General features: G+C 40.4%; 3 protein-coding genes and 1 long non-coding RNA gene across 6 annotated transcripts in view; 1 reads left to right on the top strand and 3 right to left on the bottom strand.

The window, feature by feature from the left end:
* Positions 1-43,100: 43,100 nt before the first annotated feature.
* LOC130606608 (uncharacterized) lies at positions 43,101-63,096 on the bottom strand. Its single transcript, XR_008974027.1, has 4 exons — positions 62,815-63,096; positions 62,156-62,257; positions 55,721-55,837; positions 43,101-43,213 (listed from the first exon to the last, which is right to left on the bottom strand). It is a non-coding gene; the product is annotated as an uncharacterized LOC130606608 (long non-coding RNA).
* Positions 63,097-72,548: 9,452 nt separating this feature from the next.
* On the bottom strand, positions 72,549-73,505 carry MRPL36 (mitochondrial ribosomal protein L36). The gene is made up of 2 exons (XM_057423046.1): positions 73,442-73,505; positions 72,549-73,285 (listed from the first exon to the last, which is right to left on the bottom strand). Exon 2 carries the CDS (start codon positions 73,273-73,275, stop codon positions 72,952-72,954), a length of 324 nt encoding a protein of 107 aa, XP_057279029.1. The 5' UTR covers positions 73,276-73,285; positions 73,442-73,505; the 3' UTR covers positions 72,549-72,951.
* Positions 73,506-73,543: 38 nt separating this feature from the next.
* On the top strand, positions 73,544-79,882 carry NDUFS6 (NADH:ubiquinone oxidoreductase subunit S6). The gene is made up of 4 exons (XM_057423087.1): positions 73,544-73,702; positions 74,659-74,712; positions 77,684-77,806; positions 79,734-79,882. The coding sequence occupies exons 1-4, from the start codon at positions 73,574-73,576 to the stop codon at positions 79,797-79,799; spliced, it is 372 nt and encodes a 123-aa protein (XP_057279070.1). The 5' UTR covers positions 73,544-73,573; the 3' UTR covers positions 79,800-79,882.
* Positions 79,883-136,453: 56,571 nt separating this feature from the next.
* Positions 136,454-144,179, bottom strand: part of IRX4 (iroquois homeobox 4) — a 9,366-nt gene continuing 1,640 nt past the window's right edge. For 2 of the 3 annotated variants that reach the window (XM_057423099.1, XM_057423100.1), the window contains exons 2-6: positions 140,827-140,985; positions 139,753-140,004; positions 139,085-139,191; positions 137,884-138,206; positions 136,454-137,728 (exon numbers count right to left, since the gene is read on the bottom strand). In XM_057423099.1, the coding sequence (XP_057279082.1) occupies positions 136,974-137,728; positions 137,884-138,206; positions 139,085-139,191; positions 139,753-140,004; positions 140,827-140,871 (1,482 nt within the window). In that variant the 5' untranslated portion in view covers positions 140,872-140,985 and the 3' untranslated portion in view covers positions 136,454-136,973. The remainder of the gene's footprint in view (positions 137,729-137,883; positions 138,207-139,084; positions 139,192-139,752; positions 140,005-140,826; positions 140,986-144,179) is intronic. The other variant, XM_057423102.1, reaches the window with a different exon arrangement.

The raw sequence follows: 144,179 nt of genomic DNA, 5'->3' as shown, positions 1-144,179 counted from the left end.
AGTTGCTGAACTTTACATCTGTTTTAAACTGAAAATTTAGGGAGAATAATTAAATTGTCTGTGAGCACTCCTTTTACTTTCTCTTTAAGGTTGTTACCTATCCTGTCTCTGCTAAGAGCATGGGGTACTCATAAGCAAAAGTAACAACCAAAGTACTCAGATGGTAACTCACGCTTCTAATGCTGAAGTGTGCAGCACAGGCAGTACTAGATGTGTGAGGCCCTCCTCATGAAAAACCTCTGGTTTTAGTGGCTTGCCATCTCTCTGGGGTTGTGTTAGCACTATTCCTTTGTGCCCAGAAGGCCTTGGTAACCTTCCTCTGTGAGAACTGCTATGGTCAAGCATCATTTTGTACTCAGCCCAAGCTGTCCTGCTATCCCATGCTCTCCTGGTTTCACCCCCTCTTTGCTGTATAACCCCAAAGCTGAGCATGGCCTCAGCTTCCTGCTTCCATAGTGAGATGAAAGTTTGGAGCTAGCAGTGGATGGGCACAGATGACAACAGAGGTAAAGACCAAGAAAAGGATGCTGGGGTGCTCTGTGTCTTAAAGGGGGACTCATCCTCTGTGAGGCCATTTCTCTGATGTACCCTCCATTGTACTGTGTGTAGGGCTACATAGCACAGCCTGTATTAATAATGCCAATGCACATACTGCATGGTTTGTGGGATAAAAGCTGATAGACACATGGTGCTTGGGGGTGAGAAAATTCAGATTTTACATGGAGATGATCAGGACATCTATGTGCCACTTAAGTTTCCCCAGCAGAGCAATGATGCACTCTTGATACAATGGGGGAACCCCAGTGTCCAAAGTGAAAAGTATGAAATTAAAAATAAACTTGAAAAATAGTCAGTGAAACTTCATCAGTACAGAAAAGATTCAGCTCATCCTGGAGAAAGGCACCCAGGGCTCAGTTCAGGTGTACTGAGCTGGTACAAATGCATTCTGGCTATTTGTCCCATGTGGGTTGTCAGACCTAGGGAAACAGTGGTTCAGACCACAAATACTCAGAGATGTTGGTTTGAGTTAGGCAGTGACCTGTATAAGGATGCGGAATGGTTAATGGGATTATGTGTGCTGTGGTTATACAAAAGGTAGAATAGTTTTACCTTGGACAATGAGATCGGTAGCGCTAAAGGTGCGTTGTGAAGTATACCCTCTATATATAGAGCTTCATTCGAATCATTGTTTGTGTATATGTATATATATACTGTTTGTATAGACAAGTTAGTAAAGCAAAGCTTATAACAAAAGTAGAAAGTGCTGGATTACAAATAAGTTATAGGAAACGTAGAATACAACTGCGATTTATAGTTCAAAAGCTCAAGCCATAAATCAGCTCAATGGCTCTTAAATGAATGCAAAGCATACAAAGTGACATGACTTATAAATCAAGTTTGGACTTCATGCATCAACTAGGCGGGATATAAATCCATTATTTGACAAAGTATGTAAGCAATTCAAGACATAAATAGTATTACAAGTATATTCTGTCAAAGGTCATCTTGGTGGTAGCCAGTGCTCAGTAAGAAGAAGGAGGAAAGAGCAGATGATATTTCTGCATTTACTGCATAGAAGAAGCTGAGAGAAGAGCTTGTTTTACCACCAGGAGAAGGCAGTGCAGCCACCTCTGTGGGGAGCACCAGCCTTGCACAGTAAAGATGAGCACTAAGATCTCTCTGCTGGCCCTTATCCTGCTGGTCTGAGGGACATAAGCCAAGCATGTGCAGTGCTGAGCTGAGCTAATTCCCTTATGTGGTTGAACGTGGCTGGGATTTCAGGTTTGCATTTTTGCAGTGTGCTCTGCTGTTCCATGTAGGTGTGCTGGCTCCCTCCCAGCCAGATGGGTATCTCTGATGCTGCACAGTGTTGTGCTGTGTACACATGCCCTCTGCCAGCTACATATCCATTACAAGTTCTTGTGGAAGTGCCAGGACAACTTAACAGCCTGGGTAAATAAATCATGACTGAATGACAGAGCCCAGCGTGACTGTGAGCTGGGAAGCAGGGCTGGACCTGGGTGGCTGGGCAGGATGCAGTACCTCTGGAACACAGGGCCAATCTCTTGCTCTAACTGAGTACCCTGAGTTTTCTGTTGTCTTAGATTTATTAGGCTGTTTACTGCAGTCACCAATGAAACAATTTTTCACCACCATACTTGGCTGCTCTGGAGTGACTTGCTGCATTACAAAATGACCTAAAATACAAGACTTGTCAAAAAACCTAACACTTCAATACATTTATGGTGTATTTAACAGCACACATAAAAATGCAAAAATTAAAATCCAAAGGATACTCTTGCCTCTTCTTTAACATTTTGTGATTTTTTTTCCCCAGTTTCATGGACTATTATCCTTTCTCTTTAGGGAGATAAATGAGCTTTATCCAAGCCTGTGCATCCCCTCTGCCCCTTATAGCCATTTTACTTTTCAAGGTCTGAATGAGCTAAGTTTAATATTTACAATTTTTTTTTAAGAAGCAGCTGAGAAATCACATGGAGCAATGTGAAACTAGGATTACTCACAGCTCCTAGCTGAAAAAACAGAACTTCTGTAGAGAAGCAGAAGTTTCTTAGGAAGTTGTGGCTATTGGTCATCATGGCAAAACACTTCTTTCAGCAGAGAAGGCCAAGTGACTTCCATGTACACCCATAGTTTTCCCCTGCTGAAACAAAGCACATGTGATAACTTGCTGCAGTGAGTGAGGCAGTGAGTATCCAGACCCAGTTAACAAGGGAGAAGACACAACTACTGAAGACCCCAATACGTTGGTGAGCGTTCCCTGGAGGTAAGTAAGGACAATGGTGGTGAATGTGTCTTAACATCCAGGTTCCCAGAGGAACTGGGATAAGGACCAGGCAGAGGCTGCTGCAACATCCCAGGAGCAGAAATGGAAGCTCCCAGGTAGCAGAGATGTTGCTGAGCAGTTACCCAGGCTCAGCCAGCCACCAGATCAATCAGTAGCCCATGCTGCACATTGCTGCACACACACATCATGGTTTTGATTGGGAAAGGACCCAAAGCAGAGCCAAAATAACTCTGAGGCTCTGGCAGGAACACGCATAGATGTGGGGGCACAAATGTTGTTCCTGCCAGTCTCTGCAGTCAAGGCTCTGGCAGGGGTGGAAGCATCCTGGAGAGAAAGACAGCATTGCATATCTGGCATTGGCAGCAGACTTTCAGGTTTTGTCAGTGGCAGGATGTTGTTCCAAAAGCTGAGGAGCAAAGATAAAAGCGCTCTTCACACACAAACACACACACAAGGGCGGTTTTACATATCAGCTTGCTGCTCTAGGGAGTTAAGGAATAGGTGCAATAAGACTTTTTAGGAATTAAGATTGTAGGTGAGTCAGACAAGTGTATGAAGGCGTATATTCATTTTAATAGAATACTGGAAACAAAAAGGACAGTAGGCCATTGTAAAATACTTGTAAGCTAATGCAAGACGTCTGAAGAATAAATAAAACCAGTGAAGCATTTAATAAATACCCAAAATGATTATCTACTTGGTGTGAGATAGTTGCTGGAGTAATTCACATAGCTACAACTGGGTCCAGCTGACTCCTCAGTAGTGTGGGCCAAATCTTAGTTTGCTATTTGCAAGGACAGTACAAAGTAACTTATTTTTTCCTTATTCATAGGGAGTTAACAACAGTCAATTTGATGAGAGCATCAGACTAGGTTTCCCTGATACCATCTTCCCTGGGTCGGAAGGTCCCTCATAGGCAGCCTAGTTTTTGGGTGTGCTTGGCTTGGGCATGGCCCAGCCTGCCTCCATCTCTGATGTTCCCATTAGCAGTGACAACCAGAGGGCTCTCTGCTGATCAAAGATGAGTTTTGGAGCTGGAGGACCAGGGCTCCTCTTTGGGCATGCAGATGTATAAGACTGGCTGGCGGAGCACTATGGGAGTGGGGAGGAAGGTGAGGAAGGGTCTGGCCTCTGGAAGTAGCTGAATATAAAGCCTGAGTGATGGTACTACTAGGACATAGACAAGAGTCCTTCCCACTGACAACCAAGCAGCTGCTCGGAGAGAAAAGGGTAAACAGTGGCTGTGTTGGATCACCTGACATTTTTGTCCCTCTCTTGCAGTGGTATCAATTAGCCTACTAATACAAAAGGCTTGTCCTGTGAGAACAAATAAGAGAAAGGCTTAGTTAAAACAAACACTTTGAAGCCCTTACTCTGAAAGCCAGGCTGATCAGCTTAAGAAATCTCTGCCTGTTGGCAGAAGGGACAAGCATGTCTACTTTCGTGGAGGAAATCTGCTACAAGCAACAAAACCAGGAATGACAACCACTGGATGAGCAACTGGCGGAATTAAGCAAAGCAAGCAACCTGAAAATAACAGGGTTTTTTAGCAAGCCAAGAGCTGATGAGAGAGGACTAGGAGAGAACTTGGAGCACCCAGCTCTCCTTTGGATACAGGAGTGAGATGTCTCTGTTTGGATATAGGAGTGAGATGCCTCGATTTGGATACAGGAGTGAGATGTCTCTGTTTGGATATAGGAGTGAGATATCTTGGTTTGGATACAGGAGTGAGATGTCTCGGTTTCAGAGCCAGCAAAGGCAAGCAGCAGGGGGCTGTGGTCTGTGAGGTCTGATCCTCAGCAGCAGCAAAGAGCCAGCTGAGGATGTGGTGGTTGAAAATGATTTCATTGAGAGCAGTGAGATTCATAATCCCTTGAAAAGGATGGAGGCAGAACCACAAAACACCAACAGTGGTTTCAGGAAGGCTAGTTTCAGAGATGGCAGCGGCTGTTTGAGAAGCAGTACTGATGGAATCAGTGCAGACTGTTCTGTCGAGGCAAAAGTGGGTGGGCAACGTCAGAAGAGACCAACATGGCTAAATAGCAAGATTTTCATTGTTCTGAAACAAAGCAAACTATCAGGGCCATGAGAGCACTGCCAGCTTTGACTGTCCCTGCTCAGCCCCTGCTGCTCCCTACCCACATCCCAGGAGCCCCTGCAAATGGGGCCAGTCTCCAGCTCCCCACAGCCCTGGCCTGACCTAAGGCAACAATTTACTGAAAAACCATTGGAACCAATACCTGTGAGCACCTCTATGAAAGCAATAAAATGAGCTACAAACAGAAGGGATTTGTCAGAGAGAACTTGTGTCAATTTGTTAGACTTCTGCAGCAATATGACAAATCTCCTTGGTGGAGGAGAAGCGGTCCGTAGTGTTTGTCACTGCCTCATGTGGTACACTGACAGCAGAGAGAAGGAAGGACACTCTGGGCAAATGGCAATAAAATATACAACTTTGTTTGGGAAACTATGCTCAAAGATTGTTTACAACTGATAGTACTCGAAATGGACACCTTGTGTCTACAACTGCTCAATATTTTTACAGATAACCTGGAAGATGTGATAAAGAAGACGTCTGAGGAGGTTGCAGTGGGTATGAAGGGGAGAGGACTACGAGGGAAGGCACAGTTTGAAATTATAAGGATCCTGACAAACTGGAGAAATAAACTGGAAATGACCAGAGGTCTGTAAAATGTCCCCTGTGAGGGAAGCTTGAACAAACAAAGATAGCCTAAAGAAAAGAAGGCAGCATTAAACTTTGCTGGCAGTCTTTAAGTAAGCTAAAGGTCGCTACTGCAAAGATAGATAGCAGATGTGCATGGAGAACTGCACAAAAGCCAGCGGTTCAAATTGCATGTCAGTAGACTTGGCTTAGACACCAGGAAAAGCTTCTGCACTGTAAGGGTGATGAAACCATGGAAGAGATTCTCTCAGTGTGCCAGAAATCCTCCCTCTTGGGAGAATTTCAACACAGGATTTAAATTCAGATTATGCAAGCTTTTATGAGGATGCACAGGCATCTCTAATCTTGGTTTGGGAGTGGGGAACAAACTAGATGGCCATTTGAAGAGCTTTTCAGTCCTGAGTTTTATGATCTTGCCAAGCAACATAAATTACAGTGCAGATGGCTGGTCCTTGGTATCACTGATCACGATGCAAAGCTGTCTGTGATCACCATACATTTGTCACGGCTGATCTTATTTTTTAAGCGTATGACAATGTTAAATGGTGTCAGACTTAGCACTAATCCTTCTATTACTTTACTGGGAAAACAATGTATGCTCTAATATTTCTCCATTAATGACTATTGAGGTTTAATGATAATTAGCTATCATGCAAATTAGTCATTGTTGCTGTGCATTTCAGCTCCATGAGACAGACATGTGAAGAAGATTCTAGTGTGGTTGAAGATTGTATTGCTGCAAGCATAAGCAGCATAAAAGGAGAGTGTGTCTCATGATGAAGTAAAAGCTCTCATTGTAGAACAACATAAAAATCTGGACTATTGTCTTGTGCAAAAAGGAACTGTTGTACCCATATTACACATATGAAGTACATTAGCCTAGAGCAGTAATAACTTCTGAATGTATATTATTAGATTTCACAAAATATTAAGCAATGCAATGGATTAAGCCTCAAAGTGTCCTTCTGAAGTGGGTGATCCTATTCCTAGCTTTTCAAACATGAAAGATTCAGGCAATATGAGACTAGCTGAAAGCTACTGTGTACAGGCCTTGAAACCACAGGTCCCTGACTGAGCTTTGCTCATATAATCTGTGCCCTGTTCCTTTTCTTATATTATGTAATTAGAAAATTAAAACAAAACAAGAAAAAGAGGGGGTGGAGAGCAGACTGGTCTGACTCTTCAGGAGAGGGAATAATCCTCTCACTGAAAAAGTAAATCACCCTAAAAAAACCCACCCAAACCAGTGCTTTGTTCTGTTAAAATTGCTCTAAGTCTTGCACAGTTTCTGGATGGATGAATGGTACTAAGAACCAGTTACCATCTTCGGTCTTCGGTGTATCTAGGAGATGCTTCTACATTGCGGACATCTTCACAGGATGGCCGCAGAGGTCTAAATCACCAGGTGCAGCAAAGTGCAGATCGATCATGGCAACTACTTTCTTCTGCTAGGCAGGAAGCTTTCTGAAGCCCCTCCATTGGGGATTGCTCCTCCGAGGGTGGCTGCAGCTTTGAGGTGCAGGGCACTGTGATCTACCCAGCTGTGCTGCCTTGGCTGTGTCACAGCATGCTCATAACGTGCTGGGTGCTGTTTATGCAGGCTTACAACTGCCTTTGCTCTCCAACTATGTCCATATGTGAATGCTTAAAATGCACATCTCACAGTTTTATATACTTTATAGAACTTCTATTTTTTTTGTTTCCTAAAAGGAAGGTATCAACAAAGATACCAGTAAGAAAGCAGATGGACTGGCCATTGCAGAGCTGCCTTTGTAACTACAGAAATAAGATGAATCAATTGGTTTATTATTCTGTATTTGTAATGCATACCCTGAATCTTGTTGTTTGGGAGCTTTTCTTTTTGTATTCAGGACATTTCATTTTGAACTTAATCCACTTTTTGAGCATGACGTATCTTAGTTACAGGTCAGGACTTGGCTTTTCTAATGCTATCGTGCTAGTCAAGTGAGCATTGTTGTTTAGTATCACCAAACACTTTGAGTTGTCAATGTCCTGAATATGATAACCTGCTTCCTCTTTCCTGCAACTTGTCATCCATTAGCATTCCAGTTGCATTACACACTCTGTTTAGGGAAACAAAGTTAGGGCACCAGGCTCTTCTAACATTATACAAAGCAACTGACTTTTTTTGAGCCCTCAGGGTTCAGCAATAGCAGTTAATGGAGATGAAGACTCAGAAAAAAGCTTTCAGCTGGCAAAATTTAGAAAAAAATAGTCTCTTTAATGATGTTACTTGACCCTTTAATTAATTTAGGGCTTTTTAATTTTACGTATTTAATAGAAATTTTAATTTCTGACGAATTATTTACTCACTGCTTATATCTTATCTCTGTATTTGTTGCAAGTCTACAGCCAGCTCCTGGTTATTTATCGCAATGAAATAGTAACTTTGGTTTTAACTCTCATAAAACCAAAGCAATCAGGATTTGGGTCGTAGAAGGTAATCCCCTGAAAATACAATAACCAGTCATTCAGTGTGGATTTATATTTGTAAAGTTATATTTTGAAATAACAATAAATGATGATAGAAACCAGAATGGAAAGGATCCTTTAAAATAAAAATTCCATCCATGTGCTGAAGTGAGACTCGAGGGATATTAAGTAACAAATTAGACATGAGTTTCCAATATGCTGTTCTTATGAAAAAATGGTCAATGTGGTTTTGGGTTGCATTGACCAGGCACCCTATCATCATATATTAAAGCAGGAAGCTAATAATCTTTCTTTATGTGTTTTTAGGATGCACAACATGCTTTTGCAATGCTGTGTTCAGTTATGAGCATCTTATTACCAGAAAGATATTGACAGATCATAAAAGCAGAAGGGCTCAGGTCATCTTCATTTGTCCCAACAGTGTGACATTCCACCCTTCTCTTTCTCCCAAGAGGAAAAGAAAGCACAACAGAATCTTACTTCAGAAATATTCTGATTTACTTATTAGTAAATCATGGTAATAAATGCATTGTTCTTAATTATGCAAGTTTAAGTGACCTGCCAGTCTTCTGAGGACAATTCTGAATCCTTGCCGTGTACCAAAAAACCAGAAGACTGTCGCTTGAAGGTGCAAATGAGAAGTAAAAGATGATGTTGCTGTATATTTCCTGCACTAGAATGGCAAAAAAATCTAAGTGTGCTCACATAGATTCAGCACATTTACTAAAAGTTGTTGGCATCTAGAAGTCTTTCTAGGATACCAGAAGATCATTGCATGTCCATCAAAAGGAATTATTTCCTTTTCATTCCCATTGCAGGCATCACTATTATTTTAAACATTTAGAAACCTGCAAGTCCTCTTAAGCTGATCACACGTGTCTCCTTTGTAGAATATTATTAAGATTTCTGAATTATTAATGTATTTGTATTATAATCTTTTGTGATTTTACTGATTTTTTAATTTTGTTTCATTAGTCAATGCCCAAAGAAAACGTTTCTCATTTCTTTAATTACAGAGCAGATAGTTCAGTAGGAATTCTATCATTAATTTTCTTGTAAAAGCTTTTGCAATTCTTTGGAGTTTCTTCAGTTTCTCACTGGAGTAAAAGATTTCCAAAAGGGGGACAACTTTTGTAGCTTTATTCTGCATCACACTGAATTTGAGGATATCCTTTCTGAGTCACTGATGTATTAGGCTTCACATATGTTTTCAATTATGCCAGAAGAAGAATGGCTACGTTATATGCTTATTCATGTTTCATGGGAGACTATCACCTGGAAAAGGACGTGATCCTGGCTAAAGTAGGGAGCCCTTTGGCAATATGGCCTCAACCACACCACAAGCTGTTGGAGTGTGGGTGCAGCAGCCACCAGTGCTGCTGGGCCTCTAGCAGTCCCTTACCCTTGTAAATAAATCCGTGGCTCTAGGAATAAATGTACTCAAACCACTTGTAAACGTCCCACGTTGTATATAATATGTAATACATGATGGAAGGCATGATCTATAGGTAGATTATAACATCCATGTGCACATACGCACAGAGCTATATTCATACATGCACATCTATGCACACAGTCATATCTGTACATTCATGTTAATACATGTCGTGGTTTAAACCCAGCCACACAGCTCGCTCACTCACTCCTCCCCTTCCTTCCTCTTTCTTTACTTCCCCCCCGCCCTCTCCACTCCCAGAGGGATGGGGAGGAGAATTGAAAGAATGTAACTAACTCCCATGGGTTGAGATAAGAACAGTCCAGTAACTAAGGTATAACACAAATCACTGCTGCTACCACCAATAATAGTAATGATAAGAGAAAATAACAAGGGAAGAGAATACGATACCACCTGCCAAAATGAGTCTGACCCCCAAAAAGAGAGCCTGTGCCCTTCCGGGTAACTCCCAGTTACCCCCCCAGGCATGACATGCTGTGGTATGGAATACCTCTTTGGCTAGTTTGGGTCAGGTGTCCTGTCTCTGCTTCCTCCCAGCCTCCCCTCCTCCCTGGCAGAGCATGAGGCTCACAAAGTCCTTGGCCAGACCAAACGTTTGAGCAGTAACTAAAAACATTGGTGTTATCAGCACCGTTCCCAGTCCGAAAGTCAAAAACACAGCACTGCACCAGCTACCAAGAAGGAGAAGAAATGACTGCTACGGCTGAACCAAGGACAGTATCCACACCTTATTCCATACCTTTCACGTCATGCTCAGATCCCACATTTTCAATATACCATCGCTCTTACATATATATATATCCACATACACACCCACAGACAGAGAGAAAGAGATCATTTCTTAGTGCATGGACCAATTCCTATAATGCTGTGGAGTCCATTCGGTCCATGATGTCAGGTTCCATCTCTTGTAACAGTCTTTCAGGGCAGGAAAGGCTGTGTGCAGTATTGGATCGTTGCCTGCTGATGCTGGTCGTTCGTTTACTGCAGAACTCATCTGGTTCTATCAAAGTTCATTCTCTGTTGGGACGATGGCTGGGGAGAAGTCAGGGCCAGACGCTGGTGACTTGAAGACATCTAGTCGATGGGCTATAAAAGTATTACACAGCAGGCAACTGCTGAACCCAGGACAATACACAAACATACAATAGCAATGAATTGGTGTATATCAGAAGACCATGTGAAGACTTCAGGAAGGTGCATAGATCACTTCTGCAAAGGCAGAAAAGGCAAGATGAGTCAGAGTGGTGATATGTTCCCTCTGCCTCCATGTCTTTCTGTTTATGTCTCTCTCCTCCCTGCCCCATAGCCCATAAAAGTTCATGCCATAACAAGTGAAGTTCAGCAGTTCATACCACTGTACAAGCACACAGTGTATAAGATAGGAAAATCTTTTGTATGAGACAGGAAAGGTTACTGAGGTAAATTCTGTGGCTCCAGTTGTGTGAGTCAGTAATTATCACAATTTCTTCAGTCCTTCATATATCTGAACTAGATTCCTGAGTTACTAGGGTGATGGTGCCTGGCTTTGGAGCTGCTTGAGGAGATTGCTGCATCAATTTCTTCTCTTTGATGAAAATGTGACGTTCCAAAAGTAAGATCCTGAAATATAGATGCCCATGGCCTTGAAACGTTGTGGAAAAGCAGAAGGTGCACTTTGGTTTCTTTATTCTTGTGGAAACTCAAATTAATCCTTAAGCACCAAACTAAATTGTTTCATTTACAAAGTCTGTAGTTTGGTAATTACAGTATTGTCAGGACTATGGAAAACTGCTCAAAGCATAATGTAGCATTTGCATGCCATTTTTCAGTTGCATTTACTATCCCAGGCAGACTCATTGTACATCATATGACACTATCTACTTGTCCTGGGTTCAGCAGTAGCAGTCATTTTTCTCCTTGGTAGCTGGTGCAGTGCTGTGTTTTGACTTTCGGCCTGGGAACAGAGATGATAACAATGATGTTTTGGTTTGGCCAAGGACTTTGTGAGGCTCATGCTCTGCAGGGAGGAGGGGAAGCTGGGAGGTAGCAGAGACAGGACACCTGACCCAGGCTAGCCAAAGAGGTATTCCATACCACAGCACGTCATGCCCGGGGTGGGGGGTAACTGGGAGTTGGCCGGAAGGACACAGGCTTCCGGGTGGGACTCGTTTCTTGGCCAGTGGTATTGTATTCTCTTCCCTTGTTATTTTCCCTTATCATTGTTGTAGTTGATAGTAGCGGTGGTGATTTGTGTTGTACATTGGTTGCTGGACTGTTCTTGTCTCAACCCGCAGGAGTTGCACTCTTTTGATCCTCCTCCCCATCCCTCTGGGAGCGGGGAAGGGGAGAGCCCCGGGGTGGGGGTGGGGGGGTGCCCTCGATTGCTCTCAGCCCAGCACCACTCAGTGGGAGGGAGTGAACAAGCTGTCTGGCTAGGGTTTAAACCACGACGCTATTCTTCCTTTGAAACAGTGTTTTCTCTGCTCTCTGCTTAAAACTTCACAGTCTTCAGTTTCTGTACATTTTGTTGAAAGCTGGATGGATGTACAGAAAACAAGCCAGAAATGTCTTCTGGCCTCTCAGTTTTGTTCTATATAGACATTTAAAAATGCTACAAAAATGGGAAGTTCCCATTGCTGCTGCTCTACCCCTGCCCCATGCTGCTGCTGCCTAACGCACAACAGTGTCAGCATCCCTCTCCCTGTGTGCCATCGTCGTCCGGGTCGCTTGGTGTCAGGCAAGGATGATGCCAATGCTTTCTTGCAGCATGTGCTGCATGTGACATACAAGCTGCCTTGCCTTACTCTTCCTCAGCCTGTTCATCCCCCATCTCTTAGTACTGTGAAAAATGAGACTTTGTCGTGCAGTGAGAGCGTTTTGGGAGCAGCAATTCTATAGCTGTTTATTGCAAAGTTAACTCTGGGAAACGAGTATGTACCTCGCCTCTGAAATGTGATCCTGTTTTTCAGCAAAACTCTCCAGCTGCGGGTTACCTGCCACTCCTTGGGCAGGATGCACTGCTCCTGGCTAACAAATGGTGGAGCTGTTGCTTTGAGAAATGGGGATGATCACTGCTTCCAGGCTGATGCAGAGAGAGAAGCTGGCAAGGCACGCATCTGTTTTAAACTGTAGGACTGCTGAAGGAACAGTTCTGTCTGTTAGACGGATGCCAGTGGAGAACAGAGATGCATTATAGCTAAAAAAAACCCAAATTATTTTTTAAACATCGAAAAGGGTGGCTACAGTATGCTCCTGATTCTATAATCTTCATTTCCTGAAATTCCTATTAACTAGAGGTAAATGTAGCTCATTTGATTTATTTCGTTAATTTAAGAAAATCTGGTCATATATACCAATTAGTGCTTTAAGTTTTTAAAGACAAAAGAGTCACTTTTGTATTTTAACATTAATTCTTAGAAGGTGAAGAAAAAGTGGTCTGTGCATTTTTTAATGCAGTCAGTTTTTGTAGTATTTTCAACAAATCAGTTCAGATCACTCACTGGAACTTTACTAGCATGTCCTGGCCTATCCATTGCACAATATGCTTGATAATTTGACCTGAGATTTTTTTTCCCCAGAGCAGAAACCCAAAACAAAATAGAGAACCCACACACCTCAAATCCAGCCTGCAAACTTGGAAGGGAAATTGCACCTAGCTATAAGCAACATGAAGCATTTCAGTGCAATTTGGCTTTGAGCAGCTGTGTGGAAGCTGGCCAGCCAAAAAAAAAGCTTTCCTTCTGTGTTTCAGCCTTTGCCATTTTCTATGACTTCAGGTGTGAGTGACTGCTTGTGGTTAAGTAATGTCTGCTGCTGTTATTCCTCAGCAAGAGTAATGGATGGGGTTTTAGCATGGGGCCTTCTCAGACCCTAAAAGATCAACCTCTATAACCCACTGAAAAGCCATTGTATTTGAAGCAGCAAATTGTTAAATGGTCTGCAGGGTCTGCAGCACTGCAGTTTTTGCCAGACAGATAATACTTTGCACACAGTGTGTACCCCTGGAAGTAACTGCCTTAGTGATTCAGCCCGAGTGCCATCCTGAAGCTGACTGGAATAGATTTACTTTGGCACTTAGTTTAGCTTAAGTCTTTGATTGACTTGCTGCAAAACAGTTTCTATCAATCAGTGCACTTTAATTGTTACTTTTGTGACTGTTTCCTGAAGCAAAGGGGAGAAAACATTTTGTAAGTGGTGTGACAGGAATTAACAAATGATCAGATGTTGACAGGAAGCTGTCTGGACATGTGTAGAAAATTACTGCTGAATCCTTTATAAAAATCTGGGTAGATACCAGGATGTTGCTGCCACTCTTAAACTGAATTGATGGCAATGATTTTAGTTCATATCTCATAAAGAAAAGCAGTTTGGAAAGCATTTAGACTTCTCTTTTGCAAAGGAAACCCATGTTTGCAAACCTAATGTTACAGCAGGTAGCACTTGTGAACTGGTCATAGGAACAGCAGAGGCTGTGCTGGAGGGAGGGCTCGCTGTTGAGGGGCCTCTGAATTTCAGATGCTCCAAAGTTTCTAATTTTTCAGAATCTTCTACTGGAGCAGACTGTGCTATGGTTTTAATAACCCCTTTTGATAAGATACTATACTGTAGTGATAAAACACCTCAATTAAATTTCTCATCTTTTATAAAAAAATGACTGAAATGTAATTCAACATTATAACTGGAAGGTGCTTAGTTGGAAGCGGATTTCGAATGTTCATTAGAGTCAGTGGCTTGGAAGGAGGCATTTAGATCCATTCCATCAGTTTCCATCTCTGCTAATGTCAGAGAAAACCAGTCTAAATAGCTGTCTAGAAGGATTTTCCCCCTGTGGTGCTGTGCTTTAAATTAGACGATTATGAAGTTTTCAATCCAACTAAGTATAATTTATATTAAACTGAAGTATGTCTTATTATTTCTGAGGCTGCTCTTGAGCCTTTGGTTTCAGATTGATGACTTATTTTAACAGTATTCTGCATATTAACTCACTTTCTACTGGATGAAAATGATTGAGAGATGGGAAACAACTGGTTAACTTATTCACTTAGATGCTGCAGCACTACAAAGCAGAACAAGTAGATGTGAAAACTGTTCAACTTTTGTCAGATCAGTGTCTCTGCAAATATCTTCACGTATTTCTCATGTGGGAATTCTCAGCAAGATCAATCTGCTGATGGCTGGTGGATAGGACCAAGCCATTTATTAGCTGTTAGGGTCCACAGAAGCTTGAGGCCAACAACTACTTTGAACTGCTCAGTGTCGTGGTTTAAACCCAGTCAGGTAACTTGTCGTCCAGGACTGTAATTTGGGATGTGCATTCTCCAGAACCCCACTGCACCCAAGAAAGCTTGCATTTCTGTACCTTCTAGTTCGTGACCATCGGCCCCATTGTCCCAGCATCGGAGTAACCAGGTGATGATGTGCTCCCCTGGTTGACGGGTAAAATCTTTTTGCATATTCCGCAGCTCGGTTGAGGTTCGAGGTCGAGAAGTTACCTCTTCTTCTTCTTCTTCGTAGTGAAAAGCAGTATGCCTTGTTTACTGATGGCTCTTGCCGCTTCAACCACCAGCTACCAAGGAGGAGAAACAAGTGAAAAGCAGTATGCCTTGTTTACTGATGGCTCTTGCCATCAGTAAACAAGGCATACTGCTTTTCACTCCCCCACCATATAATAAACTGTCAGGAAGTAGAACGCTTCACGAATTTGCGTGTCATCCTTGCGCAGGGGCCATGCTGATGGGTTTACCTCTGCGTTGCCAGTATCTCTTTCTCAGTTGGGGTATAGCTGGCCTCTTCATACGCTGCCAGTGTAGTTTTTAACAGCCCATTGTACCGTTCGATTTTCCCAGAAGAATTAGTAAAACACTAATACAGCCTTATACTTCTGTGGGAAAGCTTGCGTTTCTGTACCTTCTAGTTCGTGACCATCGGCCCCATTGTCCCAGCATCGGAGTAACACTGCTACTGCTGATGATGATGATGCTCTTCTCTTGAAGAGCAGAAATTATTTCCTTTTAATTTTCCATTAAATGTTAATTTGGGTGGTAATTTCCAATCTCAGGGTAATTCTCCCTTCCTGTTATGGTTTTTTTGCAGTCCTCATTCTTGTCTGTTCTGCCATGATAGATGGTTACTGGTACTAAGCTAACTCGTTTGAGGCTGGCTTAGGTTTCTTTCTACCATGGGGCACTCCCTGACTGTCACATTCATGCTGACTGCGATACATATATACTGATAGCTATAGACAAGCTGGCACCACACTACTCTTATGAATGCCAACTATACCCACTGCTACTTAAATCAGACAAAATTTCATTTTAATTTGCCTACAGAAAGATGCATTTGTGCTCTCCTTTCACATTTCCTCTGGGAATGTGCTGTTGGATCTCTTCATCTGCCCTTAAAATTTCTCATTATTTGCTTTTACAGACACTTAACTTTTTTTCCCCTGTAACACTTAGGAGAAGAAAGGTAAAGCTTATGCAAAAGCTCAGTCAAGGATGTTGATTTTGAAATCCTCTACTTCTTGAGGGGATACCCTAGGCAAATTCCAGGAAAGTTAAGCTGTCAAACCTCATTAGCTCTGCCTTTTCAACCTATGATACATCTTGTTCTAGTCTCTTCAACATTTATTAAGTTATTTCACTTCGTAATTTTTTTCCTAAATAAAATATATAAGGCTTGATCTTACACTGGTGCAAAGTAGATAGGATGCTCCAGCTGAAGACAGAGCCCCATAAACTGATGAAGAGAGGATTAGTTTGCAAACCCTTCTACATGCAGTACCAACATTTGTGAGTCATAAGCCAGCTTTGTTCATATATCTAGCCCATTTTATCTTTGTATGTTGAATTACCACAAATTGAGACCTTCAAAACCAGAAAACATCAAAATGTTCAGCAGGGACTGTATAAATGGTGACACTGCACTGCTAGACGTACTGTTATTGCAAGACTGTATGTGATTGTGTAAACAATGGTTGCTACTTTCACATTCTCAGATACTCCATATCTTTGTAACCAACATCCCAGAGCACTATTTTCTCACTATGGTTTCTCGTAAAGTGTCTTGCAAATAAATATTCAGAGATACTGAAAATACAAGGCAAGGAATTTGTCTATGAAAATAAAGAATGTTACAGCACCTCATGAATGTTGCTATTCCAAAGATGAACAAAAACTTTTTGTCTGATGTTTATACAGTCACGCTGTCCCTGAATAATGAAACTCAGAAATCCTTTACTCTTCGCTAAGGGCTATTGCACAATGAGTGAACTTCACAGGATTTGTCTTTACTTAGCTGCTTCTGTTGTAAAGGCTAAAGCACACAGTTCATACATACTGAACCTCTGGTTAATTATTTTTTACATGCATTAGCCCTGGTTAAATTAAGCCACATTAAGTGACAACGATGTTAACTCTGTCCTGATTTAGCAGCAGTTATTATCATTCAGTATGTCTGACTAAGTAGTTTTCCTGGGAGAACTCCTAAGACAACATATGCTTTCAACAGCAATGGGCAGTTAAATACATTGTACTACAATTATATTTTACTGTATGGAGAACTTTTCATCAAAACACTGCATTATGATTGAATACTGAATCATGTTCCTGCCAACAAGTGATGCATCAAATCAGTGTGATTACAGTCAGGACTGAATCAGGAAATGAACTGTCAGAATCAATTGATGGTTATCCTGCTTTTGGAAATTTGTAGTTGCATCAGTCAGAAATGGACTTGAGAGAGTTGGCCAATAAATGCATATGAGCTGCTGAAGATAAAAATCACAGACATGAAACCAAACACAATGTCAGAAGTAGCACATGCTTTACTCTAATATAAACTGGGATTTAACCTGTTTTTAAGATTCATCTAAATCACAGGCACAGAAATTGGAAAAGAAACACAGCAGAAAATTAATAAATTGTGCTTCTGAAATCAGCACAGATGGAGACGATTCAATGCTTATTCCCAGTGCAGTTTCTAGCCATCTCAAGTCCTATTCCTTTTACAGTCTAAGTACTCAGGCACTCGCCAAAGGTCTATGTAATAGCCAAAGAAATAGAATATTGACAGGAAATGTTTTAAACCCTCTACAATTCAAGGTATTATGGAGTTGTTACATGAGGAAGGAAATGAAATTTAGACACCAAGTCTGGGGAGCTCCTCTTTACTCCCTCCTTACAGCAGAGCAGAGGAAATACAAGGATGAGAAAGCCCTTCCACTCTGTCCTTGCCGCAGTAGTGTCTGCTTCCAGTCTTTGTTTCAGCCAAGTTGGTAGCTTTCTGAATTGCAGCAGATCTGAAGCAGGCCCTTCCATTCCCTAGAAAGATTGTGCTGTCCCTGGAACATGCCCTGCTGGCATCCTGCTTCTTTCAGCAGCCCCTAAGCCCCTGCTGCACTGGCCACCTCCAGCTCCTGTGTCATTTCCTCCTTCCTATCTCTCTGCACATCCTACCACATGAAAGCTTCTCCCCCTGGAAAGTGCTGCAGGGCAAGACCAAGTGGGACTCTGCTCTTATAAGTACACAAAATCCAAAACCTGAGAACAAGAAAGTAAAGCAGATACTATCCTTCAGGTTGGATAACTCCTTTCTTTGAGAGCATGACTAGAAGGGGAGGTACAGCTGCATCCACTTTCATCCACAAGCTAAGGAGGCACCGCATTTCTTCCTGCATGAATTTAACTCTCCCTCTCCTCCTATCAGCTCTCTACTCCTAACTGGTTCCTGTTGAAGTGACTTGACTTCAGTAGAGGGACTTGGTAGAGTGCCCATCACTGGAGGTTTTCAAGATGCAATTGGGCAGGGTGCTAGATAATCTCATCTAGGTTCCCCTTCCCGTAAAGGTTGGACCAGATGACCTTTCGAGGTCCTTTACGATATGGATTGGTCTGATTCTATGACTTTGTTCAGGAGCTAACTGAGCCAGAAGGAGAGACACAACTCTGGAGAGGAATGGTTATGGCATTCTTGTAGAAAGAGTCCTGGGTTCTAATTTGTGCCACAATAACTGAATTAAGTTTCTAATTTACATGTGCATTGCATAAATGACATGTATAATATCTGGAGCAGGAACTGGAAATGCTCTCTTCTTCCTCAGAGGTGACCACATGACTAACAAAACTAATGTGAATATCAAAGACTATATATTGGAGGCAATATATCTACTGTAAGGAAAGGAATTCAGCACTCATGTGCCTGAAAAATATTGCCTCTACCACTGCTTGCAGAAACAAGTTACTTCTAAAACTTGGAAAAATCCCATGCAAAAACAAAATATTGGTGAAAAAAAATCCTGTTAGATTGTTTCCCAGCTTTGAGCCATGACTGGGATGTTTGGGTAGGGGGAAGCAGCTGTAATGGATATTTCAAAAGACAAAATGAGCTAACATTGCAATAGGATTCACTGATCATTGCAACAGATCCTAGTCCTAATTGTATTAGAGTATATAGGGCCCTTTCTGAACATTTTCATAGTAGAATAAAATGTTTACATGAGGCTGTAGGATTTTTAGTTAGCCTAATGTTTTCAAAAGCAGCAGCTTATTGCTTTGTTCCTGTATCCTGATTTAGATGACTTGCCAAGTAATCTGATACTCAGACTTATTCTTTAGAAGCTTGTTTGCTGCTACTGTAAAACTTATATGTGCTGGGCCCAGTTCTTCAGCTGTTATTTATGAATACTCGTAGCAATTCTAATGCAATGGCTGGTTTGCATATAACTGGTGAAATGGGACCAATTTATCATGCAGATTATTAGATAAATTATAAGAGGAAAAAATTAAGACCAAAGCAGAAGAAGACAAGCATTTGCAAATCACACCTAGGACAGCAGTTTTGCAGAGCTCTACTCACTGCAAGCAGTCCTGCTGATTCCATTTGAACTCCTAGCAGTGTCTCAATGTAACCATGTGCCTAAGGCATTTCTGGACATGTATTGATCAATAAATTGCCATTCAAAACAACTACTATTACATGACAAACTTCCAGGAAAATCACAACTTAAATACAAGAATACTTATAAGAGGAATGCTTATCTCTTTCAGTGATAAATTGGTCAGAAGTGATTGAAAGATGCAAGTGTTCTTTTTACATTAAAAAATAAAAGTAGAAGTGTCCATTTCAACAGAGGATGAAAATACAGTTGCCTCAGTATTGTTAATGGCAAGCTTTTTACTAAAACCCTTCAAATACACAAAAGCATTACTTGGTTTTGTACAAGGTATATATGTAAGAAACACTCAGAATTTTATTGATATCATATTTGACCACTGAATGCGGGAAGCCTACTATCCTCCTGCAATTCACAACATGAAAGCAAGAAAAAACACTGCTTTCACTAACAAGTGACTGGGGATGTATTGTTTTAAAACATGGTCAGATTAACATTTAGCCAAATATCTGTAACCATTCATGTTTACTCTTAGCTTTAGATAGGTGAAAGGTAATTGGAACTAACTCAGCTCAGAATGAAAAACAGGTGGGTTAAATCACATTACTTGCTCAGGCTGAATAGCAGATCCTGTTATAGCCAGAAATTTCATGAGTGATGTACACAACTAACAAAGCCATGGAATTGTCAAATTGCTTATTGTGTAGCTCAGGGTCCCACCAAAATTTACAGGTGAGACATCCTCTGCTCATATTATGTGCTAGTTTGATTCATATGAATCAAGAAATCTGGGCTCAGGTATATCCCTGTGCAGAGAGGCTTGAACCTGTCTTACACTGATCATGGAAGATGATCTAACTACGAGGTGAAAGAGGCAGAGGAAAGCAAGCAGAAAAAAAAAGATTATGCAGTATTAGCCCTGCCACTTCTTGGTTTGTTGGGAAAGAAGTTACTACGCTATTCCCAATGCTTGGAAGAAAGCCTCAATGCCTAAGGCCAGGAGAAAGGCCATGGTTATGAACACCAAATGCAGACAAGCATCAAGAATCCTGTGAGGAATAGGACTTAAACCCACAGCCTTCCTATTAGCATTTCCTTCCTCAGCTTCTCTAGCTTCTTGTTTGGCATGCTGGTTTCTGCAAATCCCATTCCCAGACACTTTAGTCTTGCTGTGTTTTCTATAAAGAACCTGCTTCTGCTTAATTCACAGCTGTGAGCTTCACTAGGAAAAATTGCCTCAAGCTAAATGCTGCAGCACTCAACATCCGAAGGCCCTCATGAATCAAGCCAGAATGTATCATTTTGAAATAGAAAATCAGAAGATACGTTCCTTCATACATATTGAATATCTGTATGAATTCTGAAATTGAAAATCCACAATGTATTCCTTTCCGAAGAAACAGCTGGTCATGAAATACTTCTTTTCCTGTGCACCTAAGTAAATAGACCAACCCATTCACTAAGCACCGAGTCTGCAGGAGCAGGGGGTGTTTCTTTATTGTTTTTGTGATTTATCATCAAACCCAGAACAACCTACGTACTAATAATCGTAACATTAAGTAACATTTCGTGGGGAAGTAAAGCAGGAAAAGCCTATTCCTTCCCTTCCTTTCCCTTCTTTTTCCCTCTTCTCTTTGCCCTCCCTTCTCTCTTCTTCACCTTTCCCCTCTTTTCACTGAAACTCAGAAAAAGTCCATGAAAATTCACTTCTGAGGTATTGCTTGATGGGTGCTATACATTGAGTATTTCCTGCCTTTTCAATTATTTCGCATCTGAGGTTTGCTTGCAAGAGTTTGTACCCTGCGCTCTACAGTGGCGTCGGTTTCATGGGGGAGGTAAATAGTAGGCAGCTCTGTGTCTGTCACAATGGATCACAGGAGGTGGTGTATAAGAAAGAGGAAAATAGGAGCATGACACCAAATTACTAGACCTGTGAAATATAGCAGTAACATTTCAGAACAATATATTTCTTTTTTGAGGGTCAAAGAACAACCCTCCTGTAGCTCTTTCTCCAGTCATCAGGTGTTGAAGTTTCCAATGAAATACACCACTTAAGGTTTGATGTGTCTGCTTCCAGTTTGTTTCTTGGAAGAAAATTGGTTGTTCAACTCAAACTGTTTTAACAGGAATTGTTTAACCAAGCCGAGTTCCAAGTGATTAACAGCCCTTACAGTGTAGCAACAAAGACTGTATGTTTAGAAAAAGATTATATTTACTCACTTAGAATAAACACTGAAATATTTATAGTAAGACATGAAACCATACCAATAATACCAATAGGTATTTCTTGAAAATCAAAATTTAACCCTTTAGCAAAAGTAATTGCTTTCCCACCATATTTCATCTGATACAAATAATTAATAGAAGTATCAAATATCGTTGTGACACAGTGTGCATTATGTGTGGATTAGTTTTGCAGCTCTCAAAATAAAAGATTGGAAAGTACAAAATATGCTTTAAGTATTAGAAACTATGAGTTTCTCTCAATAGAAAAAGTCAGAATGCTTCTTTTCTCCATTTACATTTCAATTCAGTAAGACCAAACATGCCATGAAACCCCATGGTCTATTGAATTATTTATGGAACTAAGGTTACTCTTCCCACCTTTGTCATAAATAGTATTTATAACTAGAATTTCCCAGTCATTTTTAGTTATGAGAGAAGTTCACCTTTTTCTTTCACTGAGGTCAAGTTTAGAGACTTCCATCTTATTTCATAGAAAATTAACATTACAGCTAGGCCTAGAAGAGAGATTCTCTTTGCCTAAGACCATACTTAACATGTTCATTCTTCCTACATAAAAGACAGGCAATTACGTTTACCACAGGTAAAAATGTATTGGAGTCAAGTTCTCTGCAGCCTTGGGCGTATAGGTAAATGAATACTATTAGCTCAATTTTATGGATTTGAAATATACAGCTCTTGACAAAATAAAGACCAGATTCTTTGGTTACACTGCATAAACCTTGTTACATGAATTGATACATTCTCTTTAGTGGGATTTAATGGTAAATCATTACTCATTGTGAAGAAAAGGGTAATGAGTACAGCAACCATCTGTCACAATTTCACTCCCCACAGCAGAGATTAGGCATAAAACTGAGTTAGTATTTTGATATTTCACATCACATGCTGCCTAATTCTGGGCACACTACACAATTTTCCAAAAAGTAGCCCATTACTCAAAAAATTGTGCCTTTCCTTGCTCAAATTTAAAATGTCGTGCATAAAAAGAATCATACAATCATAGAACAGTTAGGACTGGAAAGGACCTTAAGATCATCTAGTTCCAACCCCACTGCCACGGGCAGGAACAACTCACGCTAGACGATACCGCCCAAGGCTCTGCCCAACCTGGCCTTGAATGCTGCCAGGGATGAGGCATTTACCATCCCTGCTCCAGTCTCCTCTTTTCCCCTTTGTACTAGAAATCATTTCAGGTTAAACTAAAAATAATTGACATAGAGCATAAGTTACACTATAATGATCTTCAGCCTTCTGTTGTGGAGGGGCTGCAGGGGCTAAAGTAATGAGTTAGACTAGAGGTAAAGTATTGCAGGTCTCGTGGCATCAAATGTTTTGAATCTGAGTTTAAAATAAAAAAAAAACACAAAAACCCTCCAAGAATCATCTTTGGTAATCTCTTGCTATTATTTTCTTTTCTTTCCCTGCCCTCTTTTGTGCACAGGAGATAGTCCTTCCTACTTTTGAGATTTACTTGTGCCTAACAAACAGATCTGCTCTAACATGGCTCTGTTCTCCACCTCCATAGTTCAGTTGAAGGCAGAGCAGTCTGTAGGGGCTGTATCTGGGAAATGCACAACTTGGGACAGTAATCAACATTGGGGTGCTGCTCCTCCTCTTCCTTTTCAATTGACTCTCTGAGAGCACTTCTGGTTGCCAAACAGAAGAAAGTTAGGATGGCCCTTCCTGCTTCCTCAGCAACCTAGGTAACAGCTACTGTCCAGAAAACAGGCACCTGGAAAGTGAAGGGGTCTTCCTCAAATAAGCCTAATATTCATCAAAAGGACAACATTTCTTTCATGGTAATCACTGACTGCAGGATCTCAAGAAAAATCCCAACCTTGGTGAAACTGAAATAGGTAACAGACCTTAAGGTGCAAAAATAGATGTGTGAAAGTTTAGTAAATACTCAGTTCTAGAGAACTCAGATTTAGAGACTTCATTTTTAGAAATGGGACCAATCTATGAAACCTGGATTCAGGTTCAAAGCTGAGTGTTGGAATGCTGAAAGCTGAAGAGAAGTGTGTGGCTTGGGCTTGGGTAGATTGAAAAGGTTCTCCTGGCCAGCAGCCACGTGAAAGATTGTCTATCCCACCTTATCAAATGAGAGCGCTCCCTTGATAGTGAGTAATGTAATGAGCTTATAATCAGGGAGGCTTACAGAAATGAAATGGTCAGTACAGGAAAAAAGAAAAAATGGTAAAATTGCCACTTGATCCGACCAAAGATAAAAGAATTCCAGCAAATAGTGGAAAGTGGCGTGCTTTTGCACTTGTTAACTGATTGCACAAGAGGAAAGACAAAAGAGAAAAGCTTAGTCTAGGCATCTGCTTCTCTGAACTGTGACAAAGACACGAAGAGGCATTTACTTGTTATCATCAGCCCAGGGAGAGCCGTTCTGAGAATGGAAATGCTAATCATCAATCTCCCTGTGCATGCAATGTCTCTGTTTAATAGCTGATAGAGCGTCTCCAAAGGGGCTTTTTTTTGCTCTTTGTTTAAAATGACATATAATGGACCTGGACTTATCAGTGTCTCTAAATGCATTTTCTGTGCTTTATCCTTACTAAGGGATTTAGTCCGTTCTAATGAATATGTGCAGAATTGATTTCGAGCTTGGTATAATTTAATCCATCAATTTAACATTAAATTAATATGCGAAGGGGGTCTCTTTGTGGATGAAAAACAGAAGGGGAACATTCTTATTAATTTAAAATGGACTTGAGAAATGGAAAGAGGCTGCTGCTATTAGTATCTGCCACTGGGCTTAACCACTGGTTAGTGAGTTACCTTGTGTGAATACTGCAGCTGCTAAAGCTGCGGTGACTGAGGGATGCCGAGCACACACTGAGCCTGGAGCTCAGGAGGTTGTCGTCAGCTCTGCACATATCAAAACTGCTGAGCGATGTCTTGCCAGGAACTTTGATGGTTGAAGGCTCCTTGCCATCCTCCTACCAAAAATGGTTTTCTGTAGACTGGAACTCCCCACACAATTTTGCATGTGCGAGAGGAGTCCAAACCAAAGCCATGTCCCAAGCACCGCTGAATATTTGGGGCTGTAATCAGATTTCACAGCTGACTCTTCATTCCTCTATGAGTTCTACACAGAAGAAGATACCTAGAATGGGATGGTAACAGCTTTATCAAGCAGCACCGTTTTAAATGATTATCTTAACTCATCTATGATGAGTTTTAGCAAGGGGATTTTTAGCAAGGGGATGCACAAAGGGCACCAGGAGCTGAAGCAAATTTATCTAGAGCAGCATTCATTTAAAAATCTTTATCAAAGGACTGTTTAAATCTGTCCTTTATTCTCCCTGCAATAAGGTCAGACTTGCAAGCCTGTCAACTGATCTATCTGGATTTCCATTTTTAAGCAGCAGCACAATACTAGGTATGCTGAGGACTGTGAGGAAGCTGCATTCCAGCTGCTGCTGAGACTGCTAAGGAATCCAGGGGGGTTCCTTAGTTCCACTTTGCACAACTCCTGGAATCCATGTGCTCCAGACTTGCTGAATCTGTGGGTATTTTTTAAAGTTGCTGTTAAAATCCTCTGGGACTATGGATAGAGGAGAAAGTTGTTCACTGTCATTATATGAGATGGGTATATCATCTGCCTCTTGCTCCCAAGAGCACAGGTTCCCAAGTGCGGGAAGATGGCAACAGAAACCTACTGGGGCTGATCCAGGGGCCCCAGAAATGACAACATGACACATGACAAGGGGAATCAGTGGCTTAGAACAGCTTTCACATGAAGGGAGACAAAAATAAACTAGGAATCCTCAGCTTGGACAACAGAAGATGTAATAAGGCATAGTGGGGAAAAATTATGGTTTTATAATATCCAGAAAACCTGGTGACAACCAAACTAAGTTACCAGGAAGAATTTAAAGCAAGGGAAAGTTTCTCTAATAACACGTAATTAAATTTTAGAAGGCATTGCTGTAGGGGATTGTAGAAGACAAAACTTGAATTCAGAAACACAGTAGAAAGATTAGTGAACTGATTTGTGAATATGAATATTTTAACCAGAGTTGGCTGCTCAGGTAGAAATGATATCATACAGGTATCTGGGATACTGTTATACTTTGTTCAAGAAACACATCTTTTCTTAGATCAGATCATCAAGGCTTTTTTTTGCTTACTTGGCATCTGCTGATTTGCAGCAGAAATATGAGCGCTTGATAAAGAAGGAATGCACAGCACAGGGTGGGAACACACTGATAAGTAACATGACACCCCGGTTAGAAAGACTGGATAGTCTTTACCTCTCTCCTGGGTTTATATATATGGCCAATAATATATGGCCAATTTCTCTTGCAGTATTATCATGCTAACGAATTAAGCTGTAATAAGACTGATCTGCATCACATGCAAATCAAGAGGATACTTTCTCATGAAATGATTTAATGTAATTTAATAATTTTATCTGTTCAGATACACATCAGTTCAGAAAAGTATCCATCAGAGAGCACCAATGAAAGCAAATATTGGAAAGATGACTACAGTGGATAGATACTGCCTCACCAAATAGGCAGTACACATAGAAAAAATGTGGACAGCAAAACAAAGCTAATGGTCTTTGGGTCTGTTAACTTTAGCTACATACTAAAGGTGCAATGGGTCTTCATCATAGCTTTAGTATGTAGCTCATCAGCTGAAACACCATGTGCCCCCAGAATGTTGCGCAAGACATGCAAAATCAGGATGAGAAAAAGAAAGGGGTTGAGAAAGATTTTTCCCTGCCTACATCTCCTCTATACAACCCTTAATGCTTTGGCAAGACACCTGCCATTGGGACCAATCCTCCTTGGAAAGGGCAGATCCTTAGGCAGAGTCTTGTACCCCCGGAGAAGGAGCCTGCTTCAGCAGTTCTGAGCAGGGGGATGCAGATCACTATCCCTTCCCTCCCTCCCCACCACAGCTGGTACACACTCCCATCTCAACCCTGCAGCTCCAGTACTACTGGAGATGGAACAAGTGTTTGATGCCAGCAAGCATTACTTTTTGTGTGTTTTCTTCTGAATTTCCTCTCCACCACATTTCAAGGTGTGCTTAAATGTGTCAAGAAGGGGAAAGGTTCATCTGCCTTGCAGAATTACAGTAAATGTCTCTGGAAGAAAATTATAGCTCATTAACAGACCTTTTACAGCTCTAAATATATTCACTGGTTCCTTGCAAAAAAGCTCATTACGCCTCATCACCTGGTGTGTGCTTATGTCATTGTAAAATTCTTCTCATGATGCAATTACTCAAGAGCTGCCAGCGCTAGCACATGAAGTGCACTCAGTTTGGCCCATGACTTGCCATCATTATTGCCACTCAGTTCACTTTTATCTTTAATCCTCAGCAGAGGTGGCAGTGCCTTGCCTGCAGACTTGTGAGGTCACTAAAAAAGCCCTGTTGAGAGTCATCCCCCATCCAGCCTCTGCAGCCCACTCTTGAACGTAGCAAACCTCTTCATGGACTGTGGCAAGGGGCATTGCCCAGTCATATCTTTCCCTGTACCTGTCGTGGTCCCGTGAAACGTCCCTGGGAAGACAGTGATGGTGATCCTGAGGATGGAGGCTAGAGAAGCAGAAAAGAGGCACATGGGCCACTTTCTCAAGTGTCAGTTTTGGCTGAATGGAACTTATGAGGGAATAATATTTTCAGTGGCTGGAGTGATGATTTGATGGACAGGCAGATCACAGAAGCTTGATTTTCATGGGAAAGAGCTAAAACCCACACAAGCTGTCCTGGCTCATGAGTGGTACTGCTATACCTTTAATGAGTTCTTGACTATTAATTACAAATACAGGATAGCTCAGATTTTTTCCACTCTGGAGTGATAGAAAACTTTACTGTATATTTGTCCTGAAAACCTACATACTTAACAATGCTGTTATTTCTATTTTTACCTATTCCTTTTCCATTAAAGTAATTTTTTCACCATCTTCTCCCTGTAGCTCAGAAATGAATGAATTCTACTTTCACAGATAGACCTGTGCAGATAAGATTTATTTAAATGTTTTTGAAGAGGATGACAGCGTGGTATGGGGATCATTGCATGGATGATTTTTAAGAGAATGACACCATGGCATAGGGATCATGGGATGGGCAAGAGATGATGAAACCTGGAGAACATTTGGTAAGATTCCTGTCTGAACTGTAAAGGTATGCAATAGCTGCCTGAACACACTGGGAGATGAACACACTGACACGTGCCTGTATTTGAGGGATGAGGTTGTGTTTTAAACTAGGTGACTAAAGAAACAAATAAAATGGAATTGATGGAAGTCTGTTAAATACTTGATCTCCTGAAGCATTACTTATGATAGATATTTTCTCAGAGTGCCAAGAGTGACTGTTGAAGAATTTACCATGGAGCTATAAGTTGTACCACAGATTTATTGCAAGCGATAGCAGAGCTCCACCTGTGGCTGCTGTGCTGAAACAGTAGAAGGTCTATTATTTGTGGTGTGAGAGCACTGGGTGAAAAATATAGCTGAGAGCAATCACTGTAGCTAGCAAGACACATGGTGGGGTTCTGCTACTCATGTAGGCAATACTTGACATATCATATCCCAACTGTGACCATTATCCCAAGATAAATTTCAAATTAGCAAGACCACATAGCTGTAGAAGGTTTGATACAGTGTAAAAAGCGTCACTGTGTGTCTGCTCAAGAATGTGGCATGTGGTGGACGCTATGAGGATAAGCAGTTGACAAGAATATGCTGATGTGGCTTATTTCAAATTTCACTTCACCATTGGTTATAAACCATTTTAACCTGAGAAGCCTCATGTGGTTGAAGAACTGCAGTAAAAAACTTCTTTGTAAAAAAACCTGATACACTGTCAAGAAGCCGCCTGTCTAAGGTAGGTGACTGTGGGTCCACTGGTTTTGACTTCATTAACACCCAGAGCTCAGGAGCTTGGCTGAAAGCTGGCCAGTCCTGCAAACCAACTGGAAACATCACCAACTTGTTCAGTGCAGCCACAAGACTGGTGGCTTCCAGCAGCACTTGTCTTTTTGCAGTGTGGTTGCCCATAGATAAGAGGCGGGACTGCCAGATGGATGCTGATGAAGTGGCATCATACCCTTCCCTAGCGAGTGACGAAACAGGAAGGGATGACTGACAACACTTCCTGACAGACTGGTTTTAAAGCTTTTTTTTTTCTTTGGTTTAGACTGTCAAAGAACTATCTGAGAGGATGCACATGGTGATACAAGTGGCACATCTACTAGCAAAATAAGTCCAGAGCTCAAACGTTCCATTTGGAGGGGATGAGACCAGGCAGCTTGGGGCCATAGTCTGAGTGCTGCACAGAGTTTTGGGATGGGGAGAAAAGAAGTTCATAGGATGCTAAGTACTGAGGAATGTAAATGTTCAGAAAAGCAAGCATTGAATGAGAATGAGAACTTATTTATAGCCCTAAATTATTGAATTAGCTAAAAGTATCAGGTGTTTTATGTGCCCCTCTTTTATTAAGCTTTTAAGATACGCTTAGATTTTTAACTTTTTTTCTGGAGCCACTAAGGCTGAAAACAATCACCTTTTCTTCCATCTCTCCTGGAAGGGAAGATTTCTTATCTATCTACAGCCTCTGCAAGGTGAATCTTTAAAATTAAAGCCATAATTGAATACAAAGGAAAATCACAAGTTTGCAGTGCTGACTTTCAATCTAGGAATACCAATATCTACGCAGATTTCCTCTTTGACCTTTCAGCAAATAATCTAGCCACATCAGATGAAAAGCTGGCACAAAACTGATGGTCACTGAAAGAGTCCTCCATGCTGCAGACAGCTACAGCAAATACCCTTATTAACACTTATTTCAGACTCTGTTTTAACATTACTTAGGTGCTTTGCCCTCCACAGCTCCTCTTAGAGGTCTGTTCAGAACTTCTCTTCTCTGGCACTTCTGTACTCTGGTACTTTTTCTAATTTCCAGTCTAATTTTATTCATGGCTGGTTTATACTAATTTGTTCTCTGCTAACATTATCTTTTTCTTAAATAGCTCATTTCCTTCTGTGGCATATAGCCACCTGCAGGATTTGTACAGTACAGTCTGAACTCCTCTTACCTTTCATTTTTCTAGGCTAAAAAAGGCAACTTCTTTTATGCTTCCTCTTGTATTCAAGTCTGCTCATTTAGCCACCTTTCTTGATCTTTTTTTGCACCTATTCCTTTTATTTTTTTTTTTTTTTTTTTTTTTTTTTTTTTTTTTTTTTTGCAATGAGTGGCCAGAAATGTGTATAATGATTTATGGAGGGTCTCGCCAGGGCCTTATATAAAGCATTCATATTTTAGTCTGTATTGCAAATATTTTGTTTGGCAAATTATCTTTTTTTTTAGTTTCCTGATAATCTCATAATGCTGTGAATCCTGGTTTTGATACTACAATGAGATATAAGTCCCCTAAAGTTACAAAGCCATATTATGACACTAATAGTGTTATCCTTAAAAATAGTTCAGTTCTAAAAATCTGCTATAGGGCCATCATTCTGTACATTAATGTGGTTACAATGCTGATATATTTACCAGTGAAAGAGATCTGGAAAATCAAAATATGAATCTATTTATAATGTCTGTGATACAGCATCTTTTAAGCTGCATCCTGTGTTCTGGTTACAAAACCACACAGTAATAGAGAACAAGAATAACAAGAATGAAAAGAATGAAAATTGGCTTGCTCTTAATATTCATTTATATGGATTGGGGAAAGATGGGCTAAACAAACTTTCAAAAGATTAGGAGGAAATGTTAAAAAACCCGTTATAAACACAAATGCCTCCTATGTTGTACGATGCATTAATGCCACTAGATTTTATTACATACACAATCTCTTTTTAAAAGAACTGTTGATATACTCAGGCTTGAATAGAATCTCCAATATTTACTGTATACTAAAAAGTGTAAAATGTAAAAAGGTCATCAGAATGTGAAAAAAGGTTGGAACCAGACATGCGTATTAATCCCTTCTACTCATCTTCCTTCTGTAGCAGCAGGCACCAGCCACTAGGGATATGGGTTTCCATCTGCTTTGCACTGTCAATAAGGGGCTGTTTTCCTTCTTTAGATCTAGATTATAGATACCTTATATGACCGAAAATGTAAGGGATCAAGATTCAAATCTTTCCTGTGCTTAAGGAGACTCATGCATAGACTATAAAAACACTATTCCCATCAATATATAAGGACTCTGAGGGAGAGGGAAGGAAGGTAGGTGATGAATATCTGTAAGGACAACCACATCTCAGATAACACCACTTTCTTTTCAAAGCCAGCTTTTTTTTTTTAGATTTTGGTTGGTTTGGGGTTATATTTTTTTTGGGGGGGGGAGGTTGTTTGGATTTTTTTAGTTTAGTTTTCAATAGATAGACATTCATTTTACAAATTCCTCCTTTATCTGTAACTGGATTTTCAAGTGTTCAGGTGAACAGCAGCTTGATTGATCAAACACAGCATCAAAACTAGACACACTTGTGAAAGCTTAATGCTTGAAACATGTATGAATGACTAGTTTTGGAAGTACCTTCTTAGACACATCCGATGTTGAGCTGTTCTTTGTGATCTCCCTAAAGAAGGCTGAGCTCAGATAGAGTGAACCCACATTGTCAGGAGTCTTTACATATGCTGAGATAATAATCCTGCTAGACTCCTCTCATGCAGAGAATGTGGGGCTCTAGGAAGTTTCAGCTAAGGATGAATAAGAAATGGAAGGTTATATAAATGGATATTTCTCAGTCAGTGGACAGAGAGACTTTTTCCACATGCAGTGTGTGACACCTCAGATATACCTATGAAAGACAGGACAATGATCATCTGCCATAATAGAAACTCAGCAGCAGCTCTGGTTTAAAAAATAAGATGCACAGAGTTAGTGAGAAGATTGGATAGAAACGATTTTCCCTGCAGTCCTGAGGTACAGCTCTCAAAAAGCCATCTTCATGGAAAGGTAGCCCAGAGAGCAAGTCTTCAAAGACTCACATGAAAGTCCCAGGAGAAGAATCCTGGGCAATGTGTTTAAACAGTACTGGAGAACAAAGTCCATCACTGTATGAATCACTTTAATTCTGTCTTTCAAAAGTTACTGACTGTCAGGAGATTGGCTGAAATTACAGCATGGTAAATTGAATGGAGGGATAACCTTTTTTGAAGTCCAGGTGAGTCCACTTAAGGGTGAAGAGATCTCATTGTAAAACAGGACTACCTTGTTGACTGGGTGTCATGAAACCCCTCCAACAATAATTATCCCACCCTGGTCTTAAGGAGTGCTGTTCAGTGGTAGAGAGCCATCCGGATCCATATTTCTGTGCTAAAATGGACTAACTTGTGGCTTCCTGCCAAGCACCACCCACAGATAAATAGAACGGTAGGCTTTTCATGCACAAGGGCATCCATGTTCTGCTCATTGACAGCTAAGGAGAAGACACTTCCTGTAGTGACCGGACAAGGGTTAATCTGTAAAATTAATCTGTAAACTGTTGCTCCTTTGGTGCAACTTGAGGCCATTTACCTCTTGTCCTATCATTTGTTACTTGGAAGAAGAGACCAACACCCTCCCCCCACCCCCCCCCCAACCTCCTTTCAGGCCTCTGTAGAGAGTGATAAGGTCCCCCCTGAGCCTTCTCGAGACTAAACAATCCCAGTTCCCTCAGCTGTTCTTCATAAGACTTGTGCTCCAGACCCTTCACCGCTTCACTGCTCTTCTTTGGATGCTCTTCTTTGGCACCCTCTTCTTGTATTATATCTCATATACCACCCTAAAACTGTTTTCTTTTGCATCCCTCTACTTCCCTAAGATTTTTCTGACTGCCCACATAATTATAACTGCAGTTCTCTTTTCTTATAGAAAAGAGTTTCTCTTTTCTTATAGAGATTGAAAATGGAAAAATAAAATGTTTTTTAAAATGGTGTTCTGTCTGCAGATAGTTCATCTCCAGGCTTATTATTACTGCTAATGTTATTTTGCTGCAAAAAGTTCCTTAAGTTCTGAGACTTAAGACTGTATCCACTGAAGAAACTGAATCATACAGTCCATCAATAGCTCCAGGGCAATTTTTCACCAGAGGTAGTTGTCTGGAACATACTTTTTTCCTCTCTCTCTTCAGACTTTTTTATTTTATTTTGGCAATTACATGAAACATTACTTCACCCCTTATTATTCTCTTGCCATTCCTAATAAGCTGTGTTTTAATTTAAAACAGCAATTTACAATTCAATTAATATATAACAACACAATCCATTGTAATCACAATGCGATAAATTTGAGTTTTAAGTAATTTTTAATGCTCACAGCAGCTGGATCTGTGAAGTGTGGAAATAGCTACCATTTTTCACCATGTGCAATATTGCCTGTGCAAAGCACCATTTTTTAATTATATCACCACCAAAGCCCAATGTATGGAAAATGGAGCAACTGTAATTGCAAAGGAAGAAAATCTTTGATTACAATATATAGTTAATACAGAAAATGTAAAAGTAATGCCGAGATGCAATTAGTAAAACTGATGTAAGCCTGAATTCCCTGATGTAATCACAATTTTAAAATGTGCTTCAGATTGACATCTTTCAAAAAGTAAATCTATGTGATTTACTTGTATTAGCCAATAAAGAATTCCTGGATTACTACATCTGACCAGAAACTTATTTTTTGGACAGTGTAAATAATGCATTATTACTTTACTGGTGGATGTTTCCTTATTTTTGGCAATCACGTATCAAATTCCTGCATTACTATATTATGTAGATAAAAAAACAACCAAACAAAACCCAAAGGGCCATCTTCAACAAGTTGACAGTTCCTTTGACTTCAGTGAAACTACATTAATTCTGATGTATTTATTACTTATATTTGCTGTAGTTTGGATGATAAATATGAACCATCCTACGCCGTCTGGAAATAGTACATAAACCCTCTTCTAAGTTCCCCTCCAAAAAAGGAGCATGACTCCTCTAAGAAGACCCCCTTTTCTTCTCCTACCAAGGGCTTGCTATGAACACAAGCTCTTGCTACTACAGATATTTGTCAGGATTTTTCACTCTTTTGTAAAAGTTTTTACTCTTTAAATCGGAAGTAATTTTATTGTGTTGAAAGGAATTGTAATGCTTCTGTAAATGTAAAATCATAACAAGGGCTCACTATGTTTTTCCCTCTTCTAATACAGCATTAATACAGGGGTTTTCTGTAATCCCAGTTTACTTCTAAAGGGACTTCAGTACATCATCGTTCCTTTCCTTTCCCATTCCAATAGTGTGCCCTGTGTCAGTTTGCTCCTGGTCACACAGAGACTCCCCATCAGAATTAATAATTCTGCTAATGAAGCCTGCACTAGAAGTGCTTGAGGCTCACAGTATTTGAAAATGGGAATGAAGTTGCTTTCACCAACCTGGGATTTAATTTAGGTTTTTTATTTTTTTTTAACTTTAAAGCCATAGAAAATGTTTCTAGACTTACAAAAGATCATATATGAAAAAAAATTTACTGGAATATATATCCCCTCTTATGTTACTGGATAACCAAGATCTTCCTTAATTAATGGAATGTTACGATTTACACATTTCTGAAGGTCAATAGGAGAAGGAAATAAGTAATATTAAAAATCAGACAATATATATTTTATCCTGTAGCTAGAGGAGAAAATACTGAAAATTAGCAGATAGGAAAGTGTATCTAGAAATTAGTAATTCTCAAACAGAACATTTTTAGACAGGCCATTTCCTTACTGAGCTTGTATAAATGTATATAAAATAAACATTCATATTCCTTTATGAGAAGAATTATAATATTAATTGTTGAAAAATATGGTGTAAATTAAATGTAAGGCTTTTATTATTAGAAATCTTGGTTGTGTCATAGAAGTCAGTTTGAGTTTAGAAACTGGATTTACTTGGAACAGAATCAGGGCCAGGAGACCCAAAATACTAATTTCTTACTATTCTTTATTCAAATTAAAAGATACTGTCTCTGGCAATTGCACCATAAAAAAAAATAAATGCTGTTCCTTTATGTTATTACTGGCTTTTCAATTCTTACATTTGTCATTGATATATGTGGCATGAAAGTAAAAAATGCATACATAACATAAAGGCTGAGTAAATATACATTAAGGAGAACTACCCCATAAAGTGATTTACCCTTATCTGCATTTGCAGGTTGGTTAGATCCATCAATGTATGTAGAGCCAAACTCTATAATTCCATTATAGTGGTAGGAGGAAGAAGGTGGGAGTCTTTGAGGTGACGCCATGTCTTGTATAGTAAAATCTAGCAAAGTTTCATTTTCAAATATCTGGTGGAGAAGTGACCAAGTATCTCCAGTAATTTTAAGGACATTTTCCAAATGTTTATTTAGATAAAAGACAGATAACAGCAAAACTATAAAACCTGCAGCCAGATAACTAGGTTTTATTAATGACCTGCCATATACCGTGGCCGGATAATTAAAGTTCTCTCTCCCTTCTAACCCCCTCCTTCCAGAAAAGGAGAAAGTGGACAAATTTATTTGATAGCTTGATAACCAGGGGACACTGGTTGAAAACTCTTGATATAATCAGGGTCTATTCAATTTGCTCAGGACAGGCACTCCTATCTGCTAATTTCACCTGTGAATAGTTAATTATGCCCTGGATGCATATGGTCGAGCCATTAATAAAATTTGTCTGTCATAGGTTTCTGTATTTTCTGTTTTTGTCATCCTCATGTGCATTTTATCTACGGGAATCTTCCCTCCTCCCCTTTTTTTTTCTTTTAACATTGCACAAGACAGATGTTAGTGGTATAGGTATTTCAGCAAGGCTACGTTATAGATGGCATGCAGCATGGATCAGGATTGCTCTTTTAGCCTGTAAAAGACTGGGCCTGTGTACATAATGAAGTTGCTGAAGCATGAATGATAATGGAGTTCTTAACCATTTCACATTTTCGAGCTATGCTTAGGGAATTTGCTTCCATCTAAACAAATGCAAGAGAAAATGCGCCTTTTTTTTTTGGCAAGCTCACGAGGATTTCACACATATAGGACAGTTGGGTTTAGTTTGTTTCCTTTAAATCTGGATGCTGTGCCTGTTCTAAGGCATTTCTTTGGGTGAATGCAGGCATCAGAAAAACAGAATTTCTCTCTCCAGTCATGTGAATTTAATAAAGGGCTTTTGCTAAGGCAATTTGTTTTAATCTCTGAAAGTCCTCTCAGGATTCAGAAAGCTTGTAAAATTCACATCAGATTTCCCTAATTCTACCATTTCCTTCAGTTGGGACAATTTTCCTTCAGTTTTCCCTACCTTATAAAGAGATTGCTCAGTTCATCAAAATGATTTGCTTATTCATAATACTGCAGGCTAGAACATGCTGCTTTGTCTAACACCTCTGAATAAAAGTATCTGAAGAATAGTAATAAAACTATGAGTAATTCTTCCCCAACTTTTGCTTCCTGTTTTTTTCTCCAAACACAAGACTGTTTACTCACAATCCAAATGTAGTCTTCAAAGCTGTTGAGAGCTACTCTCTCCATAGAGGCAAAACCTCTCCGCAGATAAATACTCCAGGTTTCCTTGTCCATCAGTTTGACCTATGTATTACTAGTAAAACCATGTCCTCTTCTTAAAGACTGAGATGAAGAAGATCATCAACAAATGACAAAGGTTCTGTGCCTTCCTGGCCTCTCCAGCAGCAGATATTGTTGTAAAACCTAGCCTTATTTTAAACAATTTAACACAGGATCCCTGATATGGATTGGTGTCTGGCCTCCCTGGTGACTAGTAAGTCTTGAAACCTTAACTTCACCTTTACTGCTTAGGCCTTCTGCGTCCGGTCTTCTATGACAGCTATGTTGTTTCTTACACTTTTTCTGTCTGTAAGGCTGGGTCAAGCCTGAGTGAGTTTTTAATCCTTCTCTGCCAAAGAGCTGAGTTGGCTTCATGCATTTTATGTTTTATGAAGTCATTCTTTACTTCAGAAAAAAAAAATCTAGGGATTCTTGTTACCAAGTTTTCCCTAGATATATCTTTCACCCCTTCTTTCAGTCTCTAAGAACACTCTTTGCTTGTTGGAAGCTGAAAGGTAAGGAGAAGCTTGGATATTTTGCTTCTCTCATCACCTGGTCTCATTGGATGACAGTGCTAGATAGTCTGGGTAGGTTGTTTGGTCATCACAGGGATAATCATCACTGGGAAGGGGCACAGAAGCTGTAGAGCAGACACTGGGAAAAGCCTTATTTCTGAGTGTGTATAGTGCCTAGGGCAATGTAAATAGAGCAAATAAGCACCATCACAGACATAAACCCAGATTATTAGAGGTGGCTGAAATCTCTCAATATTATTTTGACCAAAACATTGCATTTAGAGTGAAAAACTTGGCAAAATTAGTCCAATACTGACAAGAAAATTTTGCCAGTCAAATAAATAGAAACAATGACTTTAAGAAAAAAATGGAAATTAAGGAATTTTTAAAAGCTTCTTATTTTCTTGAGTGGACATCTGAGTTTTCTTTGCTTTTATTAAAAAATGATATGACCTTGAATTGAGTAACAAACATATAATTGACATTTTAGAGAGCTGGGTTTTTTTTTGTTTATATTTTAGACCTCTAACAGTAATTGCTGTCAGTGACACTGTGAATTATCACCCTGAATACTAACACCGTAACAGAATCCACTTGAGATGTCTGAGAGGGTGTCCTGAGCTCCATGGTTAAAGTGTTTTGTGTGATCTCACTTCTAGGAACAATCTGGTACAGAAAGAGAAAAGGACAAGTCAGGTATTTGCCCTCCACCATCCCACTCATTTCTGTGAAGCTTCTTTGAGACCTCCTGCTGCTGCTACTTTTGTTTTGGTGAAGGTTGCTGCTCAACTGCTAAAGGCTCCTTACCATGGAGCATAGCGTTAGCAATAGAAATCCAAAATTATAAGTTAGTTTGCTCAGAATTAATGACTTTGGCTTCAACACAGGCAGCTGGGTAAAAAAAAGAATCTTGGGTTTACCTATACTCTAGTTTTGGAAATTTTAGGGTGAACCGAGGGCACATTTAATCTATTTCTCACAGTAGGAGGCATAGAAATATACTTGTTTAAAGTTAAGCCTGAGATTCTCACATCACTTCATACCTCCTGGCCTAGCTTCTCTTCTGATTTGTTCACAATTCTATATGCAGGGTGGGCATAATGGCAGTGAGTTATGCAGAAATTCAATCTGAAGGTCAGAAGAAGAACACTAAAGTGTGGTCCACCACCTTCCAGGTTTCTGTGACTTTTGAGAGCTCCTGTCCTATTTACTTGTAAAGTTAAATGCTAGTTCAAATCCCTGCAACACACCTTGATTATGCTAATATGGACCCAAATGTTATTTAAGTACTGTGACAACGATTCTGAGAAGTTACATGATTCAGTATTTCCTTACGGCTCCCAAGTAGATCTTACAGATTTTTGATATTGACTTTTTTAGATGCCTAAAATTCTAAAGCCTAGACTAAGAAGTTCTTTTTTCCTTCCTAAATACTCTGCTGAAGTTACTGCTTGCCTCCCCTTTTTATAATGTAGATGGACATCCTAATAGGGTACTTGCTACATGAAATAACCTGTTCTGGAAAGTGTTTCTAGTCCAGAGCAGCCCTATTTGTCTAGGCAGAAATATGGATTTGCTTTGGCTAGGCCTTAAAGAGAAACAAATAGAGGCATGCAACAAGACATACATAGGATTTGATTAGGTGTTGCTGTTTAACAGAAGGCAGAGTAAGTATATTCTTTTTTTTTCTTTCTTTTTAAAAATTATTTTAATTGAAAAAACATCCAGACAGCAAGCAAGAGTAGTTGGTGTTTTGGAAAAATGAGGAGTTAGTTGATGGAGGAAGGAGTGAGACCTCTTATGTCCAGAAAGTCATCAGTCATGCCTCAAGGTCTCATAAAAGGAACATGACACCACAGAGTGTTTGCTCATCACCCTCTCTTGCTGAGCTTTCTAAAAGCTCTTACTGCATAAATCTCACACATTTGCTGCCATGGACAAGGAGGTCTATTGTGCTGAAAATCTTTGACCAAGGGCTCACCTAAACTGCCCACACTGACAGGCCAATCAAAGCTGAGTTGAAGAGGCACAGAAGCTCATCAGTTTTGCATGTCTGGTTGCCAGAGAATTCCAGTGTTGCAGCAGTAAAAGCTGGTTCTCTGCCTTGTTCTTTGGCATGGAGTAGAAGACCATGATCAGAGCAATGTATCTGAAGTCTATACTAGTGGAGATGGAATGCCCCATCAAGGTATCTTGTATCCCTAACCATATTAAACTTACTAATATAAATCTAACATGGCATCTTATACATTTACTTACAGAGCTGAGCAATTACTTACCCTTCTCCTCACTGATCAGAAAAACACATAAGGAACATCGCATGTGTTTTATGCAGCTATTTCGTGGTTGTCTTCTGCTTACTAGGGGTCCTAGGGGTGCTGCATGATTTCGCAGTGCGTTTAGTCAAGCTGAGGCTGAAAACCCTGATGAAAGCAGTCATCTTCATTTGAGTTTCAAGACTCAACCCACCTTCCATGACATCACCAAAATACAGAGGGGATGCTCTGAAGTCATGCAGAGTTACAAGGTGAACATCCACTACCAGTTTTCCCAGTTTTTCATGACCCTTTAAGTAACAAGATATTTTAATATATGAGTATATAGAAATGTATTTACCCTGTTGATACTATCAACCTGTTTAAATGCAATGATTGGTAATTTCTCAGTATTTCATAGCCAGTCAAAATGATTTAACTACATTAGCTTATTACAAAAGCATCTTCCTTACCTCAGCTACTCAGTTACAAAGAAGGTCTCTTGCAAACACTGAAAATGTTGGAGTTCTCAAGAAAAGGTTTTAGTCTTTCTTTAATGGAAAGACATAAGTACAAAGTTAATACCAACACCCCTAATAATACATGTGCAGGGAACCTAAGAGGCTGTCTTTCTTAATTGGACTGTTACACTTCAGTAAGTTCATAGTCTGAGCAGGAAGCACACAGAGGACAGTGCCCATGAAACATCTAGAATGACAGCTTGAATGTTCAAGACTTAAGAGGCTGGTAGATGTATGTTATGAATTCACCCAACCTTAGTGAATGACCATAAAAAATATTCCAGAAAGGACTTTTCTGTGCAAGAATTTCCTTTTATTCTTTGGACAAAGACAAAATGTACACCTTTATAATTAGACACAAATAATTCTTCTGTTTTGCTTGTGGGTTTGGGGGGAGTTGTTGCTTATTTTTTGGATATGTATTAGTGAGAAAAGAATTTTGTGGAAGATTTCTGGAAACATCTGCTCAGTACTTAGCTGTTATCAAAAGGCAAGAAAAACAGTAGGAACTGCTGGGGCAGAAATAGAGAACAACACAGAAAGCATTATCGTGTCATTATATAAAACACTGGTGTGCCCAGGGGTATTGTGTGCAGTTCCGGCACATAAAAAAGGATATTATAAAACTAGAAATTGTGCAGAGAACAGTGTCAGGAATGGGATCTGAAGTAAGGAATGATTTCTTTACAAGAAGGGATTAAAAACCTTTGTTCTGCAAATTGTTGGAAGCCGGGTGAGAAACCGCAGGGAGAACATTACCCCGTGCTTTTCTTTGATGCTTTCTTTCTACATATCCATTCATGGCCACAGTCAGAATCTCAATACATAATGAAATGAGCCCTTGGTCTGAAACTTCACAGATGTCCTTGTGAGTGGAAAGTCTCCTTGCACAGCCTTCCTCACCTATGGGGAGAAAGGTGTGTGTTTAAGTGATTAACATCAAAGCATGGATGCTGTGAAAAGGGATTATTCAGTGGTGGCAATGGGAGAATCTGCAGTGCTGACTATTTGGTCGTTGTTGCAGATGCTGGGAGCAGTGACACTGGGCCTCCTTCCAGGATTAATTTTCATAGAGCTGCCTAAGTGCAGCCATTTGTCTGTGCAACCTGCTCTGTGTAGGGAAACAGTATTCTAAACTGCTAGTACCTGGGCTTGCAGAACTATTTGCATTACACTGTGACTAGCAACCTCAATTATCTAACATGAGGCTCTTTTCACTACCTACTCTGCTAGCTGGGTTTTAGGTATGTACAATTTGAAAAGGACCAAAGAAACTGAAGGTAAAAGCTGGCACTCCTCTGGAGAGCAGGGTTGTCATTAGTCAGCTGTGGAGAAGGCAGATGCTGCCTGTTAGAGGGCTCCTGTAGTATGAAAGCATTACCAAACCACAAGGCAATGTGATCTTTCTTTAGCCATATGAGCTCCCGTGTGGCCCTGAAACAGTAGAGTTTGTCATGGGAAAATGCTGAAGTATACTTGTGCCAGCAAAAGCCAGCAGTGAACTAGACTGGCTGTCAGATGCCATGACAGAGAAGGGCTTGGCTAGAGGGCTGTGAGCCATGGTGGTCTTGAAATTGAAAGGAGCAGAGTAGAAGTGATGAAATAAACAGCAGTTAACATCAGCATTGACGGAAAAGTTTTAGGCTGGGAAAGTCAAAGGTATCAGGCCAGAAAGATGCTGTACTCTAGGGTACAAAGAGGGGAAACTGAATTGCAGAGCTATGGGGCACTGAGCCCAGCAGCAAGAAGGCATGGGCACACCCAAGGTCAGTAAATATCCCCAGCCCCATGCTAGCATCCTCATCCCTGCAGAGCTCTTCCCCATGTTCATAGACCTTTGGCCTCTTTCTCCTTTCAAGAAGGTGGTATGGTCTGTCTGCCCCTCCAGAGACCACTGTGCATGGCAATGACAGAATGACATACTTTCACATCCTTCCTCTGCAAGGCAGAAAGGCCTGGCACAATGCTCAAAATTGTTTGTTCTTAGCAGGGCTGTGTTTCACACAAAGAATGTGGCAATAGATTTTAAACGTAACAAATGTTCTCTCTCACCAAGATGGATCATCTCCTGAATAAAAAGTTAGGCTGAAAAAATTGAATGTTCATTTGTACCAAATGATTGAGGAATCACTTAGCAAATAAAAATGAAACAACCCACCCCAAACCAAAAAACACACACCCCAATCCCCACCTTTTTCACATAACGCATTTAAAGGCTGCCTGTAAACAAATCGAATCATAAACCAAAACTTTCTTGTACCTTTACATGCACAAGTACTGTTATCATTGATTTTTTCTGAGATACAATTAATAAAACGAGTGATATTTCTGTTGAACAACGAACTGCTTGCACATGATGTAGACAACTATGTTATATTTTGAACTAAAGCAAAACCCAACAATTAGATTGTAGATATAATTGTCCTAGGAAGAGTCAAAGAAGGAGTTTTTCCTATGAGCTGTTGTTAGGAGATTAGGATCTTCCCTTTCTCTACAAGATGCATTAACCTTTGCCGCAACTCGTTGTGCAAGTACAATTCTTCTTTTGATCCATTAGCAGAATATGCAGCAAGTAGGTCTATCTCACTGCCAGGCTTAGTCACATTAATCCTGGCACTTGTCATTAGGCATTTACATGCAATGTTATCCATCCTCTGTGTGTTTTGCTAGACAACAGAGGGTGAGAATACATATTTATCACTAAGGATAAGCAAATTCTTACTCTATTGAGCACTCCTGTACTTGAACTGAGCCCCGTGAGCCACATGTCTAATTTGATTGCAGTGTGGGTAGACATTGCCAATATCTCAAAACTGGTTTCTTGAGACAAATTCTGTTTCTCATAAGATTTGTAATATTGTTTTGAAGTTTCTGTTAGTACTAAGGAAAAGTGACGGTTGAAACTTTCGGATTCAAAAGCATAACTCACCCAGCAGAGTGCACAAAAGGTGCCTGCCTAAATTAACCCTGTTACCAGTGGCAGCACTAGGATGAAATTCTTAGTTGCTGTCCTTCTTTTTGTTGTTTCTGTAATCTAATCATTATGTAAAATATAGTTTTTCACCCACATTTCCAACTTCCTCAAAATAATTGGATTACATTTTTAAGCCAGTTTAACACTTCTTTTAGCTTAAATAAAAAACATAATAAAAGGAAACATTGCAACAGAAGGGTATTCACCTCATTATTTTTGAAAGCAGATTTTACGCATAAGCATCACTACTGCAGAAACACGTAAAATGTAGATAAGGCATCCCAGTGCATCACTTTGCATTTTCTTTTGCCTGTTTGAAAGAAAAGTGTCTTTGGAAGTGTTTACAGCCAAAATCGTTCCCTTTGTAAGAAGAGCTACCGTGTGGCCAGTTATTAGCATTCAGAGGGAGAGAAGCACAGAAATGTCAGATGCTACCAAATAGCTGGGGACCCAGCCATGTTCTGTAATAAAGTTCCCTTCACCTGTGATATTTTAGATCAGAAACTTTGATTTCTAGCAGTTTAATATACTATACTTCTCCCTCCCCCAGCAAAATACCCTAAACCCCAAACCTAAACAGAAAACTCCCCAAACACCCTCATAACCAAAACCAAAGAGGTTTTTACTAACTGGCAGATGAAATATTTTTGTTCGTTTTGGTATTTAATTTGCTTCATGGTGTCGCTACTCCTCCATGGACCAATTACCAACCACGGTTATGCAACACTTTATTAACACACAGTGCACAACACACACCTTTCCAGGATCAATGAGATCCCCCAGTCAGATTCCTTTTCCAATACCATAGTAGATCCACTGTCTCCTTCCAGCTTACTTTGTTTTGGGGTTACCTTGATTGTTTGTAGGCTTTGACAGATGTTGTATGCCAGAAAACCTTTACAAAGAGAAAAAAGTTGAGTTAATGTTGGCATGTTGGCTGACCAAAGTGACGCAGACTGGTCCTGTATCAGAGATGTGTCTCCACTATATATCTACTCTTTCTTTACTTATTAATAATATTCCCACATGAATGGCTGTGTTATTGTGCCTGGTATCAACTTATTAGCCTGTATTTATTCAGATCATTACACCTTTCCTTTGAAAATAACTGTGCAACAGTGGTCTTTCCTTCTATTCCCAGCACTTTTGAATTTCAGTAGTTATTAAAATGATGTCAGCTATTGCTCTCCAGGCAGTGCCTTGAAAATCTATATGAAAATTATAGAGAGCTTCTGGTTTGATGTTTAAATTCAGTAGATACTATTTTAAATGTTGTATTTAGATGTTAAAAACAAACCCTCAAACATTTGATAAATATTTCTCTTCTGCCTTTAAAACAAAGCCCTTAAGTGTTACACTTCTGACTATTCATTGACATTTCCAAATTGCCACCTGACAGAAAGAGATTTGTAATGGTTACTGGGATGTCTTTTGCCACTGCTGAATAGTTAAAATTGAAAGTTTTTGTCCCAAAACCACACTGTAATAAAAATTTCATTGATATATTCTTAGTATACCTGTATTCCTTGGCAGTTAAATTTTTGTAGGATAAAACCTACAACAGCTCTTTCTATTACGTAGGGCTTTTTAACACTGCATTTGCTGATTTTGATAGCAGAACTATTTCAATACTGATTAATCAGGGATTTTTGATGGCATTTTGGGATTAATGGTATCAATTTTCATTCATACTTTCTTGCTGGAACTCTTGCTTTGAAGACTTTTTGTTTAAAATTATTTCTAGCATTAGGATGCTAGGCTTTTTTACTAGTTGCCTAATTAAAGCCCAAGTGATTTAGACGTGCTTAATTTGAGTTATATAATATGACATGTAAGTGAAGTTGAGTGTCTATGTCCCTTGTAGACAAGAGGGGCTGCTGAATTGGGCCAAGCTGAAATATGAATTAGTCTGGTGAATTCTCTGGTGGATAATTAGTATCAACTGGCAAGATGGTGCTTCAAGATCTGTGAGATTTTTGCTGCATGGTATATGATGAATGCATTTATGTCAGTAACAGGCTGGAGATTATGGAACTCTGGGGATAGGTGATGAGTCAACAGAGATCTTGTGGGTCAGGGCCAAAGGGAGAACAGTGGTGGGGGACATTACTGTGGGGATCTGATAAGGACCACCTATCAGGAGGACTCTGTGGATGAAGCTCTCTATAGACAGATAGATAGGAACAGCTTGAACTTCAAGAGAGCAGACTTTGGCCTCTTCAAGAGCCTGCTTAGTGAGGTTCCATTGAATAAAGCCCTAGAGGGCAGGAGTGCCAAAGACTTCTGCTTGATATTCAAGGATCACCTACTCCTTGATTCTCTTGTGAGATGAGCCAATGACAACCCCATGAAGTTCAACCAAGCCAAGTGAAAGGTCCTACACCTGCGTAGGGGCAATCCTAGGCACAGCTACAGTTTGGGTGGGTGGAGAAGAGATTCAGAGAAGCCTCGGGGAGAAGGACTGGGGATATTGGTTGAAGAGAATCTGAACATGAGCCGGCAGCATGTGCTCGCAGCCCAGAAAGTCAACTGTATCCTGGGCTGCGTCAAAAGGAGCGTGACCAGCAACAAACCAGAAACAGTCTGGGTAGGGCAGCTCCCGGATTTACGGTGGGAGGAAGTTAGGAGTGAGGAGAAATGAATGGAGATGTTGACTTTTGGAGATGCATGGTTGATGCCTTCAATCCTACTCTGGGAGTAAGATGAGACTTTGATTAGGGGCAGCCTACACATATCTTCTGTGACTAATGGTTTTTCTATGGACAAGACATTGCCTGCCTGTTTCATGTTCAGGGAAAGAAGATGACACTGCCATTACCTGTGCAAAGGGAATGCAGGGAAAAGGGGGAGTAAAGCAGATGTAAATCAGATGGGTTTTGACTCTTACAGAGCCAAGAGCCTGCTGAAATTCTGTTCTGATCCTCTTTCAGCACTTGCTAGCCTCACATGTTTCTTTGTCATCTTACCTTCCTGATCTACTGATGATGATGGTGCTAGACTGGGCACACAGAAACTAGAGGGCTGCAGCCTCTGTCCTCCTAAGTATCTGGCAGGACTTCTCTGTGTCCCAGAGATCTTAGGCAAATGGCCCCTATCTGGCACATGATCCATATCAGATTCACCTTTCTGGAATACAGACACAAAATTCCAATTAACATTTCAGTAGCAGCAATGGGGCTTGAAATGATCTGTAACTGAATAATGCTATACTCACTGTTTAACTAGAACCTTTTCTGCATGCCAGTGGCATGTGAAATTTGAAGGAAATATGAAAGAAAGCTGTTAGTGAAATTTATATTAAAGTTCAGAAAACTATTAATGAGCAATTTTTTTACTAAAATTCCTCTAAGAAACCTATACATAAATGAAACTCATTTAAAAGCTTGAACTAAAAATGACTGGGATACCGTGCCTTAATTACTTTTTTTAAAATATGCAAAACTCCTTCCTTTTGCCTTCAGAATAAGAAATAACAACATTCAACTAAATATAAATTGTCAAGGACAATTTTAGAAAGAAGTGTAAATACAGATTTATAATGGAAAGTGACTGCAATGTAAATAGAAATGTTTCTGTCTTTCATTAAATCTTCTGCAGACTATTATATTTACATTAAAAAAGCCCCAGAATTAAGCAATAGTTGTGAATTTCCTTAATTAATCATCTCTCTCAGCTGATACACCTGCTTCCTACCCCTCTATTTTCTTTCAGTGTTCATCCTAACCCTTGAAATGCCTCGGTAGCTTGAAAAGTAACTTAAAAAACCCCAACTACTACAAAAAGCTACATCAAGCCACCAAGGGCAAGTTTTTAACTACTCTCAGCTTCTCAAAAGGTCAAGGCTGAGTAAGACAAGGTCTTACATGAGTAACAGCTTTTTTATGTTTGAAAACTTTTGCTTTATTTATTTCCTTATATGAAAATAAAATGAAAATAAAAACTCCAAACCAATTCCGTCCCAAAACCACATTTGTGAAAACATAAGGTTGAGAGTATAGTTAGCACATTAAAAGGATATACTAATGAAAACAAGCATTATAAACTTAAAATACTAAATTGCCACTATCATACCTGAAATAAAGTCAGATGTGTGAAGGCACGGAAAAGCATTCAAATGCCACAAACCTTTGCTGGGCTTTGTGTGACAGTGTTACAATAGAACTGAGATTGATCTTTAATGTTATGTTGAACATTGCTATGGTCTATATAGTTCTACAAATTCTTTTTCAAAGCATCAAAACCCTAGAATAAAATTGTATACTATTAAACATGTGATGCTGGGTTTTGTAAAAAGGTCTTTGCAAGTCTCAGGAATACCTTTTCTGTGGTCTAATTTAACTGAAATCAATGTACAGGGTGCAGCTGTTTCCTCTGAGCTTGCTTTGAGGTTGGAGCTGATATTCCTGGGTTTAAGAAAGACGAAAGTTATTTGCAAAAGCTATGCAAATGAGAATATTAAAAAAAAAAAAAAGTCTGATCCCTCTTTAGGAAGATAGACCGAACCAAACTGAACAAAACAAACAAAAGGCTCTAAAGTGTAGCTTACAGCAGGCTTCATTTACGCACATTATAATTCTACCCCCACCACTTCTACACGGTGCTGTCTCATTCTGTGCTGAGATTAGGAGCAATAACCAGATGAAGAAAAGGATATCATGGACATAGCAAAAGAGTTAGGAAGTTCATGTATAACAATCATCTGTGTATTAAGAATACCAAAACAATAAAAGTCTGATTATGCTGTCAACTATTCTGTTAAAAGCTAATAAAATACTCTGCTGAAGCTGACTCATATAACTAACAGGCTGCAGATTTCAACCACAAAGAAATATTATTAGTTATATTTATAATATAAGACAATAGTAATTTTGTATTCTTCATATGGGACTGTTCTGTACTTGCATTCTTCAAAATGTCTGTCACAGATGAATATACTCCATTTTACAGATGAAATGAGGATTCACATAATAGATACATTGTAATTATGATAAAAACTACAATATGATCATAGAATCATACAATAACTCTGGTCAGAAAGGACCTTTGGTGTCATCTGGCCCAACCCAGAGAAGGGTTGACTTTGAATTGAGATCTAGCTCTGAAATTCGACCAGGTTGTATACAGCATTTTCTGGTTGAGTTTGGAACATCCCCCAAAGAAAGAAATTCCACGGCCTCTCTGGGCAACCTTTTCTGATGTCTGATCACCTCATTGTGAATTTTTTTCCTAATATCAAGTTGGAATTTTCCTTCTTTCAACTTAAACCTACCACTCATTGTCCTTTAGCTGCCCACCTCTGAGAAGAGTCTGGCTCTGCCTTCTCTGTAAATGTCCTGCTAGGTAGTTGAAGAGAGTGATAGTTCCCCTCTTGGCCCTCTCTTAAGAGATCCCTTGATGTCTCTTACATGTGAAAAGAGGATGATTGTTTCTAACTTCTTTCAAGTGTACATGTTTCTAAAAGTATATTTTGCAAGCCTTGCTACTTTAAATAGCAGGTGGTATAGACCATTCTACTAAACTTGTGAGTCCCTAAAAGTGTGTAGAGTTAAGTAAATTCCCTTTACCCCATATTGGTAATCTAATGATGGTGCACTCAGCAGCATGCTAAACTTTGATGGCTGTACTTCATTTTGTGTTCAATAAAAGATAACATGAGAGATCATTAGAGTAACTATGTCAGATTAAATGTATTTTCTTGTACAAAAGTCAAGTCCCTTCAGGAATCATTGCAATTTACTTTGTCTCATGGAGAACAATATTTTCCCGCTAGACCTCAACACAAAGGGCCATTACAAAATGTAATTCATATTTCATATGTTCAGAAACGTTCAGCACAAATTACAAATGGAGACTTTAGTGAAGTATTTATGTTCTGTTACCAACAAGATATGTATAAGTAATATGTGTCCCAGGGCTCCAGCCTACACCGCTTACATTTATTTGTTACAGACTGCACTTATACTTTGCAGTTAAACATAAGGTAAGTCATGTTGCTTCTTTGAAAACATAGAAAAGTGCAGCAGACAAAAACATTATTGTTTCTGAGATTTTCCAACAGCTGCAGAATGAAGAAGGTACCATACATCGCTTAACTGTTAAAACAGTGATATCCTACCCAAACTTCAAAAGACTGTTCATAGAATCATAGAATCACAGAACCACAGAATGGTTTGGGTTGGAAGGAATCTTAAAGATCATCTGGTTTCACCCTTCCTGCCATTGGACAGGAACAACTTCCACTAGACCAGGTTGCTTAAAGCTCCACCCAGCCTGGCCTTGAAGACTTACAGAGATGGGGCATCCCTTGAACGGGCATTTTGTGAAGTTCATGGAACTTCACCTCCATGAAGAACCTGAGGCTGTGTGGGTGCACTTGGAGACTCAAATGAAGACCTTAGAATGGGCCAGTGAAAATGATTTTGCCCTATTTTGAGTACCGCTATGTGTGCTCATAAGGAAGTGACATGCAGCTCAATGCTGCTCTTGCCAGGCAGCATTTCCACTAGAAGCAGTTAGGCAGGGCTAACGTTTTTGTTTGTGATTATGTATTTTCACTGTGGGAACAGCTTTTTGTAATGTCCAGAATATGTGAACACAGTGTTTTAAGTACTAAAAGGTGTATAAAACTTGGGGTCTTTGGTCTTCAAAACAATAAACACAGGTCAATAAAAGATCCATGTGGCAAGCAAAGTTTTCTTGTAGAAGGGTTTAAACACTATTGCACACATAGTAAATTATATAAATTACAATTATATATATATAAGTATATATATTGATAATTTGACCCTGTTAAATATACTAAATACATGATGGTACTGCCTTGGGGCATTTTAAAAGTTCTATTTAATAGAAACTGATGCATCCAGAAGTAATATTTTGGTAGACAGAATCATCGGTCTAATCAATCAGAAAACCAAAAAATGTTTTTTCTGTTTAAGGGTTACTCCGCTGTTCTTCTTACTGTGGTTTCTTAAAATCAGTTTGTACAGTTTTAGTAACAGGACAGTTTAAAGCTCCATTGACATTTGAGTTTTGCAGTTCTTGAAACAAATCATGAGTGCTGAGAAACAAATTTCAAACAAATCATGAGTGCTGAAAATGATATCAAGACCAAGTCAGGAATAGCAGAGTATCTGACAATTATAATCTCATATTTTCATTGCCAAGCAATTATAAATTCAAGAAAGTAGACATCTCATCCTGCAATATTAATTTTGACTCACACTCACTAGCTGTTACTGTCACAGTACTTTTTCTTCATTCAGGTAAGTCACCTATCAGGGACCACATTAATGTTTCTCTTCCAAGAATATGATAGTCAGTAGTGCAGCCAAGCAGCAAAGCAGTGCAGTGTCTAATTCCTAAATCTAATTCCTAACTCTACTCTCAGACTGCACAATAAAGAACCCCTCCCAATTTACCCCCTACTCCCACTCTGTTCCTTCTTCTTCCAAGGCAGCAGTAGTGTCTGTGCACGTGTGTGCGTTTGAAATTACCAAAATGGTGCATGCACCGTCCTGAAAATGAATCACAGAGAGTCTGGATCAACATGAAGGCACAGCACATCAGCCCCTTCTGTGAGCGACACTTTGCGTTCTGTGGGTGGACAAGGCCAAAATATCGCTCCTTTTACCTGGGCATGGTGACAACTCTGGTGCTCCCCTCTCACACACAGGTCAGTAATGGTAATGACTTGCAAATCTCCTATGAATCTTCCAGGGGAAAAAAAAAACAAAACAACACAGCTAATAAGGCTGTTCAGTATAAACGTACAGAGCTGGTTGCACTAGAAATGGAAGAATCACTAGGACTCATATCAAATTATTATCTCCACTCACGCCATCCATAGTTTTGAGAGGATGCGGCAAAACTGCAGAAGATAATCAGAAAAAAAAATACTGTAAAATACGAAATTTGAAGGGATCAGTTTATCAACTACTTTTGGGTCAATCTTTTTAATATATTCATGGTTGCACATCACAATTGTGTGGAAGTTATTCTGATGACACTGGTACAAAGTCAAAAGCTCTGTAAATACTGAAGAAGGGCTAGTTATTTTGTTTGTGAACATTTCATGTTGACATTGCAAGGCTCTACCTAGCATACTGCAGGTGATTCTTCTCATTTGTGCCCAGAAGTCATGAACTGAAATTGGATCAGGAGCACAGGGAAGCTACTAAGAAGACTAGAAAAACAGGGAACCCATCTTTATAGAAAGGACATTGCCAAAGGCTAGCTTGCTTATATAAGTAGATTGTAGTGCGGAGGAGGTTGTGATTGCAGTCTATAAATATATCAAGGGTGTAAACACAGTGAGGGGAAACAGCTATTTAAATTAAAAGGCAGTGTTGGCATAAGAAGAAATAGACATTAAAAGATTATAAATGCATTTAGACTTGAAAATAGAAAATGTCCCTAAGCCATCATTGCAGTTAAAAAGACCTAACTTTGAAATGAAATCAAACACATTTATGCAGTTCTAGGGTACAGCTGTTGTGATATCAATGGCCTGGACTCAAGGAAGGTCCTAGTTCTGTGTTCCAGTGAACTATATTTAAGATCTTTTTCACTCACATGAACAGGGTTATGGCTGCAGGACAGCATTTATATGCATCTTCCTCTGTGTTTCTAGGAGTACAAACACCTGTGATTATTGAGGGACAAAAGCAGGTGTTTTTTCTCAAGCGTAGTTATAAGGCTGAAAAAAAGTGCATTTATTACCAAAGGCATGCAGTGTCTGCATGCAACTTACAAATATATTTATTTACTTTTGGAGTTATTTGTAGTTGAAGTTTGTTCTACATGATCAAAAAATTAGCTACAAAGTTAAGACTGTACTGTGGAGTACAAGTGTAATGTCAGGCAGGGACATTTAGTACAGACATAGAGTGGGAGAATGTAGGAACTTCAGGACCAGATGCAGTCAATGATGCAGTTCCTGTATCTTTCATACCCAGACGTGTGGCACACCTAGTACAACAGCCTGTGGAAAGGCACCAGAACAAACTACAGGCTCAGGATTAAGTGCAGGACTCTGCCCTTCATGAGGTGAAGGTATTGTGAGATTGTGGGAACTATAAAGTCAATACCAGCTGTGAAGGACTACGGAGGAGGGTAACCAGTGCATCCTCTGGGATCCAAAGAATAATGGAACAAAAAATGCAAGGGATAAGTTATCTGTTGCCTGGATGATCCTAGTTACAGGGAAGAATTCAGAAAGATCCTTAGAGAAAGCCTGAAGAAAGTTCTGAGGAGAGTTCAAAATTTACTGCAGAGATTGCATAAATTCAGAATAAGACCATGCCAGCTCAAAAGAGCATCTCAGAATCCAGAAAGTTGCTAAGTGGCTATTTTAAACTGCTTTTGTAAAATTAATTTCAAATGTATAAGCTTTAATCACTCCAAGATCTGGCTTAATTCCAATACCACTGGTGCAGACTCACAGGGAAGTCATAGCAATGCAGCAGCACACATTGTCTCCAGAGATACGGTTTCTGTGTGCACCTCCTGTGCTGGGGAACTGGCAAGGCTCATCCACCACACAGGGACAAAATTTCAGTGTGTATTTTGGTTTTCTCTTCGGGACAGCAGCCAGGCTTGTGTTGTGCCCTCAGTAGTTATCAGTGGAGAAGTCATCCCAAATTCAGAATTTACTTTAGATTAATTAGAGCTCTGCACTATAGAAGAAACACTACATCTTTAATCCTTAGCTGACATCAATGTTATGTAGCACGAGCAAGAAATGCGGGTGGACACACAAACCTAGTGTTCTTGTCTACTGGCTTAAATACCACAATACCTTTACAATGGTGTGTTTAGACATAGCATATGCTATGATTCTTCCTCCGTCACACTGTTGGGGTTTAGGATCAGTAATAGATTTTTTTAAAAAGTTAAAACTTTTTAAGTTTTTAATCAGAGGTGGATGTTAGAAGGAGAGGACGAATTTGGTATTGTCAAGATGTAGAAAGAAACACGTTTGGTTAAATGAAAGGTATTATGGGAGGAGAAAATAAATGGAAGAAAGAAAGTTTTGACAGAAAAGTTAACTGAGATTCTATTGCTTGTGCTCAATTTATTCTTCTTTTCTTTTTCTTGACAAAAAAGTTAATCTGAAGATTTTAGTATTGAAAAGAATATGAGGAAGCGATTATAACATGGGGGAACATATGATTTTCCCATTTAAAAACTGTTTTGGTGCTGTTTCTCCACATTTGTAGTTTCATTTCTAGTTGAACTTTCCAGTTAATTTTTTAATGTAATCCAAGCATGTCTTTGAGGACCTGTCAATCATCAGCATTTTTAAAGGCAAATTACTTATTTCAGTATTGAAATACGGATTTAGAATATTATCTGTAGGCAAATATTAAGAAGAAGTGCAGGAACTAGACCTCCTCTTATACCAGCCACATGTGATTGATTCTTGCCTCTTATCTTTCTAAACAGTGCAAACGTAACAACTCTTCTGTTTAGCATCCAAATCCAATGAACTATCCATTATTTGTGAAATTTTGTTTGTAATAGGGCTAGGTGGGGAAAAATGTTTGATGTCACTGCTGTGTCACTGTCCTGATTTCAACAAAATCAGTACTGAGCTTTTTTCCCTAAAATGCCTGTTTCCACTTCAGTGAAAAAGTGGCTTAATAATGAGAAATGATCAGCTTGAAGGCAACAAAATTAGAAGATTTAAAAAAATCAATACTCCCTAAAAGATAAAAGCATATCTTTATCTAGGGAATCACTGCAAGTATTTCCAAGGCACAGACGGGAAAAGAGAATCCAAACTATAAAGAATAATAAGAAACCTATTCCGATTTAAAAGAGATAGTGAGAAATGTAGCATATTTTTCCTTTATTGCCAAGGGAAGTACTGAAGAAAGTCATATCAAAACTGGCTTCCTGGAACAGCATGGAGATGCATGAGACTTTTGTATTCTTCATCCACTGTTCTGTGATTATTAGATTGTGTAGATGTGTTTAGGAGATGGTCTAAATTGATTCCTGCCATCTCAAGTGTACAGAGGAGAAGAAAGAACAGGTAAGAAGCCAACACATGCCAATGGAAAGATTTCCACTGGCTGCAGTTGCCGTCAGATTAAATGCCAAATATTCTTTATATTAAAAAGTTTATTTAGTAGGTGATTTTGTCAATTCAAGCCTACAATGTGTAACATAATGTTTGCAATTTTTTGCGTTGTTATACCAAGGAAATATTTCCCAGGTTGCGTGCAACTTACCCGAGCAAAGTAAAGGCCCTTGTATATTCTGTGTGTACAGTATTTCTCCTGCGTGCCCTGCCCTCACTATGTGAAATTCACCCTAGATGTCCAAAATGACAAAATGACTACCTGTAACTCTTCACATACGAGACACAGCAACTGAGAATAACTGCTTACACGAGAATGGTTTTATATCTCCCTGATAAGACAGATACTGGTGAAGTTACATTACTAGAACGTGGGACCATATAGTACAGAAAGATGAAGTAACTGGGGTTTATTCTCAACAAAATCATAGTTTAAAAAAAATCAATTACTTGTTCTGCACCATTGATCACTGTCCAAATTGATTTTTTTGTTACTTCATACAGAAAGATCAGAATAAAGACAACTTTACTGAAGAAATGCAGATTCCAGTAAATAATTCAATAAGCCAAGTTTCAGTTTCATGTGCATCTGCTGTAAATATCAACGTAAGGCCAAATCCTTTTGGCTTTATCTAAATGAATCCAATTTCAGTTAGCTTGCTGGGACTATTTATCCCTGACTGGCCTCAGAATATATAGTAAATGCAAAGTGCAACCAGATTTTAATAAGCCATTCCTACTGGGAGCTGTAAAACAGGAAAAAAAAAGCAAAAATCCAGTTCTTTGAGGAAAAAAAAAAAAAAAAAAAATCTCACTTTCTTATTATATCCTTTGATTTAAATTATAGAGTTGTAATTAAAGATTACATTCTTTTAATCTGAAAATGAGGCTCTCTCAATAATATAAGGTGCTGTTTGGCTTAAAGCACTAAGAGTTCTTTTCATTGAATCATATATTTTAAAACCATATTGTGTGAGTCTCTTTACTGTCCTCTTTTCCCTGCCTCTTTTGCATAATATATTGGTATGTAATAGGAAGCAGCACTGCAGTTACAATTTAACGGGAAACACAACTGTTTATTGAACCAGATACCCATTATTAATTTAACAACCAAATACAAATGCTTCTGGCAATCAGTGCAATAATTCTGTTTCCTTGATTACTTAAGGTTTGCCGTTGGCTTCAGTGGAAGCTTAATCCAGCCCTCAGAGGGGAGAAGTGCTGCTTTTTAACACTTGTAAAGAAAGAATAAGTACCAACCTAATTTGGTTATCCTGCATGCATTCCCCCTGTCATCTTTTATAGACATAGACATCTCTCATGTGGCTTTAGGAAGAGATTAAAACTATTCTCTTTTTCATCATTTTCCTAATATTTTGCATCTGGCTTGGAATGTGAAATATGTGCAGTAAAGAGTCTACACATAATTTTTTAATTTACAAGTAAATGAGTTATAAGAGCTCATAGTAAGTGAAAAAAGGTTCCCATCTTTGTCTTGAAATTGTATTACCTACATTTTCAAGCAAGTGTTTCACCATTCAAGTTGGAGCACTGCATAATAGGGCCTGTAGAGATGTGTACATTTCAAAGGTGATCTGGAGAAAGTTACACCAGAGATTAATTGGGCCCAATGAGACTCTAGAGGGCAGTCTTGGTATAGTAAAAGAAATATCTATTTTTCTGTCATTAGAAACCTCAGTCATGTAGAGTCAGTACAAAACGTTATAGCATAGTTTAAAAAAGCACCAATACTTTCAAAGTAGATTTTAACAAAGTTGCTTAATTTGATACGAAATACAATTACCTTTTGCTGTAAGATAATAATTCACAATAATACAATGCAATTAAAAAGTCAGTATACCTTTTATACTATTAACTAGGATATCCATAGGCTATAATGAATACATCAGAAACCAAGTACAAAATATGGTTTCCTTCTTGGTTTTAGTTAGTTCAAGCACTCATCAATTCACAAGATGCATTTCTATCAGCAGTTTAAAACTCTACCAAAAGTCCACCAGAAGTCATTTGCTTAAAGAGAGTAGAATAAAATCCAACATACAGTGCAGATGCAAATTTAATGTCAGTTTTTAAAAGATGTGTTTTACTTTATAAGTAATTAATCTTTATACACAAGTTTTGACTATTGTCGGCAGAAATCAAAATTGCGTGCCTTGTAAATTTTTAATTGAGCAATTCTTAGATTAAAAAAATGCATTAGTCACTTTGACTGTGTTTAATATTTTAGAAGAAGTTGTTCTGCAAGAAAACAAATCATTGGTAATGAAAAACAATGCATTGCTTGTAAGTACTAACTGTGCAAACTTTTGAAACATGTAACCTTTGTTTCTTTACAGGCAAACAATATTGCAGTTTTGTTTTAATATAGGATCTTACTTCCTGTGTAAGACTTTCATCTGTATCTTTCAAAACCTTTAGAAGAGGAAAGAGAATCATTATTCCCATTTTATAGAGGGGCATTGCCTTCTCTGTTGGCTACAGCAATCATATCGCCTAGTTGGTGAAACAAGGCTCATCACGCAACTGCAGCTTAGCTGGTTCAGGTCACACACACAAGGAGGGTGAAAGATTGGGACTGGTGCTAGAAAGGCAACAAGCCAAGCTCCAATCCCATGAATTTCTGCTCATCCGTCCTTCATTCCTGAAGCAATTAAACTTCCTAGATGTCCCCATCCTTGACCTTGAAAATTTTGAGGATCAAAGAGTCTTAGTTCCATTGTTTTTCTAAGCAGAAGGATTTTTTCTGCTTTAGATCTGCTTGTTTATGCTCATACTTGAGCTGGAGTGTGCAACTATCTGTTTTTCTGCCCACATCACATGGGTAGTTGATCAGCTGCAGTCTCAGCACCCCTCTACAAACTGGATTTGGTAGCCAAAAAATACAGCTGCATCCATTTAAAACACAGCCAGGTAAAAAGAAACTACATTTAAGAAGTGTTCAAGACAAGGTTGGACGGGGCTTTGAGCAACGTGGTCTAGTGGAAAGTGTCCCTGTTCATGGCAGCAGTGTTGGAACTGGGTGAGCTTTAAGGTCCCTTCCAACCCAAACCATTCTGTGATTCTATGAAGAATATTATCACATGGTTACAGACCTTCTTTTGATCTGGCAAGTAGAGCATTCACCCATACATGGAAGTTGGATTCATTCCCTCTCTGGCCCAGGAGGCTTCAAACCATCATTTTGTGCAAGTTTATTTTTCCTAGTTTAGTGAGATGTCAGCCTGCACTCAAAGAAAATAAAGAAAGGAAATTTATAGGGCTAGTGGGGGAAATAGGGAGGAACTTGAAGAAGGACACACTGTAGGGATATTGTAGGGAATCTCTGTGCTAACCATAGGCAGGCGGGGATGCCCTACCTATTAGACCAGGTAAGAAGTATTTGCTGAATAATTCTGCCTTTTCTACAATGTTATTCCCATTTTTAAACACTGTTAATCTATCCTTGGCCTGTGCTGATGCAATGCTTTAAAGTAACAGTAATAATGATAGTGTACATTTGAAGTCCTACTGTTTTTCTGCTTGTGGATGTGTCTTTCATCTCTCCCTGAACGTATACAGAGAAGCTTTCTCAAGTTATGAGTATTTTTCGTTTTGTGTCTGAATTTCAAAACTGAATGCAAGGTTCCTGGTGGTCAGTGCTTATGCTGTTTTGCAGTCTCTGAAACTAGGATTCTTTCTCTCATAAATTAAACCAACCAACCAACTATGCCATCCTTTGCCCACTAGAACATACCTTCAGATTCCTCTTGATAAAAGGGGCCCTTAACAAGATTTTTTTCTGATATCCAATTTCTTAATTCAAATTGTCATTGGCTTTGTGTAATGTTTGATTGAGATTAATACCAAAGAGCATAATGTCTAAAAAACCCCAAACTTGCAGAGTCTTCTCTGTTCTAAATTTCCTGCAAAGTTTGCTAAAGCATAAACTGTAGGCAACTTCATATACACTTATGGGTTTGAAATATATATACCACATGAACCAACTAATGTTTTTGTTGATTTTGTTCTTTTAAAGGGAGAATAGTTTATTAAAGATCAAGTTCTTTGAAAATACAATAATTTTTTTATGGAAGTAAGAGTTTTATGTGCACGTCTCCTCCAGCAAATACAGAAAAATATCTGTAGGAATATCTGTAATTTCCACTTTGACAATTATTTGAATTAAAACAATATAATGCAGGAAAGCAAAGTACATTTCACGAAAATTTACTTTTCTGTTACAATTCATTCTGTTACAATTATTACCAGAGCTAATAACCCTAACTCTCATAGAAATGTAAGTAGTTGAATATGAACAGTAGAATTTTTTGAAAGTTTTCAATTCTGCAGTAGATCACATCATCTAACAAGCTTCAGATTGCTAAGAATAAAAGCATATTAAAGATATGACAGGGTTTGGCTACCTCATCGTAAGAAGTGAATAACATGATAAATTGGGGGGGGGGGGGGGGGAGGAGTTTTAAAGTTGAGTTAGCTGTTTGTAGCAACAGCTAGATACCATTTCTGGTAAATATCAAAATAAATCAATATAAGAATAGTAAAAGAATTGATTACAATCTGCTGATCTCAAATGGTAATTGTAAATGACAATACATAATCAAATAGATATATTACCCATAGTACAGGTTACCACAGTATTGAAGGAACTGTAAATAATAAGGTGCCTACATGGAACAACTGGATTTTTTACAAATTTGTGTGCAAATTATCATTATGTGCTTTGGTTCAGAGAAGTACAACATATGTTACTTATCACATATAATGTGATGGGCAGGGTAAAGTGTCACTTTAAGGGAAAGTGTAATAGCAGCAACTGAGAAAGCATTTTTCTTCAACTATGAATAACCAATTGAACTTGGACCCTCCCATCCAACGCTGAGCCTAAGAGTATATTTTTATGGTCCTTCACAGACAGATATTATCCATATCAGTTTGCCCATATTCCAAACCAAGCAAAAATCACTTAGCAGCATTAATGCACTGCTGAGACAAAGTCAATACCTTTTGTCTTGCTCAAGGCTTTTTGTCTGCTTTTATCAAAATACTAACTAGAGCTACGTGGCCACAAGGTGCATTGGAAAGTGGAGCTGAGCTTGCTCATTTCTGCCTAAAAACCAGGATGTAATTGTACCCTAGAGACAGCTAATCTGGTCTTGAAGGGAGAGATCTACTTTTTCAATATATATAATAAAGGAAGAGATAGATACCCAGTAAGTTTAAGGAGGTGCAATATTGAGAACACACTCCAGCTGACAACATCTTTATTCAGTGCCCCATGGTCTCAAAAGGTATGTTAATAACCATAACAATAGAAATTTCCTCAGACATCACTTTTGTAAAATCGATGGTGCCCTCTGAGGCAGTCAGCCCTTGCTTTAAACCTATTGTCCAACATGAAACACAGTTCAGCAAAATTTGCAACAATTGCAGATGTTCCTACAGCTTGCTGGGTTAGAAGCCAGTCCTTCCAAAGATGCTGTCAGTATCTCCAGGTAATGGTAAGTGCAACTTACCATTAAGAGTGAGTCCAGCAGAGGGCCGTAAAGGTGATCAGAAGGCTTCTATGGAGACAGGCTGAGAGTGCTGGGCTGGTTCAGCCAGGAGAAGACAAGGCTCCAGGGAGACCTTGTAACAGCCTTCCAGTACCTAAGGGAGTCCAAGAAGAAATCTGGAGAGGGACTTTTTACAAGGGCAGGTAGTGACAGGACAAGGAGGGATGGCTTTAAACTGAAAGAGGGTGGATTTAGATTACATATTAAGAAGAAATTCTTTGCTATGAGGGTGGTGAGACACTGGAACAAGCTGCCCAGGGATATTGTGGCTGCTGTGGCAGTGTTCAAAAACAGGTTGGATGGGGCTTTGAGCAATGTGGTCTAGTGGAAGGTGTCCCTGTGCATGGGAGGAGGGGTTGGAAATAGAAGATCTTTATGGTCCCTTCCAGCCCAAACTATCCCATGATTCTATGGTACACTATTCAGACTACCCTGGATAATTTTACCTTCAGACGTTATTGCGTCAGCCTTTACAAGACTTTCATGAGGCAAAACCTTGAACTCCAAACTGTTTTTCTAGTCATTATACAAAAATTACATGAATATAAACACTGTTGACTGTCTCATCTGCTGTATATATTTACCTTTCTAGCAAGAAGGATGCCGTTTCTTCTCCTTTAAAGGAGAAAGAGAAAGATTTTAGAGACATAGGTCCTGAGTGATGAGTGGAAACAGAATACACAATGTGCCTGACTTCTATTATACACACACTCAGATACTAACACGGGCTGAAAAAGATGGGTGCTTTTAATCAAGGTCATTTATGCAGTTGGGCGCACTGAAGACCTTGTGCTGCGGCAACGAGTCTAGAATTTCTCCTCCTGAATAGAATAACTAACAAATAGCTACAGCTGAAGATATTCCAGTATGAATTAAGAGAGATGTAAATCACTGTCAAATTAACAAGGTTGACAAAGTGGTTCAGAAGTTCAGCACTGCTCTCTGGAAGTGTGAAAACATAACACAAAGGATACAAATGAAACCTGCGGGACTCCTCTTAGGGGTCATTAATCTTCATATCATGCTAACGCTTTATCAAAGTGATTTTACAAAAACTACAAATAGACATTAGCTTTGGTCTATAGAAACCCTCAAAAACATTTAGATGTGCTTTTCTTTAAGATACTGGGGCAAGGGCACCCAACAGCCATTTAACGGGCAGTAGGGCCAGGGCAAATGCAATGTGCTAGGTCTGAAATGCAAGGGTTATCACTAGAGTAAAGCTAAGAGACCTCTACTTGGCTTCTTTCTGTACAGGGGGAACCTTAGCTGGCAAAGGGCTAAGGACTAATCTTTTCAAGTATAAAGGAAATGTCTCAGATAATGATTAATCAAGAAGGAGTGGCAATTCTTCTATCAAGAACATGCTAGCGGATTAGATGTCTTGCTTTTCCCCGTCAGGATAGAAGATTATTCGCGGTTGAAAAGACTTGAGTGCTAGCAAGGTCAGCAATATTACTTTTGTTAATCTTGATGTGGTGCGATGTTTCTTATTTAATGTGTTATTTGTATATCTTTATACTGTGTAAAAAAGAGCTGCTGCCTTAACTTACAATTACGGTGTGTGACTGAGATAATGTGAAGGGGACGATGGGAGTGGGAGTATGGCAGCACTGATGAGTTCTTTCTTTCTTCTTTCTGCTGCTAAGCAGTTGTCATCTTGTTTATTCTCTCAAATTACTAATTGCCACACTATAATTACATAAAAGCCAAATGAAAACACCACCCAAGCACTTCCACAATTTTCTTTTGTTGGTGCATCCAACAGAAGCATGAGTTATGGCTCAAGTTACTTTAGGGTTCTGAACGCCATGGCTCCTGAACATAGACTACTGTGCCTCCAAAAGAAGGGGTATCTTAGAGCCACCAACAGATGATGCTCATCAGTAGGCATTTACCTGTGACACTGTTGTAAACTTTCCTGGCATACCTTAGTGTTGTGGTACAAGCAGAAACAGTACAGTGTATCATTTAGTTCATTTTACAAACATCAGAAATGTGATAACAAGGCTCACAGCCCTTTTATTAAGGGAAAGTAACTCTTATTGTGTCACCAAAGTAGTTGATATATATTTCCTGATAAAGTGAACTAAAATACCTGGACAGTGGGCAGAAGTGTAGCCCATACAAAACAGTTGATGCATGAAGAGATTCTATTGATTGATAAATCGTATTTTTCTAAGAGAAGCCATAATTACAACTAACAATTTACTTCTTAGTTGCTGTCATAAAATAATGGAAAACCATTGTCAACCTAAATAAATTCTCCTATTTTTATTTATAAGAATTTTCAAGCATGTGTACAGGAAAGAAGGTGTGCTAAAAAGTGTAAGTGTGGCTTTAAATAATCAATATGTTATATGGAGAAGTTCTAACCTAGAAATTTTAAAAGTGTATACAAATGTGTGTGTGTATGTAAGCAAAAATAAGATTTTTTTGAACCTGCCCAGAAATCAGCTTTATTCATTGGCAAATTAATCAGATTTTTTATGCATATTTAAACACAAGTGTTGAACAGTAAGAAAGACAACTGTGGGTGTCCCTTGTGATGGTGCACAGAGAAGCCAAAGGCCTTGAGTACAGAGCAATCGACACTTGAATCCTAATGACTGTAAGTGGGAGCACAACCTGATATTCCATTAAATCAAAGGAGTAGCTGATATGTTAATGGAGCCAACTATTACAGACAGAAAACTCTTGCCTTTCCCCCTCATTTTTAGTTACAAGTATGGGATCATATAGGAAGAACATGTGCTTCTTTCTGTTCTATCCTTGTACCATCGGTACTATGATAATATCTTTTAATTCTGAAGCAATTAGTTCACAAGGGAAAATAAAGATAAAATCTCTATTTTCTACAGTCTTGTTCAAAGTATTTCAATGGACAGCTAAGATCTATATAGTTGGTTGGTTTGCTTTTTTTATTCTGCTAAATTAAATATGATTGTATTTAGGGTATTAGTGCTGATTTTTGGCCTCACTTTTGTTACTATCACCTTTTCACTGTTAAGTTTATTCACTATTTTTAAGTTGTTGTTGGGATTCTTGGAGTTTCTTTCTTTGTTTAACTGTCCTTTGTAGTTTTTTTCCAGTGTGTTCTCCAAAACCCTGTTGAACCCAATACTTAGGCAGTATTTTCATGATAATTGCTGGACTTTTACATTTAATTAAAACACACCTGTGTCAAACGCATACAGAACTTTCTTGCAATTCCACTCTAGGCAGAAAATCTACAGGATGCTTTGCAACTGAAGAGGGAAAGTTGAGGATAATTCAATTGCTGTAAACAAACAAACAAAAAAATGTTATGGAACAAGCAAAGGAGACAAAAAAGACAAAACCATCCTGTTTGTATTTCATCCTCTGCGCTGCAGAAGTGCCAGAACATCACACAACAGATATTAGAGAGGGAATAGGGATCTACAGCTGCAGAAATCATTCTGTTGTGCAAACAATAGAAGTCTCGCTCTTGCCTCACTCCTTCTTCCCAATGCTGCCCTCACAAGCTTCCCTTTCAGCTGCCTTTAGCCCAACTGCAAGGGTTTCCCCTCTGCAGATACCATCAGTGCAGAGGATGCTGTGCTGTTCCTCTCAGCAGCTCCTCAGCTAGGGCTAGCACAGAGGAGTGCTTGGCTCCCAAAACATGCAGAAGGTCACTGGCTCATGGATGCCTGCCCTACTGACACAAGGGTGCCAGTGATGGCTAGAGGAGGCTGAAAGAAATTATGAGAGTAGGCTGTATGAAGTGGGAAGACCTGCATGCTGTTGATGACTGACCACTTCTAGACCCTCTGGTAACAAATGCAGAGACTTCATCTACTAGGCAAAGGCGCAAACCATGGCTCAGTTTCCTTCCATTTTGGAGAAAGAACTATCCTGCACAATAGCCGAGGCTGCTTCTGGGCTCTCTGCCATCCACCTTGGTTTGACACACCAGGCCAAGCTGGCCAAACCATTGCTGTAGTTTCCCCACTGGAGTCCTGTGAAGAGGAGATTTTTAAAGTACTCTCACTGCTGACTCAGTGTGATCAGGACTACCCAAAGGGACTACCCCCCTCTCAGGCCGAACCCTTGGAGGTGATTTCTTGGGTGCTCGCCAGTAAATTCCTGGGTAGTGACTGTGGACCCTCAGCCCAGGGCACCCCATGGTCCTGATCAAGTCCTCAGGAAACTGCATGGTCTTTCTCCCAGGAACATGGGCTGTGCTCACCCTGCAGCTGAAGCCCAGCCTTCATGAAGTGGCCCGGTGCCACGTATGACTTCTCAGCATGATTTTCAAGAGTGCAGAAAAGTGATTTCACTATCCAGTCTGGGGAATGTGATCCATTCAGACCATAACTATTTTGATAATCTGTACTGCTTGAAGATTCTCTCTAATTGACTTACCAGGACCATTTGTCATTTGGCCTCCTAGCCTTTGACCAAAAGAAAATGATGGACAGGCTGAACCATGACTATTTTAGGAGCATCTCCTCAGTCTCCAAGGGTTTTGCTATAATTAGCATCTCTTTTACATTCACAACAGTGTTTTCTAAGAGACCATTCAAAGCTTACTCCCTTTTATCAGGACTTCCTCAGATCCTGGAAACCCTTCTCGGTGATCAGGTCCACTACAACTACTGAGCCAGGAAATGAAGGATTTCAAACAAAAAGTAAAGTCTTCAGTGTAACATTTTGGAATCAGAAACAATGGTACATAAAATTCTTAATAATACGTAGACTTAAGCAAAAATTATACAGCTAATTTTTTTTTCATTTTAGTGTATAGTTTTTGTCTTTATTTCAAGGAGAAGGGGTGGAAAACAGGCAGAAAAGAGAAAATGTCTAATATTTTAACTTCAGAGAACTGCTGATGAGATATTTTTACCTTGAATGAATTTTATTTGTCTTGACTGTGGAGTCATAAGGTTTGGAGTCAATCAAGTTTCTGAAGGAAGAGAATGCTATATTAAGAATACTCATCTTTTTTTTTTTTTTTCAAGAAAGGCTTTTAACGCTTCTGTACTGTTGACTATAAAATATGGAGCAAAAGGGTGGGAACATTTAATATATTGGAGCTGAAACTAAAACCTGGACAATGAAGCATGAAATGAAGTATGCTTGATATGACAGGGAAACAGAATTAACAAATAGGTAAGACAGAGAAAGTATGTTAAAGAACAATTTTAATGAATAAAAGGACACTAGGATGATTGTAACTTGAAGAGGACAAAATTAAAGATGGAAATAGGTTACAGCATGCGTAATCATCAGAACACAACAATGTATCATAAAAATCTCTTTTCTCCTCTGAAATATTTCAAAAGCAATACATGACTGACGAAGAGCACAGTGCTTCAGGTACATAACAATTTAAAGTATTATAAAGCAATTAAAAATTAAAAATTACATTCATTACACTGCGCTGTGTCATAGAATTACATACTTGCCTATTAAGAAGGACGCTCTTCCGTTTCCAGTGACAAGCTTTCTTAAGAAGAAACCATAACAACAAGAGAAACACAAAGAGTTTCTATAACCTTGTAATCACACATGTCATACACAATGTACTATTTTCCCTCTTTATAGCAGAAATGCACACAAATAATATATAGTAGATGCTTCAAATTATGTTTTCTGTGACAGAAGTTAATTCTAAAGTAAGTATTCCATGAAAAAGAAACAGAGAAAACACTTTTACATGTCTATCATTTGTCCTTAGAGGACAAAAAACAAATACGTTTTCTAAAGCTTGACACTGGTATTATTCTGTGTGGCCTCCGGCTATATGCTTTTTCCAGTTTGTAGAATTGAAGGGATAAGAAAACAGCTTTGCATTAAGAGGAACACATTGTACAGGTTAATCATTACCATGCAGAAATCAAAATGCTGCCAACAAAATAATGGCATACTAGTGCCAAGGGAGTCACCAGGATGACTGTGAGGGAAGCTGCGGGAGAATAACAACTCCTTTGAATGTGGGGAAGTATTGGAGGCATGTGCTTCTAAATTAATTATTGATGTGGCTGAAACAGAAGTTTTTACTACTGTCGACAATAGCAAATACTCGTAAAAATTTAATTGGCTAAAAGTTAATTTCAGTGTTCCTCAATCATGAAATGCATTAATTGTGAAGAGCCTTTTCTTAGATGTTTAAATTTTAAAAGGAAATAAAGCAGAAAAGCAGAATCAGGCAGGGGAATTTAACAAATGTAAAAATGTTGACAGAAGTGGGAGTCATTACTTAGTCAATATTGTATCAATTAACCAAATTAACCATAATCCCTGATGAAAACTAAGTAAAATGGCATAATTTTCTAGTTTGCCTGACTCATTCACATTATACATTATGTGTGTACATTAGCATATACAAATCAGGCAAACTAAAAGGCAAAAGGCAATGCCACATAAAATGTGGGAGAATTAGACAAAACAGTGTTTGTAAGAATTTTAAATGTTCTAAATCCATTAAATAATAAATAAATCATACAGTGTACTGGTGACAGTTGTTACTTTTGAAGGAGAGTGGCTAGTCGGCTCCCAGCTACAAGCTTTCCTTAGGCTGCAGATGGGAACATCAGAGAATCACTTGCTTATATTCTAAACAAATAGCATCCAAAGCCATTGGTAGAAGGGATAAGAAAATATGGATTTCCACTTTAACTAGGTAAAGTAGAACCATAAAACAGTAAGAAAAGTGAACAAGTTCTTTATTAAGATGTGTAACATCAGGCTGAGACTGCCATAACTGCAATGATAGTCTTTTTAGGTAATATTGACACTGAGTTTTTAATTCAGCACCATTGACTATCATAGTATAGCCCTATTTAAATAATTGAAATGGAAAACTACCTATATTATTGGAGAGCAAAGCTTGAAAAAGATTTTCTCTTCACTTATTGAGTTTATATTTTTAGCCCTGAGCACGTAACATCTCAATACCTCTGAGAAGCTCTGAAAAGAACCTGTTCAGAGGGGACAACATAAAAGATAACAGCAAGCAATATTATCACTAGAGTAATAGGACAGCCTTTAGCTCCCTTTGAATATAGGGACTTGTGGGAACCGAGGAAAAGCTCATCTATTTGCTATGCCTGCCAAGTGTCTGAACACAGCAATAAACTCACAGAAATACCTGAGAAGGCCACTCACCCTCCAAATTCCTTGTATGAGAAACTGTGGAGAAGCTTCCTTTGACACTGGTATAGAAAACATGAGGGAGCATAAGAGAAAGCATTGACAACACTATGAGATTCACTGTAACTTCTATATTTTCTCTTTCTGGACAGCAATGAGAGTGAAACACTTGGCTGAGCAATATTGATGACACACAGGATTGTTTGATGTTCTTGTCACCATTGTTTATTAAATCCAACAGAAAAATATCTAAAGCTGGTGTTATTTAGTTACTTTAACAGTCATAGATGTTAACATCTATGTTAACATTTTAACATAACTAACAATCCTATAATTTTCTTCGTGAACTTTCTCTGTTAAAAAGAAAATAAAACATTATTAATTGGTAAGGGCCAGGTTTTAGCTCTGAGCTATAATTATTTCAAAAAAAAAAAAATTTGGATTAAACTATACGTGAAATTGCCCTGAGATCACTTCAGCTATGAGACTGACATAGATAAAAGACACCTCCCTCTAATGCTGTATTGGTTTCTGAGAACTGTGGTCATGTAACAGGTGCCACAAAGGTCCTTCCCACTGTAGCTTGTTGAAATTGTTTACCACAATGTACTACAGTAAATTTGCCCACACGATACCTAGATCACAAATGGGTACAACTCTCACCCACTTTCATCCTATGGTTTGGAGGTTTGCACATATATTTATACTTAAGAGAGTTACAAAATTCAAACAATGTAACAATGAACAAAAGAAGCAGCAATGGACAATCTTTTGTTTGTATAGTTTTACTGATAACACAAAGTCACTATAACTAGATCTAACCAGTAGTACTATCCATTGGAAATAAACTACTTAAAATGTGAAGTTTGGGGACTGTAGGAGCAAATTTTCTGCTGTTCTTAGGAAAAGGCCAGTGGCAAAAGCATTAGGCAGTACATGTTCCTGTTTAACGTAGGCTGGATTACTTACTAAAAGTCTTCTAAAGGAGCTTATTTGTACAGAAGCTCAAGATTTGGTCTGAAAAGGCTGCTTCATGGGTTAATGTATTCACCTATAAATAAAAGCAGTGACAGCTCTCCTGTCACTACATGCTGATGGACGGTTCCTTTTTCTACCATTACAGCCTTGTGAATGTGGGAAAATTAATTTAAGTGGTAGTTAATTTCTAATGAATTCCATTCAAGCGGTTAATATGGTCCCTTGATGTTATGGTAACCTTCATGGATCATTGCATTATGTAAATAAATTCTACTTTATGCTGGTTTATTAAAAAAAAAGGAAGATTGGTGAGTCCAGTCAAACCTTCACTTATACAAATATGCATAAAATTTCTCCAGAAATCACTAAAAATAGACTGTTTAAGAGGATTACACTTGATATCCTACAAAGCATACCATTCATCTTTACAAGTCATCTAAATTTTATATCATTTTGGCAGGATCATCTATTATTTGGAGCAGAGAATAAGAAGACTTTTGGAAAGGAAACCTCTTCACTCAGAATTGTATTAGAAATGCATCCTGTGTGTCCTTGAGGAACTCTCCAAGCCTTTAGCTCAGCTGCTTTGCACAGGCATGAATCACTGGACAGGCTTCACACATCCCAGCTCCTGCTTTATCCCCTCTTCTGGAGAGAGACCTCTTACAGGGTGTGTTCTGTAGAGAACATATACATGGCATCTTACTCCTTGAAGTCATGATTCTTCCAGCTTATATCAGGGGGGTTTAGATTAGGATGTGTTATTTTACTGAAATACTAAAATCCTTAAAGAAAAAAAAATGGTGTGCCATATTTATTTTAAAATATTAATGTATTTTGGTATTCAAATTCATGTCCATGTACCTTCTGAAAGGTAATGAAGGGTTCTTTTTACTGTGCCATACATATTACTTGAAGGATATTACATATTACTTGAAGGTTCTTTTTATTGAGCAATACATATTACTTGAAGAACACTGTGTAAGAACAGAGCCTTCTATGGTGTGTAAGTTGAGTGAGTTTTTTGATATCCCTAGTAATATGTGTTGAAACTAAACCCCTTATATATGTCTAAACTTAGGAAGCTAAAAAAAGAAAAGACAACAAAATGGCCTTTGCTCTTAGTGGCTATTTCAAACAAACAAACCCCAAAACATAAGGCGCTGTTCAGTCTTTTGGTAGCCTTATGCAACCAAGCCACTTGATGATAGACAACAATTAGTGTATATCTAGACATAAATACATTACAGCAGCTGGCCCAGATAACTTATGACAGGGGACTTTAAAGAGCTGGGTCAGGATATTTTTGGCCTATTGATTTAATATATTCTTTAAAATACTGAAATACCAGCAGTTGAAAGTAAGGGCCACAAACTTGTAAGCTAAATTCTGCAGTGTAAAAGGGTTTTGATATGGAACAAAAGTAATGACATGAAAATAAACAGAAAATAGGATTAAGTGAAACATGATGTAGCTTGTGTACACCATGTCAAGCAAAAGTATCTTTGACTTTTAGAAAGAGAGAAAAATACAGTAGATCTAATCTATCAGGACTTCAGAAAAATATGTGACAGCTCATTTATGTAGTTAACTAAAACACAGAAAAAGAGGACCACCTAATGGATTTTAAGATTAGTAAGGACGTGACTAAAAGTGAGATGCATGAGAGGAAATGCTTGTAGGCAATATCTTTTATTAGACAATTGAGACAGTTGGAAAAAAAGCTGGTAAGCTTTGGGCATACATGAGAATGACTTGTGTTCTCAAAAGCTTTCCTATTTTTTTCTAACTATATCAGTGATACAATAAAATATATTACCTCTCCTCACAAACCTTATCTCACAAATTCAAAAGTTACACAAAAGGGCTGTTAGGATGATGAGAGGAGCAGAAAGACTGCTTTGTGAGAAAAGACTAAAATTACTTGTTTAGCTTAGGAAAACAAAGACTGAGAAAGGATGCGATAGCTGCCTAGAAATAAATATCAAGCAGGTAAATTCCACAGGAACAGAAGTGTTATTTAACATAAAAGATAGTGTTGGCATAAGTATAAACAAGTCCTGAATAAATTTAGAGCTGCAGTTAGAGGAGTAGGAAGAGGAGGGAAGTCCTAGACCCTTTCAAAGAGCAGTGCTAGCAAAAGGCAGTTAATTTTTAATGCAGAACTTAGTAAATTTATTTAAATAATTGTATTAAGTAGTTGCCAGAATAGCAGGGAGTTGGAGTCTATGTATATATACTGCCTTTATGACTTTTTCCAGGGACCACCAATTCTCCCAGTAAACTGGCCTAGAGCTGATTGTAACCATACTACTCATAGGCAGCATCTTTTAAAGTACCCCTGTAGACTCTGGGACTCCTTGTTCCCAGCCTTTTCCTCATTTAGACACTGTTTGCTACCAGTCTTCAGCCACGTACAACAGAGAGGTTGACGTTATTCCCTGCCTGTTCCTTTGCTTACTTACAGCCACTAAATGGAATCAGTCCTATTTTTAGACAAAACAACTTCACAAAGTTAACTTTTTTTTTTCATTTTTGCACAACATAGCACATAAAACCAGGTGGCTTCTTGAAAACTACTTCTCTCAACACTGTATTCACATTTACGGACAACGGATTTCAAAGTCTAATGCACAAGTTTCTAGGTGAAATGGTGAATTTTCCATTTCTGGAGGCAGGTGGATAACTCCAGCAAGTGACAGCTTCATCTTGGGTGCCAATATTCTCCTCGTACCCACTTTCATCATTTTTAGATCAGGTTCAATGTGTTCACTGTGATGAAGCTCTTATAAAGATTGCTGCTTCCACTACGAGTGGGATACAGAGCAATAACGAAACTGCTGTGGTTTATCTCCCAGAGGTATAGAAGTAAAACACCACCACTTACCTAGAAAAAATGGGCTGTAAACTGTGACAGTTCAATAACAGCTTCGTGGGCAGTTCAGCTATTCCTACAGGAAGGCAAACTCAAGTCCTGGAGAGCACAGGAGACCAAACAGGTTAGGGCATGACCCCTTGTAGTTGTGGTGAGTTAAACTTTCAGCTCATCAGAAGAAAAACAGCCCCTTCTCAGCCTTCCCCAGTTTAAACCACTGGTACAGGTTTCAAACTGCAAGTTATTCATCTGATGAGATGCAATGGAATGAGTGTTTAAATGTTATAATCATTAAAGTTATAATCAGCCTTATTAAACAGAATGGGGATACTGTGTCTTTAATTTGCACCATGGAAGTCGTTAGATAGTTTTCAGCAGTGTATAACAAGGTACATCCACCCTTGCTGATTCAGAACTGGAGAATATGGTGACACTACTGGTACATGTAAGCTGGTAATGAAATCTCTCTAGATTCAGGTGTATGAAGCTCCCTGAAACCACAGAAAGACCATGGCACTACAGAGGAGATAGCAACCACAGACAAAGCCTGACAGTCATTAATATACATGAGCTCTGTATATTTATCCTGCAGTTGACCTAAATACATCTCTACCTGTTGCCTATCTGGAATCTGAGAGTCTCATTCCCTAGAACAGTTCTGAGAAATTAAGGAAGTTCAGTCATCACAACCGTAAATAATTTTAATAACTGTATGATGGAAACGGTCACAGGAGACATCAGTTGTCTTGTTCCTACTCCACTGTGGGGATTTAAAGAATGAAGAATTTCTGGAAGGGATAACCTAGACACAAAACCACCATGAAACCAGAAGCTGCAAATGTAATTGGAACCTGAGTCTTATTTCAGTTTTCAGTGTACGGATCCTTCTTCCTGTGTTACTGGGTCCTATTTATCCCTTAAGCCATTTTACATTCTAGCTGTGCACTCCTTATCATTCCCCTCCCCTTCACCTTATGCCCACACAACATCTGTGGAAGGGGGAGAAATATGGAACCGATATAGATTGGTATTTTTAGTATTCCAGACTAAATATTTGGCCTGGGTAGCTTAAGTAGCAGCTGTGTACCCTTTGAAAACAGCTGTTTAAGCAGCACAATATTCAGAAAGTCTGTAATGAAGGATGTGAACCCTTAGCTACCAACCACTAGGCTACTGGCTGACACTATTTCAGATTCTTGTTTTGTAGTTGTTGTAAACAAACCCAAAATAAATATGCATCACCTCCAGCTCTAGTCACCTTCCTCACATCAGCCAAATTACAGAAAGTTTCAGAATTTGATGGGGTTTTTTTGGGAGCACATCTCTAAGAGTTTGTGGATACCAACTGAAATGGTACTTAGAAGTGTGAGATTCAGTATTCCTGCCTAACAGATGGAGAAACCAAGACAAAGGCAAAATTACTTTTCCAAAATTATAAAGCACGTCAATGGCAGAGTAAAATTATAATTCAGAGCCTTCTGGTTTCTAATCCTATAATCCTCTTTCCAAAATCTATTAGCACAACCAAGTATGCTGTTCCAGTGATGGCTGTGAATGCTCCATTCTTTTGCACACTCCACCCCAGGTATCACAAACTTACCATTCAGATGACAACACGTGAATAATTCACAGCCGCACTAAACATCTCAATTCAAATTACACCACATCTCAGTTTCTGACTAGCAACACTAGATTCAATGGCTTTAATTCTGAAACAATTTTTCCTAGTTGTAGGTCTTTGAAATAGGCTGAGTCAGCCCTGTATAAAAGCTTCTTATGCTAAATGGGGAGATGAAAACATAGCGATTTGTGCCTCCCTTTTATGTACAGTAATCCTATCTTTGAATTCACTCCAAGTTGTTGAGTGTAGGCTGTATTTAATAGACACCAACCTAGCATGAGTACCCCACACTACTGCATTCAAAACATCTGGAAGGAGCTGTTTCTAGGGACACAGTAGAAGTTGTATAAAAGACAAAAAAAGGGCAATGCTAAAGCCTCAACTGCGTACATAAGTGAGCCTAAAAGTTTGCAGAAACTTGCTGGGATCTGAAATAATTATTTTTATCTTTTTTCCTGTAGACATCTACACAAAATGGTTTACTCCACTCAAAAAGCAATGATTCCTGGGTATTGCCTTTTATTTGGATTAAGGTTTGGGAAACTGCAGAATAGTATACCATAAACACCAGAGAGGATTTCTCTGAAGATGGGGCTAAGAACACTCCCTAATACACTCTGAATGATCAATATAACATTAAATGAGAATTTTAAACACTGGAACTTAAAAATAAAGTTATAACTTTATACTAACTAAAATGCCATGATCTCCCCTCAAAACCCACAGTGAAAAGCAGCAAGGGTTGTTTACGTTGGCATTACTGAAGCTACATGGGATTATGTGTGTTGCAACTTAACAATTATAAGACATTTTTACCTCACCTATGAACAACGCCAAAAGCTAGAACACTGTCTTTCAACATATATTTATTTACCACTTAGGAACCCACCTGAGTTTGAAACTATTGGTTCTGTTGTAACAACTTTCAACATCTAGAGCTTTGTGTTGGTTTTTAGAAAGATTAATTGTATATTGTAATAATGCACATCAACGGACTTTAGTTTCATTATGCTTTAATTAAATACATATGCATCTCGAGAGTCTGATGATTCAGCTTTACCCATACTAAATTTACAGAGACGTGATTTTCACGGCTAAGATAACAAGAGATCCTAAAAATTGTGGCTTTCCGTTTCAGTTCTCAGCGTCCATGATCAGAAGTTACGGCAAGGGCCCTTAAGAACTCAACCCGCCCTACTTTAGCGTTAAGAAGAAAGGCTGCCACCTTCATCATTTGGCGATCTGTGTCTCCAGCAGCCAGGTTCCAGATGTCGCTGGGCAGAGGGCGAGGTGCCAGCGGCAGGGATATGGAAAGCCGGACTCGAGGCTAACATTGCGTTCACTCTGCCCTCCGGCGTCCCGCGGCTGCGTTCCGGCCGCAGGGCTACAGCTGCCGCTGCTTGTGCCGGGGGTTGGTTTTGCAGAGCACGTAGAGCCGGCCCCGCCGCCGGACCATAAAGCAGTCCTTGCAGCGTCTCTTCAGCGACACTTTGCTCTTCAGCCCCGCGACGAGCGGCGGCAACAGCCCGGCCGGCGGGGGCAGGGCCAGCAGGGGGCGGCGGACAGCTGTCCCGCACCACGGATGCGGGGCCCGGCTCACCGGGGCGGGCAGTAGCACCGCCCGCCACCACGGAGCCAAGGAACTGAAGGGCGAGCGGCCCAGCGAGCCGAGCGGCCCAGCGAGCGCCCTGGCCAGGAGAGCCAGCATGCTCTGCACCCTGCAGAATAGAGCACTGTGAGGACACACACGCCACGCCACAGCAACAACCCTCCCTGTCCCTCCTTCTCTTACCTTCCCTAGCCCCTAACGGAAAGCACCCAGCACTAACCGGCACAACCACTGCCCCCACCTTGGGTCGCAGATGGCCACTCACCGCCCCCACACACCCCGCGCATGCGCTCACGCCACGGCCCAACGGAAAGGCGCGGAAGCCGGAGAGGGGCGGGACAAGAGTAACTGCCGCGCCTGCGCCCGCCGGCGAGGGGAATCACGTGTCCGGGCCAAGATGGCGGCGCCCGGCGCGACCTTCCGCCGCTTGCTGTTGCTGCGCCGGTCGCTGCCTGTGGCGGTCGCCGCTCGGCCTTACGGTGTGCGGGCCTCCGGTACCGGCGAGTTGGTGACGCACACCGGGCAGGTGAGCGTGCAGGGCCGCGGAGAGAGGAGGGCGGCACGGCGGTCGGTGTTGCTCCTCTGCAGGGGAGGGCGGGCGCGGCAGGGCCGCGTCTCCCACCGTTCTGGTGCCTGTGGAAAAGCACTGCTGGTGTTGCGAATGGCACGGTGGTGTGCTTCATCTAGTATGCGCTGAGGAAATGGGTGCTCTTGGATGATATATAAGTGGAGGTACGCGCGGTCTCAGACAAAAAAAAAGTTGATTTGGGCGGTATGTCCAGCGTGAGAAGTCCCTGCGTGTGGCCGGGGTTTGGAACCGGATGATCTTTAAAGTCCCTTCCAACCCAAACCATGCTATGATTCTATGAATTGGGAGCAAGGTCACTAACTGTTACCAAGTGCTGTGGTATGAGTCCAGCGATTGACACGGGTGGAGAGTTGTCAGGTAGGAGGTACCCTGCTGTCAGTACCGCGGTGTCAGTGCCTTGTAATTCCTTTTCATCTGTTCTTCGGTGTCAAAACTGAGCGTAAGAGCTGGGGAGGCTTGTGTACTGTCTTGTAGAGGTGGGAGACAAGCATGGCTGGTGGAGCTAGTGCAGGAGGGTCCTCGCTGTGCTTACTGAACCCAAACATAAATAAACATGAAACTTGAATTTTCTCCTTTAGTCCACCTTACAGATGGCAGTGTGGGATCAAGGAACAGCATTATAAGTAATTTTTTTCTTTGTCTCTATTGTCAGAGCTAAGGCTTCTATTTACTGGCTTTAGCCCCACCTCCCCCTTTCTTTTCTACTTTCCAATCTAAAATGTACTTTACTCTGTGACAGAAATTTTCTGTGCAGAGCATACATGTAAGATGATGCTAATGCTCGGAACTGAGGAAACAACTTCAACTGTTTAGTCTTGACAGTCTATAAGCCTTTGTGTTCTTTATTTATTGTTATTGCTTTTTAAATCAATCAAGTTTATTTTATTTCTTAGGTATATGATGAAAAGGATTATAGAAGAATTAGATTCGTTGGACGGCAAAAGGAGGTAACTCATTCTACTTTTAGTCATAGTAGCGGGTGTAGTTTGAGGGATTTTTTATATCTGATATTGATGATTGATGTCCTCAACCTGCATGTCATTAAACAAAAAAACCCAAACACCAAAAAAAAACCCAGCAACAAAACGGCAAACCAGCCAAATCCCAAAACTGCAACCAGAAAAAAACCAGCCCCAGCAACCTACTAAAACCAATCTGATATAGATTTTGGTTTCTGGTGGGTTTTCCATTACATTGAAAGTTCTAGTTTTAAGAGAGTTTATAGTAATTTTTGTGTACCTTTCTACTTTTTTTGAAATTCAAGATGTGGCCTGCACCCGCTAAGTGCATTAGGCATTTGAACATCTTAAAATTGGACTTATTGGACTTTCTATCTTAAGCATGTGTTTTAAGAAAATTTTAAGCTTGTTTTTAGTGCAGTTTGTGTTCAGAAAATAACTAAATGCCCTGTTGAATTGTGCTTCTACACATATGTTTAAATGCATGTTTAGAAGCTTAATCTGCTGCCACATAGTTAAAATCCTGAGCTTTGCCTAAATTGAGTTTTTAATAAAGCCACTTCATTTCCAGACCCTGGAGCACATTTGCTGAACAGTGACATAACAGATAAAACTAAAATTTAGAGTATTCTGAAATAATGAAGCCTCAAAGGCAAAGTCAAGTAACACCAGCATCAGCCAAATGTACAGTGAAGTTACCTGGTGCGCCCGTTGCTGCTGCTTATCAATAGAGTGGGTATGTGAAATTATAAGTCCTTTAGCACAGAGATCTCTCTAATGATCGAACAGTGCTGCTCCATTAGGCATCTGCTGGTCTTAGAGAGAAACAGAGATAGGTTCAGCTAAATTGTATTCTTCAGTGCCTGAGCATCTGATGAGTGCCTTAATGTTAATGCTATAAACGTGTATATATAGTAGAGGCATTAAATATAAGGTGTGATAGATTTTTTAATGAAGTTTTGTGTAATTATTCCCTTCCTAAATTAACTTGAAGTAATTATGCTGATTTTTGAGATTTTGCATTGAGTATACTTCTTTATATTGCTACACTTGTGCTGTGTGGCAGAAATGAGGATTCTACATGGGAAAGAGTTAAATGAAAATGTCACTTAAAATGCTGAAGTAGTTTACTTCTGGGAGGATAAGAGCAAAGTAGGTCTTTCCCAAATGCAATGGCTGTTTTTATGCTACTTCTGTAACCTTGTAGGAAACACTTCTTAAACCTAATTCTCCATAGGACATTGGTCCCTCTGATATGCCTTTGCCAGCAGCTGATTTCAGACTCTCTGTGGTAAGGATCTTTCAGGATTTTCAGTTCAGCCTGAATCCTCCTTCTCCAGTAAAAGACAAGCTTTAAGTCTGCTGAGCAAGGTTTAATGCTAGGGTTTAGTTGTGAAACTGAAAAAGAAATTTACTAAAATAAATTTAAAAAAAATACTAAAATGAAAATAAAAAAAAATACTAAAATGATCTTCATCTGTGCTTACTAATGGGATCTCTCTCTAGGAGCTTTGCCGTTATTCCCTAGTGGGTTTCAGCAGCTAGTGTTCGGGTTTCACAGCCGCATCTGTAGTATGATTGTTGTACTGTGTCTCAGAAATGTTGTGAAGAGTGGAGTTACACTTCTGATCTTGAAGCAGTGGTGTGCCATGGTGGTATCTACCTCTTCCTTTAGCATGAAATAAAGGATGCAAAGTTTTGAGCATTATTAAAAGCAGCAGTAAAAATCATTGCAGGTTGGCAAAGATTACATGTGACTTGCAGATGCAGGCCTCAACCTGTGAGATTCTTGATATTCCCAATTTGCTTCAATACCAAAAAATATTTTTTGTTACTTTATTTAGCTAGCGTCTTCCTCAGGTAAAGAAGATCTTGTTGCTAGCAAAACTGACTTTTCAACCGCTATACCAGAAATGCAAATTTGGGGTGAATTCAGTTGGAGGCTTGGTGAAAGATCCTAAGTTGTGTATAAAAACTATATAAAACTATTATTGTAGTTCTTAGTGACTTATGTTTTTCCTAAGGATCTCATCTTCATTCAAATACCAGCATGTCTGAGCCTTACACAGAGAGCATTAGACAGTGCCTTCTTTGGGTTTGTGTATTATTTTATGTATGTGCATGTACAACATTGCCTTTGAAAAAGCTGGCCCCTCCTGGTGCATGTTTACGTGACGGGTAGGAGGGGTTGTCGTTCACTGCTGGCTCAGATCCTGTTGGAAGAGGCTGGTGCAGATGAGGGAGGAAAGCGCTGTGGCTGGGCACTGCAGGTCCTGCTGAGACACGAGTTTCTGTGTCGCAGGTCTGCCCAGAGGTAGGTACATTTGCAGGTGTGACCTAGGGAAAAGCCGTACTTGTCACTGATGTGTGTGTTCAGGAAGTATGTATAAAATGGGTTTACAGAGTGGCACATCTTTTCTAATGCTGAACAGTTTGCCTTTCTGACTGTTGTTATGCACCCTGTTTATGGATTCCTGTGCAGTGATAGAATAAAATGCATGCTGAGAGGCTCTAAATTACCAGCAGTTGTTTTATCTCACTCCTGACCTTACCTGTCCCACTGTTATTTTTATCAGCAGTGAGTCTTTTGCGATTTTATCAGGTAGTCATTAAAACACAATACAGAGGCAGTGTCAGTTAAATGTCTTGTGTTCTTGGCTGCTTGGTCCTGCTCACCTTTCTCCTGAATCTGATTAGGTCACATTGTAAGCCTGAACACTGATGTGGCCTGTGTGTCTGGGAAAGGGATTGCTTTTGCAGAGTTGACCATGCAGTAGTGACATGTAGTCACTGATCTGGCTTATAGCACAGCCTAAAAGTTGGTGAAGGAGGTGGGAGGAAATTCAGGAAGGAACTTTTCAAGATGGCTGTAGTGGAACTGCTTGTGGAGGCAGGAAATGGTAATTGCTTTCTGTCTGAGTAGGAAGGGTATCTCAAAGTTTCTTTTTTTCTCTTACAGGTGAACAAGAACTTTGCGATTGATCTGATAGCAGAGCAGCCTGTGAGTGAAGTTGAAAGCAGAGTAATATCATGTGATGGTGGTGGTGGAGCTTTGGGACATCCTAAAGTGTACATAAACTTGGTAATATCTTTGTTCTGCATATAGGATGTTTTGCCTGTAAATTCTTGTTTGTAAGTTTATCTACTTTTGGGTGTGCTAGTTTAACAAAAAAGGAGCCTGCGATGCTCATTTTATATAGTGCCTAATGTAAAATTAAGATCTCTAGTCAGAAGAGTTAGAGGGCTTCCGTTTCAAGTGGCAGAAATTTCTTTTTGAAATTTTGATTTGTTTGATAAGACAGTAATTCTGGTTTTTTTTTAAGAGTTTAACTGAAACAGTGTGAACAAGCAGTGCCCTGAGAGCAAAAAATAACATGCTGCTTGTATTTTCAGACACTTACTCTCATTATTTATTATTATGCCACTGTGGTGTAGATTTAGGATACAATTGCAGCATTGTTAGGAACATGCAGTTTATTTTGAACCTTACAAGTTCAAGGAAAAGAAAAAGGGGGGGGGGGAACCCTAAACAAACAAACCAACCAATCCCTCTTTCAGTCTTTCAGAATCTTTGTAGTTCCAAAGATTAAATGTTTCAATCATGGTCAGAGAATCAATGAAGAATAAATGTTGTCTTATCCTCCTATTGACAGTAGTGATACTCTCCAGTGTATTCTTATTCTAGAGAGTAAAAATACTCAGGCTACTGTCCTGTGACCTCAATGGAATCAGTGATGACTTGTTGCTTAGATACTGTTCTTTGGCAGACCCTGACTGCAAATGTCTGAAAATCTTTGCTTGCTCACCCAAAAGTTAATGTTTCCCTAATATCCAGTACAGTGGTGGAGGAGAGCTGGTCTGCTTTAGTGTCAGTGTTGTTGTGACTCCTAACTATAATCACAAGCATTTCTATTTTGAACAAAGTAAGAACTTTGTAATGATTCATATTGCAAAGTCAAATACTCGGAGATTCTAATTCATAACAATTAGGAAGCTTGTGTTCTTCAGTCTTAAGTTAACTTCTTCAACACACTGCATCTATATTGATTTGTTTGACTTGTGCCATGCTCTTCTTGAAAAATACCTTAGGTTTTTTTTGTGAATTTTGTGGGGGTTTTTTTTTGGTTTTTTTTTTTTTTGTGTTGACAATCAAATTACAAGGTGTCTGTGGTTTAGTTCTTGAAAGCTAATTTCAGCAAACAGGGAGAATGGTATTAGACCACCATGTTTCCCCTAGCCCTGAAAATTGAAATCCAGGCTTTTGGTGGTGGCTGGTAGCCTGGATCTCTAATCCTGTATTAAGGAAGGGGAACCATTTCATGACTCAAATGATTATGTTGCTAAATAACAGAAGATCCCTGTCTTGTGTTTTGTTGTGTTAGGAAGGACTGCAGTCCTCCCAGAAGAGCTTGCAGTCAGTCACACTTCTAAATTTTAAAAAACACAATGTGTCTTTTGGAGCGAAGGATAAAATTTTGTACAGTGGTATCCGCTACTTTTCTCCAAAATGTTTTCTTTCAGAATTCCTCCCAGAATCCTACTGAAATTTCCCCCTTCCTGCAGCTAACTCTGTAGCTTACATTACTGGTGAAAATTCCTGTCTAGATAAAACTTGGAAATGCCAAATCCTATTCTGAATTCAAATAATTCTGAAATGAACTTTTCAGAACATTGGAACAGATACAATTGAACTTACTTAAGATGTCCAGTTTGGTAGGAGTACGCTTTATTGCTGAAGAGATACCACTTGACTTGACTTTAAAATTGTGTTGCTGAGATTAGACCTGGTAGTTAGAAGGCTGGCAGAAGGGAAGCTGTATAGGAAACAGAAATCAAACATAAACCTCATACCATTGTCCTTGCTTCCACCATTTCAGATAAGATTAAACTCTGTACTTCAGCTATATTGATCTATTTTAAGGTGGCACATATAAGTAAGACAAAATGTGTAATTTCTGACAGTTCTGTGAAGTGGAACTAGCAGCTCTCGTATTTTTATGTTTTTACAGGACAAAGATACAAAGACGGGAACATGTGGCTACTGTGGACTTCAGTTTAAACAGAAACATCACTGAAAGATTGTCCCTGCATGCTTGCAGATTTCTGCTCAGATGTTAATGTTTAACTATAAATAAACAATATATGTTTAGAAACCCAAGATTAGTGTTTGTGTTTAGGAATGTCCAGTCTGTAGCTTTTTAAACCTGGGTTGTCGAGTATTGGAGAGCTGAATGGTATTACAATACCTTCTTTGTGCGTAATTTGGTTTTCATGGAACAAATGTCCTGCCTTGTTTGGCAGGCTTGGAAGTGGTATTTGGCTGCAGCATAGGTTAGGTTTGTACTTGGTAGATTTGTATTCTTGTTCAACACTGAATTGGATTTGTATGTTTACTGGGGGATTAATTATTCTAGGTGTTTGTCTTGGCATTGTTTGACACTCTTAATTTGTTCATGGCCTGGTATCTATAGCTAGATTCACAAATGGAAGCACAGAGATATTACGATACTCAGCATTACAGCGCTTACTCCTGGAAGCAAAACTGTCATCCCTGAATTAAGTAGCTACGCTTGCTACTTGATTAAAATAAACAGACAGTGCCTTAGAATGATAATCAGTATGAGCTGGAGAACTACCTAATTGGCAGACGTGAAAGGTGAGGACATAAGCATTTGTCCTCCAGTTGAGAGGATAGAGTATAAATATCTGATTCTGTTTGGGCTTCACACCCTTGAAACCTCTTTAGGAGCTAGGTTTTGTCAGACTCAAAGCAGGAATTGCTCTATTATAGGGAGAAGCTTCTGCTTCTTTAATACAAATAAACTGACAAAGAGCATCCATCCATCTCTGTGTAACACCATCTAGGCTGTATGAGGCTGGTTGTCAGACATCATCTACTTTCTTGCTTAATTTCAGTTACGTAGCATCTCATATAAGAATGACCCTCAAACAGGGTGTGTGTCTGGAGAGCGAGAGTCAGAGATTTGGTCTTTGCTCCGGAGATCATTTTAATTTGTCAGTAACTGACTTTTTAAAATGCTGGTGATGGAACATGATCCCAGGTAGTAATTTCTGCTTGGCTGAAGTTTTAATAGGGAGTGATTTTAAACCTGCTGTTCATATCACTTTAGTTAAATTGATGTGGTGGTATCAAGTTGAACCAAATTATGTGGGCCTACAGCTGTGTAACTTGCTTGTGTCAATTTATGGGTGAAGTTTAACCAACACAGTCAGTCTTACAGCAAGGTCTGAACTATTCTGTCTGTATAAGTTGTATGTTTAGAGGCTGTACTCACATGCTTGTACACATACATTCCACTTGTAAAAGCCTAACCTCCCTTTCTGTTTCTTCTCCCTCTTCCTCCTTTCCTCTCTTTCTCTCCTGTCCATGGCTGCTGGTTTCAGTGATCATCCAACTGGCCTTCATTCTTTGTCATGACTTAGGAAGAAATACTAGAGCTAAGCATTGTAAATTCAGTGCTGGTTACTGAGCACTGACTTTTCTATAAGCTCAGGGTCTGACGGAGCATAGATGGCTGATACAATGGTTGTAGTTTTGTAATGTTAGTGTAGTGGCCAAATTCAAGAAGGCTTAATGTGTGTTGTGTTTTGAGTAGCGCCTGAAGCATGTACAAAGATGACAAAGGATCCTTTCATTCAAATGATCTGTCAACTGAGCATATATGAGATATTATGAATGGTCTTCTGGTAAGTCCGTATCATGCTCTAAATATAAAATAATCACTTGAACTTGCAGTGTCTGTCTTCAAGTATAAATCTGGTTGCATTTTAGTCTGGCTCTCTACCAGTTTGTAGAGCGTTTTGGCTGGCATAGTTCTCTCGTGTAATCATCTCTGCGAAAAGACTTGGAACAAGTAATCATATGTGGTCTTCTTCGTTGGGCCTTTGATTTTCTTATGAATAATATATCTCCTTGGATCACTGCTGCTCATAATAAATTAACAATGTTTAAATTGGCACAGCATCTGCTGAAGACCCAGACAAATCCCATCCCGTTGGTTTCAACTATGGAATGCTGTTCTTGGATATTCTCCCTAAAGTACTCGTGATATGTGAAGCTTTTGACAACAGTGAAACAGAGAAGGTCTACTTCAATCTGCTGATCTTCGAAAAAAAACTTGAGACCTTGCTTCTTAGAGTTTCCTGTGTACCAAATTTATGTATCCAGTTGGGAATGGTTGGTTGTATGAAGCTTCGCACTTTGAGCCACACCATCCACATACCTGTGGAAAGATCAACCTTGATGTGCAGGGAAAAAAAGTGATGGAAAGCAAAAACTTTTATTGTGTTCACAAGCACAAGATACATGTGAAAATGGATCTATAAGGGTAGACTAAAGCACATCAGTATCAAAGTGAGGACAGACTAAAGCACATATGCACCACATCAGCATTACAATTTTCAGGCAACAAATTCAGACTAGAAAGCAACATGGAATAAAACTTTCAGACTTAAATTCTATCAATCACCTTTTTGTTCCTTGTAGATAATTTATCCAGGCTGGAGCTATAGTCTCTTGCTCTCCAATAACCAGAATACAAACCATAGTTTATACTTTGTTGCTGTAGAAATATGAAGTATTATACATTGATGTATAGCTTGTCTTAAAAGCTGTATGTTGCCTTTACCTATTAGAACCATGTAGGCTTTTTTTCCCTTTACTGCCACGGGTGAAGCTTTTCTTGATGAAAATAACATGTTTAAACTTTGAAAACAAATAAGGACTATCCACCCTTCCCCATATTACTTGGTAGCTGTCAGTTCTCTAATTAAAAACTAAAATGAATTTACAAGGTGAGTCCTGTTTGTTCACAAAAGCAAAAAGCACTGCCATGACTGCAGCATAATATGCAAGCTCACATTTTTAAAAACTTCTTTCAGTCCCATGTCATTTTGTACTCTGAAGTTGCTCTTGTTACAAGCTTCTCCAAATCAGCAGGTAGTATCCCTATGCTCTTTTCTCCCACCTGCCAGTAATAATAGCATTAAACTTTTAATTTAATGCTATTGCAAGTACCAGAGAAAATACAGCATACTGTAATAGCTATAGAAATATTTGGTTCTGTAATACCCATATTGTTGGTTTTCTTTGGTGTGTTCCTGCTATAGGTCTACGTTGATTTGAGAGCCAATTCAATATTTCTGTGGTGGTCTCCAAGCATGCCACCTAGATTTAAAGCTAGGGATCTCTGAGGAGCCCATCTGACAATTCAATCTTGCCAATGGAATAATTGATCAGGAAAAAAAAGGCCCTGAATTCACCTTGTCATAGATTTCATGGTGCAAATTATGATGTGGCTCCTTCTCCAGAGGTCCATTGGACTTGTATAACTAGGGAAGAACAGCAGTTTTGGTTTTCATAATCTGAGGTAATATAGTAGCCAAAAAAAAAAAAGAATTAAAAATGTGATAGGTTTCATTGCTGTAAATGTCACTCTGTGAATGAGTTCACATGGTTGTATTTTTGTCAAGCATTGTTCAGTGTTAGCAGCACATGCAACAAGATGCGCCTTGAAGACTTTGCATGTCCACCGCGTGACAGCTTTCATTCCAGGCTTTCCAGACTCCAAACCATTTTCTGCTGACTGACTGCAGTGGGAGGTTACAAGTGGAACGTAATTGTCAATTTTTCCAAGTGCAGAGCAGCTCGTGGAGCTCAGATGTGTTTGAGATATGGTGAATTTAACTGACAGTTACAGGAACATTTTTCTGCATCTGAAAGTTATACAGTCATTATCAGTTATTCCAGGTTTGCATTGCCATTCATCTCCATCCAAAATCGTCACTATTTGGGTGTCAGAAATTGAGCTGACAAAGCAAAAACTGCCATGTGGAAGAACAGATCATAGAAGTGCCACAGAGGGACCAGGGTAGTAACCTGTGCAGTATGGAAATGATGTGATGGAGTACTGGGAGCATTGTCTTCAAGTTCCTCTTGTTTTTTTTAAGAGGCTGTTAATTTCCCTCAGTGTGACCAAATGCTGTGAGAATATGGATAACTGCAGTTATCAATATATCTTATGCTGATACAACATCCTGCTTTGTGAAGTCCTTGCAGTAGCCTGCTGTGCATGCAATTTTATTGATGCCCTGGCAACTGTGTGCCAGGACAAATGCTATCAACAGCATTTTCTAGTGGATGTGTCATTTTAGTGAGTGCTCGTTTTCAACCAAAAAGTTCTTATCTCTAAGCAGTGTGAATCCAGTCGTGAAATGAAAACATTATCAGGCTTCTATGCTAATTTCCCCCCCTTATATCTCCGGTGGAGAAAACAAATTTCAATCTTAGAAGCCTGATGTAGTATATCTACTTGGGACAGAATGTTATGGTGATTTTCTTGAAACCAAGCTGAGTGACATGCAGAGGGGGTATGCAGGGGCTAATGCTTGAATGTAGTGTCAACTAGTCATTCATAACCATGAGGATCAGGAGCAAGGCTATTGCTTGTCTACACATGGGAGAAGCTTCTTACCTAATATTGTTGATTTATTTACTGTTTTATAAACTTACCTCAAGTTTATTTGGATACTTGTTCCTGCTATTCGTCTAAGTTGCTCTGAGAGGCTCTCAGGTATGTTTCTGGAGGTTTAAAATATTTGGTCTTGGTGCCTATGAACCGGATGTGGTGAAATCTGGTATTTTCAGATCTGGTAACTGAGTTCCCCAGATTTCTGGATGGGAGTTCAAGTTGGCTGTTTATGTTTGAGGAGGATGGGTTGCTTAGATTTTTGGGAAGGAACGGTGAGATGTTTGAGCTGGCTGGGTATTATTCCTAGCAGCCCTTGGCAAAAGGATTACTGACCATTTCTGTACACATGAATGTTGCAATGTAGTCCACAGTTGTCTCCAGTTACGAACACTGGATGTCAAGCCAGAACACATGCTTGGGTGTATTTTGCTTGGCTTGTGCTCCTTAATGATCTTCCTGTAAGCAAAGCACAGGAGAAGTGTTGGGTCAGGAGAAAAGCATATATTAGGAATTATTTTGGAGAGAATAGTGTGAAACAGAAAACAGTTATGCTGCTGCCTAAACTGTGTTTTCTGTACAGGCCTGCTCCTCCTATTAAAAACAAAAAAAAAGGTATATTAGAAGGGGAAAAAGCTTAGAGAAGGGCAAATAAGAAAAAGGTTTCTGTAGAAGGGAGGACAGGCTGAGTACTCTGTGACTCTTAGTCTGTTTAAAGTTATGATAGAGATCTACAAAAAACTGAATGGTAGGGAAAAGTTGGATTGACTTTTGGAAAGACCAAGTCATGGTTATTTGTAAAAGCCAGAAAATAATGATGAGCTGATTCTTTTGGGACTATTTAGTCAGGTTAAAAAATTGTGCTTTTTTAAAAACAAAGTTGGGCATGCTACCTGGAAATTTTACTTACTCATAGAACCAGCTAGGTTGGAAAAGACCTGTAGGATCATCAAGTCCCACTATTACCCCAGCACTGCCAAGACCACCACTAAATCGTGTCACTGAGGGCCTCATCTACATCGTTTTTGAACACTTACAGGAACGGTGATTTCACCATTTCCCTGGGCAGCCTGTTCCAATGCCTGAACAGCTTCTCAGTGTTCAGAAGTTTTTCCTAATATCCACTCTAAACCTTCCCTGCTGCAGCTTGAGGCCATTTCCTCTTGTCCTAGTGCTTGTTACTTGGCAGAAGAGACTGACCCTCATCTCACTTTCAGGCAGTTGTAGAGAGCAAAAAGGTCCCCTCTGAGTCTTCTCTTGTCCAGATTAAACAACCCCAGCTCCTTCAGCTGTTCCTCATCAGATTTGTGCTCTAGACCCTTCAGCAGCTTTGTTGTCCTCTGGACCCGCTCCAGCACCTCAATGTCTCTCTTGCAGGGAGGGACCCAGAACTGAACACAGGATTTGAAGTTCATCCTCACTAGTGTCAAGTACAAGGGGATGATGCCTTCCCTGGCCCTGCTGGCCACACTATTTCTGATACAGGCCAGGATGCTGTTGTCCTTCAGTAATGTTTCCCAAGGAATTCTGCCAATCAACATCCTAAACAGGCCAAAGTCAGCCCTCCAGAAGTCTAAGGTGGAGGTTTTGCTGACCTTCTTCTCAACTTCTTCAAAGACTGAATATTCAATCATTTCATGATCATTTTGCCCAACTTGCTGGCTTAGAGCTGGTTCTGAAGGAGGGTACATGGATTAAAAACTATCCCATGTTCAGAGGACAGCTACTAGGACAGTAATACATACAGTGTAAAAGACTGAAGGAAAATGAACAAAATAGAAGGCAAACAAGACCAATAATGAGCATAGCTAAGGCCGATAAGAAGCACGGTTTAACACATTGGTCTAATGTGAGAGGGATGTGGTGAAATAGGTGATGTAAAAAGGTAAGAAAATTAAAATATGTATGTTCTATATCATGTAATTGTAATTTCCAGTAATAGGCAATCAAGGGATTGTTCTTTAGTAGTGGCTAAATTTAGACATTTTTAAATTGGCATGGCCAGATAATTAGTTTCAACAGAACTGCCCAGTGAACTTCCTGAGTCATTAATGTTGATTTTTGATAAGCTATGAAATACTGGAGAAACAGCACAAAAACAGCTAACATGCCAACGTTCAAAGAGGGTAAAAGGCATGACCTGGATAATTATATGTCTGTCAGCTTGACATCACTTCTGGGTAAAATAATAAGGAACCTAATTAATAATGAATTAAAGAAGTGTTGTATAATTAGTGCCAATCAACATCAGTTATAGGAAAATGAGACCATGTCAAGCCAGCGTGATCTATTTTTGATGAAATTAGAAGTAGTGGTTGATAAAGCTAAAAGTGTTAATGTAATATCCGCTGATTTCTGTGAGGATTAGACTTAATAGTCCATATTTTGATTCAGAAATGGAAGTCTAGCATAATCAAGCAGCAGCACTTTACATGTTTTACATGCATTAAAGGATAGTTAATTCCTAGGTGTGAAAATGTCAATGTAAAATGAAACTCATTGCTGAAAGGCCACATTCCTCTTGCGCTCTTGATGGCATCCTTTCTCAACCCTATGGCGCTTAGCTTCTTATCAATGTCCTAAAAGCCACATAATAGCTACTGATGGTTTGCCAAGGATTGAAAGGTTGAACACTTGTTAAGTAGGAAGAGGATTCAGCAGTGATACTATTTGCTGCCACTTACCCAGTCAAAGTTGGCACAAAGCTGAATGTGTTTCAATGCAATGACCCTTACAGGGAAAATAAAATGCTGTCCATATTTACTGTAAAAATGTACTTCTGTGAAGTGATAACCATAACCGCCTCAGTTGCAACTTATCCTGTGCAAGTAGCAGCCTTAATAACTTCAGGTAGCAGGAAACAATGACTATTATACGTGACTAGGGGAGTTTGTTGATCATCAAATCAGTTTGAGTTTCCAGTTCAATTCTGTGTCATAAATAACTTTTATGAACTTTGGAGGGATAAATAGAGGTGTATTGAGTAGGCATATCTTTCTGAATTTGATGTGAGTGCATTTGTTACTTGAATACTGTGTCCAGTATGAGGTCTGTGGTTCATTAATATGGCTAAATTAGAGGAAGTTGAGAGAAAGCCATGGCACTAATTGCAAGAGTAGGAAATATGTTGTGTAATGAAAGATCTAACAAGCTTCATCTTTGCACTTTTTCATAAATGAAGTTAAAAGATGACTTGATGAGGGTCTACCAGTACAAATGCAGGGAACAAAACATTGATAATGGCATCTTTAGTTAGGCTAAAAAGGATAAGATCTAGTGGCTGGAAGCTATAGATAAGCAGATTCAGACAAGGGGGAAGGAGGCTTCACAGTGTGAGTGATTTACCAAGGACTGCAGTAGATTCTGCAGCACTCTTGATTCTTATTTTTAAGGTTGATATTTGTGAAAATGTGTATTAATTGAAAGAAGGTTGAAATCTGGAAGCCATTTCTTACAGCCTGTATTACAAAGGCAGCGGTCCATTCTCAGTCATAGAAATGAAATATGTATCAGGCCAGAGACATTGGTTCCATTGAACAGTGATGCTGTTAAAAATATCTTCCAGACCTTGTTCTGAGTAAGGCACAGGAAGGACTTGAACTCTGTTTTCCTAGAAGAATACTCTAGTAGTCTGAATGATGGGGACTTGAATTCTGCTGTTGCAAAAGAATCTCTTGCTTACAGCTGTGTGGGAAAAGATCAAACCTCAAATCCTAATGTTTATCCTGATGAGGAATTGTCATCATCTGCTGGGTGTCTAACAAAGCCAGACAAACTAAAGTAAAAGGAAGTCAACACTTTAGGATATGGTCAGTTAGAGGACTTCATATCTGTTCTTGAGAGAACATAGGTGAAATCTGCACTACTTTTTGAGATGAAAAAGGATTGCTCCTATTCAAACTTAAGTCCCAGCTTCCAAAAGTTATGGTAATTTTTTGTCAGTACTGCTTTTGTGGTGCTCTTGATACTATACCAGATTCTGGAATGAAGAGGCTTGTGCTTCTGTAAGCTTCGCTTACTCTCTTAAATGCCACTCTGGATTACAGTGGCTTCTCAGGTTTTCCATGGCTTTTACGAAGTAGCAAGCATTCAGCATCTCCTGTGTTGGATAATAGCATTTTCCTCAAGAACAGCCCTGGAACAAAGTGTTACTGTTTAATCATGAAATGTCTGATGTTGATGTCAATTAGCATAAATTAGAAATCATCACACTGAGACATTTGAGGCGAGCCCAAGACAATATTAGGGGAACCTGTACACACTAGTGAAACATCTATATTAATGCTAAAAGCAGTCAGAAGGATTTTTAAAGCATATTTTAAAACAAACACAAATCAAAACAAAAAGCAAACAATAATCTCTCATAGAGGGTTTAAAGAGAGAAAAATACCAGAATTATTCAACAGAAAGAAAATATTTAACAAAAAATATCCTGTGATTGGAAACCAGCTGATATTTATATATATGCTGAGGAAACATGTTCTATTCCAGTGGTAAATGGAAAGGATGTTAGGCATATACTCCCAGTAAAGACCTTTAGACTTGTAGGACTGGATAACTTTGAAAACAATTGGCTGAAGAGCTTTCAATGTCATTGATATTGACATGTCTAACTTCTTAGAACACAGGTAAGCCTTCAGAAAATTTCGAGAAAACTAATATGGTGATATTTAAAGTTGCTCTTGATGGCAGCATCTTGATGGTCATTCTTACTGTTTCCTGCTCCATTAAAAGAAAATGATTAGCATCTGTTATTTTACCTCCGTGAAGGTTTTTGTATGCTGTATCCTGTAACCTTTGTTTTCTTTTGCTAAGGTGTACAAAATGAGGGTTTATTTTTTTGTGACTCAACACTCAGCAATTTTTCAACACCTTAAAATATGATTAGCTACAGTGAATATAATAACGTAGCATTAAGCATATTGCTGCTTCATGCAGAAATGAAATAGTGGGGAGGGAATCCCCGTTGTATTTAAGGGAAGAGATTCACCTTGTTGGATAGTGTAGTACTGGAAGCTTATGCAGACTTGCTTGTCCACTGTGCCCTCTAGATCTTTGTTCATTGCAGTTCCTATGCAGTATATTTATTCTGTATGCTAGTTCTGTTCCTGACTGTGTGACCTTGCACTTGATTTTATGAAATTTCATTGAGCTTAGATGCGCTCAGCTGAGTGGTTCAAATCACTTTGTAAGCAGTTCTGTCTCTGTCTTTTTTTGTTTGCTCCTCTGCAAATATTTGCATAATAAGACATGGTTTTGTATTTCTTTCTAATTCTGGATAACTGTTTTGTTTGGTGTCAGACCTTGCCTAATGAGAAACATTCTTGTTTGACAAGGATTTCCTCATTTGGAAAAGCTTTTTGAAATCTGCCAACTAGCTATTTCTAATTTCATCTAATCATAGAAGTATAACAATAGGCTAAAACTTTTCCTACTGGCATTTACTGGCTTTGCATCTTTTACAATATGGATTTTTCCTTGTGTCCTCTGTTCTCTAAGTTTTGATTAATATATGTAAAACATTTTCTCTGTTCCCTGTTTTTATCTTTGATTTCAGTTGTTTTGTTATAATCATATGCATCAATAGTTTATGTAGTTATTCATGAGCATGATCTGCTACCCCCTTTTAAAGCAGGCTTTTATCCAGTGTTCTTAATTGACTAAAAATGCTGAAAGTTTCAGATTTTTCTTTTTTCTTTTTTTTTTTTTTTGGTGATTGATTTCTTTGTAAATATTTGGATGTGGCTGTTTGTGGTGGAGGCAGTAAGGCCCCTCATTTTCCAGCTTGTGACTGATTTTTTTTGCAGTTCTCAAATTCTGAGTACTTGGGTGGTGGCAAATGTTAGCAGAAGGTTGGATAGGGCTGCTTTCTTACAGTAAGAGTACTTTGTTGTGTAAGGTATGCTTAGTAATACAAGGGCTAAATATAGTGCAAATATTCAAGTAATGAGAACAGACATCAGGGCTTCAGTTCCTTTGTAAATGTTCTAAGAACGTGCCTATTATACAGCTAGGGTGATAGTAACTGAAGTAGAAACACAACCTGTGTTTTGGAATCTGAATACAAGCACAAATGCCCCCTTCCTCCCTACCCCTTCTCTTTCTTTCTGTCTTCAGCTCACTGACTGTTGTCAGGCCAAGTCTATAAGTTGATGTGTTCACCTTCTGCGTCTTTTGCTATATAGGAAATATTAGCACTAAGATTTCTGGTCTTGGATTTGGCCATGTGATTTTTATGTGATTTGGCCATGTGATTTTTATGTGCTGTAATTCTGTAATTGCCATGTTCTCTGTATCCTGTCTAGTTTTCCAAAAAAGGTCTTATGTTAAAAAAGTACAGAATAAACTTCCTTTCTTCCTTTCCAGCTGTTTAATATTATTTAAAAGTTGGAGTGTATGCAACAAAACCAAACTGGTCAGTATGAAAGAATAAGCTTTAAATATTTTCTTTTTATTTCTGCTTTTTACTTTCTGTACTGTCTTCATTGAGTTGTGCTCCCTGTATGAGGATTGCACTATATGAATATTTGAAAAATATTTTTACAAATATATGGGTAGCATTCCATGTTGGTAAATCTTAACTAGTTACAAAGCAAACATGATGCAGTGTTTTCTTCATTATGAAGGGTGGGAGAAAAGAGCCTTATGCCATTCAAGTCAAAATATATATGTGTATTAGGCAGTTGGAAAAAGTTGAGGGGGGAAACAAACCCACAATGATTTAATACTTTTTTTGGTGGCTTGCCAGTGAAGCCAAGGGAAGTCACATTGTCAGCTCATCACTCTGAACCCCATGGTACTATCTGAAGTGCTTCATGTATCATTCATTACAGCAGGTAGAGGGACAGTGAAATGTGGTTCACTTTAGCAGTAAACTCCTTTAGGACTGTTTGCTTAAGTGACTTAATGGCTTATTCTTAATGTTCCTTTCTTTTATCTTGAGACACCATAACTCAAAATGACCAAAAATAATTCAAATTCTTCTTGGCAGCAGGTCACCTGTGAAATATTTTCTGTCCAACTTTATTACTTTTGAATACAAAATGCCAAGAAAAATGTGTGTGTATGTTGGGGTATAGGAAAGATTTAGAGGTGTACATCTTCTGTGTACATGTACAGTTTCTGTATATCTTCTGTATACTTCTGTGGCTTTTTACAATGGTGACAAAGAAAATGTATTTTAAATCATGTAATCTGTACCTCGTTATAGTCTGTTCCATTTTAAAAGCCCTTAAGTCTTGACATAAACCATTCATAAGTGACAGAAAAGTAGAAACAAAAGAGAATTAAAGGCAGTGAAATGTACTGGATAGGGAAAGAAGTAGTGAAAAAGCTAGTGAGTATTTGGGGGAAAGCAGCAGCAAACTTTGCTCTACATTTTTGTGTGATTTCCCCCCTCTGCCCCTGTATTACAAAAAATACCTATGCAAGTTACATGGAGGAAGTTTTAGAAAACTTTCAATACCTGACACAAATAGAAGACCTTGAAAACTATTAAAAAATGCCTCAGAACTGTCTAGAAAAATAATTGTACTTATTATCTATGCATATTTTAAATTAAATAATCAGAAAAAATAAATGAACAGTCAAAATGGACATTTTATGTAAATAGAATTTGCCCCCCCCGAAAAATCATTTTTAGGGAAATTGCAGTTATGTGTAGCTATAGAAAAAGTGGCAGATTCAAAGATATTGATGTCCTGGCCTGTGATCAAGGAGATAATAGTCCCTCTCTGTCAGACTCTGGTATAACTATATGTAAACCAAAACAGATTGACTACAAGTCTGACAAAAGGAAGACAAGCAAAACATACATAATCACAGAATGGTTCAGATTGGAAAGGACCTTGAGATCACTTAGTTCCAACTCTCCTGCTGTGGGCAGGGGCACTCCCACTAGACTAGGTTGCTCAAAGCCCCATCCAACCTGGCCTTGAACACCTCCAAGGATGGAGAATTCACAGCTCTTTTGGGCAACCTGTTCCAATGCCTCACAGTAAAGAACTTCTTCCTTATATCCAATCTAAACTTTCCCTGTTTAAGTTTTAACCCCTTACTCCTTGTCCTATCACTACAGTCCCTAATGAAGAGCCCCTCCCCAGCATCCTTATAGGATACTGGAAGGCTGCTATGAGGTCTCCACGCAGCCTTCTCTTCCTCAGTCTGAACAAGCCCCAGTTTTCTTAGCCTGTCAGGTGATGAATAGCAAACATCTGTAATTGTTTTCTAGCTTTGGGGTTTAATTAGTCAAACAAAATGAAACCTATTTATTAGTATTTTGTGGTCTACCTATTAAGAGCAGTGAATGGGAGAGATACCAGGCAGCTGCTGGAGGCAGAGCAGGAGGTACCGCCACATTTCTCAAACCTGACACAAAACCTGACTGTAAGACTGCTGTTCCTCTCTTGTACTCCTCTCACTTAAGGCACTAACTATCCTCACACAATACTAAAGGAAGCTTCCTATTTACATTTAAAAGAAAAAATATCAAAACAAAATCACAGGGAATTTGCTTTGAAGCTGGTAGTCTTAAAGCCTATATATTCCTAACCTTCTGCTATTTGTTTTAAACATATTAACTGATTTCTTTTAATAATGAAAGCTTGAACAGAAAGACTGTCTGGAAATTTGCTGAAAAAATAATTCCGCTACCATTAACAAATAGCTTGGTTAGATGTTGTATCCAACTTAATATGGAATTTCAGTGTCAGCTGTAAAAATTCATGGCTGTACAAAGACCCTTCATTCCTCTCTAGCAGTGTGGCCACTTCTGGATGTCAACCCAGTTTCTTTCAATAGTTGCTGGAACTATGTTTTGTTTCCAAATGGGATTTTTTGTTGTTACTGGATGAAGACTCAGGAATTCTATTGACAGGTGAACCTGATCACACTGAGCATAAAAATAACCCCACCCAAAACCCACAGTGATTTCCTTTCTTCTGTCTGTTTCATAGAAGTAACACCAATGAGTAGTAGTAATTTATATTAGAATACTAATTGCTCACATTGGCCTACTTCTCAGCCCTGCCTAGACCCTTCTGGACTGCATCCTTTCCTTCAAGTGTATAAATTGCACAATGTAGTTTTCATGGCTTGACCCTAGCTGGCAACAAAGCACAACACAGATGTTTGTTCACACCTGCCTGAGCAGAATGGCAGAGGCAACTGGAAAGATAAAAGTGAGAAAGCCCATAGGCTGAAATAAAGACAGTATTGACAGGTACTCCTGGAATGCTGCTGTCACAGTCTCACACAAAGGCGCCTGGATGGGTGGGGTACTGCCAGCTGACCCCTGTGGAAGGTGGACCCACTGCCATCAATGATTCCTCTTAAGACGGGCTCCATGCTGTCACGCCTGGGCCTCACACCATGTCTCAGCAGATAGATAAGCCAGGGACCCATGCTTTTTCTCTTGTATGGCTGCAGCTGTGCGCTGGACAACGTCAGTCGTGTGAGCGCATGACATTACTCACATGGCAAGAGGGGGGATGTTTTTCCCCCTCCTGTGCTCGTCCTTCCCTGTAGGAAAAGGGAGGCCCAGCCAGCCTGCACGAGGTCTGCTACCATTCCATAAAGGAGCTGTTTATTGCCAAGTATGGTGCGAGCCCTACTTTCTCTTTCCCTGGCCCTGCCCCTGGAGTGTAGAGGGGTGTCAGCTCTTGCACGGAGTCCCCTAGAGGGGGCAAGAGTGCCTGTACATTCCAGTCCTACATCCAGATCGGTTATAAAGACAGTGCTCTTTAAAAGAGAAGTGTCCCTAAAATGGAGCTCTTCATCTCCTGGCTTCCCTTGGTCAGCTACTTGGGTGACCTTGTCATGCAAGGAAATTTAGTTAAGCAGAACATTACCGTTGTGAACCCGTGCTTGCTATGACCAGTGAGAGGATTGTCTTTCACGCATTCATCAGTAACTTGGAAGAAATAGGTCCATTGCCAACAGCAGGGCTGGGCGAGGCTGGAGTCTTGTGTTTGGTCTTTTAGCCAGCGCTAAATGTAGCCAGCAAACACAAAATGTCCTTGTTTTCCCCATCAGCCCATTGTGCTGGATGAGGGGACTGAAGGAAGCGCAGTGATGGAGTCAATAGCACATCTCGGGTTGTACATATTGTTACTCTGAGCTGGCTGTAGTGGTCTTGGTGATCCTGATAGCTGCATTGGGTAGAATGCAGCCAAAATGCTTCTGTTTGCTGGAGAAGTCATAACCACATTTTGGTTATCGATCTGCTACATGTTGCAGGTGAGAAAGCAAAAGAAAACTGCTAAAGTGAGGAGAAAAGGCATATAGGATAAAGATGTGAAGTGCAAGGCATTCATGATAGAGAGGGAAGATAGGTACAATAAAAATTGAGGAAGAGGGTGGGAAAATGAAGGAGAAATGTCAAAGTTATCTTTGTCTATAGAATGCCAGAGGCTTGGAATGATAGTGAGAGGTAGAGGGGCAGCAGTAAGGGCATTCTTGTGTCCTTTTAAGAGCTGCTTGGGGCAAACACGGTACTGGTATATGTACCAGTTGGGAAAGGCTTTGCCTGTGTGACCAAGTATGGCTGTAGCTTTAAATTAAGAACAAGTAAAAGGTTTTTCATTCAACTTTCCTCCATAAAAGGCTTAAAAAGAGAACAGAAATATGGTTTTGTCCATGCAATATAAAATACAGTCTTCACGTAGAAGCTCAAGTGATGAAGTTTGCCTAATGTACTGTTTTGATTTGGTATATCTGGTGGGAACTAGTAATTTCTTGGATGGGAAATGACTTTAACTTGAAAAATGGCATATTACCCCTTTTAAAAAAAGTAAATTAGTAAGTAGTTTTACATGGCAATAAAGAGTAAAATGCAACTACCTGAGACAGATGTTGGTGTGTCTGGACAGACTGTAGAAACAGTGATTTCACAAACCACTGTGAGTGCAGTCTCAGTATTGGTCTAGAAGCATGAGGAGTTCAACACAAAGAAGCACCAGAAAAACATTCAGAGAAGGGATTAAGAAAATGAATACAACAGAGGTGAAATAGAAATGCTGCATGATGTATGGAAAACCAGCTGCTGCACATTTCCTTTGTTAATATTAGAAAAAAATGAACAAACATGAGATTTAAAAGTAGAAGAATATTTTCATACACAATATATAGTAACCTTGTGAAAGTGCTCAGTCTGAAGTACAGAATTAAAGGTAAACGTTACCTTTCTGTAGAAGCTACTCTTCCTTCAGAAATGTCTTTACCTGAAGAAATGCAACTGCTTATATTTACTCTTATTTTTATATATATATACACTCTTATTTTTATATATATATATATATATACTCTTATATTTACAGAACTTTTTCCTTTTCTTGCTTTTGTGTTGCCTTTTTACCTCTTTCCCAGATCTGGTAGTACCCCGAGTCCCTGCTAGATGGCATGGCAAGCCATCACAATAATAATAATGTGATAAGGTAGATGTACTAGTATGTTCTGTACAGCAGTGAAGTCAACTGCCCAGTCACCATTGTTCCTTTCCCTTTTTCATGTTTTTAATCATTTTTTCCTATTTATATATGAGAGATTATGGCTAGGCTTTTATTTTCTTATTAATAAAACAATGGTAAGCGGAGGTAAAATTTGTCTTTCTCCTATATGTATGAAAGGAGAGTAAATCAATAGTGCTTGTAGCTGTATTTAAGAAAACACACTTGAGTCCTAATAGATGTTCTCACTGCTTTTTCTGTCATTCCTGCTGTAGAAACTCTATGATCCAAGCCCTAGCAGTGTTCTATTACCTCCCTCATACCCAATAGCAGGTGAAACTTTCCCCTTGGTCCCATTGGACCTTGTGAATCAATATATGCTGTCCTGCTGCTCATCTCTCTCTGGCTTCACGAAGACCATGTTGAGATGAGGGAATGATATTTGAATGCTGGCACTAACAAAGCAAAAATTCAGTTTTACGTTCAGTGTTCTTCTCCCTTTGAGCATGTTAAAGCCTGATTCTCCTGTCACCTCTGTTAGGGTGAAATCACGAATAATTCCAAATAACTCACGGGGGTGACACTCTTGTAACTGCTGTTAGGAAAAGCAGAATTGGAGTGCAAAAGACCTACATGGGACCATTTTCAAAATTACAGTTTTAAATGGATTTTATAAAGCACTGTTTTCATTATTGCTGCCTTACATTGTAATTACTTTAAAAAAAAAAACAACATGGTAAATAAGAGAGGGAAGGACCAAAGATAGATAGTATAGGCATGGATTGGCTATGGGCATGTTATCCGTACTAGAATTCATTCAATATCTGCAGGTGTAGATTTACAGAAACAGATAAGGGCACAGTAATCCCTGTCTCCATCTCCTTGTGGCTCACTGGGAGCCTGGGCATCCACAGCACAGCACTGGGGTTTCTTCTTGGCATCTTGGTCACAGATGCAGATCGCTGAAGGGGATCTGTGACACCATGCAGCAGCTGGTGAGTGGGAGCCTTGTCCTGGGTAGTGTATGGTGGGGCAAGAAGGTTCATGCCCCAGTATGTGATCAGGTGTGCAAGAGGTAAAGCTCATCTTCTGTCCCTCGCCTCTCCCAGTCACGTGGGGACTGCATTAGCCCCTGCTGCAGCTTGACTTGGCAAAGCACTCAGACACCGATGAGAGAGGCTACAATATTAAAGAGGTTAATGTGTAAAGATGTCATGTAAAAAAATAATCCATGCTCTCTTTTGACCAGAGTGTAATAGAAAAAGCTTTCCTACACTGTAGCGTTAGTAATTCTGTACACACAGAGGATGCACAGAGCTAGTGAGTCTGTTATAAATAGAGCTAAGTTTACCAGTTCTAGTTTTATTTGTTTTCCTAAAGAACAGGTAAGCATTAACAGACTCTTAACTTGTGATAAATGAATTATCTTGTGCCATATTTCAGGAAACATCTAACTATGGAAAACTCTGGGGAAATGCCTACTTAGTGTAGTAAAACCAGCCTATTTAAAGGCTGCACAAGTAATTCCAACAGTGTTAGTGCTGAAAGTATTACAGTGCGAGTAGTGGATATGAAAATATGGTATTGCACTGTAGAAAATGCCCTGGAGAGGCAATATGTGATTATAGAGTCTGAAGGATCTTTTCTGGTAGTCTTAATGTGAAATCTTTATGTTCTTCAAGTCAGTGGCAAAGGCTATGTAATGACACCTGAAGGGATAATCTGGGGCATATAGCCAGTATATCAATTACTGATACTGTCTTTCATTAGAAAACTATTTGAAGCAATGTATACCTCTGTAAGTAATCCTGTAGATAACAAGGGCTGGATGTGCTAAGAGACTTAAGCAACCATGTGTTCCTTTCAGTGCATAACTCTAGTTTTAAGGAGCTAGCAAGATTGTTAAAGCCCCAGTTCAGTGGCTAGTGGGCATGCACAAGCGCATACCCACAGCCAGCGTGATCAGGACCCTTCTTCATAATGACCTCACTGGAATTCCCACCAGGTTCAGTCCCTCTCAGCTTAGCAAAGGAAGAGTCTTCAAGGGCTACCTTGCAGTGACTATGGTTATTCTCCATGTACCTCTTCTCAGGTTCATTACTCCATGTAATTCAGAGGAAAGACTTGAGCCCAGCTCTTCATCTGTGTCAGAGAGAGGGCTGCAACCTCTTGGCTGTCAGATATTCAGAGGGGAGGGGAAGAGGGTGGGGAGCTGTCTTCTGTTAAAACTCTTCCAGTATATACAAATAATGACAATTCATTACAGGAGAGACAGAGATTGATGACATAGGCATGTAATTAGGGCTATCACCTGGGAAGTGGGAGAGTCAGGTTCTGGTCCATGCTCCAATGAATATTTAATTATTAACATGAGATGGAACAGCTCTGTCAAGCCTGGGAAGGCTGCACCTGCAATTCTTCAATGGTTTTCTGCTGCAGGCAGTCTCCTGGCTGGTAGGAGAAGTGGATTGAGTCCCTTGTTTCCAAATTAATAAGTATTTCAGAGCAGATCTTTCACCTTCTGAGAGCACTCTCCAATGAGCAATGTTATAAGATTGCAAGGATTTCAGTAGCTTTTATTTATTTTGTGAGAGGTCGGGAGTCTTTGGCATTTAATTCAAAAAGAGATTGAAAATTTTTAGTAAACCCTAACACCTCCAGGAGGGTTTCCCTTATGTTCTGCTATGGTGGCCAGAAGTGGGGTGTGAAGGTTCAGCTAGCGCATCCTGTAATTTCTGTGAATTCCTGAAGAAAAAGAAAGGAAACAGACACAAAATCTTTTCAAGCCTTTCCTATAGCTGGGGAATCAAAATGTTGGGGTGCAAGGTTTGGTTTCAATGAAATCTCTGGAGAAATTCCATTTTCTAGTAGGAATGAAGTGAGAGGAGCTACAGCCCCAGGCACTCCAAGGTCAAGCTAATGAATACTCAGGGAGGAGGGGAAAATTTCAATTGCCTAACCAGGAGTGTCAAGTATCACTTTTGGTATTGGCTCTGACATTTTAAGCCTGCCTGGCCTCCACCTCGTTTGTGAGGCAGTGGATCTCCCTGAAGTCCTACCTCAGACCTGCCAGCCCCATGCAGATGTTGTGGCTGCCCCGGGGCATCTCAGATAGCATGAGGTGACAATGCTTAGGCAGCTGAATCTCACTCATCCTGTCTGTCTTGCACATCCGATACCTCTGCCCTCTGAAGGCAGTACAATTCCTCTTGTCATTCTGCTTCAACAGCAAGACCAGTGGCTACTAATGTGGCCATCTGTCTCAGTCTACACAGTGGTTAAAATTGTCCTGCTATTGCGGAGGAAGGAGCAAAAACCAAATCACTTTGAAAACCCCTGTCACTGCATAGCTGGTTCTGTAACGCTTTTACTGATACAAAGCATTACACTTTCCTTTTTATTGCTCATAAAGAAATTTAACAGTCTACAGTACAACTTTTAAGGTGTGGTTTGTAAAGACTGACTGCATTTTAATAGGTGTGTATTGGAAATACATAACTTTCTTTGCTATTACTATTTTCCTTACTGGTTTTATCAATATTTCTGTAATTAATTTTAGAAGGTTATGATGTAGTAATAAAAAAGGAAAGGAAAAAAGAGACCAATTCAGTTCTAAGAGATCAAAAAAGACTGAAATGCATAAGCAACTTCACTCTGGAAAATAATAAGACAAGAATAAGACAAATAAAAGGAAAATGGGGAAAGATAGAGATCAGGGATGTTCTGCAAGATGTTGTGTAAATGCAATATGTTCCAATAGCAGGGAGTTTCAGTTCTCAAAGGCATGTAGCTTTGCATCTTGTATCATTCTGATTTCTAATTCATCTTGATTGTCTTCTATTTGAAATGCTCTTTGTCCTTAATATAAGCAGATTTGGTAAGATTTCACTGGATTTCACAATCTGGGATTATGACGTGAGTGACATATATCTGGCTATGAATTACATTTTACTAAAAAAACCCAAATCCATTGTAATACAAGCATTTCCTCCCTCCTGCTTGCTTTAGTAATACTGAGAACCAGAAAAAAAAAAATCACAGATCACACTGATACAAAAAGGCAAGAGTGACTGAACCTTTTTGTGAACAATGTTCTACTAAGTGCTCTGTTTTACAAATAGTTTCTATTCAGTGTGAACATGGATTCGAGATTGATTTTTTAAGAAGTTGTTTGAAACTACTTGTTACCAGTCATTCCTCTTGGAAATGCCACCCAAGCCTTTGGAGTTGTGTGCCAGACCTCTTTTGACTGTGTCTGTTGGCTGATGAGCTAGTTCCAGTCTGAGGCTACTGCTGAGCACAAACCTTGCTCATCCTCCTCAGGATCATTTTCAATCCTTGTGTGTCAATTTGTAATCCAAAACTCTGTGCAATATGTCAGCTAGTTGCACGGTAGAAGGCTAAGCCTGGATACAAGCTGGCAATGAGTTTACACTCACGTGCTGTCCTCTGATCAGTATAACTCTGACAGCTTGAGCTTTTCCTGCCCTCATGCTCTTGCCATTTCAGTACTGCTTTGGGAACTGCCTTTCTTTTCCAAACAGCCATGTGAGCACCAGATATCTACAGGACTCCAGTCTGGTGCACTAAAGGAAAGAGAGTATTTATTAAGGTCTTGAAGCATTTCTTTCTGATACAGAACTTTACTGCTACTGGAGAACCTATGGACAAGGCAGGAGGCTTAGAAAGCTCATTGACTGGTTGGCAAGATAACAGTGGGGGATTAAGGATGACTGCTGGTAACTCCTGGGGCCAGTAGAATAAAAGGTGTTGATATAAGCTTGTAGACGTACCGTGGCAGGTTTTTGACATCAGGAGAGTAGAAGGGCGATTTTGGTGGAGGTCAGCTACCTACTAGCCATGGAGCTACTCAGGTAATGTAGCTGAGGTACTTGGCTATGTACTGTCACCATGTACTCAAGTAATGGGACAAAGACAACCTTCTCTCAGTGACCTAGATAGAAACCAAAAGAAAAGGAGAGCAGCACCCTGAGTTTTGGATGACTCTGTAGATGGCCTGTGCCAACAATGCAAGTCCTAGCAAACTGTGGGACCACTTCATGGTAGTGACCACAAAGTGGCCATTAAAATTTACCTTAACAAGGATGAAATAGTGATGATGGGGGTCAGACTGAGAGCTCTTTCCTGCCTTTTTTATTTTAGGTTTAAAGTTTTTTTTTCCCATCTAACTCTTGGAATCAGCTGTTTTATCTTTGCTGAAATTCTCTGAAATTCTCTCTTTCAGCAACTAGGATAAAATAGTCTGACTCCACATGGGCAATTTCAGACCATAATGTTAAGAGACCAGCGGAAAAATATTATTACTGAAAAAGACTTTTATAATGGGAAGGATTTGCATCTTAAAGAAAGGCAATGCCTCTCCTCTGCTTGCTTAATTGACAGTGATAACAGAAAACAAGTCAGCCGCAGGCTGTGAAACTAAAATGCTGTAGAGGGCCCTAAGTCCTCATACAAATCTCTGTAACTTTTCTCATTATTGCATAGCCTGTTTAGTAAGGGAGTAAGAGTCAGTGCGAAGATGGGATTTCTGTCTAGGGGCAACAAGCTAAAAACTGTTTTTTTTTTCCAAAAAGAAATGAGGCTCTGAACGGTGATTGGGAACATAAGGAAAATAATTCTGTAGCCTAATAACTGATCATTTCATCAGTTTGGGGAACCATTCAACAGTGACTGAGTAGGAAAGGATAAATTCAGAGAATCTTTTCTTCTTACTCCTCCTTTTTCACATGTAATCAGAGATGTTGCTGTGCTCTGTAAACTCTTCCACTGGTGATAACAAGTCAGTATTTAGGTTTCAGAATACACCTGCAAACTGTGGAGGAAAACTAGAAGAAGAAGAAGAAGAAAGGGGCCTTTTCTGTTTGTCTCCTGGTTTTGCACAATGGAACCTGTTTGTGCAATTGTGCATTTTTAATGGAAATAACAGTAAAGAATGCAGATTCAAGAGCCAAACTTTAGTCCAGTATCATTTTACATAAGCAGGCAATAGTTTTTCTTAATTTTATTTGAAGAATTTGTATCTTTTTTTTTCTGTACAATAAATAATCCAGCCTACACGTTATTACACAATTTACAACATTTCTAATATCTCAGTGCTCCTTTAGCTACTGTTAATTAATTCCTCTCACTTGTAGGGATTCATATTATTTAAATATTTATTTATTATTACTTAGTCAGGGTAAGTAACAGTTTTGAATCTTGTCTTGTAAGCAAATCCTTTCAGCTCTTAATTTTCATTCTTGCACTCCTCTGGAGTCCAACAAATCTGGACGCATATTTTTCTTCAGAGGTAGGATTCTAGCCTGAGGATTGTCTTTGGAGTCAAGGAAAAACAAAATAAAACTACAATAATACAGTGCCAATATGGAGAAAACAGGTCTACAAACCAATTTTTTCTGTATCTCAGAGAATTACTAGCAACAGGTAATAAAAGCATATAACCACAATAGTTTCTCTGAAAAATTTTTCTCTCACATAGTTTCATTTGTAAGAGAAAGAGAAATCTCTTGAGAGCATTTATTTATGTATTCCTCTTCTTTAGCATTTACATCATTTTTATGGGATGTTTTGTATTTTGTTATTCTACCTCTATACGGAAAGTAGGATTCTTCTTTTTTTTAAAATCCCCTACAGACTGAAAAATACTTTGCTTTGCTTAGGTTGAAGGTCTTCTGGTTTGTCACTGGAAGGCCCCTTTACTTGCTGATTTCTACTCATTAAAGTGGTAGTTTATCCACCTTCAAATGTCTCTGCTCTGTGTCACAGACACTTATTTGTTCTCCAGCCATCAAAGTGTATTAAAATTAACAGCAGTCATCACATGAGTGGAGGGTAGCCGTTCTCAGACACACAGATAGTTATATACTCACAGCAGGAAACTTGCAATCAAATTCTAACAAAAGGTCACATTTGCAATAAGTAAAGGAAAATGTAGGTAATTGGTTATGGAATCAGTTAATATCTTTGCAGACCTTGAAAGGCACTCTGATGGACTTGAAACCTTTCTGTTCAAGTAATTAAAACTGAGGTATTGTTATAGTATTAAAAAGACTCAGGAAATTCTTTGTGCATGGTAAAATAGTGTCTCTACAATGACAAACAAATTCAAGGGGGAAAATTATTTGTGGTTTGTTTGAAAAGACATACGGACTCGGGTTCTGGCTGAAATGCAGAAAAGGAATGGGGAATGAAGTGCAGGACAACATGAAGATTAGCTCTTACAAAATATGGTTTTGAGCCTAGTTTCAAAGCACACCCACGATTTCCCTCAGCTGATTTAGATTCCTGATCGCTTCAGAAACACCAGGTCATGGTGTTTATGCAGGCTTCCACAGACCAGGATACTTGCTGGTTTGGAAAGCAGCAACTGACTTTCTGAGGATGGAAAGCATTTCAGTGTTGGCTGAACTTCTAGTGGTACAACACAGTCCTGAGCAATCATATGCCACAGCTATAATTTGAAACTAATATAATATATAATTATAATAGGGCAGGTCCCTGAGCCTCCTGCACAACCAACAGGAAGGGTATGTGCTGCAGAAGGAGGCTCTGAGCAGCCAGAGCATGGAGCAGGGACCAAGGGTATCCACCACAAAAGGCTGTGGAAATATACTGTGATTTTCTTTGCCCATCAAACACTCCTTTTCATCTAGGTCAAGCTAGGAGTTTCTGACAGTTTCTGGCATGACTGGGGACTGAGTCTTTAGGGCACCTGGCACGAAGCCCTTCCTCTGCCTGTAGAAAATCAAAGTTGGCACTGAGAGCCCTCAGCAGGAGAGGGTAGCACAGCTCATATCCTTCCATATTGGACTGTGCAAAAAGGAAGTTTGCTGGATCACATGGAAAAGGTGTGTGAAGACACAGGCATATTCCTGAGTCTATGAGCTGGGGCACTCAGCAAGTAGAGGGGAGATATGCTTCTGCTTGAATAAACATTTTAAATAATCCAACAGCCATTAAATACACTCCAGGAGTCCTTTTCTGCTGACCAAGTGCTCTGCCTAGGAGGTTACACTATCACACTCGCACCAACTTCTCTGTGCCTTAATTCACATTTAATAGTACCAAAATTCAATTTGGCTCTGCCTACAAGCCTGGTATTTTGAAAGCTTCCTGGTAGCTGAGAGAAAGCCATTCCTGAGCTCTCCTGCCCCCACTGAGCACTCTCCCTGCTGTGCAAACAGAAGGTAGACCTGGCCCTGCGCAAATATGGTGGGGGAACTCCTACATATAGCATGAAGCAGCTTCGTGCCCCTCAGACATCCTCCAGAAATACTCTCTGCAAACATTTTGAAGAATGCATTCCTGGTTGACAATGGGGAAATTAAACTCTTCTCCCTTCCATTGAATTTCCTACTATCTAAGTTATTCTAACAAAGGCACCCCAGGCCTGAGCTTGGATTCTACAAGAGGAAATCTGTAAGCGGAAGAGAACTTCCAAGGCAGAATCATAATCTCATTAAAATGAATTAATTCAGAGGGAGACCACAGCTGGTGCTTCCTGCAGAAAAAAACTGTTTCAGGGACACTCCGTCTCTCCAGGCTCAGTTTTCCCCTTCACACATCTCTGTTGCTCACATTATCCTTACCTCTGCACTATGTTAACTGTTTCTCCCACAAAGATTATCCTCTCTAGCTTGATTAAGTGGGAACACTGAGGGTATGGTAAAGGAATATGACTGAGGGCAGAAATGGAGCGACAGTCTGGGGAGAGGGTTCATTGTTTTAGCTGGGAACCATAGAACCATAGAATGGTTAGGGTTGGAAAGGACCTTAAGATCATCTAGTTCCAACCCCCCTGTCATGCACAGGGACACCTTACACTAAATCATATCACCCAAGGCCTCATCCAACCTGGTCTTCAACACTGCCAGGGATGGAGCATTCACAACCTCCCTAGGCAACCTATTCCAGTGCCTCATCACCCTAACAGGAAGGAATTTCCTCCTTATATCCAATCTAAACTTCCCCTGTTTAAGTTTTAACCCATTACCCCTTATCCTATCACTACCGTCCCTAATGAAGAGTCCCTCCCCAGCATCCTTATAGGCCCCCTTCAGATACTGGAAGGCTGCTATGAGGTCTCCACGCAGCGTTCTCTTCTCCAGGCTGAACAGCCCCAACTTCCTCAGCCTGTCTTCATACAGGAGGTGCTCCAGTCCCCTGATCATCCTCGTGGCCCTTCTCTGGACTTGTTCCAACAGTTCCGTGTCCTTTTTATGTTGAGGACACCAGAACTGCACACAATACTCCAGGTGAGGTCTCATGAGAGCAGAGTAGAGGGGCAGAATCACCTCCTTCGACCTGCTGGTCACGCTCCTTTTGATGCAGCCCAGGATAGGGTTGGCTTTCTGGGCTGCAAGCACACACTGCCAGCTCATGTTCATTTTTTCATCGACCAGCACCCCCAAGTCCTTCTCCACAGGGCTGCTCTGAATCTCTTCTCTGCCCAACCTGTAGCTGTGCCTGGGATTGCTCTGACCCAGGTGTAGGACCTTGCACTTGGCATGGTTAAACCTCATGAGGTTGGCACAGCCCACCTCACAAGCATGTCAAGGTCCCTCTGGATGGCATTCCTTCCCTCCAGCGTATCAACCGAACCACACAGCTTGGTGTCATCGGCAAACTTGCTGAGGGCGCACTCAGTCCCACTGTCCATGTCAACGACAAAGATGTTAAACAAGACCGGTCCCAACACCGATCCCTGAGGGACACCACTCGTTACTGGTCTCCAGCTGGACATTGAGCCATTGACCACAACTCTTTGTGTGCAGCCATCCAGCCAGTTCTTTATCCACCGAGTGGTCCACCTATCAAATTGATGTCTCTCCAATTTAGAGACAAGGATGTTGTGTGGGACGCTTTGCACAAGTCCAGGTAGATGACATCAGCTGCTCTACCCCTGTCCATCAGTTCTGTAGCCCCATCATAGAAGGCTGCCAAATTGGTCAGGCAGGATTTCCCCTTCGTGAAGCCACGCTGGCTGTCACCAAGCACCTTGTTGATTTTCACGTGCCTTAGCATGCCTTCCAGGAGAATCTGCTCCAAGATTTTGCCAGGCACAGAGGTGAGACTGACTGGTTTGTAATTCCCTCGGTCATCCATTTTCCCCTTCTTGAAAATGGGGGTTATATTTCCCTTTTTCCAGTCATCAGGAACTTCACCTGACTGCCATGATTTCTCAAATATGATGGCCGGCGGCTTCGCAACTTCATTCACCAGCTCCTTCAGGACCCGCGGATGGATCTCATCAGGACCCATGGACTTGTGGACATTCAGATTTTTAAGATGGTCTCGAACCAGATCCTCTCCTACAGTGGGTGCAAGGTCTTCATTCTCACAGTCCTTGCATCTGCCTTCCAAGACTTGGGTGGTTTGGTCAGAGCCTTTGCCAGTGAAGACCGAGGCAAAGAAGTCATTCAGAACCTCAGCCTTCTCCAAATCCTGTGTGGCTAAATGGGCTCCTAATCCTGTGTAGGAACACGCAAGGCAGAAGCCTAAGCAGACAAACAATTTGATCTAACTTCTTCCCTTCCCTTTCTTTCTCACTCTGGTGTCTGACGCGACTGTCGTCCCTTAAGAAAAAGGCTGGCATGAAAACTGGTTTGCCTTGTATTAGAGAGAATGACAAGTGTCATCTCAGATACATGCTCCTCAAGCTCTGCTGCCATGCAAATGCAACAAATAGAAAGAGGGAAAAGCTGGTCAAGGTTTGCCAGCCATGAGGTTTTTGGTTGTGCAAGCCTTACTGGCTATTGTGTTCAACCAATGTAGCATAATAATAATAATACAGTTGTGAAAATTAGTAAGGACATTCAAAAGAATTTGGATTTTGCATATGAAGTATTCCAGGGAACTGTAGGTCATCTGTATGGGAAGAAGGGGAAGAACAACTCCTGCTAGCAGCACATAAGTTTTATTTGAGGCTCTTTCCCCAGAGAGTTAGCAAGTAAGAAGATAATAAAGCATTTCCTGAACTGTTAGGTGGAGACTATTTGCTCAGTTCTAATTGAAATTATTACAGGACATTCTTTGCAAATTTGAGAGTCTTTCAACTAAAAGGCAGGGGAAAAATACCCAAACATTTTCTTGTATTGAAGTAATCAATCACAGAGGGAAATTAGACATTTGAGTGAGACAATATTTGAATGGATTATTGCAGTAAGAAAGTGTTACCTTATAGCTTGATATAACTTTGCCTAAGCAATATGTTATAAAAATTCAAATTACGAACATAAAAAGATAAAGACATAGTTTCTGAATATAAGTAGGGATCAAGTTGTTGCCATTAATTTACCCAACTCAAAGGCAAGAAAATGGAAATTCTGAAGTAAAGTAGTAAAAGTCTTTCAACATTTTGCCTCTTTTCAAACAAAGTTGTGATTTGAAGTATCCAGTCTAAAGGAATTTTCATGGAAGTTTTTCATATGTAGGGATTTTGGGGGGCGAATTGTGAAACTATTTTTCTGGGATGTTCTTTTAAAAAATATTTGGCCATGTGGGAACAAAATATTCAAGCCCTGCGGTGTGAGGCTTGCAATGCTCATCTTGCTCAGCTTATTTGAAAAGAAGATCAAGATGTAACTCAGTCACTGGCAGCAGGAATTTCATAGTGAAAAAAGCTCTGACAGTAGGGGATTACAATCTTGTTCACAAAAGCACCCAGAAATCCTACTGAAATGAGGCATCATTTCTTGAAATACAATACTGTTTCTTTGCTGTGAGGGTAATGAGCATTTGTTGAGTATACATCTAATCAGGTTCCCATCCTGGAAGTCTCTTGGTCTCTACTGTCCTCTGTCTTTGACTGAGTGAAATGTCACAGCCCCAGGGTTTGAGTAAAGGTATTTGATTGATTAAGGATGTGTGAAATTTAGCTTCCCCAAGAAGACGATACGATACTCCTTTCTGTGCCCAAAGTCTAAAAATGGCATCAAAATATCTTTTTGAACAGGTTTGGGCTTGCTTGGAGTTTGTTTGTTTGGTTTTTTTTTTGTTTTTTTGAATTTTTTTTTTTTCCCAGAAAATGCTGAATTAATAGTTTGTTCTTGTGATTTTTTAACTTGGTTTATTTACTTTTCTGTTGCTAAGTTCTCTTTAGTTTCTGTCTGCTTAACAAAATTCCACAGGAGTATTCAAACCACATTTCAAAACTGACCTCTGTTCTCTTATGAATCTGAAATTTTTACTGTTTTTCTTTTCACTTTCCTTTCTGCTGCAGCTTTCCAATGTTGTGCTTCCCCATTCAGACAAAAGAAAGCCTGATGTTCCACCAACTGTAGATTGAGTCAGATAAAGATTAAATATGAATTTTAAAAAATGACGTTATTCCTGTGGGATTTGTGTTGGATTCTGAGGCAGAACTTCTTTATATTGAGGGTGGCAGAGCACTGGAACTGGCTGCCCAGTGGGCTGTGGAGTCTGCCTCTATGGAGTCATTCAAAACCCACCTGGACATGTTTCTGTGTGACCTGCTCTAGTTGGCCCTGCCTTGGTAAGGGGCTGGACGAGATGATCTCCAGAGGTTCCTTCCAACACTAACAACTCTGTGATTCTGTGTGATTTTCTTCATGCAAATTCCCCATCCATCTTTCAACGAGCAAAATACATTGCTGGCATCCCAATAGCCTTAAAAATAAATAAATAAATGATTGTATTGTAAACCTGAAGGCTGAGAGGCTAAGTGTGACATTAATCAGGCTGATGTTCATACAGTTTTGCCCTCTCAATCAAAGTCACAACTTTAGCTGCTCCTGCTGATTCCAGCCATGTCTGTGTGGTCTGTGCTCGTGGCTATAGCACCCAATGTGCCCACTTGTCAAAGATAGGAATGTGTAATAAGCGGCTACCTGACCTGAGGAGACTGTAGTTTTTCAGAACCAAGCACTGCTTCCCCAGGCTAACTCGGTACTTGTGGACAGAGTGAACCATGTCTTCTTGGAAAGCCTGAACTGAAAGGTTTGGCAGGGTCATGTAAGTTCTCTGAACGCTTCTGAAAGGGCTTAGGGAAGAAGCCAGTTTAAACACTAAGCAAGTCTCCTGGCTTGGCTTCCTACCTCTCTACTTATTTTTCTGGGGGAAAAATGGTACAAGTTTCCTTGGTCTTCCTGATGTCATGCTGCAAGGAGGGGAGGGACAATGCCAAGTGCAAGTCAAGCGACAAGGACTCTTTTCCCTTTACACATTTCCAGAAAGAGAAATATTGAGGACATAAAAGGTTTAGTTCACAGTAGATAGATCAGTTTATTGTGTGTATTTTGTAAATATTAGAGGGTTCAAAGAATGAAATAAGCCTTAGCTATAAAATATTTATAATTTATCTATTTATGAAGCTGATAAACAAGTAATTCCATAAAACCAATTTAAAATGTCTTTTTATTTTTAAAATCTCAAACTAGTTCAGCTCTCAGGATAATTCCCGCTGTAAATTTTATGTTGCATATTTAATACTATTTGGTTTCGAGTAATTATCTGTTTTAAATTTTACTGTTGCAGTTTTCTTGTATGCCCCCAGGCAACTGTGTATAAAGCTATCAAACAGATAGTATATTCAAAAAGAACAAAATATGTAAAGTTTTGTCATATTTCTACAAACCCATGTATATTTATCATAATTCCTAATTATTCTTTTTGCTTTACTGCATATTATTAGTTTAATTGAACCATAAACTTTAGACTAATAACACCAATTTGTCTTTCATTATACTTTGCTCTATTAACTTTTACAAATGGTTTCATCTCAGCCTCTGATTGATGGGCACACAGCAACTGTGCTAGATTTCTCGCCCACAAACAGCTACGTTGCATTTTTTTTATTCTAGGAAAATGCTTTTCCTTTTTTTTTTTTTAATCCTTCCCAGAATGTGATTTTTTATTCTTTATTCCTAACATTTAAATACAAGACACATTTTGTAACTTTCCTCTACCAAACATTAGCCCTTCTGGCAGAAACCACCAGCAGTCATAAGAGCTGGAGTTGTCAATTATTTCAAAGGATCTTTTTCTAAATAAAATGCTTGGTTCAGGTCACAGTAAAGCCCTTTTCACTTCAGAATTTGGGTAATTTAGACCTCCTAGTGATCTTCATAGGCAGGCGTTTCTCTGTGCAGTAGTGGGAATTCCATTAAAATGTAAAATCAAATACATCTCTTGGAGAAAAAAAAACACAACACATAACTATAAAATTACACAAAAATAACAGAGAAAAATTAAGAAAAAAATAAAAAAGGCAAATATGGAAAGCTATTGCAGGGCCACTTAGCATATTCATAGTTTGGTTAGGGCCAAGACTCTTTTTAACAGCACAGTCCTCATATTCCCTTCTACTCTATTCACAGAATTAATTAATCTGTTGAGAGAAAAATGAATATTGAAAGTAAGCTGGCCCCTCCCAGCTGGGTTCAGTCTGATCTGCCGTAACCTGGGCCAGCTTTACAGGCTCAAGTGATGCTCTGCATGCCCTTGCCCTGCCCTGTCACCAAAGATCAATTCGATGATTACTGTCCATGTCCTGTGAAGACTTTTAGATATACAGTCCAGTTGTCACATCTTTGAAAAATATAGAGAAAAAACCACAATATCCAGTGCATATTTTTCCTTTTTTTTTCCATTGTTATTAAGTCTTTATTTCCCAAATATCTTGAGACATAGTTTTCTTTCTCCCATGTTATCCTTCTATTTAGAAAAAGCCCAAGCATTTTATCATTTGTACTATCTGTTCAGCTTCTTACACACAGACCACAAGAGCAATTGTTTTTCCAAGACTCCTTCCAAGCAGAAAAAAAGGAGCTCCAAGCCATCTTTAGCCAGGCAGCTGAGATCTGCATTGTCACCAAAAAGTGTAGGGAAAATGCAGCCGCTGCCACAGACACCTTCTTCAGTGTGAATTCCGCAGAAAATTATGGGAGATAACAAGCTATTTGAATAAGGGGATATCTGTGACCCACAAGGCACAGATACTTTTAAAATTAGCTGTATATCACCACATTTGTAAGAAAATTATGGCAAGATAAAATAGTGGATGGATGAAGCAAATGACAGCTTGAGAGTCAATCAAGCAGAATGAGAAGAGCATAAGAAAGGGGCGGGGGGGGGGGGGGGGGGGTGGACCCGTATGAGGATATTGGGAAGGAAGAGGAAAAGGAATGGAAGCTAAAATCCCTCCAAAAGATATGACAAGATGCAGGGAAGAAGCAGAGTGCTGCAAGCCATGCAGTCTTTTGGCACCCAAAAGCCCTCCACTGCAATAGAAATATTGAAGTTCCTTCCTATAGAAATACCTTTTTGTGCATCTTGGTCAATAGAAAGAGAAATGGGCTTATTTCAAAGCTGTAACACCCCAGGAGAAGTGTCCCTAAGCAGCAACTTTTGTGAGGGGAAAAATGCCATTTTTGAACCACCATGAAGCCTACCAATGGGCTACCAATGAACCGAATTTACGTTGGAAATTTGAGAATCCAAGCACACAAAGCCAGCATCTCACCAGATAGAGGATTCTGGAATGCTTTTCATTTCAGCGTTGAATTGTCACGGGGTACTAGTGATTGTTAAAAACGTGGAAAAATGGGGTTGAAGCAGTAATTCTACATCAAGAAATAGCAGAAAAGGAGTATGGAAGGTTCTGCATTTTCCCATGTCTCCATCAGAGTGTTTTATTGTATTCAGATGTCTACTTTTTTGCACAGAACTTACTGGAACCAGTCTGAGTTCCAAAGTTTTGGTGATTATCCAATTTCCCGTGTTTCAAGGGAATGTTAAAACTGCTGGGCCAATAGAAAAGAAAACATCCTCTCTCTTGTTGGAGATTGTCTTCTGTAACTTCAAGTGGCGTTTGTTTCAATGTAGTGCAGAAAGTAAAGATAGTGAACAGGAGGAGAGCAAGTGAGAGCTGCATACTGCCTACAGTAATTGCTGTGGCACAGTAAAGCACAACAGTGACATTTTATTAGGTTTGTTTCTATGTCAGTACACTTAGATACTCAAAAATGATGACTCAGGCTTGTAAAACAATTACATCATTAAATGAATTATGAGCCTTGATAATAAATAATGCATCTGGGGCCTCCACATTTGCCATCTGCATTTTGAGAATACTCCAGGAATACAGTGAGGTCCTGTTTTCAAGCATCTTCATGCAGCCAGGTTGGCTGCTACCTGCTTTTCTAAATGAAGGCAGAGATTCCCCAACAATCGCATATCTTTGTAGGGCAACTATATCACTGCTCCAGTGAAAGCTGTGCGACCTGTCAAGGTTTCTAATCTCCCGTGAAGCATTTGTTATGTGTCTACATCCTAAATATTTTGTAACCAAAGTTCAGGTTTTGAAATCTGAGATGTAATACTGCGATTTTCATGGCTGCTTAAGTTACCATATATGCATCTATTCTTTGGTGGCTTTTAATAAGGAGAACAGCTATAACTTGCATGAAGACAAAGAAGCTTCCTTTGTCTACAGAAGTCACCACATCCTGTATGTCATATAAAGAGACATCTAGTGAACATATAACATTCTGCAAGAAAACATATCCTTACTATATCACTGAGCATCAGATCATACAGTTTATCAAGCTAAACTTTTATGCAGGTAAACCTATGATTATCTAATTTGTATGTAAAGCAATTATATCTTCACTACATGCACATTTGAAATGGCAATAAACTTCTCACTAGGCAGCTATTAACTTCTGTTTTCAGTATATATTTTTGAAAGGACAACTGTGAATATTTTTCAATAAATGAGGTAGCTAGTTTGTATTACCTCTACTACATGGATCTGCAAATACTGTTTACATTAGAGAAACAAACATTTCTTCCTTCACTTGAAAGTGGTGTTTCTTATGGTATGTCATAATATATCTGTGGTTTATGCTGACACTCACAATGATGAATCATTCAAAATTCAACTTTCCGTATGTAAAATGTTAGCCTGTTCCTAACCTTAACTAATCAAAATAAAAACATAAAAAGGGATAAAATACTCACTTCGTTTGTTCTGGAATCAGTGAAATCACTGTAAGTTATTTGTTTGTTTTTTATTATTATTAATTTCTTTTACTCTTTGCGTCAATTTCTGTGTCATTCTTCCTGGTGGCAGTGGCAGAAAATGGAAAGTGTCTTTTTGCTGGAACAGAAAGCATACTTTTCTCATTGAATTGCTCACTGCGGCCATCCACGTCCTTATTAGCAAGTAATGTTGTGAAGTTCTTACAAAAGCCATTTTTTGGTTTTTTTTTTCATGACAATATGGGTAATAATTATTAATAAATAAAATTTTGATCCATGATGCATTAAACTGAAAAGTAAGAAACTAGAACAATCACAAAAATATTATAATAACTGAAATGTACATGTCCAGTTTTAGTCCTTATTGAAATACGTACTTGAGTCCTATTCTTGTCATTGAGAGCGTGTTCGACCTGTCAATTATTTAAAATGCTAACAAAGTTTATTGCTTAATTTTCAAAAAGAGATGTGTAACTATTGACTTTTAAGCTGACACAAAGTTCTTCACATGTGCAATTAGGAGAGAAGTAGATTACTTCTTACCATTGAAAGAACGTTTTTTCCCTGCATGTTTTAAACAATTATTTTCTGGACATATGCTTTTTGGCTCAAAAAACTCTGCAGCTTATGAAGTTGTTTGTTATTTTGCTGTGATTTTATACACAATGGAAGGGTGAGGAAAAGGTCAGCAATAACTCTGCTGTTGCATTTTCACTGGGAAAAACATAATATTGATCGATAAGAAAATGGAAAAAGCACAACTATTAGCGTCTTTCTTGATCTTCTCTGACCTTTACCCTGACATGTTGATTTTATTCTTAAATGTTATGTCTGTTGTTCCAAAGGTTTGTCCTGTTTAGTCTTTTATTTAATTAATACATGATCTTCTTTACTCTCTCTAATGTTAAAACATGAAATTCATTTTTACTCCTTGTTGAACCATTGTCCTCTTTACGCTCAGCAATGCATGTTGGAATTGGCCTGCTTAAAACTACTCTAGAATCACAAGCAATGGGTACTTAAGTTTATCAAATTGTTTTTCAGGTCCATAGGAAAATTAGCTTTATGGATATGTAAACCCTTTAAAAAGAAAATTTAAATCTCATGCTCTTAATCCTTTTAGGTGTAGACTGAAGAGCAGAAAATATGGTGCTGAACTTCAGTACTTTACTAAATGTTTGTGTAACTGCTAGTTGGTGAGTATAAAATGTACTCAAATGTACCCAAGGAAGCACTCTAGAGTGTGAGGGCAGCCTGAGTATGGTACTATGTTTGGTGCATACACTCACACAGGGAAGAGTGCTGTCCAAAGCCACTGTAGTGCCTTGGTTTGCCTTTAGGCAAAAAATCTTCTCATGTGCTGCCAAAGATGACAAGCCATATGTTTTGGCACTAAAAAGGGATAAGGGCCTGGTTTTATACATGGAGGTAAAAGAAAATAATTAAATTAGATATGCACAGATAAACACTTACAGAAAGGGCAAGAAGGTGAATTTGGAGACGTTGGGCTTTTTGGACTATACCCCTTGCTAAACAGCAGCGGTGGCAGCATGGCTCCAAGACTTTCTGGGAACAGGACACATAAATGTCCCTGCACTGTGGGCAGGCAGAGGCCTTCTTCTCCCATATCCTGCAAAGAAAAAGCAAGCAAAACCATAGCAGTGGACTTCATGGGATTTTTTTGTTTGCTCTCTCCTGCTTGCATTTCTTCTAAAAAGAGACTGAAAACCAGCCCCAGACTTGCCTGAGAGTGAGGTCACTTGTTTGTAGCTTCAAAGAACTATATTGGGAATTTGATATGTCGCTAATCTAGATTATAGCTACATTTTAAGCTGGTAACTGGGTTTATAACTTCTTACTTCAGGTGCTGTTTAACAGAAAAAAATGTTGTCACAAAGTCATTTGCCCTCCTAGAACTAAACCAGCTTCAGAAACAAGTTAGACAACTGTAACAAGTCCTTTCTTAAAAAGATGGAGAGTCCTGATCACTTGAATCCAAGAGTTTTAAAATAATTGTGAGGGTCATTCCTGGTAACTTTTTAAAATTTCAGAATGGCAGGGAAGTTCTAAAGGATGGCAAGTAAACTTGTATTTTAAAGCAATCATTAGAATAAACCTGTAAAGATGACACTGAGCCTACCAAAATAATAGGATAACAGATATGAAAAATAAAATATGAGAGCATAATTAATTTCAGATGACATTTTTTATCATTTTTTATATAAAAGAGTTCTTGCTGGCCTCGTTTCCTTTCTTAAGAGATGACAGGCTGATTAAAGGTACCTTTATTAGCCTGATCAGGCTGAATGTCTTTACAATTTTCCACATATTACCATGCAAATTTCTCAGTATCATAACACAATATGATATGTGATATACAAATGATAAATATCCAACAGATTAATTACTACAGAATCATAATTAAGTGTGTTTCCAACGAGGTCTCACACAGACTAATTCTTTCCCCAGTGCAGCCATAAATCGACAAAAGCACATAAGAAAATATAAAATAATTGTTGAAAAGGTTTGCAGGTGCCACAAAACCAGATAGAACGGTAAAAAAATCATGACGACAGGTTGTTTGTACAGGATCCTCTGCATCATTTAGTAAATTGAGAAGAAAAAACACACATTTTAATATAACCAAATGCAAGGCCAAAGACCTAGGGATAGAAAGTGCAAGATTTAACATTAGGGAGACAATACTTAAAGAAGCACTGAGCCTGAAAAGGCAGTATTACTTTTTCAGAGGAAATATTTTCTCATCTGATGCTACAGCCAAAAGAATTAGTGCAGGTCTGAGGGTTTATAAAGAAGGAATCATGGAATAGCAGGGAGAGCTGTATTATCTCTGTCCAGAAACTTATTGTCACCATTGCCAAAATGCAGTCTGATATCTGTTCTTCAAAAAAAGATAATAAAAGCTTGGAGAGTGATCAGAGAAGAGCAATAGGAATGAGTTTACAGACAGGAAATTCCACCTTAAGATCAAACCTACAGAAAGCTTAAAGTTTTTAACATATCTTAGAGAATCGTACTCCAGGAGATTTATGTGCCCTGCATATAGTTCTCTAACTACTTAGTTTCCTTTTAATAGGGCACTTGAATTCAGCAGACAAAAGCACCAGCTCCAGCAATCAGAATATAAAGTGATAACACTGTGTACAGAAAGATCTTTTTTTTTTTTTTTTAACTTTTACATCAAAACTGAATGTTTGGGGTTTTTTTCTTTTTCCTAAAGGACATTTTGCAATCAGTCACAAGTTCTTAAACTCAGTACTAGATGAAATTAAATGGCTAAATCATACAGAAAACTAGATGATATTCTGGTCTTAAAAATCTATTAACCTCTATGAATCTTGCATACACAAACACTTCTCTGTAAAAGTGTTTGGAATAATGCCAGAATAAAAGTCTGTGCTTATTATTTGTTCACTTTTTTTTCTCGAAGGTGAATAGCTGTTAAACAAATATTACAGGCTTTATTTTTAACATCGAACTACTCTATCATCATATCATTATTTCCCCAGCTCTCTCATTTTAAGTACTTGAAATTTGCTTTTAATTGCAAATTAGCCAGGGCAAAAAGGGCAGTGAAATCTCTTCATATGGAACACATACCTGTTTTTAGTCACCTATGATCCTGGATGTTTGTTTTAAATGAGGATTAAAGAAAAGATTGATAGATTTTGATCCAATGCAAGTTATTCCTTATGAAGCCTGATTTATTCTTCTCCAAGTTTTTGCATATTTCTTCCACTGTGTGAGGTTAGGAGGAAGAGCCTCAGATAAGAAAGTATCTGGAAGACTCAACAAGTTATCTGCCTTGACCTCTGAAGAGCCTTAAAGGGAAGTGTTGTCACTCTGAGGAGATGTAGAGGTCATACTAGGCACAGAGCCAGCCTACAACTTTTTTTAGAGTGTGTCAGAGCCAGGGCAAAGTGAAGACAGACTAGACTTAATCCTTTAACCTAACCTGTCAAAACTGCACAAAGTCAGCACTGCCAAATCTGCAGCCACCTCATAACTCAAAAAGGTATGCATGAGTGCATTTATGAATTTGCTTTTGAAAAGCAGTTTTATGGTTTGGTATACACAGCATTATGAAACCTGGCCACATCACCGGGTATGCAAACATAAAGCTTAAATGCCGTCTGCTGCATGAGCAGCAATCCCGATGAGTAGTAAGAAGATATGAAATAAGATCATTGCAAAAAGTGATTTTTTTTTAAGGGATACTTAATTCCAAACGTAAAAAATACAGACTTCAAAGAAATTAGGTTTGTGCTGTTTTAACAAAAACAGTAGAAATACCCTATTTGTCAAATCCATGGTAATGGGTAAAACACACAGCACATTAACCTAATATTTTATATTCATTGACTGTGCAGAAAATACTGTTCCCGTGTAGTGATGGTGGTGTGCTTAAAATAAACAATTTTTTCAGGTATTTGCAGGGTTTACATACATGCATGTATGCGTGTTGGCTCTGGTGTGTGTAACCATGTTCATGTGCATTTTGTGTGAGCCTGTGAATAATTACGAAAGGAAACATTCACGTGAAAAATAACACAAACGCATGTAAAACATAGGGCCATATCCTAACCACTGCAAACTAGCTTAGCTGACAACAGCACTGCAGCCACGTTCAGACATGACAGTTGTCAGAGCTCTCTATATGACTGTGAACTTTAAATCGTGACTATACTGCAATGCAAATGAAAAATGTAGAGAGTTCATTTTGTGCTGTTAATCCTTGAGCTTTTCCTTTAGGTGGGTGAAGGCACAGTAACAATCTTATCTGTCCTCAAGGAGGATATTCTGAAAGCTATAGCCTGGATACACAAAGGGACTGGGACCTTCTCCGGGAAGAAAATATTGTAACCTGCAAAAAAAAACCCCAAAAGCTAATGATCTGGTTCTGCGATGGGCTGGTACTGCAAATCCACACTCAGGTGTAAGAAACAGATTGCCTCCCTTTCTTTGTCTGTGAGGGTTCAAATGGTCACTGTCAGCAGAAGCACTCTGCAAGCCATGGCACTGGCATGCTCCAGTGCTTTTTTTAAATGCTTTTTACTGTCCCCTGGAGCATTGCATCCCACCTTGGCTTCCTGGGGCAGTACCCAAGTGGGCCTTTCCAGGTCCATCTCTCCTGTGTCAAATGCAACAGCTCCCATGTGGAGGGCAGGGCATCTGCCCCAGAGTGAGTGGTTCAGCCAGCATGGGTCCTTGTAGGGACCAAGAAACCCTGAAGAGATTCGGTGTACACATATATGCGTGTGTCTTGGTGGGGCTGGTGCCATAGAGAGATGTGTCTGTGAGGGACAAGGACAGAACACGAGTGTGATCTCTGCCTTAATGATCAATTAACTGGGAAATTGTCAAAAAGAAAATGCAAAAATGTCAAAATTTTGTTAATAGTTCCTGCTTGTGAGATTGGAAGAACCACTAATGACACATTGTGATTTTTGTGCTGGAAACATCAAAACTAACGTGGTCGTCTTTTTTTCTTGGAAAACAAGTGTGCTCTCATCTTAATGAGTCATCTGAGCAATTCCAAGGCAGGACAAAGAAGTCCTTATACTTACTTTTCACTTGGAACATGACAAAATTGGAAACCTGGGAAAAGTAGAATAAAATATGAAAATAAAAAAAGTGGAAATGAAGTATAATCAACTACTGAAAAGAATAAGGGAGTCTGAACTATGAGTGAAGTCAAGTAAAATGATCTTAAACACACATGCCAGGGATTTTAGTTCCTATGTATCACTGTTTTCTTGTGAGAACTCCATCGACTAATCAACAATTCCACTTTCAGAAGGAGCAGTAAGTTGGCAGATGTTTCCCATAGCCTTCATGCTTTTCTGAGGAATGGCTGTGATAGCCTATTTATACAATAGTCCGATGGTTATGTTAAGCACAAATATTAACTTTGGCAAGTGGGTACAAATTAAAGTCTAGCTGATTGCTAACAAGAGAAAAACAAGACCTTTTTGCCTTCAAATCAGAATAGGATTGAAAAATACGCAGAATCACTGCTATTTCAAAGAAACAAAAAGCATATTGTTTCATGCTTAAATTACTGAAAATATTTAATTTACACATATAACATAAATTTACAAAGACATGAGTCATAATGCTGCCATAAAACTGAAGCCTGGATTATTTGTTACTAGTACTTTTGGATAGAAATGAGTCATTTCAGGACATGTGGATAAAAACAGATTTCCAACTTGAAACACATATGCAAGGACCTATTTTGACTTTCATTTTCAGACTTTTATGCCAGAAGGCCAGTTCAGGTTTCTGGGATGACTCGCTTCATAACCCAGGCCATAACTCCTACCTCAAGCCTCTAATGGCTTACAAATGGCTACAGGCCTGAATCTACACTCAGAGCTAACGATTTTCATCTTCCAAAGGAGATCTTACCTGGTTTTCTCATTCAACCGTCTTTTCCGACTTATTTCTTGTGCCTTTTGTAGAGAACTGCTCCTCTGCAGTGAGAGTGTGTGTTATGAAATGCTTATTTTTTTCCCCAAGTATTAAAGAGCCACACTGCATATTTCAGAAGTAATTCTGTAAGAATACACTGTAAAAAGGCATAAATTTCTTCAGAATAGGCATTGTAAATTTAGACAATTTAAAATATACCTAGCCATACGAAAAAATTTGTCTATACCTAATGCTACTTGTGTAACACAATAAATTCAAGGTGACTGTGGATTAGAAAGACTGCAATAGCTGTACTTCAGCTGAGTCTCAGAATCCAAAGTCAATGGCTTTGTTACCTGGGAAAGAAGAGTGGGAGAGATGACCTTGCCATACTCCTTTTAAGTATTGGTACATCATCTGGCAACTTGGGAATGGTAAAGAAGAAAGTGAGTTTTACATGTCACACAACAATTACATAATGAAACTAGAGCTCAAAGTAGACTTTCACCAGGAACACCTGTTTTAGTGAATGCAAAATCAGAGGGTGCAAGTTTGCCATTCCTAATTAGCAGCCTTTTGACATTTTGGTTAGTCTGTCTTGCCCAGATACCCAAATGACAATTATCACTGGAGACTATTACCATTTATACTCTCTAAAATATAGAAGGTGTGAAAGTATTTACTTGTGTGACCCAAAGAGTTGAATATGGTGCATATTGTCCTACAGAGCTAAATTACGTGGGAAAAGAGATCAATAAGAAGTAGGAGATTCTTATCAAAAAGTTTCTTGTATGTAAATGTGTATTTGTTTCAGGTATTTAAATGAAACAGAGCTAAAGCCTTTTAACAGCTATTCCTGACACTGAAACAAAAAAAAAGCAAAAGAAGCAGATGTGGTGGCAGGAGGAGTAGTAATCTCCCAGTGCCATGAGGTAGCCTCTGCTGGCTTAGCACTGTGCTGCTCAGCTGGCAAAGGAGGAGGTATTGCCAGTGCTGGTGAGAGTTGCTAGCAGGATAGCTCCTGTGTATGCAGAAATCCCTAAGCTGTGTCCCCTGTGTCTTGGGAAGGCAATAATTTTTTGAGAGTCTCGGTGATACAGTGCAAGCCTTTGTTTTGAGCTCATCCCTAAGGGTGTGTGGGGCTCTTTGCACTCAGACATTGATGGGCTTGCTTGACGTTATTCCAAAGAGCCAAACTTTTTATTCTGATCAGCCTCAGAAACACCCTCTTTCACCTCTGACAGGAGCCTGATTGCTCTAGTGCTTTAGATCTGAGTTACTTAAAGATACAGAATGAGGCTGATCAGATGCTGAAGGGCTGCCAAGATTACAAGCCTGTCGGCCCTATCGCTTCTGTTATTAATTATGATAAAGCAGTACAAGCTGCAACCTGGTCCATTCAGCGCAGACCCTGGGACAGCTTTCTTCCCTTATAGTCCTCTCTTTTTACTGCCCCAGCTATTCTTAGCTAGGGGAAAAGTCCCTTGTGGGATGATTGTCATCTGGTGTATATACATTGCGGCAGCTGACTCAGATAACCAGGAAACTGTAACCAGCTCCCTGACTGCCCTGGGAACTTGGTGGCATCAGGGAGTCTGGCCCAGTACCAGGGACAAGAGCACAGCCGTGGACTGCATCTTATAGGAGCAGGACACATGTTTCTGATGCTTCTTCACCTTTCAGACTTGCACCATAAAGACTTTAGCAAAGCAGTGAAGTGTAGACAGATATCCAGCTTGCAAAAAAGAGACTCAGATTTAAAGACAGGAAAAAAGATGTCCGAAGGAGCTTGAAGATGTTTGTATTATTTCCACCTTGTCTCTGCCTTATTTGAATTACAAAAACAGTACACCGTCTTTTGCTTTTATCAGTGATAGCTTCCTGGTTTTTGCTGACTCCCCTACACATTCCCTTACTGGTCATCTTCTGTCAGTGTGTCTGTTCCTTGCAAAGCAAACCCTGGGTGCACAAGGTTACCTCCTCCACAAAAATGCTTTTCTGAACATGTTCATTACGAAGTTAATTCTGATTTGATTTCTGAAAATGAGTCTTCCACAAGAAAACCTGCAGGGAAGGAGAAGAGGAGAGATGGATTACAAGCAACTATGTGACAGGATCCTGCAAAGCTGGCAGAGCCTTGGATCTGGGAGGACTTCCTTCTCATGGCAGCAGTGAACAATTCTGTCAGCTTGAAATGTGTGTATAACTTCACCTCAAGCCTTCTGTTTCACAGGCAGTCAAGTCCATAATGTCTTATTGCAGACAAAAGGAGGAAATGAATATGCTCCATCCCTGCTTCTTCCCCTTCTCCTTCCTCCCTGTCTCCGCTCCCAGGTGCAGACCTCTGCCTGCTCTTGCACTTCGTGGTTTCTTGGCTGATTCACATCAGCTTATTAAAATAGCAAAAAAAAAAAAAAATCTTTTTTTTTTTTTTAACCCATAAGTTTCTTTTCTGCTGGTTTTGTGGACTAAACTGTCACCTTTTGGAGCAAGCTTTGCCTCTGCATTTTGACCTGAAGAAACAGCTGAGTTAGAATAACATACTTCTATTCCTCTGCACAAGTGGGAGAAGAGGCTGAGGCAATGTGCTCCCTGCTTCTTGTCATTTACTGCCTAACCAAGGTTTGATTGCTCCTTCTGTTGTACCTGAAAGATGGTGATGGACTAAGCCCTTGTTTTGAATAAAATCCTTTGCTGTGTTTGAAATTAAGCTCTTCCTGCCATCAGCCATTCAGAATGACAATGCTGCTTCTTAAACCGAGCCATAGAAGCAAGTAGAGGAGGAGCTTAGGACGGATTCATCACAGCCCTTTCACCTGAAGAGCTGATGGAGCTGTTTTCCTCAGTGGCCAGTGAGGCAACTTCAGGCTTCTCTAACACAGGATATGTCAGCCAGCTTTGCAAGTCTTGGCATTGTACAGTGATTTGTTGTTGGAGTTTTCTGTCACTGTTTCCACTCTGATGGTCCTACACCATTCTGATTTGCAGAGTAAAAATCCCTGCTAGTGATCCTTGCTTGGCCCTGGTACAGCCTTTTGCCAGCTCTCTGCTTTTTTTCATTACTATCCAGAATTCAGCTAACTTCTGTTCCGTTTGAACTCATCTACCAAAGAAACCCTACGTTTCAAGGAGGTGCAAGGCAGTCAACACACCATAAGAGCCATGTGTAGATCCTAGAGACCAGTGAAGTGATCTCCTCACATTCAGAGATCCCTCAACAAGCTCTAGCTGGTCTCCTAAAGCCTCAGTACACAGATCTGTGCAGAGCGAATGCAGCCTGTGGACAATAAGCATCAGTGGATGGCTGTTCACACACTGAAGGAATAGGAGGTATGAAATTATCACAAGCAAACATGGCCAGACAGAAGCCGGTAGCAGATTTTCACAGTTATCACTGCTTGTCTTCATCTGTCCTCATGTCACGTCTAAAGAACCCCTTTTTCTCAGGTGGTGAGCAGGGTAAATATATATAAAATACATTTTTTTCTTCCTTTTTGCAGGGCCATTTAAGGAAATTGACATGTCTGAGAAGCCGCTTAGAGCTTTTGGGAGCTATTTAAGGCTACTACTGTTATGACAGAAAGGAATTTGAGTGGGGGAAAAAAAAAAGAAGCTGGAAATGAGGCTAAAACAGGGAAGTTTCTTTAGGTATAACAGGATGCAGAACAGTAATGGTGAGAGACTGAGAAGGTCTGGTCGGAACAGTGCCAATGAAGAACTAGAATGAGTGACAAGAGACATGGAGAAGGGGGAGAGAAGAAAGAGAAGATTATGAAGTATGGAAGCAAACCAATCCACCCTTCTGTAGTCTGGCACGTTCCACTTTGAAGCCTTTTGTGCCATATCAAAGCAAAGACTGTAAGGCACAGCCTCAGCAGCCACCAGAATTGCAAGCTAATAGGAAAGGGAAGAAGTAGCAGCATGCCAGTTAAGTTTGCACAATGCTGACAGCAAGCTGTGCAGGATGGAGAGGTATGCTTGCAATGTCCCCCTTATTTCAACGGGCGTGTAGGATATCTAGCTTCCAGCTTTACTTATGAAAACTGATGCTGTTTCTTCTCAACTATTGCTTTGTGGAAAGTCCATATCAAAAGACACAAAGCAGCTCAACAGGGAGTGCTGTTTAGGGAGAGACAGCGAAGAGGCCATCATGTGTCCAGATTGTTTCATACTTAGACATTTTGTCTGAATCAGTGCTGAGAGCTCTGTGCGCAGGATAAGGGAAGTTTGACAGTGCTGCTAGAACTGCTGAGAGGAAGCTCCACCCAGGTTGAGCTATACCCCAGGTGCTGTGTCCTGTTCTCCAGGTTAGGGTACCGCATTAGGTGCTTTTGCCTGAATGTTAAGACAAATCCTCAGTCATCACTGTTTCTCCTGTGCACCCTGTTCTGCACTTGAAAGAAAACTGAACAAGTAAGGAGGGAGTCAATATCTGTTGCAGCAATCCCCTGTTGTGGGTAGTCAGGGACTGGGATTAGGAGAGTGAAGGCACAAGTGTGTTCCTCAGCTCAGATCTTCAGTGTCAGCAATGCTGTACAAGTCAGCTCCTGGGACTTCCTTCAGGTTGTTATTAAAAAGAGTCAAATAAACAGACCTACATTCTGTCAGGCCTGAACCCATGACCAACATGTTAGAATGAAATAACTGCCAGGGAATACCGAGCGAAGAGGAAAACCCTGAAAAGTACTTGCCTAAATTCACAGCAAGACCCTGAGTAGGATTCGTCTGACCCATCAAGGGTATTGGAGGTCAGAGGACCTGCCGTAGGAAACACCTCTTCCCACTGGCTGTGGATTCAAGCTGATTAGGTGAAACACACTCATCTGCCTCTGGGTTTACTACTCTCTTCATTGTTCAGGAGCAAATTCTCTGTGGGGCACACTGAAAAAGCTTAAGTTTTAAAAATAAGAATCTAAAATCAGGCAGTTAGCCACATACTTCCTTTGGCTTAGGATAAGACACTTCCGTTACTGTTTTAGTTACTCCAAAGCAGCCTTTAAGTATTTTTAAATGCTTAAAATCATGTGCTTTGATTGACTTCAAGGTGTCCAAAAGAAACCAAGCTATTTTTTAATCTAATTTCTATGAGTATAATCAAACAGAATCCTTTAAAAAAAAAAAGATAAGTTTTGCAAATAATGACAGGAAAAGCAGAAGCCGTCCTAAATTTCCTGTGCCTGCTGCCTTTTTTTACTTCAAGTCTTCTCTGCTTTCCCTTAAAATTTCAAAGCCTTAGAAATATTTTTTGGCTTGGCTCACATTTATAAAGCTAAGGGTATCCAGAGAAGGGGTGGGGAAGTTGATTTACATGGTCAGTCACACATAACAGAAGATGCAGCTCTGCATTTGTAGACAAACCATAGCTTGACATCGTTCACATAAATGATATGATGATTAATTATGAAAAATGATCTAATTTGGGAAAATTACAATCAGGTCATGTTCGTTATGGGGAAAAGAACTAAATTAATTATGTACAGTGTGTAACTGTCAAATACCAATGCCATATGTAATGGAAAGTCAACAATATATAAGGATCCAGCTAATTTTAATAAAGAGTGAATTTCTCTGGCTATTCATGTTCCTCAGATTCCCAAACTGCTGCTTCCAGCTTATCAAGCTGTACTTGGAAAAAGATGGGCCAGGATTTGAAGAAATCTTTTCATGAGGATTATTGTTCTGTAGAATCAAATTGTTAATCTGACTAAGTTCAGCTTGCACCACCATGGGGGATTGTGTTCCGGGGCTCAGCAAAACTCCTAGCAAAACTCCAGGCAATAACTGAGTACCCAGTTTTGAAAATCAAACTTATCGTGACAAATAGTCTGTGAATCTCTTATGCATGTGAAAATGCCAAAAGAGTAAATAATCTGTGAGAATTTTGGTCAAAAAGTGTTGCAGTATCAAATCTTTAAATTGTAATAGCGGAACTGATGGTATTACAGGTCCACGATAAAATTGCTTTTGTGTGAAAATTATGTGAATTTTTAATGCTTTCTTGATTATTTTCATTATAATTAAATTATCTAAAACATTTTTAGTGTAAATACTCTTACATAAAGTCATTAAAACATCGTTGCATCTGAATTGTGCTAATTATTAGAATATGAGCAGTAAAGAATGAAAAATGATTAGAAATGGCAGCATAAATGCCCATCTTCTTTTCTACTGTTTTATATCCTCAAAGAAATCTAAAAAAGAAAACAAGCATGTCAATGGTGAGAAGTGAGAGCCTCCACTTTCACCTGAAGTAGCTGGTGTCTTTGCCTTAGGTGGGACTATTGTCACTGAAGACAAATTGTATTCTAGTTATTACTTTGGGAGTTTCTAATAGAAAAATAATTGGTATTTTAAAATATCTGATCCTAAATTTGGAAGTATGAGTTTTTACTCTAACTCTTTTCAAAACCAGAAATCTTTCCACTCAACTTGCACATACTTTAATTCACTCAACATGCACATTTACTTTTATATGGAAAGCACACATCTTGTACAAAATGGAAAAAACAGATTAGAAAGAATAAACCCCATTTCAGTATGGACTGGGTGTTCACAACAGACTCACTGGGGACCTTTGATCTTATAGTCAACAACCACGTATTTACATCCACTTGGTTTTTCTTATATGATTACCTTAAAAGAATTCTTACCATATGTCATTTGAACCCTGTGGGGACTTACTTTGAAGGAAAATGAGAAGACTACTTAAGCAACCTTTGTAAATATGTGTGTCTGTCCATGTGTATTAAAGTATACAGATAGTTTTTATCTTACGCCATACTTAAATTTAATAAAAATAGAACTGAATTTGATCACAGCTAAAGTGTGCAGCTCAACTCATTGATATTTGTTCAGGTTTTGCTGACATGTACATGTTAGGGACCAAGCTCAAATACTTAAAGAATGAGAAAAAAATTCAGAAGGTTTAGTATGCCCAGTGGAAACACCTCTATTTCTGCTTACAGATGTATGTACATGCAAGTATTTGAGACTATGCATTTGGTTTGTTTTTTCTTCATATGAACAATATAAATAATTGTAGTAAACAATAAACTGGTATTGTTTAAACTCAGTAAGATTATATAAAGTACTGTGCAGGATTTATCATGCAGCTTTCCTAGTGCACAACAATCCCACCCTGATTTACTATCATCTCACCTCTTTATCTGCCTGTAGTCGTAATACTGGCAAACTGCACTAAACAATATCAATCATGATTGACTGGCATTTGTATATGCATACGTTAGGCAAGTTCAGTTCCCATGCTGTTTAAAGCAAATTGCATATATGATGGGTCATGGTTTGAGAGAGAGCAGCTTCTGTGATTCTTATGCTCTTCAAAAGAATCAAGATCTGGTGGGCAGGAATGACAGACAGGAGAACACAGCATTCAAAATTAACAAAATACTGAACTTCTAGGTTTTTTAAGCAAATTTCATACAGATAGAGTTTTCATAATTGACAATTTCTTGAATAAGAAGCTTCAGGACCTTGCAGAGGAACAAAGGAAAGAAGGGATGCCCTGATCTCGTTTGAGCAAAGGTTTTTCCACAGTGTTATTTATGGAAGTGCTAAGGCCCAGATGTAGGAAGGATAAAGGACCTGCTTAACCACTTTACAGTGCCTCAGCAGCATATAGTGAAATGTGCTGCAGATACAGCTCTGAAGTGAAGGTAGCAAATGGTCAAAAGTGATTAACTCCATTTCTCGGAGCATTGCCTAGCCTTTAATCCAAACTCCCAAAACATGTGGCAGCCTGTCATTGCTGAAGCTGTTAGAAAATGTGTTACTGATTAAGAGCATATATTGTCTCTGTGCAGAGTGCATTCACTGAACATATTCTCTCTCTATTTCTTAAATTATGTCTCTAATGGGCTTACTGTTTCCACAGAAAGACTTGGTAACACGGTATGCTGCACTAAAGTATCTTCTGTTTTATCCTGCACTTGAATCTGCATGTGGAGTGTATTCAGTCTCTGTGCTCTAGCTTTGAAGAAGGAGGTGTCCTTTATTTGAAGTTGAATGCAATAATCATGGCCACACATCCTTCTTGAGTCCAGGAAATCTCACTGATGAGAGCTGTGCCAAAGCCTGCCTTTAAGACAGCATAATCTAACTGAGTTTTGGTAACATATGCAAAGTCAGGGACTTATCCTTTTCCAGATCACAAACAATTAATATATTACTTCCTTCTGGCAGAGCATTAATCAGGATGAGTCAAGATGAAGGCTGAGAACCTTGTCTTCTTACGACTCAGTGTCTGAAGAATTTATAGCAGTTAAAAGCAATGGAATGAAAATAAAACACTTCCTTACATCCTTTTCTTAACATTGTCCTAGTTGTAGAGCTATCTGTTTACCAGCCAGCTACCTCTGTGACAGCAGCAATGAAGGTTCTGTAATGATACTTTCCGTCACATTCTTCTGGTCATCTAGAGTCTCAACTGCTTAAAAATAACAACCCCAGTGCCATGCCAGCTGAAACAATGTATGCCTGAAAGAGGAGTCTTTGCAGCTATCTTTGTAAGAATCTTTCTTCATCTGTACCTCTGTGACTCTCTCATATACATAACCTCCACTGAGAGCCACTCACTGGGAAACAGCAAGCTCCTGTTATTTCTTGGTCTGCAGAATCTCTTCCTGTGCTCAGCTGACTTTGTATCAAATTTGGGAACATGCTCTTCGTGAACAGAACATTGCATTTCACCACTCTCCTGTAAATGATGCATCACAAAATAAAATGTCCTCGATCCGCTCTGTCACTATCTGCCTTACCACTGGGATTAGACAAAGGGAAGAACATCAGCAGTTTCTCACAGCTGATCAAGAGTGGACTGCATCCTTTCTCTCAGCGGCCCTGGAAGCGGAGTAGCATTCAAAAGGCTTCAAGACACACCATTTTGTGCCCTCCCCGTGGGTCCCTCAAACTCAGGAGTAACAAGCATCTTCTTCAACATTCAGGTCTTAAGTTAAATTGTGAAGAGCTTGAGGTATTACTTTGTGAAGGGTTGGAATATTTGTTCAGCTATAATCAGCTGGGAGATCAACTCTGACGGGTAGAGCACCAGGCTCTAACCAAAACTTCCTTGTAGGAGACTGATTAGAGAGGATGGTAAAGTAAACAAACTGATTTCCCCATGCATTGTGAGTCATTTCCAGACTGATACTGTAATACAGTTTGTCTGGATTAAAATCTGGGCACTTGCAGTGATATAGTTGGCCCGCTGATGCTCCTCAGGATTGAGGAACCACACCTTTGAATTAATGGCGGCTATAAATTAGCTGTATGGTACTACCGCGCACATACCATGTCAAGCCTATTTGTTTGGTTGTTATTAATTGGAGAAAGATGGTATGAGAATTGTGTATGCTTAAGTAAGGCCTTTTAAAAAGCAAGAATTTGGTGTTTGCTGGAAGCACTGCTGAGCATTTCAAGAGAATGCAGCATTATTTGTTTATCAATCACATTTGCTTTCATTCTACCCATACTGCACATGTGCAATCCCATTCTCCCAGACTTCTGTCACTTCCAGAAACTAGGAAATTCTATTTTCTTGATGTATAACTCAGTTTCTATCTTTTTCTTTGGTGTCCTGGGTTCAGCAGTAGCAGTCATTTTTCTCCTTCTTGGTAGCTGATGCAGTGCTGTGTTTTGACTTTCGGCCTGGGAACAGAGATGATAACAATGGTGTTTTGGTTTGCCCAAGGATTTTGTGAGTCTCATGCTCTGCCAGGAAGGAGGGAAGCTGGGAGGAAGCAGAGACAGGACACCTGACCCAAACTGACCAAAGAGGTATTCCATACCACAGCACGTCATGCCCAGGATGTAACTGAGATTTACCCAGAAGGGCTGGGAGACTGCAGGGTTGGAGGAGGTATCAGTCGGTGCTTGGTCTGGCTTGGGGGTGAGTTACTGATTGGCTGGTAGTGAGGTGTTGTATTCTCTTCCCTTATTTCCTTTATCATTATTATTATTGGTGGTAGCAGTAGTGATTTGTGTTATACCTTAGTTACTAAACTGTTCTTATCTCAACCCATGGGAGTTGCATTCTTTTGATTCTCCTTCCCATCCCTCTGGGAGCAGGGGGAGGGCAAGGGGGGGGGGGGGGGAGGAGTAAACAAGTTGCCTGACCGGGTTTAAACCACTACAGCTGGCTTGCTTGCTTTTCACCTTTTCATTTTTGTAACAGAGATTCACAACAGGAAAAGATGGGATATTGTGTATTAGGAGAAAATTCAGGTTTGGTTTGTGCATCTTATTCATGCACAGATTGGGATCAGGATTTGCTCTTCATGTCGTTTTGTTTTGCTTTTACCATGGAACAAGGTTCATTTCTCAGAATCATCTGAGCATTTTCTTACAGTAAGTTCCTTACTCCTCAGACAACTCGCAAAATTGGCACTGTCTCTTGCTTTTCTTTGTAGTGCATTATCATTTGAGTGCTTTAGGTCCTTCCTTTTAATTAAAAAGTCTTACTTTAGGATCTTGGCAAGGTTTTACTTCATTAAATGTGTAGAATAGGTGTAGTGGCTGTTTCCAGGAATGCCTTTTCATGTCATGGCTGCTCACAGTTGCAGAATTCAGCCCAGTACCAACAGTGCCTCCCTTCCACAGTGATAGGTAAGAGCTTGCATCTCTGACTCCTGGTTCAAGTGAAGGACATTTCTTTCGACCAGATTGTTCTTTCTCTTTTATCAGTCCTCCTAGGAAAGAAAAAAATCAAAGAAAGAGCAGAAGCACAGATTCGTGTTGCATCTGAAGACTTTGTACTGACTAGGTGGTGTGGCAGCAGATGGGATAAGAGCAAATTTCCTTCTTTCCCTCACAGGTCTGTCACCCAGCAGAGGCTTTGTCTTCATCCAGGTGGATGAACATGAAGAGGAAACTCTTGATGTTTCTCTCTCCTGTGTCAGAAAGGAGAGGCTTAGCATAAATATTTGAAGTAAACCTGGCAATAAGTTTGGGAATCTGACTTTTGGCCTCCACATTTGTCAATTCCATTTGCTTCAATTCAATACAGAAGTAACATAACTTGAACTGGCCTGCTTCAGTAAAGCATTCCATTTATATGCCTAAAATCCTTAATCTAAACCAGTTACATAGCATTCCTTCACATTGTGAGTCTTCTTAACCCTCAGGTTTACATGCAGGAACTGTGTCAGCAGGGGGTTTACCCAAGTCAGTTTCATGCACAAGTATCTTTCCTTCTGTCAAATATGGTATTGTAAATATGGAGAAACTCTAACAAAGTTAATCTGAGTTATAGCTGACTAAATCTGGTGTAAATAAGGGCAGAAATCTCTACTAGGTTAATGCATAGACATAATAAAATGCTTCAATTCCTATTACAAAAACATTCTGTCCCCTGCTCCTTTGCCTCTAGTGAGTATCCTGTCATGGTGAGACTTTTCTACCTTACTTCTCCAGTGAAATCAACATCGATAACCTTACCTTTTTATTGTTTATTTCAGCTAATGAGGGCCAAACCTGTGGTAAACCAACTACAAAACTGTCCAGGCTGGTTTCAGATCTGTTTTACCTATAAGATTATGAGATTGCTCCTTTAAGTGAGCAGGTTGTCACTTGTTTCTCTGTGAAGGCTATAGCCAGAGAATGAAACTGTGTACACCAGACATTGTGGCAAATAAGACTCAAAACCTCACTGTTATCTCTACTTGATCACAGATATGATATTGTTCTAAAAGTTATCCATCACCTTTACTTGCTGTGACAGCAACAGTTCCCAGCTTCTACCTCCTCTCCTTAATATGCCATCGGCCATTTGTGTCACAAGGTCAGTGAGAAAATGATAGATTGTATGTTCAGAAAAAGGGCAACCTAATGACATGAAGCCCCAACCCCAAAACTTTCTATCCATATGGCTACCAACAAGTGACATCATCAGGGCTGACTTATATGACATCACTGTCACATACAGCACTCTTGCTCGTGTGTTGTAACCTAACCAGGCCAGAACCAAAACATTATGCTGTGTCTTACATACCTTCTATAAGGGTCTGGCTGGTCATTTTTCCCATTTGCAGGAGGAAGAAACCATGCTCACAAAGGATTCCCAAGAACTCCTCTCTTCACTCATTTTATGGGCACTCCTCCTACCCTGAAAGTGTTCCCCTTTAGCTCATTCCCTGGGCACTATCCTACATTCTAAATCATTTTCTCCCTGGCAAAAACACTAATACAGTGAACTTGTTAGTTCCTTGAGCACCTTCAGATTGAGGACAACAGAACTTACTCCAAACAACTTGTCAGATCATTACAAGCCCAGTATCAACAAATACCATGATAGAGGACAAAGCTTTAGAAGATGCATCAACTTTTGATGTAGCGCATTTCTTAGCGTAAGGACATAGGTAAGTTGTTGGTTATTCAGGTTTGTTCATCTTCTAGGAAGTGTTTTAATCCTTTTTCACAATAGAATACATGGGGGAAAGTATTTGATGAGATCTCAAGTACTTTGTTTTTAATTGTTTGATTTTTGACATTTCATAAGAAACATAAATCAGAGAAATAATGTTGGAGAGAGGTGTTTACTCAGTTACATCTCATCGCCACCATCATCCTTGGCAGTATTTCAGAAAGGATTTCTGAGGTATTCTTTGAAAAACAGCCTGATTATGATCCCATGGAAACCACTGACAAAATACCAACTGCAACTGAAATCCATCCATTTCAGAATTTAAGTAATGACATGCTGATTTGGAGAAAGCAAATAGAAGTAAAACCAAGAAGAAAAGATTTTTATGCCCTCATTTTGTCTAGCTAACTCAGTGAGAAAAAAAATAATTTTTTCATGCATTTGTGTCAGGGAAAAAAAAAAGCATTAAGTGAACAGCTTCCTTCAAGTTACATCCTTCATTTTCATGCTCTCCTTAAACTGGGATGGACAAAAAGTAGCTCTTGAGCCTTCTAAGTAGGTCAGTTACAGTTCTCATGCCCGGACCATGTTCCCCACTGTGGAAAGCAGAATACCACTGAAGCTTGCATACATGCACTCTCTCTAGGTTGTGTGGAGTCTTCTTTCTTTCCTCCTTGAAATCAGATCCATTTTGCAATGGGGCAGGAGGACACAGGGAAGCACTTAACCGTCTTTTGCTTTTGAATTGCTCCCAAGCATTTCTTCTTCCCTCAGTTCTTCAGGTTATGTTAAATGTATCTTCAAATTCCCAACCAAATGAAGGTTTTGCTATATAGTCATACAGTATGAGAGAGTGATGGCTTGTGTGTTAAACTGCCCCCAGACCTGTGTAGTTGGTGTATATATTAAAGCTGCTTTCTGGCAGGCCTACGAATCTGGAATTATTTTCTGCAGTGATGTTATTTCACAAGGAATATGAAGAGAACCCTCCCAACAAGTCCTGAGCACCTCACAGCCTCTTTGTCAGTATATGTGAATTAAAACATGCCAGATGTCACCCTTTCAGGGTCTGTGCTCTGGCCATTAGCGGTTCCATTTAAAATAGCTTTCTCTTTAAGGCTAAGCACAATCATTACAGGGTTTTTTATAGGACAAATATAAAAATATAATTTGACCATTAAATTCTTCACTTTTTTATGCACAAATTTACATGCACAAACTGGAAGAGATGTGGGGCTTGCACTCATCACTTTATAGACAGTACTAACTTCATCTAAGGGGGTGCCTAAACACTTCGGTCAAAACACAGTAGAGTTTGACTGATCCTTTTCCTCCCCATTCATTGACAAATCACAGTTGTTGAAACAACTTCCAAACCCTCACAAAATCAGCAAGTTATAATATTTTCTTGCATTTTCTAGGATTTCTGCATGAAATGGTAAATATGAGCGTTAACTCTTTTCTTGTCATTTAACTGGGTCCATTTTCACACAACCAAGCATTCTTATTATTTGAAGGTCAGATTTAAATGGAAAAGGCAAAAGTATATCAGAAAGACTGCACTAAGAGTCTCCTTCTGAACCATTACACCTTCAAAATATGTAATGTTCACAGTCTTCTCCATACAAAGTCTTCTTGGACACTTCTTTTCATGTGGCTGATGAGAAGAAGCCACTACACTGGGCCCTGTGACTATGAACCCATTATACAACTTCAACAGTCAAACATACACTTGAGATAAAAAGAAATGAGCTCCTAAACGTAAATAGAAAATATGTGAATCATTTCACCTATCTCTTTTAATTAGGCACTTATAAATTAGCTGTCTGTTGTAAGGTGTGTTACCATCAGGCTACCCAAACATCAGCCCTTTCCTAGTATAGCACTTACAGTTATATGGGATAGTTGCAGATTGTTAATTGCTAGTGGTTTTTCTTACTGTTATTATTATTACTATTATTATTATTATTTAAGGAACAGGCAGTATGTCCCATTGCAATTTTGCATGCATGCCTGGGAAAAAAAGTAGATGACATAAATCGCATGCATAATCTCAGGAGACAATCATTTTAAATCTTAATTGGCTGCCTTTTAAATATCATTTAAGGTCTCGTTTTGCCTGCCTCTCTCTCTCTAGTTAAGAAGGTGTTGTGTCAAAGTCTATTACCTTGCTGGACGTCTCGCCTCTAAGTTTTTTTTAAAAAAAATAGAACCATCAGCAGAGGTTTGAGAGGTCGATAAAGCTTTTAGATTTGGAGATGTTTTCAGGGAGCCCATTTCCTGCGGCTAAGAGTTGTTAATGGAGCTTAAGGAATTATCTTATGACTCGGGCTGGGAGAGCCGTATATTTCTTCGCTCCTGTTCCCTTGTCGAGGCTGAATATGCTCCTGTCAAACTCGCTTAATGAAAAGTAACGCGTCGCTGATTACAGTTTTATTTGGGCTCTATGTAAAAAGCACTGTTAATTTAGCATCCCCTCCTTTGTGTGTTTGAATTTGCCATGGCTGAATGATTTAGAGTCTCTCAGTTTCAAGCCGTTTCTCTATGATTTCCACCGCCCCCCCCCCCTCTTTCTTTCTCAGTCAGCCTTTATATTTCTGCTTTGCACAGCCATAGGAGCTGCCCGGCTTTCCCTTTCAGCCCCGTAGCCTCCTCTAAAGCAGCTGAACCTGAGCTTTGACTTGTGCTATTGACTCAAATGGCAAAATTAATTTCTCACACTTTTGTTCACACTTAAAAAAAAAAAAAGAAAAGCAACCTTTTTGAAAAGCCACTGCATCTGACAGCTGATCCAAAGATAAGGTTCGTGTACCAAAGCAAGAACCATTTTTCCTTCCCCCTGATGAGCACGGTCCCACCCCAGGAGCTGAGATGCGTTGCCGCGGGCACGTACCCGCCGCCGACCCGGTGCTGCGCGGCCGCGGCCTCGGCCTCAGCCCGGGGGCAATCGATCTGTTTCGGTGGTACAACGGGCATCGACTTGCTCAAACTTGCTTTATAACGGCGGTGACGGGGAAATGAAAGGGTAAACGTTTAACCCGCTGTCCCTTTGGCTGCTGGTATTTCAGCGTGGCTGTGTTTTGCCCTCAGTGTTACCACCTTCATTTAATCCCTAGGGAGAGGGGCGGGGGCTGCCTCCCAAATGACGAGCTGACCACATCGCGTCGCAATGACGGGTTGTGACGGCGGGGGGGACGCGGCGCTCAGCCAGCACGGGACACGTCTAAGGCCCTCGCACACTCACACACACTCGGCTGTTGCAAGGGGGGCAGCGAGGACGAAGCCTCTCCCACCCCCATAGCCTCTATCGCATGGAAGCCGAAGCCCAGCCAGAGGGAGATCTGATGTCCCCGCCGGGCACTTGCACACGCAGAGAGGCTTGCACACGCAAATCTCCCAGCCTTAAAACCACCATCGCAGAAGGCGGTGGGATTTTTCCCCCGATCCCTCCTGCCTCCGCCAATGAGGGCAGGCTGAACACTCGCCTTTCCTCCCTTCCCTCTTCCTCTCCTCCTTCATCCCCACCTCCTCAGTTTGGCTGAGAAAATAATTTGCTTTGTCTAAAGGGTTTCAGAGACGAAGCTCGCCGGCCGCCCCGGCTGCATTAAAATTCCTGCCGGCCCAGCCTTTAGCTGAGATCGCAGCTCCCCGGAGACTCCACTTTCGCTATTACTGTCAAGTACCCTTGACTCTTTATTTTTGCCCTTTTATCTATTACAACTAATTCGAGTTCTTTTGCCCTTTTCAGTTTAAGACATGGGCTTTCTGTAAAGCCTCCCCCTGCCACCGAGCTGTCCGGGTGCAGAGCCTTTAGAAATTGAGGGGTTTACTGTCAAAATGAAAATTTCACTTCAAATTATCTCGGCTGATGCACGTTTTCCAGGCCGGGGGCTCTTGTCTGAGCCTTTTGACAGCCAGATCAGCAGAGGGGTTCAGTGATCTCGATAATATCATCCAAGAGAGCGAAAGTCAATACAATGACAGGGAATATGACTGGATACAATCCAATTACTGCTGCTCCCAGAGAGGGGAAGGGCTTGATCTGATCTCCACACCCGGATTCCCTTATTCAGTCCTTGCGCTAACAGGTCTCACTCCAAACTTTGTGAGCTGGAGTGGGCTATATTTTGGCTGGGTGCTGTCTCGGTTACGTTTATTTTTGCATATATATATACCGCATTGTATTCTTATTTATTTATTTCGGGGGGGGGGGGGGGGGGGGACGGGAGCCACAGGAGCGGGTTTGGCGAGGAGGCTTGGGGTTAAGAAAGTCTCTTCTGCTTGCCCAGTGTCAGCTCGGTCACTGGGGCTCTTTCTGTTATCCCCCGTGGCGCCGGGCGCAGCAGCTCTGTGGGGGTTAGAGCGGCCTAGTTAAGGCGGGGTCTGCTAGTGCCTCGCAGTTTGTTTTCCAGCAGTTCTCCCCCTTTCCCGATCCAAGGATTAGCAAAGTTTGTTCCTGTTTCTGGGGAAAGAAGGGATGTAATTTATACGCCCGGTATCTGTGTGGTGGATGGGCTGCGAATGCTCCTGAATCACACGTCGAGAGCGCTATCCCCCGCCCCCCTCGTTGTTGGCTGCACTCTATTTAATGTCAAAACGGTAAAGCATCTGTCCTGAAGTGCTGAAATATTCATGGCGGATCAGCGACTCCCCATACGGGCGGAGGAGCCGGGAAGCTAAAACGGTTCTTTAAAAGAGCAAATTTTCCATGTGAAGCAATTGCTCCCCCCGCCTTTCCCTCTCACCCCACCGGCCCGGGTGGCTGCCGGGGCTCAGCACTCCGCGGTAAAGCGCGGAGAATCCAAGCATGCCTCCCGCGGATCCTTGCTACAACGACAGTGCAACGCTGTAGCACTCTCCCTGCAGCCTGTTGACAGTCCTTGGAATTACCGGGCCCGGCTCCGAAGTGGAATTTTGATCCCTAAAAGATGTTTTGTTGCCCAATGCAAAACGCCACCACTTGTGTTACCTCTGAAACAGACAATTTATTGGAGTGAACATACCTTTTAACATATTTTTTTTCTTTTCTCAAGATAAATTTGTGCAGCAGGTGTAAACTTAGTAGAAGTGCTGTTTGTGAATTATATGCTAACAAGGAAATCAGGAGGAAAAACTCTCAGAAAGTCTTTATAACTAATGTTGGCATGCCTTAAATTAAATCTGAATTAAAATTTCCCGTTTGTAAACTTTCGGATGTAAACTTTTAAAAGTAGGTCTACGCTATAGCACGTGCTTTTTGGACATGGAATTAAATTACTTTCACGACATTGATCCCTTAAAGTCGCAGCCAGGAGAAATTCTTCAGAACAGCAATGACCAAAGTCTGTCCGTTGAACTGAGCAAACTGAACTTTAAATCCTCGGTTAAAAAAAAAAAATAAAGAAGAAAACAAGTTTTATATTTAAATTTAAACTCTTGCAAGTCTCATTTCAGTGTAGCTGACTCTTCAAGCGCTCCAAAGTCCTCCAGCCCTCGGCGGGCTTGTTAGGAACAAAACATTTTGCTTCCTGATTTGGGAAAGGCCAGAAACTCTTTGTTTGAGTCATGGTGGGCCAGGTTTGAGAGCTGTCCCTTGAGCACATTGGCGCCGTTCCCCACCGCGCGTCCCAAGGCGCCTGTTTCCAGGATGGCTCCTTTGGTGGTGGCCCAGGATACTGTCGTGCTGCTCAGGGCTTGGTTCAAAGTACTGTGCCTGAACAGAGGGTCGTGAAACACCCCGTCCACCCAGTTCCTGAGGTTGGTGACCGGCGAATCCTGGTGCCTGTCGATGACACTGACCGGGGCGGAGACGGCGGCGGCGGTGCCCGAGCCCCCGGGCCGCTTCAGCATGCAGGAGGGGTACTCGGCCTGGTTGAGGGAGGTGGCGGTGTGCGCCAGGGACCAAATCCTGGGCTTCGCCTCCAGCAGCTGCTGCCCCTGCTGGAAGCACATTTTGGACTCGCAGCCGCGCTGCCTAGCTCCGAGTGGGTCGGGGCCGCACTCTTCCGCCGCCGGCTTCAGGCAGCTCCGCGCCCGCCCCGCTGCCGCCTCTTCTTCCTCCTCTTCCTCCCCGGCGGCGGCCGGCGGCTGCGGCATCTTGGCTGGGGGCTCCGCGGCCCGCGGCGGGTGGCTGCCGCCAGGGAGCGGGTGCGGGAGCGGAAAGGGCCGCCTCAGCTCGCACTCAGAGCTCTCCGACTCGGCGGCGTCCAGGTCCTCCAGGTCGCTGAGCTCCAGCTCCTTCTCCTCCTTGCCCGTGGGCTCTGCGGGGTGGGGGCAGGGGAAGGGACAGCAAAAACAAGACACACGGTCACTGCCGGCGCCGCGCTGCCCGCGGCCGCCCCCAGCAGCGGGGCCAGGCCCGCCCCGGGGGCGAGCGGGCGGCCGAGGCCTTAAGTGCCTGGTTTGGGCAGGATACCCTCGGCTTTCCCGCTCTTCATCGCCTCTTCCTGAGAGCCCTCTTCCTCCTCCTCCTCCTCTTCCTCGTAGGGCCGCTTCTCGTCGGAACACTTGTTCCGCGGGGGCCAAGTCATCTTGTTCTCTTTCTTGAGCCGCCGGCGGGCATTGGCGAACCAGGTGGAGACCTGGGTGAGGGTCATCTTCGTGATGATGGCCAGCATGATCTTCTCCCCCTTGGTGGGGTAGGGGTTCTTGCGGTGCTCCTGCAGCCAGGCCTTCAGCGTGCTGGTTGTCTCCCGGGTGGCGTTCTTCCGCCGCGTCCCGCCGTCCATCGTGCCGTACCTGCAGACACAAGGGGCAAACCCGCAGCATGACACGAAGCCCTCACCCCCCACTTTCCCTCTGGCCATGTCTGATGCAGGGTCCCAGGGCCCCGGCACTGTCTGCTTGCCTAGGGAATTCCCTGAGGTGGATGGACCAGAAAGGGGGGAAATTGGCGAGAGCAGCTCAGCTTTAAGAGGGCAACTTGCCTCGAGAACTCAGGCCGAGGAAGGGCTCAGCTAACAGCAGCACAGGGCCATGCAAATCCCCACTGTGCCATGGCGGTGGTGGTGGTGGCAGGAGGTGGTAAAGCACCTTGCCTTTATTGGTGGTGAAGTCAATGACAACGTTTGAGGCAGCAGGGAAATCTTAGCAGCTTACAAACACACAGAAATCCCGCTTTCCTGCGGTTTGATCACTCCTTCCCAAGCGGAATATATCTGGGTGACCCCAGGGTGTAACTGTTAATAGAAATATATTTCCCCCTACTCCTTTTATTGGTAATCTCTCCTACCCTTTTGTTCCTGAAATTGTAGGAACCTAGCGCAGATGACACTGGGCTGTGACTGAATATTTAATGCACATCCTCCAGGAAAGGTCATCGGCACCCAATGGGCCTCCGAGCCTCGAACGGTGTGTACGTGGGTTTGTGCTGGTTCAAAACTAACACACGCACCGGGGATGCCCAGGCGCCTAAGCCTGCCTCCGCGCAGGGAAAAGATAATTACCAAGTCCACTGCCGTGGAGAGGGACCGGTGATCCCGCGCCTGCGTCCCTGCGGGAAAGGGGCTCTTCGGAGGCGGCACGCAGGGGCGGGGGGGGGATGCCGGGCTGCGGGAAGGGAGGTCCGCGGCGGGGCGGGCGGGGACGGGGAGTGGGCAGGAGGATGGGCTGCTTACCTGTCGTACTGGTACTGGCTGAGGGTGTGATCGTAGGGGTAGTAGGCAGCCGCCGGGGTGATGCCCGCATGCGCAGACCCGCTCCCGTCCTTCGTCTCCAAACTGTTCTGTAAGAGACACCGCGCCGCCGCCCTCAGCCCCCGCCGCGGTGACCGACCGGCCCCCCCGCCCGGAGTCACTGGGAGGATATAGGGAAAAGGGGGGAGTGGGGGAATGATCTTTCCGAAGGCCCTCTGGCCGCGGCGAGCAGCGAGATCAATAGATTAACTCGCGCTGCTAAGGTGCTAGGAAAAGAAAAGGGGGGAAACCCCCTAAGGCTGGCCGGGATGAGTGCATCATTTTTTGACTATCCGGGGTCTGAGACCACCCCCACCCCCCAAACTACCCTCCCGGGCCGTCCCTCCGCACTCGGCCGCCACCGCCAGGGTCAGGCACGACTTTTAATTGCGATATCGTGAGATCCGCGCAGGGCTTGAATAATTAATGACCGCGGGGTTGGCAGCGCCGGTCGGCGGGAGCGGGATGTTGCGGGGAAGGGGGAGGAAGAGGAGGAGGAGAAGAAGCGCCTGGGGCTGCCCCCACCACGGAAGGGTAGCGGCCACCGCTCCCGGGGAAGCGGGGATGCGCGATGAGGACTGTCTGTCGGCGGTGCCGCAGGGGCGACTTACCAAGGAGTAGAAGGCGGGAGCCTCGGTGCCGTAGGTCACGTAGTTTCCATATCCCTGGGGCCCGGCGTAGGGGCCGCCGTAGACCCCCAAGGCGGCGGCGGAGCTGAGTTCGTGCCGGGCGGTGGCGAGCAGGCGGCTCTCGTAAACCGGACAGTACACCGGCGCCTGGGCGGGCGCCGCCGCCCCGCTTTCGGCCAGCGTCCGGCCGCTGGACTCGCAGCACGTCGTCAAGGAGTTGGTGCTCATCAGGAACTGGAGGGAAAGAGAGCGGCGCTGGGCGCGGGCGGGGAGTTGGGGAAGGGGACGACGACAGGGGACGACTGCCCAAAATAACCGAGTTCGGGTTTATATTTGTTATTTCTTATCAGGTCTCACCTTTGGGGTGTCACCCCCCCTGCCTCCCCCCCCCCCCTTCCGCGTTTTACTTCCATCAGCATAAACTGGAGGTTGCAGAGATGCAAGTATTTTACCAGTCTACCCCAACAACAACCACCACCACCCTCCCCATGGCTCTGGGCGTTTAATCCTCTGTACCACGTCGCTCCAGCCCTTTGCATTGAAAAAACACCTAACTTTTTTGGTGCGCTCTCGCAAGGCTGGGTTTACACCATTTTTTTTTCCCCTTGCAGCACGCTTCCCATCTGCGTTTTTTAACCTTTCCCCACCCCCCAAATAACTCATGCATATTTATTTTGACTGCGAGTTTGTAGCAGCCACGCACGCATCTGTTATTAACCTGCTGGTTTAGAATATTCCATTATGCTCCCACGGTCCGGACCTCAGCACTTCAGTGTTTAATTGGTAAACTGTGTATTTAATCGGGAAAGAGAAAAACAGCGCTGGGGTCCAGGGGGAGGGGGATATCTGTAGCTTCTCTGCTCACTATTCGCACCTTTATAACCTTTCCCCCTTTTCATTATCACCCCTTAAAACCCGAAATCACGCGTGTTCCTTCCCGGCGAGGGTACCGCTCCCGCAACCCTGGGGAGGACCGCTGCGCCCTAAGCCCCGGCGGAAGTCATCAGCAAGGGCTGAGATTTAATCAGTTCCCGCTGTCAGACAAAACATTCTTACCTGGGGTGCAGAGGAGTAAGGATAGCCAAACTGAGGATATGACATGGTACAGAGGCTCCCGGTTATCTAGAAACAAGGCGAGACGTCTGATCTGCACGCTATTGCAGCCTGGCTCTGCTCTGTTGTACCAATTGATTGGTAACCACAGGTCCCTAGATGCTTATAGGACGAAGCAGAAAACCACATTTAATTTATTTACATGAAATGTTAAAATTTCTTTCCCTTTCCTTTTTTTTTTTTAACAGAAGGGGGAAAACTAACAATAAAAAAGATGCACAGTGATTTTAGTACCTTTCCCTCTACACCTACGAAACAAAAATTGTTGTTACTCGTGGGCTCCGTCAAACATGACGGCAGAAATACTTAGTTTGCACTCACGGAAAAATAAAAGGGGGGGGGGGGAGACAAAAGCGATGAAAATACATCAGTTCAGAAGCACGTTGTTTTAAAAGAGCCGAGCCTCTGACGTCACGCAAAACCTATTCAGATTAACCTGCCTGGAAGTTTAACATTCATTTTCGGGACCCTTTCCCCTGGCTTAGAAAAGAGTCTCGGCATCCCTCTTAACAGGAGAGAAACCTTTCCTAACAGGAGCGAAAGTTTGGAAAGCTCTCTGTCACAGGCTGCCTTCAGCATCTCCATGGATTTCTGCGGGGAAGGGAAGGACTGGGTTTAATCTGAAGGATCAATGTTGTATTAGCTAAGATTTCCCCCACCCTCCTTAGTCACTGAAGGGCTGGTAAGCACTTTTAATTAGAAATTAATTAATGAGCAGCTGCTTCTTCCCACCCCACAGTAATAATTAGTCTCAATTATAAACAAGACATATGAAGGGACACACGACTGAGTCTTCATTTAAGATTTAATCAACAGTTAAAATTAGCGCTACCGCTGACAATAAAGCACATGACATGGCAATCCTTGCTTTGCTTTTAGGCTTTTATTCCCGACGTGTGATTACAGGTAGGAAACCCTACAAGCGTATTCCGGGGAATGATTGAAAGGACGTGACTTTTCACGTTAGAACTGCTTTGATCCCATCGCAAAGCCCTGCTGGAAAAGCCAACCTTTGGCTGGGCGAGGGCCCTAGCCAGCCTGCCTAGCCTCAGAGGTGCACACAGCTGGACTGAGGAGAGGGAGAGTGGAGGGAGAAGGGAGTACACCTCAAAGGTGTCAACTGTTGTCTCTCACCCAAGAGCATCCACCTCTTCCTTGGTGGTTCGGTACTTCCCCGGGATTCCCTGAGAGAAAGAAGGGCTGAAAAAGGGTCTCACCTCCATCACCCCCTTCTCCTTCCCAACACACACCGCCGCTGCCAGCAGCCTTCCTATATTTTGGGTGTTGAGGAAGCCCCTGCCCCAGGCAGACAGTATCCCACCAGGAGCGGGGCAGGCTCCGTGTAGCGGCCGTCGGAGGAAGACGCTGGGGCCCTTCGGCCACCTCCGCCGTCCGGCGGCCCCAGAATCTCCCCCCAACGGCCAGCTACCTCCGGGCCAGGGCGAGTAGTCAGCAGTCGGGCGGGTGGAGGAAGCTCCGGAGTCAGCTCCGAGGCTGAAGCCGGGCTGCTGGTGCAGTTGAATGCTGCTCCGTGGTGTGCAGACTTGCTCAGAGAGATTCCTGGGTTCAGACATGTGAATAGCCCCAGGGTCACACTCTAATTAATGATGATGTTCTCTTCTTCTCCCCAGCTGGAAGACTGCCTCCCAGAAACGAATCTGCCCACACTGACAGCTCGATTGAGGGTGATTGATGACTATCTGGAGACCACAGTACACATAATATAATATCTGCTGCGTAATTGCTTTAATTTACAGATGAAAATACTAGTTCTCGGATTGAGTTAGACTACAACGAGCAGCGTTTTATGGCGCTTTGGAGTGTTTGCAAATAAAAGATATCAGATACACTACATGCAAATTATCCTGACAGCTCACTATCTGTAGCCGGGAGAAACGTATAGAAAAAGGGAATCAAGTGACATAAATAATCGGTTTGGAATTCTCCATTGATTTTTTTTTGCAGGGGAAGAAAGTGCTTTTTCTTTCCTCACCTGAAATGCTAGTATTTTTTTTTTTTTTCAGGGAATATTACTAACTTAGCCACTGGGTTTCTTTGACAGAAACGCTCTTTTATTCCTCGTGCTTCCCCGATGCTGCCAGGATACAACGATACTTTTAGTTACTCTCTACGACAGGCTTCCTCCTCTGCGAGGTGCTGAGGGGCTGTGGTATTGTTTGGGAAGAAAAGGCACCCAGTGTTTGCACAAAGGTCTGCACGAAGCCTCTGGTGCCGCTTCCTCTGCCTCCCCCACGGAGTGCGCTGACGGGGCGGGGGGGAAGTAAGAGGCAGTGGGGGGGATATTTAAGCCCTAGAGTATAACTCACCGGTGTTAGGAGAGAGAACAGTTGCTCTTATCTCAAGAGTAGCTCGGTGTAAAGCACTATAATTAGCTGGGAGTGCTAGAGCAGTGCCTGGAGAAGTCCTCCCAGTTTTCCAGGCTACAGTTTGGAAGATGTCCCGGTGGTGTGGTTTGTTTCCCACCCCCCCCTTCTTTTCCTTCCCTCTTTTGATAATACCGCAGATGTCAACTCCGCAGTGGCCCACAGAACACTCCAGGTTTTGATATTTAGATGAGTCTATTAAACTTTAAAATACAAGGTGAAATTCAATATTTATAGTCCTTGTCTATTTTTATATCCCAGTTGTCTTTCACTGTGCCATGCAAATACTCCGGTGCCCATTTTTGCACTGAACTTTCCTGTATTAATCATGATAATTATTTGTCATTTTTCTTTGCAGACTGCCTGCTCTATTACTTTACCCCCGGTCAGCTCTGTGTCAGTTCCAATCTGTATTCCCTAGAAAGCAGTCATTAAAAAAAGCCCATCAAAACAAAACAACAAGAGGAAAGCTTAATAACCTTAAACACTTCATAACTTTAAACGCTAAAAGCTGACATTACATCTTCCTCCTGCATTTAAGTCCTGTTTCACTTACAATCTACAAATAATGGCCCCTTGTTGATAAGAAATTCCACACAACTGTATTTCATATTGAATTTTTAGTGCCAGTACAAACAGTAAGCCCCACAATGACTCAAAACAACCCTTGTGGTTCCCACACATAAACAACGTACCACTGTTCAAATCCACGCAAAGACGCTTAATGCTGTGGGCTATATCCTTTAGCATTTGGAAAATGCAAGTCTTTGCTATGCAATAAAAATTGATCCTTGCCAAAGCCCCTCTCCTGTACCAATTTGCTTTCTCCAAAGTTTTAGAGAGGAAACCCACCGCGATCAATAGGGAGAGTTCCCATCCTGCGAGGGCCAGCCTGCACACCCTGGCAAGCAG

Source organism: Pezoporus wallicus, unplaced genomic scaffold (assembly GCF_028554395.1).
Source record: "Pezoporus wallicus isolate ANWC-B61680 ecotype Strahan unplaced genomic scaffold, APGP_CSIRO_Pwel_v1 contig_749, whole genome shotgun sequence".
Taxonomy (NCBI): Eukaryota; Metazoa; Chordata; class Aves; order Psittaciformes; family Psittacidae; genus Pezoporus; species Pezoporus wallicus.
This window is presented reverse-complemented; position numbering and strand designations above follow the sequence as displayed.

Excerpts from the sequence above, each read along its gene's own strand:
- MRPL36 (XM_057423046.1), bottom strand. The coding sequence starts at position 73,275 with ATGCTGGCTCTCCTGGCCAGGGCGCTCGCTGGGCCGCTCGGCTCGCTG.
- NDUFS6 (XM_057423087.1), top strand. The coding sequence starts at position 73,574 with ATGGCGGCGCCCGGCGCGACCTTCCGCCGCTTGCTGTTGCTGCGCCGG. Across the intron at positions 73,703-74,658 it reads TGGTGACGCACACCGGGCAG|GTATATGATGAAAAGGATTA; the intron begins GTGAGCGTGCAG and ends TTTATTTCTTAG. Across the intron at positions 74,713-77,683 it reads TCGTTGGACGGCAAAAGGAG|GTGAACAAGAACTTTGCGAT; the intron begins GTAACTCATTCT and ends TTTCTCTTACAG.